A 144179-nucleotide genomic window follows, 5' to 3' on the forward strand; every position below is an offset into this window, starting at 1 on the left:
GATGGCAGTGCTGAGAAGGCAGTGCCCGGTGGGGACAGGGCTGAGCCAGCACCAGCTCCTCAGCCTTTCAGATGCTGAGAGTGGTCTACGGCTAAGACCTTTTGTTAAAGAGAGGAGACCAAGCATTTGCAAGATTTCTGAGCATCAAAAATGACTACAAGATAACTCTTTCATAATCCCAATTTCATGATGCCCACAGGTCCATATTTTAGTCTCCTTTCTACATGTTTGTCAGAAAACAAAGATAAGCTAAGGATGGTGGTCAGATCTGAGGCTGAGCTGGGTCTTAAACTTTTCCTGGGTAAATTTAGAAAGAGATGTGAAAAAATAACTATGAGTACATATAAATCTAGTTTTTAAAACAGTTTTATCCAAAATGAATTGATCACAAAATTTTTAAAAATACATGGTTTTTTTGTGAAAAATTCAAATGATGCAAAAGTGAATAAAATAAAAACTGAAAGAGGCTCTCTTCTTGGAGATTAAACACTGTTAAGATTTTAGTGCATATCCTTTCAGAATTTCTGTACTTTCATGCATACACAATAGGAGCATGTATGCATAAATAGGGTCCTGTTATACTTGCTACTAGTGTTCTGTTCTCTGCTTTTCCATGTGGGCCTCCTCCATATCATGGATGTATACACAAATTGCACATGTGCATCAATGCACATAGAAAATTTCATTTTTTGTATGGCTTTCCATTTATGTCTGGACCCTGGTTTAATTAATGAGGAATGCCCTTTTGGTAATTATATATATAGTTTCTTATTTTTCAAAGAAAGAATTTTTTTAACAAGTCTCTGTCTGTCTCCATATAAGTGTCACTGTATACCTGTGGTAATGTTTTTATAAAATAACTATTGAGTAACTTCCTAGAAGGAGATTTAATGCACCAAAGATAATATATTTAATTTTTTAAGACTTTGCTAAATTTTCCACTAGACATATTATATCAATTTATACTCCTACAAAGAATGTATGGAGATATCTTAATTTCTCCATACTTTCATTAATGCTGAGTAATATCAATAATTTTAATCTTTGCTAATTGGATAGATTAAAAAAATCTCATTAAGTCTAGTTCTTAAAAGTTCTATCTTCTTCCAAAAGTATTATAATATATGTTTATTTTAAAGAGGAAAAATCACAGGTAAGGATAAAAAATATAAAACGTATAAATTTCACAGATAACCACCATTAGCATCCTGGTGTATATTCCTCTAAAAACAAGAATAATACACCCCTTCCTTCCTTTTCTTGCTTCTAGTTTGGATAAACTTTTAGCAGTTGGGTTGGAAAACAATCTAATAAATAAATTTGATTCAGATGTCAATAGCTAATAACTACTTGGTGATGGTACTCTTTCCATGGGATTATTTAAATAAATGTATTTTGGTGCATTTTGGCATAATATTTTAGGCCAGTAGGAGTCAGGAGAGGAATGTGTAGGGAGGGGAGGTAGTTCTAGAGGTCTTACCAACATGCCTTGTGATTGATTTACTCAATGTGAAAGGCCAGTATTTAACTTGATGAGCTCCAGAGATGGTCATGCATTTTTTTTTCCCGGTAACTACTCAAAATATTATCTTGGAATGCCAGAAAGAAAGTGCTTTAGGAAGAGAATGGGAAGTGAAATGCTAAAGGAATGAGAAGACATTTGGGGTTGAGTTCAAGCCAATGAGGCAGGAGAGACAGGAAAAGGCCTAGCACCTGCCATAGGAGAGAATTAAGGAACAGAATTGAGCTAGAATGAACTATAAGCGACTTTGAGATGTTTGTTGGGCTGCAGTTGAAATACTTGTTGAGGTTAATGAGACCTTTGAAATGGTATACAGTCCTACATGGGGAACAATCTAACAGGATTTCCTTTTTAACCAAGTCTTGGAAGTTTGCTTTTAATTTTTGTGGAAAACACTGATCTTTGATGTGTAATGCATTTAAGATGGAACAAACTTTGGTAATTTAAAGGGAGGACTTGCAAAGAAACATTGGTAGCAGCAGTCAGGATTAGCCCTTGCTGCCATCACCCCCAACCCTCCTAATCCCACCCCTGGTAGAAGTGTGTTCATCTGAGGATTTGTCTCCATGACTATATGACTATAAAAGTTCTCATCTATTTGATAAGTTAATTAATTGAGGGAAAAAACATATGTTGCTTGATATAATTGGTAGGTCAAAAGAGTTGTCAACCCAAGCAAATTTGAGAGAAAGGTAGATGGGATGATAGGTTGAAAATACAGTTGCTGTTTTTCCAATTACGTGTACTAAAGAATTTTGGGAAGATTTATCTCATTGGGTCTGGAGAGTACTCACATGGCGCTGTCAGATTTTTTTCTGCATCACAACTGATCTCTCCCCTACAACCTAGTTCAGTAGGGTTTCCTGGCATATGTAATTGCTAATGCTTTTTTACCAGAAGAAAAACATTACTCCTACCTCTTATTAAAAACTATAGAGCTAAGGACCATTGACAAGCAATGACTTTCGGGATGACCTGTGTGAGTTTTATCTGAAACCACTTGAATTTTTCATCTTGAAAGTCCTTCAGAATCTTGGTCTGTGTACACTCTGGTTTGTTGCAGGTTTAGAGTTCTGTGGTTTTTGTTTCTAATATAGACAACAGTTTTATAATTTACAGCAGCATTCACTAATTAAAATTGTAAGCATAATTACTATCCATGATACTTATTATTAGTTTGCATTCATAAAGCTCAAAATTCACTTCATCCTTTCAAGTAGTGAGTAATTAGTTTCTTTGGGTTTGTAGCTTTATCATCCCTTTATGACCCATTTGGAAGAAATAAACAACCAAACTCCTGGAAGACTGCTTTAAAAAGCTGGAAATATATCGTCCAGCTAGTGCAATGAGGCTCATACAATGTGGAAAATATTACTTTTCTTTGGTTTTAGTAGCCAGTTTATCTTTGCATTTATTCAGCAAATAACTATTGAGCACCTAATGTGTACTAGGAATGTTGGGAAGACAAAGATGAATCACTCAAAGATTCTGTCCTTAAAGACCTTAAGGTTTCTGTGGAAAGAGAATAAGATTTTATGTACATATTTAAAAATTTTATATATGTATAAAAGGTATAATTGACCATAAGCACTGTCAGAACAGGGAACAACTCTATTCCCTGCTGTAAGATCAGCACCTAACAGAGTGTATTAAAATAGAAGGTTTAATAAATAACTTTTGGAATGAATGAATGGATGAATAATTGAATATATTAATTTTTATTGTTTTCAAGATACATCTGTGGGATATTGATATTTTTCCTAATATGACTTGTGTTCATTGTCTCCAGGTACCTCAGCCAGCATGGCTGTCTCCTTCCCACCCACCTTGGGACTCAGTTCTGCCCCAGATGAAATTCAACACCCACATATTAAATTTTCAGAATGGAAATTTAAGCTATTCAGGGTGAGATCCTTCGAGAAGGCACCTGAAGAAGCTCAAAAGGAAAAGAAGGATTTCTCCGAGGGGAAACCCTCTCTAGAGCAATCTCCAGCAGTTCTGGACAAGACTGGTGGTCAGAAGCCAGTCCTGACTCAACCAGCATTAAAAGCACACCCTAAGTTTTCAAAGAAATCCCACGATGATGGAAAAGCAAGAGGCAAAGCAATCCACCAAGCCAACCTTCGACATCTCTGCCGCATCTGTGGGGATTCTTTTAAAACTGATGAGTGCAACAGGAGATACCCAGTCCACGGGCCCGTGGATGGTAAAACCCAAGGCCTTTTACGAAAGAAGGAAAAGAGAGCAACTTCCTGGCCAGACCTCATTGCCAAGGTTTTCCGGATTGATGTGAAAGCAGATGTTGACTCGATCCACCCCACTGAGTTCTGCCATAACTGCTGGAGCATCATGCACAGGAAGTTTAGCAGTGCCCCAAGTGAGGTTTACTTCCCAAGGAACACAGCCGTGGAGTGGCACCCCCACACACCCTCCTGTGACATCTGCCACACTGCCCGTCGAGGACTCAAGAGGAAGGGTCCTCAGCCAAATGTGCAGCTCAGCAAAAAACTCAAAACTGTGCTTGACCGAGCGAAACAAGCCCGTCAGCGCAAGAGAAGAGCTCAGGTGAGGATCCGTAGCCGAGAAGTCATGAAGAAGATTGCCAACTGCAGTAAAATACATCTCAGTACTAAGCTTCTTGCGGTGGACTTCCCAGAGCACTTTGTGAAAGCTATCTCCTGCCGGATTTGTGAACACATTCTGGCTGACCCTGTGGAGACCAGCTGTAAGCATGTATTTTGCAGGATCTGCATTCTCAGGTGCCTCAAAGTCATGGGCAGTTATTGTCCCTCTTGCCAATATCCATGTTTCCCTACTGACTTGGAGAGTCCAGTGAAGTCCTTTCTGAGTGTCTTGAATTCCCTGATGGTGAGATGTCCAGCAAAAGAGTGCAATGAGGAGGTCAGTTTGGAAAAATATAATCACCATGTCTCAAGTCACAGGGAATCAAAAGAGACTTTTGTGCATATTAATAAGGGAGGCCGGCCCCGTCAGCATCTTCTCTCATTGACCCGGAGAGCTCAGAAACACCGGCTGAGGGAGCTCAAGCTGCAAGTCAAGGCTTTTGCTGACAAAGAAGAAGGTGGAGACGTGAAGTCTGTGTGCCTGACCTTGTTCCTGCTGGCCCTGAGGGCGAGGAATGAGCACAGACAAGCGGACGAGCTGGAGGCCATCATGCAGGGACGGGGATCTGGCCTGCAGCCAGCTGTTTGCTTGGCCATCCGCGTCAACACCTTCCTCAGCTGCAGTCAGTACCACAAGATGTACAGGACCGTGAAAGCCATCACGGGGAGGCAGATTTTCCAGCCTTTGCATGCCCTTCGGAATGCTGAGAAGGTTCTCCTGCCGGGCTACCACCCCTTTGAGTGGCAGCCACCTCTGAAGAACGTGTCTTCCAGCACCGATGTGGGCATTATTGATGGGCTGTCTGGACTATCCTCCTCTGTGGATGATTACCCAGTGGACACCATTGCCAAGAGGTTCCGCTATGATTCGGCTTTGGTGTCTGCTTTGATGGATATGGAAGAAGACATCTTGGAGGGCATGAGATCCCAAGACCTGGATGACTACCTGAGTGGCCCCTTCACTGTAGTGGTGAAGGAGTCTTGTGATGGGATGGGAGATGTGAGTGAGAAGCATGGCAGTGGGCCGGTAGTCCCGGAAAAGGCAGTTCGTTTTTCATTCACGGTCATGAAAATTACTATCGCGCATGGCTCACAGACTCTGAAGGTGTTTGAGGAAGCCAAACCTAACTCTGAGCTGTGCTGCAAGCCATTGTGTCTTATGCTGGCAGATGAGTCTGACCATGAGACCCTGACTGCCATCCTGAGCCCTCTCATTGCTGAGAGGGAGGCCATGAAGGATAGTGAATTGATGCTTGAGATGGGAGGCATCCTCAGGACTTTCAAGTTCATCTTCAGGGGCACTGGATATGATGAAAAACTTGTCCGGGAAGTGGAAGGCCTCGAGGCTTCTGGCTCGGTCTACATTTGTACTCTTTGTGATGCCACCCGTCTGGAAGCCTCTCAAAACCTTGTCTTCCACTCCATAACCAGAAGCCATGCTGAGAACCTGGAACGCTATGAGGTCTGGCGTTCCAACCCGTACCATGAGTCTGTGGAAGAACTGCGGGACAGGGTGAAAGGGGTCTCGGCCAAACCTTTCATTGAGACGGTGCCTTCCATAGATGCACTGCACTGTGACATTGGCAATGCGGCTGAGTTCTACAAGATTTTCCAGCTAGAGATAGGGGAGGCATATAAGAATTCTAATGCTTCCAAAGAGGAAAGGAAAAGATGGCAGGCCACATTGGACAAGCATCTCCGGAAGAAGATGAACCTAAAACCAATCATGAGGATGAACGGCAACTTTGCCAGGAAGCTCATGACCAAAGAGACTGTTGATGCAGTTTGCGAATTAATTCCTTCCGAGGAGAGGCATGCAGCTCTGAGGGAGCTCATGGATCTCTACCTGAAGATGAAACCCGTATGGCGATCATCATGCCCCGCTAAAGAGTGCCCAGAATCCCTCTGCCAGTATAGTTTCAACTCTCAGCGTTTTGCTGAGCTCCTCTCTACCAAGTTCAAGTATAGATACGAGGGCAAAATCACCAATTATTTTCACAAAACTCTGGCACATGTCCCTGAAATTATTGAGAGGGATGGCTCTATTGGGGCATGGGCGAGTGAGGGAAATGAATCTGGCAACAAACTGTTCAGGCGCTTCCGGAAAATGAATGCCAGGCAGTCCAAGTGCTATGAAATGGAAGATGTCCTGAAACACCACTGGTTGTATACTTCCAAATACCTCCAGAAGTTTATGAATGCTCATAATGCATTAAAAAACTCTGGGTTTACTATGAGCTCTCAGGCAAGTGTCGGGGACCCATTAGGCATAGAGGACTCTCTGGAAAGCCAAGATTCAATGGAATTTTAAGTAGAGAAGCCACTTACGAGTTGGTTTTTGCAAATGAGTTTTCTTCTGGGTTGCATTGAAGGCTTCTCCTAGCACCCTTCACTACTGTGTGCGGGGCTTCACCACCCAAGAGGTGGTCGGTTGGAGCGAGAGGCTACAGATGCTGTCATGTCAGGAATGGATTACCAATAAGTTGATTGCTTGAGTCGTTTAGTGAGTTCAGAAAAGCAACAGGAAAAAATCAGTTGTTTGAAAGCTCAATAACTCAGAACAGGAGTGACTGCAGGGGACCAGACACGAACAAAGATCTTTGTGCGTGCATGACTGAGTGTTGTGAAAATGAAAGCCAGGGTTGTCAAAGAACAGCCAGTGAAGCCAGGAAAGAAAGAAATTTGTCTTGTGGTTTTCATTTTTCCCCTTGGTTTATTATATTTTATATTGAGATATAATAAGTGTTTTCTATTTCATTTTCATAAAATTCTTTATTTTATATATTTCACATATCTTGACTCATTTTACAAGGTTCAAAAGAGCTTTCTTGAATTTTCTAGTAATATCTTACATTTGTATGGCATGACGACCTTTACGAAGTGCTCTTAATGCATCTTCTCATTTGATACATTTATGCAGAAATACCCTACATCACAAATTTTTTTGGAAAATCAGTCCTTTTAATAAAGGTTTAAATGGTGCATCTATTATAACCTTCCAAGTTTAGGAGGTCATCTGCTGTCATAGATCTTTCAATAATGAAGTTAGAAGAATACACCTGTTAGCCACAGTAAGTCATTAAATCTTCTGATAATATGTATTTACTTAGCTATCAGTAGCCAAATATGAGTCTTTGTTTTTATTTTTTAAATTTCAAGTAATTTAGAATTTCCAAATGCTTTCCCATACAATCTCAAAGCCATAGAGGATTTTTAAAAATTTGGGTTTGCTTAATGTCTAAAAACAGATTTCATGTCTTACTGAAAATTTCTGCCAGATTTCATCCAAATAAAACCTGGGTTGATGTTACTAAATCCAGGTTTTATGGAGTCCTCCCCTCTGCAATGTGTTATTCTTTCTATTATAATTAGTTTATTTCTAGCGTACTCAGAATTTTGTAGCAAGATAACCTTGGTACTGTTTCTACCTGCTAAGTTTAGATGGAAACTGCTCTTCTAAGTAGAAGAGTTAACATTTGTTCAGTGTTTTTTTTTTTTTTTTGGTCAGTTTTGGAATGTTTTCACACTCATTTGCCCCACCGCGACTCTGCTGGGTAGGAGTTGTTATTATTCCCGTTTGATGGAGGTTTAAATGTTTTGCCAATAGTTACAGGGATAACAAATGCCTGATTTGGAATTTGAACCCAGGCCTTTTGTCTACAAATTCCATGTTCTTTCTACCACAAAAATTGATCACTATTTTTGTTTATAAGGCAGTATCAGAATTTCTTTAGGATTCAGAACTAATCATTATAGCTCATAACTTTAGCATTACATTTAAAGGTGGCAGGGGTGGGTAAGTTTTTAAGTTGTTTGTGTGCTTTGGACCTTTTGCTAGAAGAAAGTAATGCTAAAGCTCCATGGAGTCCCCTAAACCTCTGGTGGCTCCAGTTATTTGGAAACTATTGTCTGCATCCTTAGGAATCTGGGATTTGCCAGTTGCTGGCAATGTAGAGCAGGCATGGGATTTTATATGCTAGTGAGTCATAATGATATGTTAGTGTTAATTAGTTTTTTTTTCTTTCTTTGATTTTATTGGCCATAATTGCCACTCTTCATGCACAGTATATCAAAGAGCTTTGTAATTTAGTTGTCAAACGTGCATCAGTGGCATTATCCTAAGTGGTATACATTTGGTGCTTTTGCAGGGATTGAACTCGGTATTTTCTGTTAAAATATACAGCAGTTTTCTTTGCTTTTTATATGCAGGATATCAAAGCCATTTATAATTAAGTTATCAAAACATATACATATTTTAATATTACTTTTTTTTGAAAACTGTTAGTTTTGTGTTTTGGGAACTAATGGGCTTCTAAGCCACCTCTTCCCTTCATCTCACTTAATCCTTACAGCATGTCCCTGTACTAATAAACAGATAAATTCACATAATCATCCTATTCCCTGAAGCATGCTGGTGCTGGTTTGTAGTTTTTTTTTCCCATTTCCACTCTGTTACTCGACTGGTGGCACTGTAAATACTTTTCAATATTAAATTCCCCTATTCTAGCATTGTAGGAACTATTTTGAATTTATGTGACTAAGAGCATGATTTATAGCACAAACTTCCCAATAATCCCTTAATCAGATCACATTTTGATAAACCCCAGGAACATCTGGCTGCAGGAATTTCAATATGTAGAAATGTTGCCTATGGTTATTTTTCGCCCTCATTGTTGAGATTGCAATATCCCAGACCCTGGTTTTATACTCGAGCTTTATTTTTAACAATGCCCATTGCAAATGCAGTCACATACTCCAGGGAAATTCACCACACAGAATGGAGTTTCTTTTTTTTTTTTTAAGTATATACTGGGACTTTAGAAGTGCAATTCATTTTTCTCCTGTGAAACCTGATTCTGCGAGTTTTCTTGCTAAGCCACTGAGGTGCATTGCAGGGACCAGTGATAATGACTGATGAAAATTGATGATTGGTTGGTGAGGTCAAAGAGAACCTTGGAGTTAATAAACATGCACTGAGAACCAAAAGCAGGAGGAAAAGATGTCTTTTCCTTCCAGGTGAGCTAAAATTTAGTTTTGCCTCAATTTGTTTTCACAAGATAGATGAAGATAAAAATTGCTTTGGTTGAAAGTGTGGATCTCACATTATATCAAACAGAATTCAAATTCCACATAGCTAGGTGGCAGGATTTGTAAGCACCAGTGGTGGCTGGGAGGAACAAACCATCATTTGGATGCAAGTGGTTTTTGATTGCAGATATGGTGTCTTCAGTGATTGTATGACAAATGGTCTATTCTTTTGATGTTAAGAGATTTTAAATAAGAGTAGATACTTTGTTACCCATTTTACTTTCTCCCCATTAACTACTGTAATCTACATAAATATACCTCAGAATCCATTTTTGGTAAGATTTTTCTTTTTGTAGAACTACACTTCACTTTATTTTCTTTATAATCTTGCATTTTGTGTAACAGCTTCCAAGAGCTGTGTTTTTGTCTGTTTTGTAGAAAGTTCATGTACCAGGATGCAATGGATTTATTTGATGGTGGGCGGAACCCTGTATTTTCACGTCAAACATTTTCAGAGAAAATGAAATATGAGTTTCAATAATTATTTTTATATTTTATTGTTTTCATTAATTAATATTATGGTTATTGTTAGCAATTTCATGTTTAAGTATTTGAAATAAAATTTTAAGATTTGAAAATAATGGCTATTGTGATTTTTATTCAAATAATAATATACAGTATAGCATTTAGAAATTATCACCTTTTTTTGAGAGAAATAAAAATAATTTTGATGATATTTGGAATAAAGGGCAATAGAATAGTGATAGTGAGTATAATTTATCCTAATATAGGATGAGACAATTTGGTTCCATATATAGCAAGTAAATAGTAAACCTTTTGATTTGCTTTTTAACTCCTTTGAGATACTGATGAAAATACAGACCTATTTTCCAGAAAATTCACGTACTTATGTACTCAAAATTTTGATTGGAGTTGTTGACCTGCCCAGGGTCATTCAGATAATGGCAGAACTAGCTAAAGCCCAAGTTCTTTTGTCCCTAGTGCTTTTCATAATTAGTAATAACAGCCATTTACCAAACTTTTTTTGCGGTAACTGCTTTGCATATATTTTCTAATTTGATCCTTTAGAAGTGGATACTACTGTCATCTCCATGTTACACATGAGGTTATGGAAGCTTATCTCAGCCAGAAAATGGCAAAGCCACATCTACACGTTTTCAAGTATCTTAATCCCACTTTTGCTGCAGTCTTCTTGGCTCCCTTTTACTCACATCCAGAGATTCAGTCTGGCTGTCTCTCTACAGCTATGCCATTTTAAAAAATATCAGAATATGCCTGTATTTATAGGTAAGTAGCCTGTGCCCCAAGGCCCAAGTGCCCTTACACTTCTCTGGCAACCCTACTTCATCCTCCAAGAATGCTGGATCACTCCAGGATCCAGCAAGTAACAGGTTAACTCCTGGCACAGCTGGGGGCCTTCTGGACTTGGGTCTTTGAGTATTTGAACACTACCTATGCCTCTGAGAGTGTAGCATCTCCTTACCTTTTAAGGCCCAGCTAGGGTCTGCCTTCTTCCCAGCATCCTTTCTAACGACTTCAGCCTACATTTTAAATAAATATTTATAGGATGCCTTCTGTGAGCTGGCAATGTGTGCTTGGCATTGGTGATAGAGTGGTGAGCAACACAGCTTCTGTTCACAAAAAGCCAGGGGGAGGTAGACGGCCACTCAACAATGACACCAAGTGCCTGGCGACACACTCTAGTAGGTGTCATGAAAGAAAAGCACTGGATGTGATCAGAGCACAGTAAGTGCAGGATGAAGTATGACAGGACAGTAACATTTAACCTGGAGACTCAGAGAAAACATATACAAAGAGGGAGCATTTAAGTGGAGAATGGTCGAATGAGTGGGTGAGGTCAGGTGAGTTACTTGGGGAGATACACCTGGAGCCCACTGAGCCTGTGGGAGGACTCTGGGGCGGGAAGAGCAATCAGAGGTGGTTAGTCATGGAAGGAAGGGGCAGATTGAGGAGGTGCTGCTCTGGAGAATCAGGCAGAAGCTTTGTCATGCAAGACCCAGTGCACTTGGTAAGGACTTCGAATCCCACCCTAAGAGCAAAGGGAAACCACTGGGAGTTTGAGGCAGGCAGATGATGCAATCCACACCACATGACGAGTGGGGCACGAGTGAAACGCTTTTGGAAAGGATGACATGTTAGGGTATTTGTGCAAGTTTGAGAAGGGTTATGCATATGATTTAAATGATAGGGTAGCAATTCCAAGCATTTTTTTCCTTCAATGATACATTGCCTACTAATTTATACATCTCGCTTCCTCAGATGACTCTGTCCAACTCCAGGCAGGAGGAGGTGAAGGAAGGTTCTGTAGTCCTTGATAACCTTATCTTCTTATGAAGCCAGCATTTTTCCCCCTGGCTTTTTTCCTACTTTCTCATGGAAATTTCCTTTCGTTCCCCTTTCCTGGCCTTGATATAATATTCCGCCCCCCCCTTTGATGATGACAACATATTTCTGCCTTCACAAAATGCACACTGACTTACTTGGAGGCCAAGACCTGCAAATTAGTTTTATACTGAGGTCTGATCAAGGTCCAAATAAATACCTAGTCTCACATGGCCGTTTTTTCATCTTTTTCTTTAAGAAGCTCATACTTTTTCTGGTTCAAAATGGATGATTGAGCCACCTTTTGCACACACACGCACACACACACACACACAGCCCCCGTCTTTTGGGCTACCACTCTACATTTTGCATAGCACCTCCAATGGTCTTTTCTACCTTTCCAGTTATCTTGGCTGTAACTTCTCTTCAGCAGGAATAAAAAAAGAAACTTAGAGATATTTTAACCCAGTTTCTTAACTTTACCAATACATCCCAGGTTAAAGAAAGCGAACTGTGATTGCCTGGGTAGCCTGGACTACACAGTTTCAAATCTGTCATCAACGCCTTTCTGTCTATTATTTTATTTTCTGTACCTCTCCTTCCCTGCCCCTGTTAGGGTGGAAAGCCCAGTAGGTGCTCACGGCACGGGTGGAGAAAGATTTCTCATGCAGAGATTAGGATATACAAAAGTAAAAATGTTTGTTTTATCTTCTCAGAAGGAAAGAGAGAATGAGAGAGAAGAGAGAGGAACGAGAGGGAGAGCAGGGAGATGTGGCATCCCAAAGGAAGAGAAGGGGGTGGCAGCACTGAGACCAAGTGGCTCACTGATTTTAAGGGGACAACGAGAAAAAGAAATAGTGATGGCTGTCAGTTGATAAAAAAGGTGGCAGCAGGATGTCAAAACCCAAGAATTGGTTTCCGCGTCTTTCCTTGGAGATGGGATTATCGGATTATCGCAGGAGATGTGACTGTTCTAGAGACAGGGCTGAGGCATGGAGCTCACACCCTGCTGTCCGCTCAGGAACCCCTTAGACTGCGAAAAAGCAGGGTCTCAAAAAACAATTTTGGAAGAGAGAGATTTACATCTCTTTTCTGTCTATGTAGTTCTTTTCAGAGGTTGTGCAAAACAGAACTCCTGCAGGCTGCCTGTTAGTGAGAGAGCTCATAGGATCGATCTTTAACTGTTAATGGGGAAACTGTGGGATTAGTATATTCCTGTTATTTTTGCGAGGCCGCCACATTCTACAGTGAGACTATAAGGTCCCTAAAGATGGGGCTTATGTTTTATATTTCTTTTTTCAAGTCCCATAATATTTAATGTGGATCTTGGGTTGTAATAAATATTTATTGATGGATACCCTGAACAGAGAAATTGAGCTATAGATTCAGGGAATCTTTAACTTGCCTTTTAAAAGGGCTACTATTAATAACTTCTTCCTATTCTCACAAATTATGATTTAAGTGAATATGCGTCTATCAGATTGATATCTGGAGAGAGGATGAAGAATTAGTTCTCTTAGAAATAAGTGTGCAATGTTGGATGTTTCTTGACAGAATTAGGTTTGGGAAAATGTGCTATCATCCAGGGTAAATTCCAAGTCAAAAAGCAATATTCTATGCTAGAGTAGAGTTTGGTGGCATATAAATAATTTGGAATTCTTGTCACTGTGTATTACAATGGCTGTCTATTCTGAATTTACCATGACATCTATTCCAATCCTGTGTGAACTCTATTCACCAGAAAAGAGAATAAAAATAACCTAAGATCTCATCTTCTTCTGTGCATTTTGCTGTACTTTTGTTTTCCAAGTTCTGTGAGATATTTGGAACACAAAGAATTTATTTTCACAACTTCTCCTTTGTTTATTAAAGAACCAGAAAGACAGTAAAACAGCAATTACAGAAGTGAATACATTTCAGTCCACATACAGTGAACTTAATTCAATGAACATTTATTGAGCAACTATAATGTCCCAGAAGCTATGCTTTCTGTTAAAGACACAAAGATGAAGAAACAGTTCTTTCTTTTAAGGATCCCACCATCAAATAGAGGAAGCAGACATATAAATAAATGTTCTGTAAGTTGATAGGTCTTATAAAGAGAGATGGTTTGGGCAGAAAGGTGAGTGTTTCACTCTGTTTAGACTGAAGGCTTCACAGAGAACATCAAGATTGAATTAAACCTTGAAATGATGACCCTAAGGACTAGACACTACACCTCTACTCACTCCCACTCCTTACAACTCAGCATTATATTTCTCCCTAGAATTGAATAAAATGTTGGGAGAAAATAAGTAAAATCCTAAATTTATTGAAATTATATTTCTAGCACACAGTAAAAAAGATGAATAATATAATGTAAGTTGAGTTACAGAAAAATGCAGACAGCTTTATTTCTTGCACTTCTGAGTATATAAGCTGAGATTTGTAAGCACTACAGCCCACTAGGAGATAGTGGGATTCAGAGAAGGCTTCCTGGGGAAGGGGATATCTGAACTGGGATGTAAAGAGTGACTAGAAATGGGCCGGATGAACAAGGATATTAGCAGGAATTGCACAGTAGCAAGAGGGAAGGTATTCCCTGCAGAAGGAAAAGGTTTCTCAAAGTCCCTGTGGTCTGAAATAACAAGGGATATTCACTAGAAGTGTTATCAGTTTGACATTTTTGGAAATTGAATACAAAGAGTGAAGAGAGTGGTGAGACAGAGGTAAGCCGGGAGGGAACAGGTCAAAGTGGACCATTCTACTATGCTAAAGGAGTGATTTATCTTTCCACCAAACTTCATGTATTGTACTTTGTTTTATAAATCCATGGTCTATCAAAGAAAAAATAATTTCCAATTGATTAACTGTCAGTACTGACAAGTATGATTTCACAATTTAACTTTCAAGACAGAATTTAATAACGTATCATCAATTATATTTTCTAAACTGGAATGTGTTATTGAGTATCTTTCTAACAAAAACTCAAGACCACTTGCCTTCCTCCTTGCAGCCTGCCTAAAATATTTTTACACAGTTCTTGATGATGTCTGTTCTAGATCATGTATTTGTCACTTGGAATTTCTAATGGGTTACACATGCTTATTATTGTAAAATCTCTGGCAAATAACACTCTCTTCTTAAACAATTTCTACCCAGAGCACCTGGATTTATTTTACAGCAATAAAGAGTAATGAAGTTATTTTTTGAATACTCAAATAATAACAGTATATGTTCAGATAGTATTTTTCAGTTTATAATAATATGTTTGACCCTTATGACTTCTCTCTGATATGGGTGGAGCAGAATGTGATTTTATTTTACTGATGAAAAACGGGCCCTTGCCTGCCTCTCCAGGCTCCTACCACTCCACATCCTACTTGTTCACCATGTTTTCACCGGACTGACCTTCTTCCACGTCCTCAAATGCTAAAAGCTTCACCTCATGCTAGGGCCTTTGAACTAACTGTTACTTTTTCACTGTTTTCCCTTCCCCTAACACAGTGAACTCATCGATACTTGTAAATGAGTTTAGTTCCTTAAATGATTACTTTGGGAAGCCATATACTTATTTTTTGATACCACTCTTGATAATACTCTTGTACTCCTGTGCAAACAATTTCAGGACTTACCTTTAAAACCTATTTATGAGCCATCTCAGAAAACTCATTTTGTTAGCTGGTATTCACATTGTTTTTGACCTAAAGTGGTAACGTGACACTGAAAGTTACACTCTGCTAGGCGTTGAGTAACATTTGTCTGTTTCCTGAAATTAAATCCATTTTTAATGGAGGAAGAGGGACAACTTTTGATGAACCATGGATCTGAAGGTAATTGAAATGTGAGCCCCTGAAATGTTTTGGGGAAAGGCAATATCGCTGAAATAAGTGTTTACTATTCTAATGTGGCTCATTGGAATGTTTGTATAAACTTACGCAGCATCATTACCTTAAAGTCACATCTGATGGACTCTTTGGTGAGATGACTTAAAAAAGACCTAATTTTACTCAAACATACGATCAGTATAACCAAACTGCTTGGTCTTGAAACAGACAGACAGACAGACAGACACACACACACACACACACACACACACAACAAAAGCAGCTATTTGAGATCTGGGTTTGACTATGGAACTCAATGAGATCTCATCAACTAAAAAATACATATGGGGTAATAGTTCTTTAGCCACTGAATCACTGTAGACAAATCAAGAAAAGGGACTATACCTACTCCTTGGGGGAATATCTTTTTTGGACTCTGTAAAGGACATTTTTGCTCCAACTAAACTACTTTCTACTAACAAATAAAAAGGAAATCAAAGTGGAGTCATCCTGAGAAAACTAAATGCATAATTTTGCCTTTATTTGGGTAACTTTAAATGTTGATAATTTGAGTACATCACTATAAACAGAAGACTTTTATATTTTATTATTTTTATACAAGTGATATAAACAACAAAAAATCAAATCAATGATACAGCAATTGTTCAAAAGGAATATTCATCAAGTGACATTGAAACAGAATAAACATGAATTAGCTTATCTAAGTTAACATCAGTATCTGGGACATGAAATTATTAGCAGAAGAACTTATGCTCCAGCATTTTTCATCTCCTACATAGTTCATCTTTCCCCTAAATTTGATAGTAGTACCTTACACACTATGAACTCCCAGTGAACAGTGATGAACAAGAATCTATGGCTGAAGTTCTTAGGATAAAGTACAATGATTTACCAGAAAAATACTCCAGGGGGGAAGATATTTGTTTCTAAGGTCATCTAAGTATCAAATGGTGTCTTGAATCCTCAAAATTAACAGTCCTTTTAACTAGTTTCGTTCTAGCAAGTGTCTAATTGAACTTTGGCAAGTTCACTGATTTTATAATATTCACTGGCAGCAAACTCCACATGTTAACTAGACACACACACACAAATAAATTTCTTTTTTCCCATTTAAAATCTCCTGCCTACTAACTTCATAAAATTCTTCAAAATTTTATTATTTTGGAAAATAATTTTATTCTTCTTCATGAGAGTTATTTGGTGGTCCTTTCTTATTGTATTCTCACTATCTCCTTTTTCCAGAGTGCTAAGAAGCAGCGGGCTTAAGTTTTCCATGAAAACTTCCTGAAATAATTGGTTCAAGGGACTGATTTTGGCACCTCATTCATGCATCATATAATGGGGAGGGGGAATCCGTTAAGAAAGTACATGCAGATAATTCAAGAAAATGTACCAAACTTGATGTGGATTCTTTCTTTGTTCATGTCAATGGAGACTATATATACATGTGTATGTAAAAGCTGTAAGGAACTAACTTATTCTGTTCATGGGTGTAATTCTAGAATGAAGAGGACTAGCATAGGATGTAGTTAATCTTGTTTTTAAGTTTTGGTTAACCACCAAAAGGTTATATTGCACACAATAATTAATTTAATTACTTTGGGTTTCAGTTTCTTTGTTGGTTAAATTCGTCTTAACTACTCTACAGGTTATTGGTTACCAAAAAATCACATAAGGAATGTGAACAGACTTTGATTATTATTACTACTTGTGTTTAAGATTTCAATTTTCATCTAAGAATAAATGAATAGATTATTTGAGTAAAATATTTTCAAAATGTATAGGTTCTAGAATGACTGAAGTTAGCACTGCCTTATAAGCATTTTCACCTGGCACTTAGGTAAAAGAAAACATAGGCATTTTTAATAAACAAAAATAGGGATATAGTTTTTTTATCATCATTATGATTCTTTAAAATAGATTAAAAAATTCAATGCACTTGAATCTGAAAGGCTTTTGTAAAACTAATCAAACAACCTTCTAAGAAAGGATTTCTTGGCAGGAGTCAAGATTTTCCCAGAACCTTTTTTACGGAGGGATTTCATTGGAGGCTTTTTTAAGGGTAGGACTCTTTTGGGAGTTTGTAGTGCTCTTGCAATCCCCACATGCTCATTGCAGTAATACTTGTTGCTTCCTGCTGACAGATGGATGAGCGTGCGTTCTGCCAGATCCATGCACTGGGCATGGACCCAGTGTCCATCTCCATGGGAACAGTAGATCATGGCAGGTTTGTTGAGCTCAGTTGAATAGAATGGTACCCAAGTGTTGATATCCACATCACAAGTAGGGCAGCATGTAATCCAGTAGCCTGTCTCAGACTCATCTTCCTCATCATCTTCGTTATAGGTGTCAAATTCATCATCACCATCAAAACTATATGCTTCTGCACTGAAGCAAAATTCTTCTGAGTCTTCAAAGGGAGTAGAGTCCCCTGGATCATCTGTTGATGTCTGACTATTTGTGAATGTTTTCTGATCTTCATTCACATCATCTTCAGCACATTTCAACATATAGAAATAGAATGTTTCTGAAACAGCTTGTTTATTGTCTCCTGGTATGCCAAGAAAAATAGTTCCATTTCCCATGTTGTTTCCAAACCATATCTTGCTGTGTTTAATGTCTGGGGTCCAATCTGGGGTCTCCATCTCACGAATTTCTATTTTGTTGTCCTCCAAAGAGACAATGTTGCAGATCATTCTTTTTTGATTTTCAAGCTGATAGCCACCAACAATAACAAATTCATCATTGTTAATTTGAGTCAGGATTGCACTGGAGACAGAGATCCCTCCTGGTAAGACAGTGCAATTAATAGCTGGGCTACCCAAGGGAAGGTCAACCCTTATTCTGTACAGGTTGGCAGGGCGGATGTTATTGGCAAGTGAATGTCCTCCTAAAATATAGATGGTATCACTTCTGGCAATAGAGACATGAAAAGACAGCCCATCCTGAAGTTCTGGAAGAATATATGATGTAGCACACCCAAATTCAAAATCCACTAGGAAAACATGGGGCAGGCAGTCAGCTACACTATTCCATTTTTCTGTGATTCTTTGGGTAGAAGGCATGTATGACCGTCCTCCAAAGAGAACACCCATACTTTTCCCTCGACTATACACCACATCAATAGAATGACCATATCTGGCTTCAGGAACATCTCCTACCAAGTCTTTCTCCATGCAGCGAAAAGTAACTTTTTTGTTGTTCTTGGAAACAACAGACATGACATAAATCTTATCTGAAAGTTCATTGTTTGGTGTTTTCCCTCCATGGATGATATATTGATGCTTTTCAGACTCCAAGCTGCCTTTGACCATGCATGTGGCTGGGTAGCGAAGAGGAGGAAGGTAGCAGGAATCCTTAGAGAAAACTGCAGGCTTCAGTTTGAGATGGTTATGCTTTACATCAAAATGGAAAACTCCAGTGGGGCAGGATCTCTTGGGCCAGCCTTTTTGGCCAAAGAAGAAAACTTGTCCATCAAAATTCATCAGTGAGAAGCCTGGTTGAATTAAGGCCATGTTGTTACTGACTGTTACCATCTGCAGTGACATATTTTCTGATCGTGAGTAGATCTTTTATCTGAAAGAATTACAAAATAAAATGGCTTAGAGTATCTCTTCATATAAATCACCGTATTTAGAGTCCCTCACATGTACAAAGCACGTTTAAAGAAAAAGTCCTCCCACAAGCTTACAGTGGGACCGAACGGGCAAAATCCAGGGAATTCGGCCAGCAAAGATCCACAGAACCTTCGTGCCTAATACCTATCTAAGCAGCTGGGACATGTTTTAGAGACGGACTATCCTCCCCTAGATTTCGGGGAATTGTAGTCCTTTTCCCTAAAGAGTTACGCCACACGTCAGCCCAAAGAACTACATTTCCCAGGAATCCGTTCTCTATAGGGCTGTGAAACTACGGCTAATTTGTCTTTGTCGCTTCAGGAGAGGAGACTCCTAGGACGTATGTGAATAAAGACGCCAAAGGTGCCAAGTACCTAGATGGGAACCAAGGTGAAACACTGAGGAACGGGAGGCGAGAGTGGCTGCATTAACACCCGGGTTACGGGAAGGCTACGGCACCAGGAGCGCGGTGTCGGGCAAACGCCTGCCCGGGTGCTGCTGCAGCCTCTCCTGGGGACTCTGAAACAGGTGACCCGGTAGGAACTGCTTCTGCCCGAGAGCGGTTGCCTGGAAACCATAGTCTGAAAGGACGCCTAGGCAGAGGTGTCGTTAGGACTCCTGCCTGGACGCTTTGGAGCGCGACTCAGGATTGAACCGCTGAGGCTCCTTGGGTTGCTGGGACTGGGAGTGGAAGAGGGTTGCGAGGTTACCAAAGCTGTGACTGTCTTGCAGAACCAAAAGATGAGTCCCTGAATACCTAAGAGTGCAGGAGAGAAATTGCCTGATAACGATTTTTACCATTCCTACATTTGGTAAATGGAAATACAGTTATTAGACTTTTGTAAGAGCCACTTTAAGGTCCTTTGTTTTCTTTACTGCGTTTACTTCTGTTTTTAGAGTTCTTTCAGGGAAGCAGAGAACCTTCCTACTAAATACATCTCCCCTTCTTCCCTACTCTAGGAAAACAGAGTTAGTGGCAGTTGTTTCAGATCTCTTTCTAGCCCGAGAACTTTGAGGTAATTCTTTAATAATTCTGTAGTAAGCAGGCACTAATTAAAGAAGTGTTAGAATTATTCAGGATTTCATATTTGTATTATAACAAAAAGGGTATTTACCAGATGAAGTAAGCTTGATACATTTTTATTTTATTATTACCTACCTTAGAGAGACGTGAAATACACTCCCTGTTTGCAGTGTAAGTCCTAGGCACCAAATGTTAAAGGAAACAAAGCAGTACAAATTGCTTGACTTTTAAGAGTAAATAGTTAATATACTTCAAAAATAGTATAAAACAGTGGCTAAGAGTATGGGCTTTCAATACTGACTGGCAAGATTCAAATCCTGTGTCACTAACTACATGACTTTAGGGAAGTTATTTAACCTCTCTGTGCCTCAGTTTCCTCATCTGAAAATTAAGATAATTTTACCTATCTCATATGGATGTCAGTTATGATTAGTAATTTTTTTTTTTAAGAGACAGTGCCTTGCTCTGTTACCCAGGCTGGAGTGCAGTGGCTCAATCATAGCTCACTGCAGCCTCCAACTTCTGGGCTCAAGTGATTCTTATGTTTTGGCCTTCCAAAGTGCTGGGATTACAGGTGTGAGCCACTGTGACTAGCTTGATTAGTAATTTAATACATATAAAGCACTTAGAACAGGGCTTCTCAAACAGTAAATGATAGTTGTTATAATTATTCTTGAACTTAGCAAAAGTAAGGTTGTTAGTGCACGATAACTTGCCAGTAATGGTGGCTGGTATTTAAAGCGTCAGAGAGGATTAGAAGGGGCTTTAGGATCTGGAAATCAGGTCAACGGGTATAGATGAATAAACTTTTGAACTAATAAATGGATAAATATATATGATGAGGGTGCTGGTGGCGATTTCAGTTTAATTAACAGATAATTCATTTTTCTTGTTGCCCTTTCTCTAACCCTAATTAAATATGCAGGCTGTGAAGTTGGATTCTCTGAGTCCAAATGTGGGCTGTAACACTTAGTTGCTGTGTAACCACCTTGGGCAAATTATTTTTCTCTGTTCTGTTTTATCTGCAAAATGGGGGTAAATTAGTACCTATTCATTGATTTGTTTTGAGAAATAAATGGGATAGCACATGTAAATCACATAACACAGTGCCTGGCACATAAGTACTCAATGAATGTTAGTTGATGCCATGATTTATTTTTATTTTTCCTGCAAAGGTTCCTTGGACCATTTGGTCACTCTAATGAGGTGTTTTGTTTTTCTTTCCGTTGAAGCACTTCTGTAGATCAGGTGTAATTAATAGCTAAATAATCTCTTGTACTTAAGATTTTCAGTTTTACTTGGGAGATTCCTCAAGGTGTGATCTTTTAGCAATCATCTTCTGGATTATTAAACAAAATGAGGAAATGGTGACTGGGAAGGATTATTACCAAAGTTGTAAAAGCAAGCCTCTCTCTTTCTCAGACCATGGTTGTTTGTAGATTTAGCAACTTGCCCTGCTTAAGAAATAACCTGGGCAAGTGTTTTATTTATTCATAGCCTAGCCAAGTCTACATAAGAAAAGGCACTTGAGTAACCAAGAAAATACTATTCACAGGAATAAAAGAAAATACTATTGACCCTCAATTCAGTAAATGAAAACCATAAGTGATTAAGCTCAGCATGATGAGTGATTATTCTGAGGGTTGTCCCATTTTGGGTGGAGGGCACACCAAAACCAAAGCCTGCTTGTGTCAAATACCCATCAAAACTGTTATTGGAATATAAAGCAGGCCATACCAGGGTAATGCATTTCAGACCCAAAGGGGTTCTCCAAGAACATTTGCTCTTAAACAGCAAGCTTTAAAATAATATTTTCACCATTGGCTTACGTTTAAGATTGTCAATAGGGATTTTGGCTTCTTATAAGTGAAAACACGATTATTGTAGATTAAACAGAAACATTTTCTTGGGCAAGACAGAAGATTGCCCATTTTTGTAGCTTAGTCTAGGTCCCTAAAGATTTTTGGAATAGGGGTTTTGACCTGTTCTCCCTTTGATGCTCTGTTCTTGGTTCACTTTATAATATCTAGGCCCTAAAAACAGTGGTAAAGTTTACCATTGCTCAGATGAGTTACCCCCTCTTGAACACAGTTCAAGTGTTTGCGTGTTTAATTTTTAGAGTACCCATTTTAAGCAGATCATATATATATTTACAGAATAAACCGGAACATTGAAAGTGTTTTCACATTATTTTGCCATATTTTTCGAAATCTTGCTTTACTGATTTGAATATGTTTTCACTGGAGTAGTCTATTGCATCTCTCCCATGGTTTTAATATGACTATATTTGTCACATCTTGGTTTTTAAAATGAGTTTTTAAAAGATTATACTAGATCTAAAATAACCTACTGAAGTGTTTTTCTTAAAATAGGCTAGCTAAAAACAGGCAGATTTTTAAAAATAAGATACTGTTCTTCAATGGAGGGAAGTTTCAAAGTCAACACATTGGATTCTTTTTAAAAGACAGAAATATATGACCAATAAACTTATACAGTTTTCCCAACCCCATGCTAACATTTCTCAGCAGGGAGATTTTCATTTATTCACTGTGAAGCTAGGGCACAGTTGAGTATGAAAAGAGGACTAATGGTATGAGGTCTGGGTTTGTAGTTTCCTGTGTCTGAACTGACTTTTTCTTTTTTCCAAAGAAAGATACTGTACTCTGAAGCATTAAATCTTGCTGATCAGTGCTGCCCATGTTTTCTTGATTGCTCCAGAATAGCAGGTAACCTCATGTAATTGCAGATATTTAGTGCATGAATTAACACTATCTTGCATGGTTAGTCAGGTTTGAGGCATACATTATTTAATTTTTGCTGGCAGTAAAACCAAGATTAGGTCTTCCTTCCTATACTTATGCCAGAGAAAGATTTATGTACAATAAAATAAATAATAATGCTTTGAAGGCCTGGGAATTAAATCCTTGCAGCAACCTGAGAACAAAAAGCCCCACGTTTTCCAAATTCTACATCATCTTTTCCCTCTCTAGACACCCAATCCACCTGTAACTAACAAGTTGCCAAATTATGGCATCATCATTCCCTTAAAGTTTACAAACATAGGCTCCCATCTTTTAGCTTTGGTAGAAATGAAGGTATTGGACCTACCTGAAGGCCAGAGGGGCTGCTTACCCCTCTCTGAATCTTTGCTGCTAAACCGGGTATTAAATGTCAGCACTTGGGGAAGATTCACTGACTGCCCACTATGACTGAGCCAAGCAGGAGGCTGACAGCAAAGAGCCTGTGTGTGTGTGCCTACAGATGTTCTAGTGAACACTGATCTAACGGGAGTAACTGACTGTGACCTTTTTTTTTTTTTTCTTTTTAGATAGTTGGGGGAGATATCCACCAGGGTATACCCTCAAGATTTAACTATTTCACTATTAGCAACAGTGGAAACAATTCATTATTCATTTTCAAAGACAAAAAATATTTGGTTGAAACTTGATTTTTTAAAATTAAAAACATTTTAGAAAAACACAGAAAAAATGACTGTAATTACTGTGGTTTAGAGAAATACTATTGTGAATCAAATGGGAAATCATTTGTCCTAAAGCAAAGACTACTAATACCAGTGTTAATCATTTTAACTTTGAATTGCTCTTTTGTGTGTAATATTGTACAGTGTAATGATTAAGAAAATGGGCTTTGGGGTCAAGCTGATGTGGTTTTCTCTGCCAGCTCTGCTGTTGCCAGGTGGAGTCATCCTAACCCTTAAGCCTCTGTTTCTCCATCTCTGAAATGGGGGTAACAAATATTTACCTCAAAAAATTTTGGGGAAAAGATTAAATGAGATAATGTACATACAGTACTCAGCCAAGGAAGTATAAAATAAAATGAAAACTACCTTTTTGTTTTCTAATAGTTGTATAAAATTACGTCAAGTAAATGTAACACAATTTACCCAATCTTCCACTATTTTTGGTCATTTAATCAGTTTCTATGTGGTGTAGATGGTAGACTGTAGTGACTAGGGAGGTAGGCAAATCTGGGTTTGAGTCTCAATTCTGTCACTTACTAGTTGAGTGACGTTTTTGAGCTTCACTTTTCTTATCTTTAAAACGAGAATGATACCCACCTTATTGTAAGGATTAATGATATAAAATGTCTGCTATATAGAGTGTACACAATTAATCTTGCCTAATGATGGTGATACTGTAACTATATTTGTATAAGTGACTTTTTTTTTTTGCAAAATTTTAGTATATATTTTCAGGGTTGATTTTTTTTTTGTAAACAGATATGTAGCTTAATCACTTGGTGTTTCTCATCATTTGAAGTGTTGGTCAATTTTTAAAAAGCATCATCTCTTCTAGTTCCTTCTATGACAACTTTTTGTTTGCCTGAAAAAGGGTATTGTTTAGTTCTCTAATCTATTTATGGTGTTATATAATGATTATGATACTTGAATTTACAGCAACAATAATGACACTTTCATAAAGTTGATACATTGGATATCTTTAATGTAAATACAAAATAAGAAATTCAAAATAGAAATCATGGGTAGGTTTAGGCAAGTGTTTTAGCCTTTGAATTTTACTAACATCAAAAAACAGGCAATTTGTAGCATAACAATTAGTTGCTGAATGGGTTAGTCGTCTCCTGAGGAGGCTGGAAATTAGTAACACATTTGGAAATGGGTTTTAAGACTGAGTTCTTGCCACAACATTAGGGGAGCACTAGATTTGCAGTAAGTAATCTCAGCCAAAGTCCCTGATCTCCCAAAGTCCTCAGCATAGAAACTAAATACAAAATAGTAAACCCTATTTGTTGGGCATCCACTATGTATAAGTCATGTGAAGAGTTAGGGGGAAAAAAATCAGGCACAGGTCTTGCCCTTAAAGAATATACATGATGATAGGATTGTGGATGAACACACCTTACATTCTTCCCACATTCAACTTTTCTTTAAAGTTCTTAAAAGTTCATCAAGAAATCACAGTTGTAGGTTATTCAGCCCATTCTTAAGCCTTGAGGCAGAATCAAAATCAAACTCCTACTACAATATATTGATTTATTCCTCCCTAAATAAAAAACCCATTGGACAATCAAAGAATATAAGTCAGTATAATTTCAGAGCAGAATATCCTTTATTTCACAGGAGAGAAAAGACTTAGTGACGGAATCTACTGATAGAGTAGTTGGACAAAAAAGGAAGCATAATTGGAAAAAAAAAAGATTGAAGACAACTTTAAGCCCAATCCCTTTCTTTATTTTTACATTCAAACTACTTGGGGCCAGAAAAGTTACACAGCTGCAGGGGTCTGGGTACGTGGTGGGTTGTGGGGAGGCAGAGGAGAAAAGCTGCTTTGTGAACTCACGACAATGCATTTCAAGAAATGTAGTGTACTTCTCAAGCATTTCTATCCCCATTTTATAAGTGAAGAAACGATTTAAACTGCATTGTCACTTAGTGAGTAACAAGTGTTTGAAATAACGTCAGCGGCAACTTCTCATAGCATTAGGATAAGCATAGACAATTATTACTCTTAAAAAATGGCTGATTTTTAAGGAAATAATATAAATAGAATTGGAAAGGGAGATGTTTGGCTTATTGAATGAATTCCACAATAGGAGCCACAACTGAAACTGGCACAGAAGAGAAAAGAGGAAGGAAAAGGAAATATATAGAAGGAAGCAATCTACAGTTAGTGTGATGGATTGTCAAGAGAAGAACATGACAAGTGACTTGACATTTTTTATTTAAAGCAATTAATTAAATATAGCCACTGGATCAGAATGACTAGTATCTTTCTATAAAAGGTTTGTGATCTCTGATTTAAGGTGGACTGTTTGCTTTAAAACAAAATGGGGAAAATTTTCAGAGTTTTATAATGTCATGCAGGAAAAAATTAACTTAAAATTTTTATTTTTAGAGAAGGAAGGGAGTTTGTGATTCTTAATTTCTACCTTTGAGTATGGACAACATGTTGGGAAAAAGAAATTTAATGTCTGTGTAGGTGTATGTTATGTTCTGTACGTTGAGGCAGAATTGCAAATAAAGTGTTGAGAAATTAGAAGCTGGGGAAGCGCTGTATTACCTCTTAAAGCCCATGTATTATTCTACAGTCATAGGAATTTTGAATTAAAAATAGCTAGGAAACATATCTAAAAATCTTATCTTTTAAGAGAATACCAAATGAAAAGGTTGATTTTATTCGCAAGATCTGACATTTTGAAACACTTAGAAATGAATTCCTACAGACAGAATTGATTTAGTTCAGTTGGTCTACACCTGCTCCTAACCAGCTGTGTGGGTTTTGTTTCAAAGTAGGCTTTTGGTAATGTAAAAGTGCTGTGCACTGTGCAGGTGGCTGACAGGCTCAGGAAGTTGGAGAGAAGGGGATATCTTTAAGTAAGAGTTGTTGCCTTTGTGTCACAGTTGTTATGTAGTACAAATAAAATAAGCAGTAAGGGGACATTGTATCCCATGTGAAGGTGGGATTACATTTGAGCTAATAAATCTTTTATGATTGAAATATTACTGTATGATTATAGAGCTATAAAGCTGACTCAGAAACCCTTCTGTGCCTTGTGAATTCACAGCTTTATTAGCGGTCTTGAAAAAAATGTTCATTAAATACTCACTGTTGTCATCCATAATTCATTGATACAGTTGATAACATTTCTGAGGCTAAGAGGTCAGTTTTGTACAGCATAGAAATATGTGTATAGTAAATTTTTCTTGATAAGTATACTAGTCTAGGGGTCAGTTAGTGTGTTTCTATTAGGAAGCACACTAGGAGTTTTGTTAGGGGGTGAAGGTTGGTTGTTTACTTGTGATTACACACAACTCTAAATTCTTCAAAAAACCAAATGAAGAACCAAAGATGATACAGAAAAGGCAATCTTCCTGATTTCAAAAACAGTAGTTTCCTAAGATTTGTATTATGAGTATATCCTGCAGATTCCACATACACAGTTAATCTGTTTTTAAAAAATGATAGGGAGTAGGGAGAGAAAGTCCAAATTCTTAATGTTTGCATTTTTCTTTGTTTAATGGAATTAATAACTGTGTAATTGACAATAGTCTAATACTTGGTTGACCTGCCTCCTTGAGTCAATGCAAATATTTCTGGACTGGCTTAAACAGCTGCGAGGAAGAGTATATTTGGGGAAATAAAATTGATTTTATACAATCTGATGAACAGAAAGGCTTAATGAATGATAGCCTCAAGAAACCTCATTACATTAGCTTGGATGAATGAACAGGAAAGGGAAGCAAATTTTTCAAGAGGAAAGTTTCTGCTTAAGCATGTAATTTTATAGATTTGCGTTATTCCCATCCCCCAAAGCTTTCTGCAGAGGGGAGACAACACACCTGTGTTCCAATATTCTTGGTAAACTTTTAGTGATAATTTTTTTTTCCTAAATCTCTTTTGCCTTAATTGGCTTATCCTTCTTATCTGATCCTTTTCCCGTTTTTTAAACTTTTAAGTTTGAAATAATTGCAGATTCACAGGTTAAATTCACAGGGGGTTGCAAAGAAATGTACAGGGAGGTCCCGTGCATCCTTGATCCAGCCTTCTGCAATGTTAACATCTTGCCTAACTGTAGTTATATAGAAAAATTGAAGTTATTCCTGTTACAAAAATGGAGTCCTGTATAGAACATGTAAATTATAAACTTCTTTAGGGAAGGAACTAAATTTATTTTTGTTAGGGCAACCTTTGTGATATCTATGTTTATGGTAAGTATGTAACTGAACCCACATTTTAAAAATTATATGTTGTTTTTAGTATGAATGTGTTCTTTTTATCTTTTCCTTAAGGTGAGATTTTGTCATGGAAAAATGTATAACTGTTAAGATAATACTTACTTCTAAGACCGCTGCATGGAAGACAACACATCTCACTCCTAAAGCTTTGTAGTTAACAATAATCCCAAAGCCTTTCCTACCTGCCCCCAAATACTTCCTTTAATATTCACTGCAGAGTGTTGTACCTATATAGAAATCTAGATGCTTATACCATCAACTTTTTTGGTGATAATGAAGAGTTCTATGCCTTTTAAGTGTTAGAAAAGGCTTTTGATAAAAGCTTATAACTTGAAGTACAGTGAATTCTTTGATGCTAGAATTATATGTTTTTTATCTTATCCTGATAAAGAACAATAAAGGAGTTTAGGTTTTTTTATGTTTTATAAGATATGTTTTGTTTTTATTTCTGCCTTTTTCCTTATTCCTTTTATCTATTCCTTTGTTTTCTTGTCTGTATTGGTGGATCTCTAACATAACAGCATATGCATATATTCAGCCTCAAGGTGTTTTGTATGTTATTGGGGAGCAGAATGCACTTGGAGACATGGATATACCCATCCAGGGTGAGATTGCTGCTTTGTGCTTAATTTTCTGCTGACTTCAGGTAGACTTTAAAGTTCATAATCATGAGCATCTCATTACTATTTATGATATGAAAATCACATGTTACTGCTAATCAATAGAGTCATTAGTTAACAGAAATCCCACCTGAAGTTTCTTTCCCAGATTCATTCATTTGTTCTCTATGATTGGACTAGATAACTTTCTGGTTTCTCTCACCTCAGTGAATCTGAATTTCTGTCACTGGATTTCATTCTTTCTTTTGGATACTATCTAAAAGATATAAAAAAATAGAGGATGTAAAATCACTGTAGTTTGGTCAAGGAAGAAAAAATCAGTTCATACCAGGTCTCTTCTGTCATATCTGTGCAATCATATTAAATCCGTGCAGTTAGAGTGTAATTTGGTGTTTTGGAGACTTGACCATTAACACAAATAGAAAATGACACCCACCCTGTGAAGTACAAAGGTTTATGGTTTCATTTCCTTAGGCACAGTGAATTATTTTGATAATATCTTTTCTGTAGAGCAGTAGATTCTTATTGGGCAGAACTATAAAAATTTGTGTAAGTGGGCTTTGATAGACCCTGCACAACCTTTAAAAATGTGTTATTATTTATTATTTTCAAGTAGCAGTGGTAAACCTCACAGTTTTTTAAAAACCTTTTATGCAGACATATGACCCTCTGTGCTGTTAAAAAGCACTTTGAGAGAAGACTAGCTCATGGCGACTTGCTTCTATGGGCTTACCACTCTTGTCTGTGAAAGTTGCATTTTGTTTGGATAAGTTAATTAGGCAAGGATCTGAAGATAAATATCAAAGATGTGCTAAATCAATTTCATATAGCATGTTCTATAATAATGTCCTTTCAGAGAGCACATAGCATTAACTAGCTTAGGTGGTTGTTTCATTATCTGATAGTAGAAAACAGGACTTCAGAGAGGTTATGTAATTTATCTCGCTGTCTCACAGTGACTTGGTAAGAAGAGAACCCTGTTAATAACCAGGCCTGTGACCTTGAAGTGAAGTTTAGGAGTCCAAGGAGCAATGCATGCTCCCTGCGTTTCCTTTTAGAGACTACGATTGTGAAAATGTTACTTATGATTTACCTGTAGATATTTATGCATATTCACTTCTCATCAGAATATGTTCTGGATCTTTCATGTGGAACTCAAAGCCTTACAACATAAACACCAAACCAAAACAAAAAAATGCTGTTATCCAAGCAAATCTCTCTCTCTCTCTCTTTCTCTGTTAGAAAAATACTTCATGACAAAAACAAAAGTACATGAATGGTAACTGAAAAAACATTACTTCCTTCTAGAAAACCACTAGGATTTGCATAAACCACTTGACTGTCTGGTAAACGATTATGATTATCTGCCCTGTCAGTCCCTGGGGATTTTTAACATTAGGTTACTTGTATTTTTATGGAAAAGGAAAGTTCTACATTTGAAGATTGGTATTGTTAAACTCTTCAAATAATTGCAGTTTGTAAAACTGGACATTCCAAAAGTCTTAAAAAAGTCAATAAAAACATTACATCTCTTCTGTATTATAATAACCATATGAATAAAATTAAAGGCCTTGAAGGATTTTGAATTTATGCTGGCACAGCCTATTAATTGTTTGCCTTTAGTACCACTGAGATGTGTTAAGAGGAAATACAATGTACCAATTTGAGAACTGGAAAGGAAATTTAAAGCAATTTCTGTTATCACACTTACAGCATTCATGAGAAGACACTTACAGCTATAGAAACCACAACTTGGCTGCTTCTCTTTGCTATTTGTTTGCTGAAGTAGATTACCAGAGATGGTTTGAGGAAGAGATTGATACAATACACGGTTAGAATTTTGCTGGGCTCCAATTCTGGAAAAGCAGACTGACACTGAAATTCTTGTAATCAAGTACATGTCCTACTGATAGTGAAATAATAGCCACCTTTGGGTTTATTTATTGTTGTTTATTATCTGGCTACTGAAGGCATAATTTATTAAGCTTTACATTGCTGAAGCCTGGCAGTATTACAGGTAAATTTGCATAAGCCATAACTGATGCTTTTTTGTATATCTAATTTTTCAGGTACAAACAGCTTGAAACAATTTCTTTCATTTTTAAGTTGCTACCCAGCTATACTTTTAATTTTCACTCAGTCCTCTACAACACCATGCTTTATCTGGGGTTGTAATGCGTAAGGAATTATCTTGATTTATCTTTAGGTAACATCAGTGCCTTCAAAATAGAGTAGTCACAGTCATAACAGGTCTTTGTGTGGGCAAATGACAGACTACTAAGATTCATTCATCATCATCATTATGGCTGACATTTTTTGAGGTGCCACACATACTCATTTAATCTTCATAGCAATCCTGTGAGGTACGTGTACCTTTGCAGTTCCCCTGGGGTCAGATGTGTTTCAGAATTCAGAATTTTTTGGAATTTACAAAGGTAATCAGTGCATATACCATATATTACACAGAACCTCCAGGGGGTCTTAGAAAAGCACCTCATATGCAAGCCCATTAGTATTTCTGCAGGGAAACATATGAATAGTAATACTGAGTAGAATAATTAAAAGCCATAAATACTCTCACATTGGTTCAATCAGTTTTCACCATCAAAAGTTTTTGGGCATCATCTTCTGAAAACATTTTTGTGTTTTTCTGAGCTTTTTGGTATTGAGGATAAGGAAATACAGGCCTGTATGATTATAATAGCATTTTATAGATGAGGGAAAACTGAGATCCAGAGAGGTCAAGTAACTTGCTTAGTGCTACACAGTAAGTGGAAGACCTGGGGGCTGCGGCTGTATAGCCATTTGAAAGAGTGGGCTAGATCTATACATTCCAAAGTGGTGATATGTTCATATTAACTTGTTAAATGAAAGCTGCAAAGAGTGACATACATAATATGTTCCCATTTTTAGAAAAATATTTTTATCATTCTGTATAAACGTTACAGAGAAAGAATTTAGAAATATATTCACTAAACTCTTGATAGAATTTACCTCTGATGGTTGGGAATTGGCAGGGTCAGGAGATAATTAAGAGTGTCTTCTCGTTTTTATGTTACATATCTGTGTTACTTGTATTTTTTAAATGATGAATAAATATATAAAGGAAAAGTGAGAGAAAAAGTTGACAAGAGATAACAGAATTTTACTCTTGTTTCAGAAAAATAGAAAGGAAGCTTGGTGCTCTCTTCCTGCCATGTAGTAATGTTGGAGAACTGCTCCTTTGTATTGTTTCCCATGCATTCTACTGGCCACTTAGGCAGTAATTACTCTTCTGTAGATACTCAATTTCTTCAAAACTATGTAAGAATAATATTTTATACAGAATGAATGGAGTTTAACAAGGTGAAATATCACAAGTGAAAACAAAGTTCAAACTGTGCACAGTTTGAGGCATTGTGTCTTAACTGACAGGCATTCAGTTAGCAGTATGCTAAATGGACTGGCAATGTGAAGTGGCCACCAGCCATGTGAATGTGACTTCAGCTATATAGCAAGAGTGCAAAGTTGAGAATATGAGAATTAGTCAAATCTCACTGTATCAGGACTATATCTGGAGTCTTGTCTTCAGTTCTGGATGGCGTATTTTAAAGGGATGCAGGTGATATGAAATCTTTTCCAGGTAGATTTAACAGGAGGGTAAAGGACTTGAAACCATGTCATATAAAACACAGGTGAAATAACTGGGCTAGTAGAGTTGAGTGTTTTGCCAGCTCTTAGCAATATTTGACCACTGTACCTGCTCAAATGAGTAACATTAGCTCCATATGGATTGACTGCCAGGACTATGTCACATCCTGAGTATTAAGCATTTGGGATACAAAGATGAAAAGATGTGAACTCTGCCTTTCATCGGCTCTGAGTCTAATAGCAGTGGTCCCCAAACTTTTTGGCACCAGGTACTGGTTTCATAGAAGACAGTTTTTCCATGGACGGAGGTGGGAAGTTATGGGGAGTGGCTGTATAGATGAAACTTTGCTTGGTTTGCCCATTGCTCACCTCCTACTGTGTGGCCCCTCATTTCCTTCATGGAAGACAGTTTTTCCATGAACCGGGGTAGGGGTAGGGGTGGGACCACCTTAGAGCTCTGCGGCCCAGTCCCTAATAGGCCACGGGCTGGTGCCAGTCTACGGGGCTTGGGGTTTGGGGACCACAGCAGTAGAGGACACAGATATACATACAACTACTTCTAATACAGCATGATAAATGTAACAATTAGTTCAGAGGCAGCACAGAGAAATTATGATTAACTCTTCCTGCGGTGGTGGGAGATGGGAAGGTAAAGCCTTCAGAGAGAAACTGAATTCTGAGCTAGGTTTTGAAAAAGAAACTTTTTTTCAGTGAATGAAATGAGAAGATTGACAAAGGACAGTATGGCCTTGTTCAAATATTTGAAAGGATGTCATGTACAAGAAGGATTGAAATTATTCTGTACAACCTCAGGGGCTAAGGAACCAGTTGAGGTAGCAAAGAGGGAGACAGATTTAGGCTCAATTTTGTAAGTTTTTAATAGAGCTGTCCAAAGGCTTCTTTGGAATGTGCAGAGTTCCCAGTCCCTGGATGTGTTAAAGCACAGCAAAGTCAACTGTCCGCAATAGTAAGGGGAGAGGGGTCACACGATGGATAGAGTCTAGGTTCAGACTCCAAGAACTGGCACTTGCAGGTACTGGCCTTGTGACTGTTACAATAACAGAAAAAAAGTGCTCAGCTTCTGGTACCTAGAGACTGCTAAATAAGTTGCTAAATAAATATTAGCTATTATTGTTGTCATTGGATGGGTGATTAGTTGAGGTACTCTTTAAAGTTCTTACCTTGAAAGACTTAGAATTTCTAATTGTGTAATTGGGTAACAGTATTCTTGTCAATGAAGAATATTGTAATGAGGAGACTGAAGCAAAAAATAAAATTGGGATAGATAACAGTTCAGCAGCAAAGTTTTATTCATAAATAAAACTTTATTTATGAATAAAACTTTGGTCTCTTGAACTAGAGATCATTGCTGTAGTAACTGTCTTGATCTGTCCTTTTGGAGCATTGTCATTCTCCTACCTACCCATCCAGAGTATTTTCAGAGGGACTGGTACTGCATAACTCTCTCTAGCTCATGTTTTTCTTCCTCTTGTAGATAAAGTGGCCTCGTGAATAGGAATGCCTGCTCAAATATCAAGATTGGAGATAATGGATGAAGATCGATTAATTGAAGAAGTCTTGGATAAGTTTGTTAATTGTCATGAGCAAACATATGAAGAATTTCTGAGCACCTTTACTCATCTTTCAAAAGGTAAAATGGAGAAGCAAACTTTCTGCAACAGTAGAGATAAAGAATTTTATTATGAGTCTTTGCTGCCTTTTCAGAAAGCCTAATGAGCATTCATTCCATTCCTTTGATCAGGTAATTCTTATTAGGGCATTTGTGACTGCTGCATGTAAATACTAATGTCTTCATACATTCAAGAGGTGTTTTATGGAGTCAGAGCCATTGAATTTGATAACTAAAAATGACCTGAGAAATCCTTCAGTATAATCCCTTCATTTTATTTTTTTAAGAAAGGCAAGTACAAAGAGTGGAGGTTGTTAAAAGCATATTTACGACTTAAGAAATAAAGCATAGTATTGGCTATGGACTTACACTGCACACATTTGGATCCTGGAATCACTACTTACTTGCTATGTAAACCTTGAAGGAGTGGTTATTGAGTAAGGGGGAATAATAATAGCACTTCCCTCAAAGGTTGATGAAGGTTGTGTTAGTCCATTTTGTGTTGCTATAAAGGAATACCTGAGACTGGGTAATTTATAAAGAAAAGAGGTTTATTTGGCTTGCAATTCTGCAGACTATACAAGCATGGTGCCAGGCACTGCTTCTGGTGAGCGGTTCAGGGAGCTTCCAATCATGGTAGAAGGCGAAGAGGGAATAGGTGTGTCACATGGTAAAAGAAGGAGCAAGAGAGGGAGGAGGGGATACCCATGCTCTTTTAAACAACCAGCTCTCGTGTGAACTGATGGAGCAAGAACTTACTCATTGCCATGGGAGGGCACCAAGACATTCATGAGGGATCCGCCCCCATGATCCAAACACTTCCCACCAGGCCCCACCTCCAACACTGGGGATTGAATTTCAGCATGAGATTTGGAGGGGCCAATCATCCAAGGCATAGCAAAGGTTAATTGAGATAATCCATGTAAAACTCTTAGCATAGTGACCAGCACATAAATAAGTACTTACTGAATGCTGGATATTGTTATCGTGATGCTGCTGCTGCTGTGGTTTCTGTAGAATGGAAACAACCCTTTAGACTGGAGATGATAAACTGAAGCGTAAAGGCCAAACCCGTGTTGTGTGTTTCAATATGTGTTTTGTTTGCCTCGTACAGTGTTATTGTTCATTAATTGAGCTAACATTTAAAAGCTGGGGAATTTTACATGAAAATCTTTATTTGAGTTTTTTTTCCTGGATAAAGTGAGAAGATCTGTTATTTCCCTCATGGCACTGTAAGCTGGAGCACCGGGGCCCTTGCCCTGTGAGCTCCCTAGTTTGTCACGCTCTCTGGCACTTAGATAGTCTACAAATGTGTGCGTACATTGCCTGTTTCATTCACTTAAGTGTCTCCTGTAGGCATTTGAGTTCTGGGTTCTGCTTCAGGTTGCCATCAGCTTGCTTTCAACCTTGGTCCTTTTTGGGTTATCAACTCACATTTTTGAGGCCATTGGTTCCCTACCTCGTTGCACGTTAGACTTGCCTGAGGAGCTTTTAGAACATATTGATACCAGCTCTGCTGGGACCAAGGAATCCGTATTTTATAAAAGCTCCCCTGGTGATTCTAATGTACACAAGTTTGAGAACAGGGAGTTTTGTGATCTCTGAGGTCATGACACTTTTAAGATGCCTGACTTCATGATTTTAAGTCATCATTCATGTGTCTAAAACAAATGTAAAAGAAGGTTCCTTATAATGAAGAAAAGGAAAAGTGATGTAAGCTTTGTCTTTTATCATGCAAGATAGAATATCATAGATATCTGTTTGGTTTACACTTAAGGGTTTGTGTTTATACTTAAGAAAAATAGAGAATTTAGGAAATAGCTAGTTAACTTTGGGGCTGTCTGTGAATGATCTGTTTTGACATGATATGTAGATCAAATTAATCTTGAGAATGGCCAGATCATCTTTTAGTCTATGAACCTGGGTTTAGAAAGAGTCTTACTTTCTCTGCGGCTAATGATTTGGTTCCTGTTTTCTGGACCCAAACATGGCAGTATGAATGGCCGAGATGGTGGTGGAAACAAGGATAAAACTGGCAGAATTAGTGAATTTTGATATGCCAATGATATTTTGATAAACCAAATTATTTTGGAAATTATTGATAAGGCTGACTTTATTTTTTATTATTATTATTTTTTTTTACTTTTTTAAATTTCAGGATATTATGAGGGTACAAACGTTTTGGTTACATTTTATGTCTTTGCCTCACCTAAGCGAGGATTAGAGACATGCCCTTCCCCTCCTGACTTTATTTTTGTACCCTAAAAGAGTAAAAACTTTTTTAAGGACTTTGATATTTTAAGGGGGTTATAATGTATTTGTTTTTGTGATAAAGGGTCTATTCTGTTTTCAAATTTTGGTATGATCATTGCATGCTGAGAAAGAAACTGTTGCCAATGCGGTGACTTCATTTGGAGTAGAGTTTTGGGCTCCAAATTGAGCTGAAATAAATGATGACGCAAGTCACATAAACTGCATCTCCAAGCACACTAATTGTTTTTTCCTTTCAAAATATCCCTAGGCGCCAGTGCACATTATAAACTAATGACCTGAAAAAATTCCTCTTAAAGCACAAAGAATTGTTGAATTCAAAACTGTGTCTTAAATCAGTAAGTGTCCTTTTCTTCCCCCAAAACATTTAAATACCTTCTGAAAAACCAAACAGGACTCAGGGACAGGCCTATGGGTTGAGCAATAGCCAGCAGAATTGATCAAGGTACATATGGTTAGTTCTGTTTAAGAAAGACATTAAAGTTATTTCTTCAGAGTTCCCGTTTCTCCCTTTCTTTCTAGACCCTTCATTTGTCTCAATGCATTTAGTTGCTTTGCTGATATACAGTGGGTCTTTTCCGTTAAAGTGGTTATCACGATGCATACTTATATATATTTCTTTAGTAAGTTTAGTTTCTCAAGTCCATTACCATTTCCACTGATTGACTGTTCTATTTATTTTTATAATAGTTATACGCCAGAATGCTTATGGGATTCATTTTCTTTCCAAGAGTGTTAAAAGGGTCAGTAATCCTATTAAAAATATTTCCCTGGAAAAAATTAAATTATAGCTTTATTGAAAGAAATTTCACATTACTGCTTCAGACTCTTGGAAAACAGTTGGAGACTGTTAATATTGTAGCATAATTCTCACTAAAGTACATTCATTTTGATCATGTTTTGCAGTTTTTTCTTTTTTAAAGCAACTCTAGGTTTTTAAATCATGGTGCATATTTGATAATAAATATAATGTTCTATCATGTTTAAAGGGGCATATTAATTATTGGTTTTAAACAGTTATAATTGAATTCTCAGTAGTGTCTTCAGTTGAAAAGGGTAAATCAGGTTGTAAGATATGTATTAGAATATCAGCATGCAGATATTTTTCCTTATTGGTAAAGACATTATTATATTGTTGACATTATTGTAGGTAAAGATTAGAAACTAAGAGTCAATCTTTTGTATCTCAGTTTGTGAACATAATTTGTGGAACTTTCTAGAATATCTGTCTAAAGGGAAAAAAGGCTTCTTTCTCATCTGTCATATTTCTATCTCTTTTTAGGTTATAATGTGCAGATGGTGAATATTTACATTTGAGTTTTTGTTAATTAATTAATTCATTTATTCTTTAATTGTGTGAATGTCTTGTTATGGTCTAAGTTGCTGAAGATTCAGAAATAAGTAAGATGTAGTTTGTGTTCTCAAGCACTCATAGTCCAATGGGAGAAATGAATAAGTAAGCAGGAGATTGCTCTAATGCATGCTAAGTACCATAGTAGAGAGAAGCACAGAGTCTCACTGTGAGAGCTGGTAAGAGGGCCACCCACACTGTAGGGGGAGGGAGGGCAGTAAAGTCTACCCACTGGAGGGGATGCCTACAGTGAATCTGGAATAACCACTGAACCCAAACTTGCTTTGGGCCCCAAGACATTCAGTAGAGCACAGAAATGTTTGACAGAAAAGATCCAACATTGACAGATGTTATTATAAAATGCTTGCATGGTCCTTTTGAGTCAGGGTTCCATTGATTTTAGTACTGATATACATATACATCTCCTTTAAACAATAAGTCTTCAAGATGAAGATGTAGCCTTGCTTTAGTAAGGTTTAGAGTTACTTCTAAACTGCTGAAAGTAAAAGGCAATTTCTTTTATTTTCCTTCCACACCAGGATTACCACATGAACCAATTTGGGAAGCATTTGCTCCTGCCTTTTAGAGTGGTAGTTTTACTGCTCATGTTGCTGGCAAACAGAAATTGTATAGTTAAGTATCCAGGGACTTAGAAGTGGACATTAAATCTTTTCAACTCCATATTGTTAAATATGGTAACTGTTGGCAGTTACAGTAGTTATTTCCAATTGTTTTTCTCTGTCTCTCACATGCTTTTACACACATGCCATTATTATTCTGATTGTATGCTTCAGGCTAAATAATTAATTTCTGTGAAAGTTTCCTATCTTACCAACTATTCAACTTAAAATAGTTTGGAAATTGAAATGAATCTACAGTGATTTTATGATTAACCCTTTGTTTTTCAGCCTCTCATTTTACTCTTAAAATACCTAGGATCCAGTTGTCCAAGTGAGTGTATATTTTAACAGCTTTCTATTCACTGCATATTTGCCTACTTTAACCTGTCTTCATCTGTATAGATCAAAGATTTTATTTCAGATTTTGATGTGTAATTTCATTTTCTTTATGCTATTCTCATTTCACTTGCAATAATTTGTGCTTTTAGCATTTTATTGTGCTTTTAACATATCTTTGAAAAAAATTCTCAACTCAACCTCCGTTTTTTTTTCATACTTGTTAATATTTGAATTAAATTCCCCATTAGGTAGAATATTGTGTGTCTGAATGTTCAGGACAAATGTCCATGCCCATGGCTTTATAAACTGGTGGTAGTCTGGCCTTTCATAGTTCTAAACTCTTGGAGTTTCAAACTGTTGAATAGGTTTCAATTTTTCTCAGATTTTAATAATATTGTGTAATGACTAAGAGTTTAATGTATATTTACTTTATTCACATTTAGTTATTTAAGGAGTGATGCTAATGCTTTGCCACCATTACAGATTTCAGAAATGTATAATTGCCTATGATTTGTGATCATCCAGTACAGTAGCTACTGGCCACATATGACTATTGAGTACTTGAAGTGTGGCTAGTGCTACCCAGGAGCTGAGTTTTAAATATTATTTACTTAAATTAAAAATCTGATATTCAATTCCGTTATTGGAAAACTTTTTTTTTTTTTTTTTGAGACAGAGTCTCGCTTTGTTGCCCGGGCTAGAGTGAGTGCCATGGCATCAGCCTAGCTCACAGCAACCTCAAACTCCTGGGCTTATGCGATCCTACTGCCTCAGCCTCCCGAGTAGCTGGGACTACAGGCATGCACCACCATGCCTGGCTAACTTTTTCTATATATATTTTTAGTTGGCCAGATAATTTCTTTCTATTTTTAGTAGAGACGAGGTCTCACTCTTGCTAAGGCTGGTCTCGAACTCCTGACTTCGAGCGATCCACCCGCCTCGGCCTCCCAGAGTGCTAGGATTACAGGCGTGAACCACCGCGCCCAGCCCAGTTATTGGAAAACTTTTAAAGGTGTTGGGGACAACTTTGGTATGTGAATCAGTTTTTTAAAATGTAAACTTTATGAAATTTACAGATCAAGTAAATCTGATGTAAATTTGGAATCTGAATTGAGATATACCATAAGAATAAAGCATGCATGGATTTTGGAGACTTGTATAAAAATAGAATGTAAAATACTTCAGTAACCTATATTGACTATATTTGAAATGATAATGTTTTAGGGAATTAGTTTAAATAGGATATAATATTAAAATTAATTTCACTTTTTTATTTTTTATTTATTTTTTTGAGACCATAAGAGTTTTGCTCTGTCACCCTGGGTGGAGTGCGGTGCCATCATTGTCATCATAGCTCACTGCAACCTCAAACTCCTGGGCTCAAGCAATCCTCCTACCTCAGCCTCCTGAGTAGCTGGGACTACAGGTGCCAGCCATGGCACCTGGCTAATTTTTCTATCCTTAGTAGAGATGGGGTCTCACTCTTGCTCAGGCTGTTCTTGAACTCCTGAGCTCAAGCAACCCTCCTGCCTCAGCCTCCCAGAGTGCTAGGATTACAGGCGTGAGCCACTGCACTTGGCCTATTTATTTAACCCTTTAAATGTGTCTACTTGAAAACTTAAAACCACATTTGTGGCTTAGATTATATTTCTATTGAGCAGTGCTGCTATACACGGTAGTTCTCAAATTTGGCTGAATATCAGAAAGACTTTTATGATGGCAAACTTTTATAAGAATACATGGTAATATTTCTAGCTTTGGCTTATTAAATCAGACTATATGGTGAGGGGCCTAAACTTTTTATATTCACAAGGCTGTCTAAATGATTTTGATTTACCATTAGTTTTAGGAACCACTGATTTAGACTTCAAATTCTCATAATTACAGTCCCTTAAAAAGCAGGACTGTCTGTACTCCTTTAATATATCAGATACTTGCTTAAAGTTTGTTTCTCTTTAAATTGTAAAATTGGAAAAGACAGTCTAGTCCTGTTTATTTTAGATTCACTTATTGATATATTCACTAAGCGTTTGTCTTGAATAGTTTATTTAATTGACACAAAGATGCAAAGAAATAGCTATTACTATTCCTTTTTATAGCTCAGGGAACTGAAAGTCATTGTAGATTAGTAATTTGTTTGAGGTCAGGTCAAGAATTCAAACTCCAGACATCTGACCATCCTATATACTATAATATACCTCTTCCATAGAAACATCTGGGAGTGTGAGATTGTAAGGAAAATAGTCTAATATTATTACCGATAGCAGCTAATATTTATTAAGTACTAGGTATTATGCTTAACAGTTTATGTGGATCATCTCTATTAATCCTTATAATAACTTAGAAGTTGGGTGTTTTTTTAACCTTTTTTTTTTTAAGAAATGGGGTCTTGCTCTGTTGCCCAGGCTAGAGTGCAGTAGCATGATCATAGCTCACTGCAGACTCAAACGCCTGGGTTCAAGTAATCCTTCTACCTCAGGCTTCCAAGTAGTTAGAAAGACAGGCACATGCAATCTGTCTAATTTAAAAAAAAATTTTTTTTTGTAGAGACAGGGTCTCACCGTGTTGTCCAGGCTGGTCTTGAATTTCTGGCTTCAAGCAATCCTTCTACCTTGGCCTCCCAAAGTGCTGGGATTACAGGCATGGGCCACTGCCCCTGGCCCTTTCTTTACATTTTATTTTTTATTATTTTATTATTCCTAACTTACAGATGAGGAAACTAAAGTGTAAGGTTAAATAACTTGCTGTTAAGGACTAAATTGTATGGCCCCCCCTAATTTATATGTTGAAGCCCTAACCCCCAATGTGGATTATATTTGGAGACAGGGCCTTTAAAGGGATAATTAAGGTTAAATGAAGTCATAAGTGTGGGACCCTAATCCAATATGACTGGTGCTTTATAAGAAGAGATGGAGGTGGACTATGGGTCTAGACAGTGTGACTTCAAAGCCCATACTTGGAACCACTGTGTTTTCTGCCTTTCTTACAGCATTGGTTAGTCCTCAAGATCTTGGAGTTACTGGCATGTAGATAATATGAGCCATAGGAATGGATGTACTACCTCAAAATATACTTGATTCTGTCTTCTCTAGAGTATAAGCTCCATGTGGGCTGGCTTCCTGTGGCTTTTGTTCACCACTATTACTATAATACCTAAAGGAATGCCTTGGTAACATTGAATGAGTAGATGCTTAATAAATATTTGTTGAATAAATGAAAATAAAATAAAAGAAGAAAAAACCAGAATAGCAGACAGACAGATGGGAGGGCTTCAGGTCCAGCCCTGAAGAACATCCACATTTAATGGCCAGACACAGGAGGGAGAGCCCCCAAAGGAGACCATGTCCAGATGCTCCAAGTTTGGGTTTGACATACTAGATATTTGGGAGCCATAGTAGAATTTAAAAACAAACAAGCAAACAATAATGCACATTGCAAGTGATTTTGAAAGGTAGAGGCAAAGAAGGAGAGAAACATCTGGAGTCCAGGAGACTAGCTGGGAGGCTAAGCAGAAGGACACAGGTGCAGATCTGCACTAGGGTAGTGGAGGAGAAAGTCAAAAGTGGAAGGGTCTAGGAGACTTTTCAAGTGAAGGAATGACTGATAGCACGTTAGTAACAGGTGACTGACAAGATTAGGAAGAAGAAAGAGTCAAAGAAGAGTCATGAATATTTTGCCTGGGAGATACTGAGGCCCACAGAGGCCGAGTGACTTCTTCAAAGTTACACAGCTCTCATTTCAGGAGTCTTTAATTTTTTTTTCCTTATTAATAATAGTGAATGTTCTGTCAAGAGCTTAGAATCTTGGATTGGGATTTGGTTTACACTTCTGGACTGATAAATTTTGAGTTGTCAGTTCAGCCAAAGGAGTATCACTCCTCATACTTGACAGCTTCTGAAAAATGTAATTAAAAATGAAACTGGTGACAGCACATAAAACAACGCATTTCCCAAAGTTGACGTATCATTTTGGTCCCCAAAGCTATTTTGAATTTGAACGTTAGAAATACATCTTTAAACTTCTGTGGGGGTGCAAAGAGAGGCTTTTCCCAATCTGAAGACTGAGTTTATAATCTACTGTAGAAAAATACCACGGAGAAAAATATAGAAAGCAGCTGGCCTTCTTACCAATTTCAGATCAGGAAAAGAATTTCAGTAGAGCATAAAAACAGCTTTCTCTCATAAAAGAAAACACAACAAGAAAAATAATCCTTGCTGTGTAGCCTTTTGCAGTTATTTTCTGTCGAGTATTAGATAGAGACCAGAGGGCTTAACATTGTTTTGATACCCCTTGCAACTGGCAGATTGCCTGCCAGAGGAAGTTGGAAACGAACTGACCAGCTTTGTGCTTCCAGGTGGCACCTAAGCCACATTTTCTGTGCTGTTGTTATCAGTCATTTAATTCCCTACTGAATATTGAGTGGTGTTTTTAGTTCACAGGCCATTTGCAGTGCCTTTCTGTTTCCTTTTTTTCGTTAGCTGCGTTAAGAAAAAAAAAGGCAACTTGGGAAGTACTTTTGCAAATGTGAATTTAACAGTAAAGAGCACAATTGAAAATAACAGAGCAAATAGCAATATACTTACTTTAACTTAAGACATAGGCCATGAGTGTAATGTTAACTCAAGGGAAATTTGCAGAAGGCCTCATATGAGGACTTGCTAGTAAAAGTAGGCAATTAAAAAAACTTAATTAATCTAGCATCCCAAGGGAGAGAGTAAGGAAGCAGTGTTATTTTAAAGTTTTTTATTGATGTGTTTTTTGGTATTGCTGAAAAGAATAAAAGGGTAAAAAGAAAGTTGGTAATTTTATATCACTCATAAATTCAGTAGCTGTCTGTGTGTGACCTCTTTATCACAATATAACATCAAATATCACATAGAACACTGACAGAGAAAAAAAGCATTGAGCAAAGTGAACTAATTTATATTAATGGTAGAGTCCTATGGAAGAAACAGTATCAGCAGCATTAACCTGTTTTTTCTCTTTGGGGGAACATCTGCAAACTGTAATTAAGCAATTTGCATTTGTTTCTCTATTTCTTTTGTCATCACTAAATCGCTACACTTAGGGAACAAATTGACAAATTATGAAACATAGAAAATTGCTGGTTCAGTTGCAGAAGGAAATTTTCCCTCTCAAATTATGACAGATTTTGAGCTGATCGAGCCATTTTGTTTTAGATATATTAGCATAAATCTTCAGCTGAGGTTGTTACAATTCATATTCATTCCAAACATGAATATTTAGTCCATAGATAATCATTTGTTTTTTGCTTCTGCTGTAGTTTAGTTGTAATTGGATAAGGAAAGAAAATGCATTTAAATATGTATGGCATTTTGAATTATAATCATTAAATTTATTTTCAGCATTGTTTTTAATGTATAGTATTTTGTTCCAATAAATATCTTCTCTAGAATGCTTTCTCAGTAAAGTAAGATATGAGAATTTCTTAAAAATTTGGTTTTTCTATGAATAACAGAATAATCTTTGATTCTCTATCTTTTCTATTTGTATATTTTATATATGATATATTTTATGTGTACATATAAATTAGAGAGTTGAACTTTCTAATTCAGCTAGGCAAATGGGATTTTAAACTTTTATAAAATACAAGTAGAGAACTACTAATAGCCAAATAAACTTTGAAAATGGTCATTATCAACCTTTAAATAGCTGATTTATACAACGTCAAGTGGGTGCACACTTGTTTTATATGCATTTCTCTTTAACATCAAATATTGTTTTTACTTGTTGTTGTTAGATGTGTCATCACTTAAAGGAAAAGGATAAGTTGCTTTGTTTGAAACTGAGGTGGTCATAAGATTGTGTTCTTTGATTCAGTTGAATGGGCACATATTCAAATCATGGTTTTGGCAAAATGTTCTGTCATCCATGAAACAATAATATTTTCTTTGAAATGGTCAGCTAAACCCAAAGGGATACAAACAGGAAACTTTGTTTTAACCAAACTCAAATCTTCCTTTTATGAAAATCAAACCACAATCTGTCTACTATGTGATTTTTAGTGTCTTTTTTTTTTTTTTTTTCTTTTTTGGATTTGTTCCAGAGGAGATAGATTTGAGTGATGCCAGTCGTCTCACTCTTGTACTCTTCTGGAGGAATTATTATACCATTTTCATGTGTTCTCCGGATTAGCTTGCCTTTTGCATTAGATTTTGTAGTCTATGAACCACTGATTAGAAAAAAAGGGGTTGTAGCGGGTCATCTAATTCTGGGTATTTTTGCATTTAGTATTTAGTCATAGTATTAAGAATATCCACCAGAACAGGTAATTCTACGTGTTCAGTATGTGTCGTATGGTTGTGGTGAGAATTAGATGAAATACACATGGTGGTATTTGGTAAATTTTAAAGACTTACTCAAGTATAAAGTTTTATGATTGGGTAACTCTTTACGATATGAAAGAGAAACATCAAGGTTAAATATTAAAGAAATCTTGAATCTAAATATAAAAATTATAAAATATTGTCTACTGTGTTAGTTGTTCATGCTCCATTCCTTGAAGTGCAGACAAAACTAACTACGTATAGTACATATTGTTCAGTGTACATGCATATGGTATATTGTATAGTGTAAGACTATACAGTTCAGGGAATAATCCTACACTGGCCTCTGGTGGATGTTCTAAATACTATGCCTTACATAATTATCAGGCAAAGGTATTTACATGCCCTTTTGACAAAGATAAGTTATTAGACTTGAACAAAAGAGACAAGGATCATTGCCTTCAGGGAATTTGCATCCTAGAAGGGGGAAACTGAAAATAACATAATAAATAAGAAATATATCTGTGTTAGAAGATACTAATTGCTTTGAAAAGAAAAGGAAAAAAAAAAAACCTCATCAGAGCGGGGTAAGGGATTGTAAATGCTGGTTAGGGTTGCAATTTTATATAGGGTGATCTGGTTATACCTCCTTGGGAAGGTAAAATTTGAACAAAGGTTGGAAGGAAGTGAGGGAGTTAAGTCTGCACCTATTTGAGGCCCAGGGAACAGCCAGTGCAGAGGCCAGGTAATAGCAGCACCTGGCCTGGTTGAGGAACAGAGAGGAGCCCAGTGTGGCTGGAGTAGCATGAGCAGAGGTGAGAGGAGCGGAAGCTGAGGTCAGAGGGCATGGAAGTGGGGACAGACCAGGCATGGATAGCCTTGTAGGTCCTTGTAAAGACTTTGGCCTTTCTTTTAATTTTTTTCTGTAGTGACATTTTTGTACCCTTTTTTATTTATGGCCTTTGGATACATTTTTACACATGGAAAATGCTTGTTCAAAGATAGGCAAACATTTATGGGCTTGATTAAGTAAAAATTTTCAAGGGAATAGATTAGACATCTTTGGCTTTGTAGTGAAATGTTTGCCTACATACTTAATCATTTCTTTTGGATCAATTCTTAGATGTGGAAATGCTGGCTGAACGATATGTAAAATGTTGTGCATTTGAGTGAGTACAAGATTTAAGGGAATAAATTATGTTTCTTATAGGCAGAGGCCATGTCATCTAACTTTCTTAACTTTTCTTCTAGTCTTCCAGTTTAGCAGAATAGTAAGCACATAGTGAACACTTGGTGCAGAACTTGCTGGTTGAAGGGTTGAGTATCAATTTGCATTCCAGTCTCAATTGCTACCTGTCCTTTGGAGTGAAGAATGAGTGTTTTACCTTGCAGGAACTGTAAGTTCCTGATGGTGAGATCCCTGCTCTTCTTAGTCTTACATTTTAGTGGGAAGAGATAGGCAATGTACAATTTAGAAAGGTAATTTCTGCTAATTTCATATAAATTTGAAGAAAACAGGACCATGTGGTAGAGAGTGGCCCGATTCCATGGCTGTGACAATACGGAGGACATAAGGTGATTAGAGAGTTGTAGGCTCAGTGAACATATGCATTTCTCCCATTGTCTGGGTATGGAGAGAAGTTGAAACGCTGTAGTTATACTGTGGTTTGATTTCATCATGTTGTGGCACTGCAAGGAATCGGATTAGTGGTGATGGTCTTTGGATCAAACTCTATATCATAATTAAGAGGATACAAAATGTGGAAACAATCCAACTTTATCAGTGGTTAATGGAAAAATAAAATGTGGTATTAGTCATACAATGGAATATTATTTGACAATAAGAAGGAAAGTACTATTAATAATACATACCACAGCACAGATGAACTTCAGTGATGTTATGCTAAGTGAAAGAAGTCAGGTGCAAAAGACCACATAATCATATGATTCATTTACGTGGAATGTCTAGAAAAGACAAATCTATAGCAAGAAAAAGTATATTAGTGGTTGCCTGTGGTTGGGGGTAGGAATAAGGAGTGACTACAAATGGGCACCAGGCACCTTTTTGGGATAATGGAATGATCTACAGATTGAATCACAGTGATGCTATAACTCTGTGTATTTACTAAAAATCATTGAATTGTACACTTAAAATGAGTGAATTTTATGGTATGTAAATTATACCTCAATAAAGCTGTGGAGACATGGAGGTATTATTCATGGATACTTAGATCCTTACCCTGGGTTCTTCATCAGAGGAACATGTGTCCTTGTGACCCTGGGTTTGGCTCAAGATGTGAAGGGTACTGCTTGTCTATAAATATTTCCCATTAAGAAAATAAATCAATTGTACATAGACTTGTAAGTTCAAAGTAGAAAAGGATGATGTGCAAAAACAGACAGACTTCTTGGATGCAACAGATTCTACCTTGTGCAGACCTTGTCACCAGCAGCTGTCACCCTGTGAATTCTAGAGCTGTAGGAGCTTGTGCTCGAAGATGCTGCATGTGCTCCCTCTCTGGGCCACCTCTGTGGCCTTGACTAAGTCAGCTGGGAAGGTAAGTGTATTTTATGGGGTGGCCTCTCCGCAGCAAAGTGTAATCCACCTGACAGGTTGCCAAGAAGTAGATAATGCTGTATTATCTACTTCCACCATCACAGAGATTGTTTAAGAAAAAAAGTTATCTAGGGCATGCCAAATTAAAAGAACGGGCACAGATTGCAGTGGAAAGATTAGGTGAATATTCTGATATCTAGAGGAAGGAAACATAACCAGTTGGAGATTGTGCCTTCATTTCTGTTCCAGAAACACAAAAAGAACTCGTGAGTTTTTTTTTTCTAAATCTCTTCTATTCTTTTTTTTTTTTTTTTTTTGAGACAGAGTCTCACTCTGTTGCCCGGCTAGAGTGAGTGCCGTGGCGTCAGCCTAGCTCACAGCAACCTCAAACTCGTGGGCTTAAGCGATCCTACTGCCTCAGCCTCCCGAGTAGCTGGGACTACAGGCATGCGCCACCATGCTCGGCTAATTTTTTCTATATATATTTTTAGTTGGCCAGATAATTTATTTCTATTTTTAGTAGAGATGGGGGTCTCGCTCTTGCTCAGGCTGGTCTTGAACTCCTGACCTCGAGTGATCCACCCGCCTCAGCCTCCCAGAGTGCTAGGATTACAGGCGTGAGCCACCGCGCCCAGCCAAAATCTCTTCTGTTCTTACCACCTCCACCACCACAGCTGAGGCTCCCCTTTGCATCTCACCTGGATTACTGCAATACCTCAATACCTCTGTACTTTTTGCCTCTAGTACCTGAATCACTCTTAGAGCACAGTTCTAACTGTGACTCCCCAGGACCTAGGTCAAGTATAGAGTTTTTTGTCATGCCCTCCAAATATATGCTGTCCATGCGTCACTGAATGTGAGCTCTAATCTTCCTGGTATAATTGGTGATTCTTCCTCAGGCTTGTGTTTTCTCACCTCGGGGGTTTTGCTCATGACATTTTCCTTCTGTGGAATCATCTCTTCCTAATGCTCACCGGTTGAAATTGTAGTTGTCTTTCAAAGCCCAGTGCAGGTGGCCCAGTCCTATGTGAAACTTTTTGTGATTGTGTCAAACAGATTATGATTTTACCATTCTCTGACTTTGCACCTCCCTTCCATCATCTGCCATAGGTGCCTTCTCTTTTGGTGGTTTGCATACACGGCTTAATTTCCCAGTTTGTAAACTCTGTAAGGGAAGCAACTGGTTCTTATCCACCTTTGTCACCTTGTACACTGTCGATGCCCAGAATATAACTTTTGGATTGAATGAGTTCTGTAACTCAACTATCACAAAGATTTTCTTCCTGAAAATAAACTTGGAGCAACTTTATACTCTCTTCACATTTTTCTCTCTGTATAAGTGCCTAACCCTGGCCATTTCAAAAATTTAAACTTACTGTTATTGTGCCCCTTTTCTAGGGCTTCTGACACACATTTTTCCAGGCCAGGGTTGTGCATTTGTGCCTTGGCAGGTTGATGACTATGACTGTGAATAATGAGTCAGTTACCATCCGGCCTCAGGGAAAGTACAATTATTCCTGACTGGCCAGGCTGAGGTAATCCTCTCCTCCCTGTGCCCTTTCAGATGAAGAACATAAAACAGTTGGAATTCAGAGCACTGCAAAGGGAATTTAGACAAAACATTTGTCTGCTGAATTTAGCTTCTTTGGATTTATTCTGATTTATGATTGATTGGTTTTTAAATTGCTTATTTAGTTCTAACGACTATCGCTCCAGGGGAGTCCAGATACCAAGAAGCATGTGATCAAGAAGCAGTGGAGTGAAGGAGTTTGGCTGGACAAATCAAGAGCAGACATTATTGTCCAGGGAAACATTGCTCTAGGCAAGGAGTATAATGTGAAAATCACACCCTGACTTTCAAAGTACCCAACCTTGTTATAAGCATGATTGCTTATCCCCTATTCTCTTTGCAGAAGGCTTTTTGCGATTGCCCAGTGCTGCATAGAATTTCCCCCCATGAATTTTTCTTTCCTTCTAGCAACATATTCAATATCTCTTCACGACTGAGAACATGCTCTTGATTTATATTGCTATTGACTGTAGTGCAGAAGAGCAGATGCTCTGAGGTTGCTGGTAGGATTTGGTGGTGAATTCTTATGTTGGTTTTGCTGATTTGTGAAAACTCTACCCCAAGTGTGGTAATGCTTCTCAGCACATGGACGCTAGTCTGGCTTTTTGTGTGAATGAATATGAATTTTTAAAAAAGTTTTTTTCAAAACCAAGTTCTCTGAAAATAATCACTTTTATCTGGAAGATACATAATCAATATGTGGTTAGTGTCTAATTTATCAAGGAGTCAAAAGTTTCAACCTTTTCAAGGAATTTAACCTTTTCCTCTGTTCTGAAATTAGACACTATAGGTATAGTGGGGGCCTTGTAAGGGAGATCTGTTGGAAGTTTATCTGTCTGGTATCAAAAGGAAATTGAAATTCCATTGCTTCAGAATAATGAAACCTCTAAAAACCTTTAGAAAAAACTTTTGTCTCATCCGTATTGAAGTTTTGACTCAGAAATGCCCAAAGAAATGCTCTTTCAGGTCTCAATAACTGACTTGTTCTCTGAAATATTGCTGTTGGATTTCTAAACTGTATTATGTCTGACACTTATTTCAAAGAAAGAAACATTAGGGATAAGATGAAAGGGTGGAAAAGGACTCTGATGAAAAACAGAAACAGAAGAAGATGAGACGAACACTAGGGTGGCACGTTTGGGCTGCCGCCAGGATAACTCTGGGAAGCAGCATCTGGCTCTCTAGTCAGGCTTTCAGCCACTCGGGTTCTGGGCTGTGCCAACATCTGCCATTTTGACATTATCATATTGGAAAAGAACTTTTTTCCTATCTCATTGTGTCAAGAGATTTATTATTTGCTGGGTTTTCTAAAAAAATGATAAAAGCCTTTAGAAGGAGCACTAGCTGGGTCTTTGGAGGGATACTGTATCTTATATTCTTGTGAAACTAATTTCGAGGTTTAGAAAGGAGCCTTAAACTGTAGGTTTAGACAGATAACAAGTTTTTTTCTGCATCTCCTGATATTTTAAAGGTGAAAACTTTATGTTTACAAAAGGAGGAATTTTAAAAGAGTAAATAAGAATTTTTCTTAGATCTGAGATCCCAACAGTAGTTCAGCATCAGCATCAGAAGCTGGGACTTCATTATATTTTGTTCCTTGTTTCTTTTTTTTTTTTTTTTAAAGACAAAGTCTTTCTCTGTTGCCCAAGCTGAAGTGCGGTGGCATCATCATAGCTCACTGCAACCTCAGACTCCGAGGCTCAAGTGATCTCCTGCCTCAGCCTCCCCAGTAACTGGGACTACTGGTGTGTGTCACTATGCCTGGCTAATATGTTTTTAATTTTTTTTTTCTTTTTGGTAGAGACAGGATCTCTCTATGTTGTCCAGGCTGGTCTCAAACTCCTGAGCTCAAGTGATCCTCCTGCCTGAGCCTTCCAAAGTGCTAGGATTATAGGCATGAGCCACTGAACCTGGCTTGTTCTTTATTTTAAAGAAATTTCATCTGGTTACCTGTCAAATAACCTGGGTGTTTTACTGGAAATGGTAGAGAGTACACTGAGTAATTATGAGAACAAATAGAACTTGTCTTTACAGAACATCTGTTATTTTCAGACATTGCTGAAATACTTTTCAAGTATTTAAGTCAATAGACTATTACAATAGTGTTGTGCTGGGTGCATAGTATTTTCTTAGTAAATACTAGATTTAGGTTGTGCTTGACTTAAAGGATAAGGGGGAAAACTGAAACTATTCCACCTTTTATTAGAACAGTGCACCGAGGAATGGCTGTAGCCACAGGAAGTCTTTCCTTCCAGCTTTAATGAAGTTTGAGGAACCCTTTCATCCCTCAGTTAACTCCTCCAGTTTCCAAGCGTCTCCATGCCTATCTTGCTCTACTCTACTACTGCTGCTTACTGTTGCCCTAGTACTGATTCAGGACATCTTTGTGGCTGTAAAAGAGGAACAAGCTGGGGAGACTAAGTCCTAAGGCCATTTCTTCCTCACTTATCTGATCCTTCATAGTGTGGGTTGCCCCAGCGGGATTCTTGGCAACCCTCCCCACACTTTACTCAGTCCCTCAGCCACTCCACCCACAGCAGCCAAGGCTGGTGCTTCACACCAGAGTTTCTAGGGATTTGTTGTGGCAAAAGGCAGGAGCCACCTCTCCCAGTAGCAGCTGGTTAGGAGTCACTGGTGCTGGTGCGGTGGGCAGTGGTAGAGAGCTGGTCTGGGCTTGTGTTATTTATGGATATCACATTTTTAAAAGAGAAAATGATGCATTCAATATTTGTGTTTTTCCTCTTTGGCTAATTAATGATGTATTATAGACCAAGTTACCTTATCTCTGTTCCCCAATATTATTTCTGTGTTAATGTCCTGAAAACATCCTCAGAAGTCTTAATTCTACCAATGATGCAGTATTCAGAGGCAAATGAGGGATTCCAACTGGACTTGTACCAGGCCATGATCATTACAATGTGAATCTCACTGGTTTTGATACTATGCAACTGACAGCTCAAGAGAAACAAACATGGCCACTGTGCTGAGTCAGGCTATCTCATAACCCCTTCAGTTAGAGACCTGCCTCAGGAGCTCACAGATAAAATAACTGCTGCATATCTGGATGGTAGAGTCTAGTGAGGCAATGGAACAGGATTCTCCAACCTGACAATGGCCTGATTTCTGCTTTTTGACTTCTTTTGAATTCCTTTATCACTCTTCTAATGATCATTGACATAGATAGATTCCTATATTTGCTATTGTCATCAGAGCAAGCAAATTCCAGTTTTGGAAAGTACCCTGTAGGCTTGATTCTTCTTTGATTGTTGTAAGCTTTCTTCTTTGTCTTTCATCTGGGATTTTTTTTCTTTTTTCTGCTGCTTCTTCTATTCTCTAAGGACCTTTTCCCTTCATTTGCTATGTTATTCTCATAGCAAAGCACAGTGGTTGGGAGGATAACAGTTAGAAGGCCTGGGTTTAGATCTTCACTTTGCTATTTACCGTCTGTATAACCTTGAACAAGTTATCTAATCTCTCTGTTAGCCTTGATTTTCTAATCTGTAAAGTGGGGATGTCACAGTACCTGCCTCTAGGAATATTGTGAGGCTTAAATGAGATGATTCATGAGTTGCTCACAAAAGAGTGCCTGACACCCAATAAATGTTAACCCTTATTATTAATTTTAATATTACTACCAATATTAAAAATAACTTCATGGCTTAAGGTGTTACCTCAGCATAATTAATGATCAAATATTTACATATAGCTATGATATCTCTCCCACATTTTAGCCTACATTTGCAGCTGCCTTTGGGTCATTTCTACCAAGATTTCCACTGGCACCTCAAATGCAATATGGCCAAAGCTAGATTCATTATCTCTTACCAAACTTACTTCATTTTATTTTCCCCACATTTATGTTAATGACAGATCATGATATCATAGTTTTCTCAGTCTCGTAATTTAGGATTAATCTTAGACACTTTCCTTAGCTTGAAGTGGTAATTATGAATGTACATAGATTTAGTACAAAGCTATTCATTGTTTATAATTTTAGGCAGTCAAGAATAAGGGATTGGTTAGCTCATTAACTGCCATGTGAGTTGTATTTAACTCATGCTAATGTTGAGTCCGGGGCCGCATGAAGCATATGTAACTTACACATCTCCTTATCTTGGGACCTGCATGAACTGTTTTTCAAGTTGCATATAAGTCACACACAGAAAAAAAAAATAACAAATTTTTCATTAAATGAGAAAGAATCGTTTTGTTTTTGAAGTATTTATTCTATTTTCTTAGTAAAATACCATGGCCCCAAGGAAAAAAATTTTTTCCTAGTGTGGCAGTCAATGTGTTAAATAACTTTTATATTTATTTAATGGAATTCTCTATAACTATTAAAATTACATAGAGGAATATTCAGTAACATGAAAAGAGATATTGCTGGCAAGTTGAGTTGATATGATATGTATAGTATGATTCTATTCTGATTTTTAGAAGTTCATGGATACATAAAAAAAGATTAGAAAGATAACCATTGAAAAACTTTTGTTGTAGCTTTTGTGGCTTGTAGGATTATAATTGATTTTCATATTTTACTTTTTTTCTCATAAATTTTCTTTTTTTTCTTTTCTTTTTTTTTTTTGAGACAGAGTCTCGCTTTCTTGCCCGGGCTAGAGTGAGTGCCGTGGCGTCAGCCTAGCTCACAGCAACCTCAAACTCCTGAGCTTAAGCGATCCTACTGCCTCAGCCTCCCGAGTAGCTGGGACTACAGGCATGTGCCACCATGCCCGGCTAATTTTTTTTTTTTTTTTGCTATATATATTTTAGTTGGCCAGATAATTTCTTTCTATTTTTTTAGTAGAGACGGGGGGGGGGGTGGTCTCGCTCTTGCTCAGGCTGGTCTCAGACTCCTGACCTTGAGGGATCCACCTGCCTCGGCCTCCCAGAGTGCTGGGATTATAGGTATGAGCCACCGCACCCGGCCTCTCATAAATTTTCTAAAATCATCCATATATTACTTCAATATAAGGAAAAGAACTTCTTAAATTTAGATAAAAACGGGATAGGTAATGTCTAAGTCTTCCAAATAATATACTTTATTGACCTCTTAAGAATGGCCAAGAATAGTCCTGGATATGTAGTAGGTACTCAATAAATATTTGTTGATATCGAATGAAATAATGTTATCTTTCTATGTATTTTTAGAAATAACTTTTTAAAGGTAAAAGTGTTTAATGCCTCAAGCATTTAGTTTGTAGAATTCTTTGAAAAGTATTCTTTTTTGTTGAAAGAAACTTTCTCCATAAACACAAAACAAACCAGACTGGGTGCGGTGGATGTTTCCTAATACTATATAACTTGTCATTTCAGAGGATAATGGGACCAAAAGGGGGGCATTTGGAATTGATTCTTCAGAAAACATTACTCCTAAAAACGAACCAAATGACCACCATCTTAGAAATAAAACCATCTTTCTTCGTACTTCATCACAATATTCAGAAGAAGAACAGGTAATACCATAGCACATTTATAGAAACAGTCTGAGGAAAAAAACATTCTTCATGAATTAAAAAAAGAGAGACTGTAAGAAACATTAGATAGTTATTGGAACTGTAACTCCTAATTCTAGAAGGAGTACCATTGGACACTTTATTGAAAATCATCATTATATTTCATGATTTTAACAGCCATTGTTGATGATATAACTAGTTATCCCCAGTTTTCATTAAAAAGCTCTTAAGGTTCTGTCATCTATAAATTCTTAAAATTATTTACATTTTTTAGCTTCTGTTTGGAACAAAAGAGTTCCTTTTAATAATTCTTTGTGTAAAATGGGACATTCTTTCACCTGTCCGAGATTCATCTCTTTCAATCTTAAAAGTTTCTGTTATCTTGTTTTTTCCAAGATTTGGTCAATAAATGTTGGGTGTTCTTTTTCAGATCTTCAAGACTTTATAGACTCTATTCACATTCTCCTCAGCTATGTTTTTTAATTATCAAAGAATCACAAGGGAAGCTCTTCTACTTTTTAACCCAATTGAGTTTGTAATTTCTGCCTCATGTTGTCTTTCCTGTGATATTGTGGACAGAATTATGTACGAGATTGTGGTTTTATATGGGGAATAAAAATTTCTGTGTTAGAAATGTGTTTATATATAGCACATGCCTATAATTCTTTATTTCCAGAACTCATTTCAAGTGAGATAATTGTGATTTTTTTTTTCCTGGAGGATTCACTTTTTACTGACAATTATTGGCCATTGAAATTACATCACCTATTGAGTCTTTGACCAGCATGTGAGAGGCAAAGAATTGTTTAATGGCATTGTTTTCTGATAACTTGAAAATTTTATATTAGCATTCTCTGATTTGTCCCTCAGAGGTTCAGTGGGATGGGATAGGAGGTGGAGAATGTCCCTGTTTTACACATGAGAAGGCTGGGGTTAAGTAATGTACTCTAGGTTATTCTGTGATGAGTCTAGAGGAAGAAGTCAAAGTCAGAGCTCCTGAAACCTACTCCCTGACCACTGCTATGGCTTAGTGAGTTTGGTCTATCATGCATAGCTAATTAACAAAACCTGGAAAGGGAGTTTTATCATCAGAAGGGCTACAAGATCAGCTCCTTTATTTTATGTTGTTTCATTTTTCCATCAATGTGTCCTCCCTGTATTTTCAGATAGTGATGGATGAAGGCCAAAAAGTTGGCAGTTCCTTTCAAGGTGATCTGAATAGGGCAGGAAAGGTGAAGGTAAGGCATGATTCAATTTTCTTTTGGGGCACAAAACACAAAAAATAAACAAACAAAAATCACAGGACTCATTTGCTGTCCCTTATATAAAGTTGGAGACTTCAGTAGATGTTGTCCTTATCCGTTTTTCCTTTTTTTTTTTTTTACGTTGGTGTTTGACTATCTTAAACCGTCCTTGGTTGGCTGGGCTCTGGATCTCTTTTTCTTAAAGGTGAACCAGGAAGGAGTGCTTTGATATAGAATAATGACTATAGTCCTCTTAAGCATCACCATTAAGAAAACTGACAATATAAAATAACAGATTCCCAAATTTTAGAACTGAAACCATCATATGGAAGATAAATTTTTGCTGTCACTTGGATTCCAAGTAATAACCACAGTTATGTACTTATAAGCAATGGAAATACCATTTAAAATTCCTGTGTAATAGCCATGGTTCAGCAGGTAGAGCTGAAGGAAGAGAGACCCAGCCTCTCTTTTGAATTCCAATTATGAAATCTAAATTTGTAATTTTGAGGTATTTTGTTATGTATGTGTTTAGGTCATGAGCATGAAAGGCATTGCAACCTTATGCCTTTACTAGGTCTCATTCATGCCGGTGGTGAGATCATTTTCTTATTTACACTCTTTGCTATTCCCTTGAGATGAATTAGTTCATGTCTGAAATGTTACCATTTTGTTAATCTGAAATGTCTCATTGTCAGCTTGCAGTGGAAAGCAGTAGCCCATGTGGAATAGTTTTTCATTGAAATGCTGCTATTGTGTCTGTAAAGGTCATTTGCTCTGCTTTTTACCTTTGAAGTAATTTTCAATTTTATTTGCTTGAAAGAGAGAACACTTGATTTTTTGCCATGCTCACCTTTGTTGTGATTTTGTTTTAAATGGACCTTTCTCTCTGGCTTTCTTTAGTTTCTTCTCTCTAGCTCTTCAGAGTGCTATAAGAAAGCACGCTGTTACGGTAATAGCCAAACCCGCTACCACCACCATTTACTTGACAGGCAAAAGCAATAAAGTGAAAACAAAACCCTGAAACATTGTTTTGGACTGTCATGATGGTGGTATATATTCTGGGATAGCATCTGGAACAAAGCCCCTTTTCAAAAACTCCCAGAGTATTTTTTCCCTTTCAGTACAGACGTCTACTATGGTACTTACAAAATCCAGGCCAACTTCCAAATTAACTGCTACTTTCAGATGTCTCTGGGAAAGCACAGTGAACACAAAGGCCTTGAGCTGGGACTCAGGAGTTATTGAGAAAAGTGGATTTAGCTGCTCAGTTGAGTGTTGTGGAAAATGGATTCATTGTATTTTTTCCTTAATTCTAATATGCATAAAATGTTTTTAATCGTTTTCTAGGTAGACAATTTTCTAGATCTAGAAGATCTGGAGGTGGATGAAGAGATTAAGCCCCAAATAAGCAAGGGTATGTTTTCCATTTCCTTTCTATACTGCTTGACCTCTTTCTAGAAACTACAAATAAGGCTTTAGACAGCTTTCCTTTTTATGGCAATCCTTACCTCCACCTCTCCAGGGATAGGAAAAACTGAAGTTGTGAGCTTTCTTTTTTACTAGCAAAGATTTCAGCTGAAAGGTCAACGCCTCTTGAAGATTGTAAAACCTTTGGACTTAAGTAAGTCCTCCCTACAATTTACCACATGATTGATTCTTGGATAATTGCCTCAAATAGAGCTATTGTAAAGTCAACTTCTTATTTCCTAGAAACGCAGTCTTATGAATTGAGGTTATTTTCAGGGCACACATAAAATATCAATCAGTCATAAAAATCATAAGAATATCATAATTGATCACAAAAAGAAAAAAGAAAATAAAATCCAAATTTTTGCTTTTAAAAATTCATTAAATATATAAATTAAACATGTTAATACTAAAGATTGGTTGTCCATGTTTCTTCTGGGGCATTTTTCCACATGTGCTGAACTGGAAGAGGCTTAAGGCTAGTCCATTGAGGTTTATATAGAAGACAACTTTTTTGCTTTCTTGGTTAACATTTCTATGTGAGTATAGTTCCTCTCTTGCTTGAAGGACCTTTGAAATATATTCAAAATTAGGTTTTTTGTTTTAAACACTCATTCCTGATTTAATATACAAAATCTCAAAGTCAGTGTTAAATTTTAAAGCAGGGGCAGCCTCCAAGGGGGTTTGGTTGTTGACGTTTAACTATTGTTTCCAGTCTTTAGGTAGTCATAAAGATGAATTATGGTCATTATTGTTGGGGAAGGATGGCTTATTTATAATCACACAGAAATTAAAGTGACTGAGTGTAGTTGGTTTGGAGATGATGGCAATCTGTACATTGGTTGTATAAGCCCCTGCTCTAGCTTCTTTGGGTGCTTGAATTTGAGATGCTTTGGTAATTGGAAGCATTTTTATTCTGCTTCCAAACATTACACTACTCCATGAAAGGATTCCTTCTCAAGCACACTATTAACCAGTAGACTTTGCAGATGCTTTAGTTACTTATTTGGTTTAAGTGAGATCAGAGTTCTAAAGGAATCACATCCTCCAGGGAGAGGTTCTCTAATTTTAATATCCTAAGTGGCTCTAAATTTCTGTAATCAGAGCAGCACAGGGGCTCCAGTTGCATTAGAAGGGAGAGCTAAGGACTTGTCAGGAAGCTGCATTTGTAGAGCAAGCACACTGTCTTGGATTTTGGGTGATTTGGGGAGGGAAGCTTCTTAAAAATGTAGTTTCCTGGGTCCTGATCCCAAGAGAGAATCTTCTAATTCAGAAGATTTGGTGGCATTTAGTGATCTGCATTTTAACCAATACCCCAGGCAATTCTGATACAGTTCATTTGAGGATGACATGTAGAGACAAATGGTTTTGGTCTGCAGGTAATGCATTTGCAATATAAAATCAATTTTATAAGAGGGCACAGAAGCACTTGTAATGGACATTTTTGTGATGGTTTAAATTTCTCACTTCTTGCCAGTAATGAGAGGTTTATATACTGACATAAACCGACATAGCCAACAAATATGATTTTTGTTATATCGATGTTTTAACTTAGCTTTTTTTACCTTTTCCATTATTTTCACATTGCTTTCTTTAAATATTTTTTCAAGTTACATTTTTTTCATTACCAGGTTTAGTTTTTTATGTTAAAAATTGAATAAAAACTTCTCACTAGTATGATTTTTTCAGAAATCAGATAACAGACAGTCTTGCATTTGTGTATTAAAAATTACTAAGACTGAACCAAGTCTCGGTGGACTTGAATGAACTAGTCAAGACTTTTCCAAGTGCAAAGCCTAGGCTGAAAATCGACCCACCCTTCAGTGATGTATTCTAATTACCGAAAAGGTCACCAGGGCTTCACAATTTTCATAATGCACAATCTGGGTCACTTGAAAAGAAAAAAGAAATTAAATAGTTTGTGCCAAAGTGAATTTTAGTCTGGGCCTGATTTGTATTACACTTCAGGAATGTGAGCAGAAGGCAAATATTTATATCAGATGGGAAATGTGACATTTTAAATAGTCAAGTTGCTTGTATAATTTTGGCAGCTGGAAGGTTTACTGATTAGATTCTGTTGTTATTGTTTAAGCAACACATTTGCCTGGGGCAACAAGAAAGTGGGTTGCATATTGTTTTTCTACCATTGACTTTATTGGTCTCCCTTTTTCACTCTCATAAATATTCCCCAAGATTCAGGAGCATAATTTTTTCCCAATATTTGGTTTATTGTTTGGGCAGCCCAGGTGGAAAGAGTGGAGACTGTTTTTCAGTGAAGCCAACTCTGTGCAGTGGTATCGAGCAGTTGTCTGGGGGTAACATTTGCCACAGAGTTTGGTGCCCTGTGTTTATTTGACATTAAGTTAATCACTTTTTCCTCCTTTGAATTTCAGATAAGGTAGTTAACCTGGTGACTCAGACAAGCTGGCACAATCTGTTATCTAGCAAAATTATCATTTGGATTAACTATTAGTTGTTACGCTGAGGCCATTAGGAAGAATCTTCTGTTCATCTTTATTTTTTGCCTCATCAGTTGGCCCAACCTCTTCTCTGGCTGAGCGTGATAAGCTAAAGAGACCATTTTTTTCCTGAGGTCTTGTTAATCATACTGTCTTATACAAGACTCTTGGCCCCTGGGTGCACTTAGTGGTTGATTGTGTTGAATGAGAATGGGCACTCATTCCTGCTCAAAGATTGGCAGTCTTGTTTGAATTTTATTTTCAAGTTCTCCAGTATTATACTTCCGGTCATTTTTAGTCAATTAATTGACAAGTAAAAATGAGGGCATCTGTCACTTTTTTTTAAAAAATTCTTTCCTCATCTGCAACTTGAAGCAGTTTTAGGCAGCCTCTAAATGACCACAGACTGTTATTCAACAAATATTTAACAACCGTGGCTGGCTAGTGCTTGGAATATAATGAAGAATAAAACAGACCAGGTTTCCATCCTCATGCAATTAATAATTTATCCAAAAAATCAGACATTAATCATATAATCACAGATATATTATGACAGGTTTTTCTAGATCTCAGGAGAACATATGGCAGGGGAACTTAAATTTGTCTGTGGGATCAGAGAAAGCTCTCTGAGAGCCTGGGATCTAAAGGATGAGTAACCATTAACTAGATGAGGGGGTGGGGTGAGGAGCAGATAGGAGAGTGTAGGAACAGTGTGTGTAAAGGTCCTGAGCTAGGAAAAAAATGACACATTTCAGCTAACTTGTAGTTTAGACATTTCATTTATTTTACACTTAGGACTGTTACGAATAATTCTTTCCTTGCTTCAGTGATCACTGAAAACATTGAAAGGGAATAAAACCTTTGCTTCAAATTATTCCTCTATTCCCACTCCTATAATTTTTATATGTGCAAACATATTCATCTATTAAGGTCCAGCTGAAAAGTGATGGTTACTACAGAAACAGACCTGCTGCCTAGTCCTGTGATTGAATGAGGAAACTTCCATTTCGTTCTCAAGAAGAGAACAGAATTGGGAAGACAGTTCTGCCCTTTCACCATCTCTTTGCCTGTTTCTCCCCAAGGGAAAAGAAAGGCTTCATTTCACTGAAGAGATCGGAAAAAGAAACTAAGTGTATACGGACCAGCCTCTCTGTTTCTTCTTTTGGGTTCATGTTGTTTGGAAGTCGTGTGACTTCTCTTTGTGCCTGGACCTCCTGTTTTGTTTTTTGTTTTTTTTTTAAGCAAACACACTTTGGACAGGGCCCAGGCCTGCCTTATGTTGTAGTTTTCAACTTCAGGGACACACTGGAATTACCTGAGGAGTTTAAAAAAAATACTAATGCCTGATTCTCCTTTGGAGATTTTGTTTTAATGGTCTGATACGTGTGTCCTGGGAATCGGCAGTTTTGAAAACTCTCCAAGTGATTCTAACGTGCAATTATGGCTGAAAATCATCTTTAGAGGGAAGTCTGGAGATGTTACTGTCTGAGTCCCTGCTCTAAGGGCTCTAGAGACGTGAAACCCTGGATAGGTAAATGTCAGCTGTGTAGACTCTCTTAGTGGGGTAATCCAATGTCCAGATGGGGAGGGAAAGCCTGCTAAATAGGAAGCCCGATTGTGACTGCAGGGCAAGCCCCATTTTCAAATTCACCCCTGCCAGTTATAAAGCTTATATTTTGATTCTTATCTTTCTGACTCACATACATTTTTCTTTTATTTTTGTGCTAGGAAAATAGAGGTATATGATTTATTTTGCTGTCAAATGCCCTATCCATGAAGTAAGTCTTCCCTGATCTTCCCCTGCTTCTGCTTAGATGGGCAGTAATCTTTTTTGCTTTTGCACTTCTGCTTTTATTTATCCTGTATTTTTTTCTCAAAGTAGTTCTTGGTTCATGTGTCTCTTGTAAGCCACAAATGGCTTTTATATATGCATTTATACAAATACACACACATTCTAAAATCTTTGTCTTTAATTGGAATGTCATAGTCCATTTACATTTAATGTAGTTGCTGACATATTTGGCTTTAAATGTATTATTTTACTATTTTGTTTTCTACTTTTCCTGCCAGTTCTATGTTCTTTTTTCTCTTGTTTCTTGATGATTTTGGATTAATCAAGTGTTATTATTTCATTGGCCCTGATTTTTGCTAGTTTTGTAATTATTTTCTTTCAGCATTTTATAGATACTATTACATTTTTTTCTGTTTATCATTGGAAGCTCTTAAAAATCACATATCAATCTGATCATTATTCCTTTGATGATATGTATGTTTTCTCCCTCATTTGGCTGCTCTTAAGGTTTTTTTTTCCTGTCTTTTTCAGTAATTTCACTATGATATACCTTGGTGTTGTTTTATTTGTATTTATTTTGCTTGGGGTTTGTAGGGATTCTTGTAAGTGCTGGGAAATTTCAGGTGTTATCTCTTCAAATATTACCTGTGCTCAGACCTTTTCACCATGCCTCATATCTCTTTTGCTCTTTTCTGTATTTTTCATTACTGTTTATTTACTTTCTTTCTTTCTTTCTTTTTTTTTTTGAGACAGAGTCTTGTTCTGCCTGGGCTAGAGTGCTGTGGCATCAGCCTTGCTCACAGCAACCTCAAACTCCTGGGCTCAAGTGATCCTCCTGCCTCAGCCTCCCGAGTAGCTGGGACTGCAGGCATGCGCCACCATGCCTGGCTAATTTTTTCTATATATATTTTAGTTGTCCATATAATTTCTTTCTATTTTTAGTAGAGACGGAGTCTCACTCTTGCTCAGGCTGGTCTCGAACTCCTGAGCTCAAATGATCCACCCGCCTCGGCCTCCCAGAGTGCTAGGATTACAGGCATGAGCCACTGCGCTGGCCTGCTTATTTACTTTCGTGTTTCAATCCGAGTATTTTCTACTATCTGTGTTCTAACTTTCTAATCCTTTCCTGATTTATATCTAATCTGCTGTTAAGGTTATTAATATTTCAGTTATTATAGTTTTCAAAAGCAAACTGAAATATTTACTTTTATAGATTGCAGTTCTCTGCTGAAAACATTCACTTTTGTAATATGTTTTTAAGCATATTAATCAGTTCTTTAAAGTTAATATTTCATAACTTCAATTCCTGAAATCTCCTGTGGGTTCATTTATAGTATTAATTTCTCTTTTGATTCTGATGTCTTTGTATACCTGGTAATTTTTGTTTGAATGTTCAATGTATGTGGAAATTGTTTAGGCGTTGGATGATGTGATCTTCTAGAGAAGCTTTTCTTCAGTGTTTTGCTAGCAGTTAGAGGAGGAATAGATGGCCTTAATCTAATGTAGGATTGAGATGATTAAGGACTAGGTTTCTGCTTTGTGAGAGTTGTTCTACTTTTAGTTCTTGCTAACTCCTAGGGTGTAGCCCTTCAAGGTGAATCATAGCCCCCCTTCTTGGAGGCACTGAACTCTAATATTTCTCTTCCCAACACTGTGAATCTCTTGGTAGCTCTAAGTTTTTCAGCCTCTACTCCTTTCTTCTTAGGTTCTAAGCTCCTTAGCCTCTGCTTGCAAACCATCCATCAGCTGAAAAGTAGCTTAGACTCTTAGGCTCAGTTCTCAGAGCTTTCCCTGGGATCTTGGTTCCTCAAGTCCTGGACTGCCCTAGTAGCCCTCTAATGCCTTTAAATAGTTGATTTTTATAATTTATCTAACATTTCTAGTTGTTCTTGGTGGGAGGGTTGGACTGAGTTAGACCAGCAGACCCCTGAGGATGTAGTCTGAGAGCCCCTGGGAAACCCTGAGGTCTGCAGGTCAAATGTATTAATGTTTGCATTGGTGTTGCAAAAGCAATGATGGGTGAAGATGCTACTACCTTAGTGTGCATCAAGGTAGTAGCACCAACTTTTGTTAGCAGTTGCAGTTTTCACTGTCATAATTTATAGTCAGAACAAATGCTGGTTTCCACTGAAAATATCCATGATGAGGTGGTAAAAATTATTAATTTTATTAAATCTTGATTTTTGAATATACCTCTTTTTAGTGATTTATGTACCACAATAGTAAGTATTCATAAAGCACATCTACTGCATACTGAAATACAATGGTTGTCTTGTGGAAAAACACTTGGGTGATTATTATTTTTATTTTTAACATTTTTTTATTTAGAGACAGGGTCTTGCTCTGTTGTTCAGACTAGTGCAGTGGCATGACCACAGCTCACTATAACCTCTAACTCCTGGGCTCAAGCTATTCTCCTGCCTCAGCCTCCCAAGTAGCTAGGACTACTTGTTCTACAGGTGCACGCCACCATGCCTATTTTTTAAATTTTTTGTAGACAAGGTCTTGCTCTGTTGCCCAGGCTGATCTCAAACTCCTGACCTTAAGTGATCCTCCCACCTCAGCCTCTCAAAGCTCTGGGGTTACAGGTTTGAGCCAACGCAGCTGACCTTGGGTAATTTGAATGGTGTGCTAAACTAATTTTTGTCTTTGAAAGAAATGACAGACTGACAAACTATATTTTTCAAAAATGAATGAAGTGAGCCTGTCTTTTCAAGGCAAACAACCAACAGTATTTGTTGCCAGTGATAAAATTGGCAATGGATCAAGTGAAAATCAGATTTCACTGTGAGCTTGACACCTTCTCAATATGTAAAGGCTTTTCTGGCAAAATTGGTGATATTAACTAATGTGATTTTTATATTGTATACTACATAACACAGTGAGCCAATATTTTCCAAATGACCAATTCATGATGTTTACATTTATGCATAGGAGAAAGATCCATTCAATGTTCAGGATAGATGAATGAATTTTAATTTAACAGTATGAAAAATTCACTGACGTGGTTTCAGATGGCTCATTGAAACATTTAAAAATGGTATCATTTGTCAGGTTCTGTTACAGTATCAATGAAGAATATCTACAATTATATAAAATGACTATTAAAATACTCCTTCCCCTTTCCAACTACAGATCTGTGTGAGTCTAGATTTTCTTTTTTTACTTCAACTGAAACAGCATGTTTTAAAAATTGACTGCAGAAGCAAATATAGAATCCAACTGTCTTCTATTAAGCCAGACATTCAAATAGATAGGAAAAAATGTAAACTAATGCTTCTCTTCTTAATATTTTCTTTGTTTTTGAAAAATAGATTTTTCACAAAAATATTTATTTTAATATGCAATTGGATTATTTTTAATGATTCTAATACATAAATATTGGAATATTTATCAGTTTGAATTTCTAGTATGATAAATGTTGGTAGATATAACCCATATAAACAAGAGCTCTTTGGGGTCTTCAACCATTTTTAAGAACAAGAACCACTAAGCTAGACTATCATAGCTGAAAGCTACGTTTAGAAGAGGCCTGGATGGCTAAAGCATTTCGTATCTATATCCTTTTTGGATATAGATGCCCAAACTTTCAGGAAATTTTGACCATTTTACATGGCAACAAATGGACAGGTTGGTTAATTTTATAAATATACCAGGCAGATTAAATATAATTGTAGCCTGAATTATCAGATGTCAGGTAGATTGCTCGCTTTTTAATGCTGTATAATATTACATGGCTGTAGTCTTTGACTTGCAGATCACAGACTAAATATAGAAAGACAAATGGCATGAATAGAAAGTTTATAAATATTAGAAATTCTTAATAGGTAATTGAGGAAGAGATTAAAATGTTTCAACCAGTCTTGCCATCCAACCTCAAGATTCTTTTTTGAAAGTTGCCCTGACTCTATAGTGCATATCAGCCAAGATGGTGGCATTTAGTTAAGATGAAAACAAGGCCTTTGGTTGTTTTAGAAACAGTAAGATCAGATTAAGTCTCTTAAAAGGACTTTCATTATGAATAGAAAGTCATATAGGGAACTTCAGAAATTCTATTCTGAAGTTCCCATCATCAGTGAATACAACAATTTTTTCCCTGAGAGAATATGAGTGTTTATATAACCCACCCATGATTGTAAAATGGCTAAAAGATAGCAGTAGTTTTCTTTATAACATATGCCTTGTCAGATTGTTATTGTCCATATTAGTTTTACCTTTTTATAAATCCATCATCTTTAGAGTTAGAGCCATTCAATTTTGTTCTTGATTAATTTCCTATCTCAAAATGTTATTCCTGCAACAAGATTGAGTTTTTGAGGGTGAGGACTATACTTATTTTACATCATCCACAATGTCTTATGGGCAGGTAGATTATTGATACTTGCTGTTCAGATTAAAAGTTGAGACGCATAAAATTCATTTCTTATCTCCAAATATTTGTTGGGAATTCACTATGTATAAGGTGCTGTGTTAGACACCAATAGATATGCATTGGTGCATCTTGCTTTTACACTGAAGAAACAAATGACAAGAATTTAAGACTTGGAGAATACTGAGTCTTGTTTTGAAAGAATTGTTCCCCTGGCAGTAGAATTGTTATGAAAGAAACCATTTTTTTGTTGTTGTTGGAAATCCTACCTTCTTTGCAAGTAGATTAGGGAAGTGAAGGGTTTCAGTAAAGGAATTGTTGAGTCATCCTTCTCACAATATTGTCAGAATGATGATTTTAAATAGCCTAGAAAGCAGAATTGATTTTGATTTCGCATTTGAACTGCTTGCGCTGGCAGCCCATGGGTCTGGTAGATAATGGTTTTTAACATTGAGAGGCCTAAACCTTTCTCTTCTTGTCCTTGTTGTTGGTAGGCTCCTAACCACGCTTGTGTCAGTCCTAGGCTGTTACACGAGGAAGCTCAGTGAGGGAGTTTGGCTTTAAACTCATAAATAGGTACATTAGAAAGCCAGTCTTTCCACCAAACTTACTGAGCTTAAAAATATTACTTCTCTGGGTATAAAATGTTTGGGAAACGAACCTAATGCTGCCTAACCATGCTAATGTACTATAATAATGAAATTTCTTGGTCCTGAGTTTGAGTGTATAATCTGATTGAGTTAAAAAATATGTGATAAAAATGCTTATTTAAAATAAGTTTTTAATGTGACATTGTGGGCTCTGTAGACAGACTGCCCAGCTCTGCTCTTGCTAGCTGTGGGATCTTGAGTCTTATTTGAGGTTTATTCTCTGTGCTTAGAGCTCATTGCCTGTAGAACAGGAAATAATAAAGCTCTTGAGAGGATTAGCTGAGTTAATGCATATAAAATGCCAGGCACGTAGTGTTGGCTATTATTATTGTTTTTATTTCTGCTAATTAATGAGATCATATTCTAAGATGTCAGTAGTTAATCATAGCAGAACTACCTTTTTCACCATCTTCCCTCTGCAATGCTGTTTCCAGGCTATCTGTGTTCTCTGTTACTGGAGTCTTAAGAATTTTGTAATTATATTTTTTATTAAGGAGATATTTACAGTGGTGAGAGATGCATTTCAAATAAGTTTCAGTTTTGAATATCTGCTCAGTTATCTCCCTATATATGCTGCCATTTGTGACAGCCAAGGCATGCCTGTTGTTAATTAATCACTTCCACTGAGAACTTAATTAGTGCCTTAATTAGGATCATCCTTGAGTAGTAGGCAGCCTCATCCTGAGCCAGCTGCAAGTTCTTGGCCAGCTCTAGCAAGCCCTTCTGCTCCTATGAAAACATAGACTGAGGAGGAAACCTGTTGTGCTTCTATTTGGTTTTTTGTCCTCCTTAATGCAAGCTGTGGAAGATCATCAGTTGTCTGTGATGTATCCATGTCCTATGACACGTGCAAAAATAGGAGAACATACCACTTACCCTGGATTGATCAGAAAACCAAGATTGGTTATTGAATTCTAGTGATTGTGCTAAATAAGCAGGAAACATGCTGTTGTTGTTTGTAAATGTTGAAAATTAGACCATGCATTCTGAATCTGACAGAGTGTTTCATTTTTATGCTGAAAGTTAAAGTACTTTCCTTCTGGCATCATTGTTTTTTAATATATATTGCTTGAAATATTACCATATTGTTACAGGATGAAATCAGCCCTCCATTTTCTTTCTCTTTACCCCCTCAGGAAAATATGGGAAAATGGGACAAAAGTAGCATCCTCTTGCCTTATTTTCCTATAAAAGTAGAAATTGGGTTAAGAGTGAAAGGCACGGTCAAGTTATTCCCCAAACAGTATTTCCTTCAGACCTTTTGGATTGACTGTAACTTTGCAACAATAAAATAAAAATAAATTTGCCAATGGTTTTTATTTTATAGAAATGGGAATCCCTTGCATCAAACCCCCAAGTGAGAATAGGCATTGTGAAATGGACCTACTTTGTGTGAACATATTTGCTTCATTCTTTTGACTTTTAGGCTTTTAGATGATTTAGGTAAATTGTAAAGTCGGTGCAAGGGTCAAATGAAATATTTTGTATCCAACAGATTTGCTGCTGCTTCCAGGAGAAGTGGAACAGGAGGTCAGCACCAGCATGCCTTCTTACAGTCCTTCTGTGGGCCAGCCGCTCTCCCGTGCAATGAAGCCAAAGCCCACCATAACAGCAACAGAAAAACAAATGGAAGAGGTACTCCACGTAGAATTCAAACATTCTCGACATTGCCTTGATTTGTAAATTTGTCCTTTCAAAGAAATACTACTATACCCTTGTGCTTTTGTATTTTTCTCAGATTTGGGAAAAATGAGAGTTCAAGTTGTTTAATTGGTCCCTCTCACAGCCATCTATCTATAATGTGTATATTTCTTTTTAAACACACATAGAGCAATTATGTTTTTATATGAAAACTATTTTTGTTTTACAGTGTATGCCATGCTACAGGACAGTGCTACTTAGGGGCTACACAGTAGAAAGGACAGTTTTCTTATCTCTTCTAGTCTGAACTGGCTGTTTTTGTTTTTATTATTATTTCTAAGGTTCTATAAACTCTTTGTGTTAGTTAAGGTAAGGCCAGGCTGCTTTAACAGCTTAATTATTATCCCAATAATGATTCAATGTCTGAAAGGAGATAGACGTTTATTTCTCCTATTTCACAGTCCGTAGAGAACCCTTAAATATGAGGAGGTGGCTCAGTTTTTTGGGGTCATCAGGGACCCAGGTTCCTTCTCTCTTGGATGTCCACTATTCCTTAGGACATTGTCCTCACCTGCATGTTCCAAGTTAGGTCACTGTCATATGTGGAGGGGTGGGTGAGGACAGCATGAGGTCACCATGTTCCCCAGAGGCTGAGAACTCAGGATCCTTCATTCTGCACACATTCCTTTGATAACCACTTAGTCACAGATTCATGCTAGCTGCAAGGGAGGCTGAGAAATATCACCTACTCTTGTGCTTCAAAGGCAGGGAGAATGGAATGTCTTCCACACCTTTACTCTCCCAAATGCACAACTTGAAAGTCATCTTTTGCTATCATTTTGCAACTCTTTGATATATGTTTAACAAATGTGCACCAGTAGAAGCTGCTGGTGGTGCTGGGAATGACCTTTTTCACCCTCCTTGCTGGAACATAAAGGGGGATCGGGCACAAGAAGTTGTTAAGGGTTCTTTATTGTTGCTTCTTAACAAAATCCCTAGGGTTTTTCTGGACTATTTAATCATGAGGTACTAGTCTTATAACTGGAAGATATTCTGTTATGGAATCAGTCATTCAGTCAGAAATAATCCACACATTTCAATTTTAAATTGCCCTTTTCTCATAGTAGTTTTGTTCACTGACTTCATGAAAGCATATCAGGATGCTTGCAGGCTTATATTAAACTCCCAAATTGTTTGCCAGATAAACTGGTAGGGACAGCCACTTTGCAATATGCTTTTTGAATCATGTTAATAGATTGCTTTCTCTGAGTTGTTAGAAGCTAAAATTACAAGGCGGTTTCTAGCAGGAATCAGTTTCTTTTTAAGACTTATTCATGTTCTTGACTTTACTTGTGACCATACAAGTTATTGGACCAGCCAGTGGATATGACACCTTGTACCTTTGTAGAAATACAATTATATTTCAGTACAGTTATAGTATATACGCTGGTACAATTATAGAAATTGTTACATAGTGGTTTTAGTTAATGGGTTAAAAAATGCTGAATGATTTCTGGAATCTATCAAATAGCCAGTAAAATGCAAGTTAAGACCCTATGTATGATTGTGTCTTTAAAAGGAATATAAATAAATTTCTTACCAGAAATGTGAACTTTTTTTAATGTTGGAGTCAAAATAATATGAACAATTTTTGTGTTGGCAAATTCATGAGCCATAGATGAATAACTTTTGCTTTTTTTTGAATATCCAGAGTAATATCTTGGTTGGGATTTTTATTTCTAATCATTATTTATTAGAGTAACTTTTCACCACTGTCTAGAATCATAATACAGATTGAGTGTCCCTAATCAGAAAATTCAAAATCCAAGATGCTCCAAAATTTGAAACATTTTGAGCACTGACACGACACTCGAAGGCAGTGCTCAGTGGAACTTTTCAGATTTCAGATTTTTGGATTAAGGATGCTCAACTGGTATGTATTATGCAAATTTTCCAAAATCTGAAGAAATATGAAATCCAAAACACTTCTGCTCGCAAACACTTCCCATAAGAGATACTCAACCTGTACTGTACCAACTCTGCCTTGGTTTAATGGTCTTAATCTTATTTTAAAGCACCCAATGCTAACAAAAGAACATAATCATCAATTTCCAGAAAATATGTTCTATAAGGGCTTACCCGAAGGCCATTTGGGGTAGACATGGTAGGTGCTTTCTGTGATTTCAGTCTGAAAAGATGAAGGTGTATTCTGGATGTCCTGACTGTCTCTTAATAGGCTATTAAGAATCCATCAACTTTCTGATATGAATTGGACCAATTTAATTTTTTCTTAATTTTTTTGTATTTTTTGCCTTTATTATTATTTTTAATTGACACATAATAATTTTATATATTTATGGGATACAGTGTGATATTTTGATACATGTATAGGTGTAATGATCAAATCAGGGTCATTGGTATATCCATCACCTCAAACAAGTATCATTTTCTCGTGTTGGGATTTTCCTCTAATTTTATTCTTGGCTTTATGCATTTTCCCCTTAGAGTCAAATATTTTCTAAGAAACTTTCACTTTCTATTTGTGAATAACTTCTTGCCTTGGTTGCTCTATTTTGAGGAATTTTTGAGGTTTTGAACAGCTTGATAGAGCAAAAAGAGTTCACGTTAGAGGGATGAAAAACTGTGATTCCTCCCTCCCCCCCAAAAACTGTGGAAGAGGTCATAGAAGAAACTTGTATGGTATTTTAATAGCAGATCTCCTGTTTTTCCACTTCATAATGGGACTCTAAAAATTTTCACCTATAAAGATAGTTTATTTACCATACTACTTTGTACAATAGCCTGCAGCTAAATGCTGCCATTATTGATTTGAGCATTAGTTCTCTTTTTTAATTTGCCTGTGTGGTACTATGAATGAAAATGATTCCTTCTTTAACGGTGTCTTGGTTAGAATAAGTCACATGAGCAATTTTAAGGAAACTCGAAGTTTTCTAATAGTGCTTAAATTTTATTCCCTGAGAGGCTACAAAAAGATTTCAATTAGATTTGAAATTATACACCTGAAATCCACATATTTCTCTCAGCTCCTTAGGCAAAAATAACAAGTTAATAACTTAATTCATAGACTTTTTGTTTAGCAGCAGGGGATTTGGTGTTCCATTGCACAAATTCTTCACTGAAATAAATCAGAATTTCAGTTTGTAATCTAAAACCTTGGCATCTTATAGCTTAGCACCTGAAAATGAACCTAACTTTAAAGAAGAGAATTCCCAAAGTATGCCACAGCAGCCAATAGCTGGAATATACAAATAGATAAGCAATCTTACTGTATTTTAAAAGGTGCCATTTAGAGGATCACAGTGATATTTTCTGAATTGCACTGTACACCTAGTCTCACTTTGAATTACATGTGTGTCCCTTGTCTTCAAAGATTCTAAATTCACTCCTGAGTGTCTTCATAAGTTTACTTAATTAAAATGCAAAAAATCAGAACTAGTGCCAAGCTTAGTGCCATGTATATAGTAGACATATAATAAATATTTCTTAATTGAACAAGCAAATAAACAAAAAGCCTCACCAATTCCTGGGAGTGATTTCCTGGTATATGGTAATAACATGGTTGGGGTTGTTCTCTCTTTTCTTCTCTGTTGGTTCATTCCCCTCAACATGTAAACATGTTCAAGTCTGTCCCTTCCATAACAAAATGAAACAAGACTAGGAAAAACAACCTTCCCTTCATCTTGAACCCGTCTTTGACTGCTGTCTATTCTTTTCTCTCTTTTTTCATCCAGACTTGAGATGCTATTAGACTTGACTATACTAGTTGACTCTGCTACCTTTCTCTTCATTCCTCATTCTGTATACTGCAGAATGTCCTTGTCTCTAATCACCTGCCTGAATGATTTCAGAATGAAGTTACCAATTACTTTATAATTGCCAAATGCAGTGGCCACTTTTGAGTGTTTGTTTTAATGGATCTCTCTGCCATGTTTGATGCCATCACTCTTCGCCTGACACCCTTGCTGCACTGGTTCTTCCCTTGACTGTTCTCCTCCGATTCTTTATGTATTTCTCTCATTTTTCTTTCCCTGCCTTCTTCATTGGGTTTCTCTCCATCCATCCCTTATGAATTGGTATTCCTTGGGGGTTTCATGCTTAACCTATGATTCTTTCCACTCTACATCCTTGGATCCGTTTTCATCTTTAAATTTCTACCCCTTATGCTTATGTCTCCAAATCAGTACCTCTAGTGACAGACATTTTTCCAGCTTCAGGTTTATATGTTCAATTGCTTATTGATTTCTCCATCTGGATTCCTTCAAGTACCTTCAAATTCAACATGTTAATAACTGAGCTTATCATTACCTACTTCCCTTCCTGCATTCTTCCTTCCTCTTCCATTTCCATATCCAATCAGTTATTGAGCATTGCAAAGTTTACTTTCTAAATATTAATGTTTTTCAAATCTTTGCTACCAATGCCCTTTTCTCGTTACCTCTTGTCTGGACTGCTTCAGCAGGACCCTGAGTAGTTGTTTGACTTTAGGCTCATCCCTCTCAAATCTACCTTCTGATATAACTTCCAAGAGGGCAGGGCATCTGTACTCTAGCACCTGTCTCATTGTAGGTGCTCAGTGAAAATTTGAATGAAGGAAGGAATTCATCTGAAATACATAGATGACCAAGTGTCTACCCTGCTTTAAAAAAATTCTTCATGCTTCCGTTTCCCTTTTTTGCATTCCTCTATTGGAGAGCATGGTACATGATAAAAATCATTCGTTTACTTCTGTTTCTCCTTGAAGTTATGAAAACTTATGGACACAGATTTGCTGTGTTTGCTTTGTGTTCTTAGTGTCTAATACATAATAAGTATTTATTGAGTGAACAAGTAAAGAGGAGGGAGGTGGGAATGTGAGGGTTACTTGTGTTGTGTAGAGGGAGTGTGGGGGGCATGGTAAGGTGTCACTGGGATTTTAGCACAGCAGGGGGATTTGTCTAATGTGAAATTGCATTCTAGCTTCACTGGGAGGTGGGTGACGCAAAGTGCCTAGTGAGAATATCTAGTGAGAATGGCTGGTAAGGTCTAGGCAGGTTTTAGAGGCCTCAGGGTAGGATTCAAAGTCCTAGTGCAGTGGGCACACGTGGGTATGGGCAGCCTGAAGCTTGGTAGACATGTGATGATGGGCCTTCAACCAGGCCTGAGAGGGCAGCAAAAATCCCATCAGACTGAATGTATTGATAGAGATGGGGGCTCCTCTTCATACTTTGCCAGGATTGGTTAGAATCGGCCCAGGATGGGGTTGTGGCCAAGCCGCAGGCCTCAGTACTTACTGCTGAGAAGAGTTGGAGACAGCAAGGACGCTTACATTCCAGCAATGAACATCTTTTGTCATTCCATGTGTGTTTTTTCATTTGAGCTGGTCTTAGCAATATTGCTCCACTGTCACTATCGTTGTAGTAATAATAAATTTGATCTCAGAAAGTGATCGAAATGGACACATCAGTCACTTTGTAGGCTATTTCCTTTCTGTGTACAGTTGCTTTTTAAAAGATAGTCTTACATTAGCCTTAAGTACGTTTTTTATGGTAGGATATGGGAATTTTTCAGCTTATTCAGAAAAGGTCTTTGCTCCCAAGGAGCTATGAGTTGGCTTAGGGAAAAGTTCAAAGTTGATATTTGCTGGTGTTTTTGCTGAGCAGGTGAAGCTTTATCTGAAGCAGATTGCCTTGGATTCCAATTTTGCTTCTCTCCCTTACTGATTGTATAGCCTTGGGCAAGTTACTTAACCTTTGGGAGCTTTGCAAGATGACTCCTGGCAGGTTGTTTGAAGATTCTGCTAATGCCCATATGGTTCCTAGTAGGGCTGGAACATGGTGGGAACTCATGCAGTGGCAGCTGTTATCATTACCTGTGTCAGGAAAGCACTCAGGTACTTTCTTTAATAAAGAGGAAATGAATGAGTCTCTGGGAATTTGTTCTCTGGCTGGTTTTACTGAGAAAGGATCATAAATGGCTGGGTGTTTGCTATTAGCACTACACTACAAGACATAACTTGTGAAACAGATAGGAGGTAACCGTTTCTCTTGATTTCTTTTTCACCTTCAGTAACAGCAGTTAGTTTCTGAGCTATATGCTCCATTTTTACCAGCATTGCAAAAGCCACTAAATGAGATCATCTTCCATGCAAGAATATTTAAAGCTGATTATAGCTTTAGGACATTTTTTCATTCTTGCATAAACCATAGTTTTCAATTATTTCAGCATCACTATACATATTGTAGAGCTATATAGAGGTGCTGGATGATTTCATTGTATCACACACCATTTGTTTTCAGAGAGGCTTTTTAGACAGTGATGCTATGAGATTTAAGGCATTCTCATTTGGTTTTTCAGAAAATATGCTTTTTATCTACCTTCCTTTAGGAAGTCTTTAAAACTCACAAATTATGAATAAGTAGGCACACAATTATTACAACTCTTTGCAGCTACTCTTACTTATAGATAAACTGTAATATATTTTAAATTCTTGGTAGGAAAAAAGGGACCCTGGACTTTTTGATATAAACTGCATGTTTTAATTTTTACTGTTATTAGCCAGGAGTTGCAGGTATTATCTGAAGAAATATATTTAGTGTAGGGTATTTTTATCTTTGATAATTATGTTTTATTAATATAGATCTTTTTTAGTAAATGGTAAAAATGTGTTTAAGGCTGATCAAAATCTTAAAAGTCTATTTTCTCACATTTATTTTAATATTACTCTTACTTTTTCCATATGCCTCTACCTTGACACTACGAGTGGTAAAAAATGTAATGAATATGTACAAAGGGAGACTTTCTTTATCTTGCCTTGGGCAGAATTAGTTAATGATATTCACTCAGATACAGCATGGTACAAATGGGGCATATTAAGAGGCTTAAATTAGGTCAAATTGAATAATCGAATTTATTCCTTTACTTAAAAACAGCTTAATCAGCTGAGAGTGCTGAAGTCTAAAAAAAGTTTAATTAAATATTAATAGGGAGTTTATGTTTTCAACTTGCTTTATCTTCATTTACAATGATTATATAAGTTTTTTTCTCCTTTGTTACCTTTTATAGATACTTGGAGATGAAGTTCAACCCTTCTCACTTGATGAAGAATTTGATTATGACAATGTGATATTAACCCCCAAGTTCAGTCTTGCAGAGATAGAGACCATCAAAGAGCTATCCAAGCAAAAGAGAAAGAACACCAACACAGACTTAGAGGAACCCCATGACTGATTCACTAATGCATTTTTGTGTTTATTTTTATTTTGTTCTTATGCAACATCAGAATAAAAGATAAACCTACTATAATTCCTTTTGTGGAAATTTACATGTGTGCATTCATTTGTCAGAGTTACCTATTATTAGGGAGATAGAGCAGCTAACAAGAACAAAGAGATTGCTGCCCTTATAGAATTCTCTCCTGTCATGTTGTTGCTGCATCCTATGACTGGCTGGGGGAGATGGGAGTGGGAAATGGGAACAGGAAGCAACACCTACAAAGTGGACCTACTGAAGGGTCTGCTTTGATGACAGTGGTGTGATATGGGGTACCATACCAAAGATCAGAAACATGATCCCACCTTCTTGGGGTGAAGGACAGTGCACATGTAAAATACACTGTAGCACACTAGGGAAAAATTGCTAATATGGGTAGGTCACTGGTTCCAGCTGTCCAGAGATAGTGGTGTCAATTTGAGTGTTGAGAGATTAGGCTTCTTGGATTGATTGGGAAAGGCTTCACTGAAAAAGAAGGCATCTGAGAATTGATTATTTGTCATATGTTACATTCTTGCATTTTATTATTATCAATAAACCATGTGTGATAATCGTTATAAAGTACAAGAATTGATCTATCTCCAGAAGCTTAAAAATACGATTTAAGAAGACAAGACAACTAGAGTATGTAAAAGCATACTATGAAGTGCTCATTAAGTATAATACTCATAAATGCATTCAGGGAGGGAGACAAGATAGGTGAAGGCACAGAGGAAGGAGGAATAATATATATGAAGTAATTTTTATTACTGCAGGAATCAGTAACAATTCAAATGGACTTAGTCAAAACTAATTTTTTTTTCTTTTAAATAGACCTTATTTTTTAGAGCACTTTTAGGTTCACAGAAAAATTGAAGAAGAGAGTACAGGGTTTTCATACACCTGCTTCCACCACACACACAGACTCTCCTACTATCAACATCCCGCACCAGAGCAGTACATTTGATTTTGTTTTTTGCTATTGCTTTTCTTCTCTTTTTTCTTTCTTTCCTTTTTTTTTTTCTTTGTGGTAAGAACACTTAACATGAGATCTATAATTTTAAATTTTAAGTACTCACCACAGTATGTTTAACTGTATGCACAGTGTTGAACAGCCGGTCTCTAGAACTTACTGATATATAACTGAAACTAAGTACCCATTGAACAGCGACTCCCCATTTTCCCCTCCACACAGCCCCTGGCAACCAACATTCTGCTTTCTACTTGTGTGAGTTTGACTGTTACAGATAACCTCATGTAAGTGGACATGTACTATTTGTACATACTTTACAGAAGCTCTCTTGCTGGAAGATGTTATGCTAAGTGAAATGAGCCAGTCACAGAAGGACAAATTTTAAGGAGAGAAATAATGAGATTGGAAATATTCGTTCATTAAATATGAACTGTCCTATTTTGAATGAAAAGTTCATTATACCTGCAACGAGAATCAATACAATTAATCAAAGTATGTGCCTGAACTGCCAACACAGTTTTGCCATCTTACTGGCAGCTTGCTTATGCCAGCAGCAAAGAAGCCTGGACAGCGAGTGGCGATGATACCGTGAAAGTCATTTTCCACAGCGTGTTGAGATTTGAATATTTTTCCTTGCAATAAGTGGTCCAAAGCCTGGAAGAAGTGGTAGTCAGTTGGTTCAAGGTCTGGTGAATACTGTGGATGACAGAGAGTTTCCAAGTCCAGTTTTTGTAGTTTGAGCAGGTGGTTTTTTGCAACACATGGTCTTACAAGAGGATTGGCCTGTCTCTATTGACCAATTTAATCACAACCATCCTCATCATTTCCTCCAGTTGGTTGCAGTAGACATCCGCTGATCCAACTTCATCTTCATCCAACCATTGTGCTGAACGCTTGTGATTATCAAAAAGAATCCATTTTTCATCCCACATAACATTGCAGTGTAAATGGTTTGCCTTTACGTCATAACAGCAAAGAAAGGCAAGCTTCAAGATGATTTCTCTTCTGATGCTTGTTTAATTCATGCAGTACCTATGCAGCTTCCTTACCTTGCCCATTTGTTTCAAATGGTCCAATATTGTTGGAACAGTAACATCAAACCTTGCTGCTAATTCCTGTGTAGGTTGAGATGGATTCTCTTCCACTACAGCTTTTAGTTCATCATTATCTACCTTGGTCTAGGTCACACACATGGCTCATTTTCAAGATTAAAATCACCAGAAGGGAACTTCTCAAACCATCGATGTACTGTGGGTTCATTAGCCACATCCTTCCCAAACTTCATTGATATTTTGAGCTGTCTGCGCTGGATTGGTTCCACAATGGAACTCATATATTCAAAAATAACATGAAGTTTTTACTTATCCATGGTTTCACAAAAATTGCTCTAAAAGAAATTTGAAAGCCAAACTGTGCATTTGAAAGAATGAGGATGTACCTTCACAATAAAAAAGAAAGTGTCAAAGTGAAATGTCAGAGATATCAACTGTCAAACTTAGTAAATCGGACATTCCATACTTAGTAACCCAATATATTTCAGAAAGATAACTCTGGTGCGAGTGTGAAAGGCAAAATGGTGATACTAAATCAGAGAGAGAAAGTTTAAAGGCTGGTAAGATAGTTTGTGTGGGAGAATATAAAAGCCTGAATTAAGGCAGTGTGGGTGAAAGTGAAGGGCATTGATTTGATTAGAGATTTGATTGGAGATTTGGGAACAGAACTGGCAAGGATTCTTGACTGATGCAATGTAGAAATGAAAGCAATTGTGAGATTAAGACAAGATTTTCATGTGCAATCTATGTACATGCTGACTTGAGACAACCTTGTAATATAATTGTTCACAGGATGGGAGACTCTTTTGGCTCAGTATAGATAGCATTTTGGCCCTTTCAATAAAGAAAAGACTTCAATAAAGAAAAGACTTTAAGACATCCCCGGTTTACAGACTTAAATAGTTTTATAACAGAGGAAACAAAACCGTATTTTTAAGAGTTTATAAAGAGCTACATTTCAGTGGAGTATTTCATTATTTAACCAGTCAGAGAAGATGGCAGGTGGAATGTTCTATTGGCAGGGTTGGTATACTACCTTTTGGCTTCCTTCCTCTTGCCAATTTTTGATCTCTGCATTATTTGGGGGCAATTGTGCATTACAGCAAAAGTGACATTGGAAAATGGGTTTGTCCCTTAAAGTCTTTGAATGAAATTGTTTTGTCTCTATTGTACAGTTACTCTTGCTCTAACTAGCAAATTCTTCTTCATAACTGCCTTTCGGTTTTAGAGATCCCTTGACTCAATGGAGATGGTTGGTTTCAGATTGGTTGGCAAAGCCTAACCAACTAAGTCTATGTGTATGTTGATGGATAATGCTTACCTGGATTAGGTTGTGGCAACAGAAGTAAGATTAATAAAGAGTAGGAAATAAAGAGAAGTATCTGGGTGTGTGCACCAAAATGGGAGGGAAGAACATGAAAATTTCAAAAGTATTTTGAAATAACGTGAGAGTTGTGACACAAACTAGCTGCAATGGAGAAAATGTCACTTCAAGCCTGCAACACCAGTCCTGGCTTGTTCAGTGCGGTGGCACGCCGAGCCATCTAACTACTGTGATCCATCTCGTGTGGCATAGCACAAGAAGGAGAAAAAATATTCAGCTCTGATAATGAATTTCCTTGATTCTTTTGTCAAGAATTCTCTTTTCGTCTCCCACAGATGAGATGCAACTGTATCTTCATTTTAAAAAAAGAACTTTTGCCTATGTGTTCAGTGACTGTGGTTGAATTAAAATATGAAAAAAGACAGTAAAAGAAAAAAATTGTTCCATTTTCTTGCTTCTTGGAAGTTGATGGTAAGTGAATATACTAGCTTCTGAAATGATGTGACAGAGACAATCTTATTGAGAATTTTATAGAAACGTATTTCTCCATACGTGGAAGAGAAATCCATACTCCTCAGCATGGCTTACCCAGCCTTTACAACGATATAACCGCTGTTTAAATCACCAGTCTCATCTAGCGCCATCTTCCTCATTTCTTACTATGTTCTGGTCAGTTTTTTTGTTTTGTTTTGTTTTTTTCCCAAACACTTCACCTTGTTTCTACCTTAGGGCCTTTACTCTTGTTTCTCCTTCTGACTGGTCTTCCCTTGTCTTTGTTTGGCGGGATCCTTGTCATTATTCAGGCCTTTGGTGAAATATATCTTCCCAGAAGCTCTTGCTGACAGCCCTGTATAAAGCAAACCTTTTCTCACAAACCTCCATCCCTGTCATTGTGCATCCTATTACCCCACCTTGTCTTGTTACCATCTGACGCTCTCATTGCAGTGGAAGCTACAGGAGGGCACAGACCCAGTCTGTCTATTCACTGCTGTGTCCCCAACTCCTGAAAAGGGGCCTGAAGGAAAGTAGGTGGCCAATAAATATTTACTAAATGAATCAGACCTAAAAGTATAAGCTTATTATTAGCTTGAAGAACTTGGAGGTACATTTCATCAGTTCAATTTGGTTAGACATTTATTGAACACTTTTAATATTTAAGGCATATACAAATTTTTGCTTTTTACACTGATGATAATCTGATTCAGGTCAGTGCAAATTTGAAGAGCCTCACCTGTTGTATAAAAATGTTCCATGTTCAACAAGTTTCTTCTTTTCCTCACCGTAATCCCATTGAGAATTGAGAGAATGTTGGTTCTCATGGGAACTCTACCCACTCTCAGATGCTCTTTTGAAATCTTCTTATGTCTTCTTACATTAGAAATCCTACTCGGAAGCAATTCATGGGATACAATACTGATATTGCCAGCATTCTACATTAAAAAGTTTGGACCGATGACTAAAGGAAGACTAGAAAGGGAAAAGAAAAGAAGACATGAAAGAGTGAAATCGGTAGGAAGAAGAAAAACTCCATTTTAGTAGCTGTCTGTAAAGCAAAATCCTTTATTCATTCACTCAAAAATGTTAATGCTCATAGTGTCATCAAACTTTGGTGGACTTAAAGCCTAATTCTCTTGTTATCTTTGTATTTGATTTATTTGGGTGCATTGTAAGCCATGAGAGGTTTCAAACAGACGAGGGTCGTGCCCTGCCGACGTACACTGGAGGGAAGGAGCCGACACTGGAGAGGTATGCAGGGCTGGACTGGGAGGGGCCTTTTTGTTTCTTCTCTGGAATTTTATATGACCTCATTATCCCCAGTATTCTGAAAATTTATGGTGATATGTATTGGCGTGGGTCTATCTTCATCCTTCGTACTGCGTACTCAGTAGCTTTTTAGCCTGGAAACTTTTAGTTTGGAGAAACTTTCTTGAATTTTCTTTTTTCATTGATGATTTTCCCCTTCCATTTCCTCTTTATTGTCTTTCCAGAATATCCACTTTTTGGATGTTGAACTTCTTATATTGCTACATTATTGTTTTTGTACTCTCTTCTCTCCTGTTTTTAATCCCCGTTTGTTCTGTTTTCTGATTTTCTCAACTTTATCTTCCACATTTTTATTGTAATATGTGTAATATTATTTTTTTGAATTTTATCTTATTTTTAAATTTGCAAGAGAGTAAAGTCATTTCTATTAAAAAAGAAAAGGCAAATGACAAGAAAACACATCCTTCTCTGCCATAGTTGCATCAGGACCAGATATTAGAACTGGGAGGATAAGACAGTGCCTTATGCTTTACAGTGTTGAGCCCATTGGTGTAAGCACTTGTGCTTGCTATGTTGAATAAATGAACAGTAGGAGACAGAGTGAGATAAGAGGAGGGTTTTGGACATTCGTATCATGCTGGAGAAAGCCTCAGGTGTGCCTAAGTGTTGCTTAGGCAAGTTCTAGGACCCCTGACACTGAGACAGGGAGGAGCTGCATTAGGGTGGTGGGTCGTCTCTGGGTGGGGTTGCCTTTGGTGTGTACAAGGCATTCATGCGTTAGGAACACCGTCCTCTAGAGCAGCTGCTCTTTCTTTTCCCGTCATTCCTCTTCTTTCTGTTGACGGCACCACATGGTTGCCAGAGCCTGTTATTTTGGCCTCTGCACTTTTGATTCCAATCTCTCCTCTATATTCCCTCTGCCATTATTCAGGCCTTTATAGTATTTTTACTTATCTCCTTTAGAAGCCTTCTTATTTTCTGATTACTCTCTAAATGCCGCTATTCTCTCAATTCTAGCTTGTTTTACACATTGCTTTCATATTAATCTTCATGCTGCTATCTTGTTTTAAAACTACCTCTAGCTGCTCGTTGTCTACTGAATTATTAAAAACATCTCAACTTAGCATTCAGGGACTTATTCTCCTATGCCCCGTGATACTGACAAACTGCCTACATGTAGCTCCTGAGTGTTTCCTTCCACCTTCATGCTTTTGTCCTTATTCTTTCTTTCTGGATGGCCACCCCCCATTTCTGCCCAGTGAATTTCTACTTATCCTTTAAGATGCATCCCAGGGGTCACTTCCTTCACGAAGCCTTTCTGATTCTCCCAACCAGGTATAATTTCATCTTCCCCAGAACCTTGATAGGGTTTTGTAACATTCTTGTCACTCATCTCATTCTGCCTTGGATTACAGTTATTTGTGTACATGTTTTTCCCCATCCCCAAGGGCAAGAGCCAACTCTGATTCATTCTTGCATCTTTAGTAAGCTCTGGGTCTCACACGTTATGGTTCTCGTCACTGACTTCACTTACTTATAAAACCCAGGTTGAGTGCCACAAAAATGGATTGCATTAAGATTTATTCCTTCAACTAATATTTATCTAGTGCCTGGTTTCTTTGTTACATTTTGTTATAGAAACAAATAATGTCATGATTTATTAATCCATTGAATTTATAGTAAGGAAACTAATGAAAAATGTCTGCACAAGCTGTACCAGAATGTCGATTTATTGCTATAACAATCAGAAAAAGTTATTCTACCTAGTGCAAAAGTGGGAGGTAAAAAAAAAAAGACCCAACAATATAATTCTTATGTAAGTCAATTTTGCATGAAGGGATATAGGAAGACATTTTAGTACCAAAATAACGTCAAGTTAGTAATGAAGGTTATGGTAAATGATATATAATTATAATACTTTTATGTTTACAAAAATGTGCAGTCTTTCTAAAGAGTTTTTTTTTGTTGGTTCTACTTCAGATGATAGTAGCTGGTTATCTCCATTGTGTGCACTTAGAATATTGACATCCCTGTTAAGATTAAAAAAGTAAATCCAATAACTCTCCAAATTGTGTTAATATTGGCTATATTCTTGGAAAGAAATTAGCATCAATTTTCATTTAGACGGAAAAGCATTTTCTAAGGCCAGCTTATGCGCAAGTGGTGGTAATGGCGCTTGAAGTAATTAGCATGTTTAACAACCAGGCAGAAAAAAAGCCACTAATTATTCTCATCTTCTTCTCTACTCCCCCACTCCTCCAAGGACAGGAAAACCTGCAAAGGATTTGAATCATATACAGATTGGGCGTTTAAAAAAAAAAAAATCACAGTATCAGATGTTTTTGTGAAAATTGTTTTAAACTCCTTTGAGTTTAAGAGTGTCAGTGTCTTGGACTTGTGGAGGACTTGGCTTTGGAATATGAAGGTCAACTAGTTCCTTAAACAGGATTTAGTTCCCGAAGAATATTTTATGCCTTTTTAAAAGTATTTTGGTTATAGTGTCATCCTGTGATTCATGCACTGGCTCCAATGATTTCTGATGACTCAGTGTTTTTGTATATACATATATACATACTATGTAGAAAATATATGTATTTGTATATTTTTGCAGTGAATCCAGCTATTTTCAAATGTCAGTGAATTCCATAGATTAGTCTGTGTTGCCTTTTCATTTCTCTGAAATTGAGTTTGCTGACCTTTCTCAGGCAAGAAACATGCAGCATTTGTCTTTACTCAACTCTTTATTCCTTTTTATCGTTCTGACCTGTGGGCTTTGCCTATAGCATCTGCTTCTGGTTCCCCCAACCCACGGAGCGTAAGTGTGACATATGGAGATGCCTGCTGGTTGTTGTCTTGTGTGTAAACAGCTGAACACCTGGCTGCCCATGTGCAGGTGCACAGAACTCTGGAGAAGGGGGTTTGATTTAAGACAGACAACGGCTTGGGTGTTGGACTTAAGACTCTTCTGTGTTCAAAAACAAGTAAGGACATTCGAGTCCATTATATGTCAGGGACAGTGTAAAGTGCTGGTCATAGTATTTATTTTCTGAAAATGTCTTCCCTGACATAATGGCTTCTGTATTTGTCATCCTAAATGAGTCTATCATATCTTATTTAGTTATTGCCCTCCATTCTCGAGGTTCACAAAGGGTTTTACACAGATGGTACCCAAAGTGCTCATTTCTCATCATGCTGTAATTTAGTGTATTAATTGATACACTACGTATCAAATGAATAATCTATTCAATGCCATTATAAGAGTTTAGAATGAGAGATGAAATGTATTTTGAAAAAGTGTGCCCACATGTTCATATTCCTCAAATAGGACAGTCATTATGTTTTAAGACCATCATTGATCAAAATACAAAGTCTTAGAAAATACTAAATATCAACTGAGTGTCTACCACAAGTTGGGCAACATCTTAGGTGAGATGTGAGAGCAGGAAAAGGAGCGAATAAATACTTTATAACATCACAGAGAGGCAAATTTTGGAACAGGGAAGAGAAGTCCATGCAATGCCCTAGAGGACTCAATGGTAAACCAGGAATACACTAGCTTGCCTCAAACAGAGTATTTACTTTTTATAGCTAAAAGGAGAAGTAAATAGACTTTCTTTACACTTTCTAGAAATTGAGCTCAGTGTTTTTTTGGAGAGAGAGGGTTCATCTCAATTATGCAGCATCCCTGGCAAATACCTGTATATGTGTGTATTTACTTGGCCTGTCCCCCTTGCTCCCCTGTGAGACACCTTGCTGCACCGCAGATGCACATGTTCATCTTGAGTTGGTGAAGGGCTGGCATCAAAGGCAAAGAAACCCTTGAAACTCAGCCCTCTCAGCCCACAAGAGCAGCTTCTCTCTACCACAACGATGAAAGCTGGAGATAACAGGGGCATTCCCACCACTGCACGCTCTCTTGTGGGCAGCTGACAGTTAACACAGGTGGGCGTAAGGTGCTGCCCACCTTTTGAAGGTTGTCTGTTGAAGTGGAATGCCACCTCTCCGAGATCAGCTCTCTGCTTTGGCCCATGGAGCTGCTTCTGAGAAGTAATCAGGTGGTGAATACCTGCCCAGCTTTTCAGAAAATCGGAGGTGGCTGTCAAAAGACTCACTGTCATTCAAAGGCTGCCAGGCAAGGTGGTGAGTCTTTTTGATGTGTGTCGTTTGAGGGGCCACCTTGGTTCCTGTTTTTTTCAGATGTTAAATTGGATTGCTGAACAGCTTGCTCATCTACCTCTTCCCATCAGCTGGACAGGAGGGAGGCTGGGTCTGTTCCACTGGGGTGTGCACAGCTAAAGTGCATAAGCAGAGATGCAAGTGTTAAATGAGTCTGCCATTCACCAAGCAAACATCATTTCATTTAAATTACACTGTGCTATTTTATCTTGACCCGAAACCAAATGGAACTCGTAATACATTATCACATACAAGATAGCTGGCTCATTAATAAAACCCTAAGCAGAAGACAGGGGTAAACAAAGAAAACTCCCACACATTAGCACTATAATGCACTATAATATTTTTCCTTCTTTTCATCAAAACTCTCCATGTAATTAAAGCCCAAGTAAGTCAGCAAACAAATCCTCAGCTTCTTTTATTGCACATTTTTTTTGAAGTGAATTAGTTATTTTTCATACTGCTAAGTAGCAAATAAACACAAACTCTGGAACAGTGCTGAAAGTTTTCCTTATAGACAATAAATATGTATTGAATGCTTATGATCTACCGCCGGCAATTGGGAGTTACAGCAGTGAATGAGACAGAACTCATATTGGTGATCAACGCTACGATGAACATTAATCTGAGTGAAGTGAAAGCAGCATTTAGACGGTAAGGGGAAGTCTCCTTGAGGAGGTTACAGGTAAACTGAGTCTGGGATGACACAATGGAGCCAGGCCTGTGATGACATGGGGAGAGAGTGTTCCTGGTTGAGCCAATAGCTAGATTAAAGACCCGACAGTGGGAACAAGCTTTGTGGCCAGAGGGACACAAGGAAGCCCTATGTGGCTGGAGTGTGGTGAGGGCAGGCAAAAGTTGTCAGAGATGAGCCAGACAGGTAGGGGTCCAGAGATTGTGACACTGCAGGCCAAGGCAGGGAGTTGAATTCTAATCCCAACACCATGGGAGGCCATTAAGTTGTTTTTTAAAGCATTTGACAGTGGTGCTTTCTATTTTAAGAGATCAGCTCTGCTTGATGGGAGTGGAGATGCAGTCAAGAGAGAAAGCAGGGAGACCGGCTCACAGGCTAGTGCTGCAGCAACCCAGGCGGGGGGTGTTGGTGGCTTGGCTTGGAAATTAATGGAGGTGGAGAGAAGTGGGTGGATTCAGGACTTGATCTGGAGATAGAGTGGATGAAAATTTAGCACAGGATTAGCTCTGGGGAGGGTGAGTGGATGAGAGGAGTTGAGGCTGACTCCTAGGTTTTTGCTTTACAGGTTTCTCTTTCAACTTCCAAGGGTTAAAGCCAGGGTGAAGAAAAATGCATTGATAGGGGGTTGGGATTTGTCTGGAACTTCCAAAAATAACACTGAATGATATCATAGGAAGTTTCATTCTCTATTTTACATCATGTACTCTCACTTGCATATGGTACCTCTTAAGCCTGGTGTTAACTTCCCTCTTTTCAAATTAAAGCCTATGGATTATTTAATACTATTATTATTTTGTTTTAGCCCAGCCTCACTCTCATTCATCTCAGCATCTAAAAGAGGTTTTAAGCCAGTCATCTAAATATCACTGGCATAGCATAGACATAGAAATTGCTTAATAAATGCCTGAAATGGGATTGAATAGGGATTTAGGGCAATACTCCTCTGCGTGGTCTGCAGTCTGCATGGTTCTGTGAACTGTTTGTTATGGACTGTTTGTTACTGGTCCAGGGCAAGACAAGTTCAGATACAAAGAGAAAACATTTAGAAACTTTTATAGCAATTTGAAACTGCTATGACATCCAAGCAGCATTTCATTTTTCTAGTAATTTACTTTTATTGCATTTAATAAAATATCCATCTGAGACAAACTGGAAATTAAAAACAATACAAAACTGGTCTTTGGCCCCCGATGGTTTGAGAAGCACTGGTTGAGAGAGTAGACAAGTTCGTTGCCTTTCCACGTGAGAAAGGTGTGTGTGGTGACCTCCCACGGCAGGTCAAAGGCATCTGGGGGAAACGGAGCTGGTTCCTGCTCTTTCCTCCTTTGGCTTGTTCCAATCGCAGGTGGGTCACAGAGGGTCAGGACTGTCCTGGCGTGTGTAACCTCAGTGGGTATCTGAAAAGTGGAAACAGGAAGTGAGTGGAGGAATTCTAGGAGTCCGCATTGTGGGAGAGAACATAGCTGAGCTTGAACAGGCAACAGAAAACTTCTTGTGGAGAAGACCAACATCGTCTATGTTTTCTTCTAATGAATGTTCTGAAAGCCGGCTCCCAGCGGGCGATTTGAATTGTTTTGCCATTTTGGAAAGCCATAAAATTTGGAGTGGGAAGGCGGTTCGGAGACTGTTTAGTTCCATTCCTTCATTTTACAGATGAAGTAACTGATCTGCTAAAGATATCTTTTGAAAGAAAAAGTCCCATAGGGTCCAGCAGCCCAGGATAAAGGGCACTTGCTGAACTTTTTCACTTGGAACTGAGCTGAGGTGGTGGTGGGGTTTTTCACACTGCTCATTTTTCAGGGTTGTGATTTTGATCCACTTTCTTCACAAATCCATGCCTCTGAGAAATTGGAGCTTGTGAACCCGTTTTTAGTATCTTGTTTTGACATAAACCGCAGTCTTGTTTAGTTGTAAATTTGGGCTGGAAAAAATACAATCGCATGCTGTAGCAGCCTTCCTCGGTTTGTACATCTGTCATTGGAAATATTTGCCAAGAAACCTTCATGCGGAGCCTTTCAGGAGGAAAGCAAGCAACAAGTGCGACTGGTCTGCATCCTCTCCTTCTCTGCTTCCAAGGGCGTTTTATGAGCATTTAATTGTTTCATTGAGGGTTTTCAGTTAGTGGGCAAGAGGATGAGTTTTGGGGTCAGAAAAAGCAGGATTTGAGTTCAGCATAAATTAGTTGGGTGATTGTGCACATAATGTAACCCCCATGGGCTTAATTTACTTACCTCCAGAGTAGAGGCAATACTACTTTGCAGTCTTGGGAGAGTTCAAAGGGGTGATATGTATAAGCACTTAGCACGATGCCAGGTATAAAGTGAATACTCACTTAATATAATAGTGGGTTGTTGTGGGTAGATGTTGTAACTGAATAAGAGAAGCAGGAAATGAACGCAGAAGGTCAAGTGACTAGGCAGGCTGTCTGGCCAAGTCCAACACGAGGAGCATCTGTCACTCAGATGCAGCAACAGAGCTTACTAGATACTGAATGGGGTAAGGGGACCCCCACATGGGAGCGGCTGGTCCTCCGATGCCTTTATCTGCTGGATGGGCTTCCTCCCAAGCAGAGAATTAAAGTGATGATACGACCCACCTGGACCATTTGAGAGGGCAGCTCCACGGCTGTGTGCCTCCATCCCAGGGCTTCATTTGTAGGAAAGAGGGCGGTGGGCATCCCCATGAATGTCGGCTATAGCAGAGGACACTGTACAAGGTAGAAACGTGAAAGGCAAACAAATGAGGATGGAGATGCAGGTTAGAAATGGAGACAGAGGCCAGGCCATTCACTAGCAAAGAGGAAGTAGGGTCTCAAGGAGAGCTGATGTCTGTAGCCATGACTTGGACCTGGTGAGGCCCCGGGTTTCATTCCCCTTTGCACAGAAGGCAACGAATGTTCCATCACATGGAACTGGGAGGGCACATCGAGCTTCACCAGGGTATGTAGTTTTGAGCAAATTTCTCAACCTCTCCCTGTCTTACTTTTCTAAGGCATAAATCTTGTTAATTCCCACCTTGTAGGACTGTGGTAAGGACAAGAGAAAATCCATATCATGTGTCTAGCACAGTGTCTGGCATGTGCCAGGTGGTAAAAACGTTAGCAGCTATTTTTATTTATTAGTGGCTCTTCTAGTTCCTAAGGAAAGCTAATTCCCTTGAGGTCGAGTACTCCAGAAAGATGTGTTCGTGACAGTCCTGTCACAGCTCCAGCAATAGAATGGTTTACTCAGATCAGCATTTGCAAAGGTGAGTTTAGAATATTAAGGCCTTGAGATGCTCTAGAATAAAAAGATTCTCTGGTCAAGTATTTGAAATGTCTCCTTTTGGAATTTCAAAGTGCACTAGAACATTAAAGCCTCTGAGAAGTCCTGTAGCAAGGAAAGATGTTTTTGTTTAACCTGGTGTGGAATATGTCTTAAGCTCACTGTGAATTTTCTTTTTTTCCTCCTCCCTGTCTCCCTCCCTCCCTTCTTTCTGTTTCCCCGGACATCCTAAGATTTTTCTGGCTTTGAATAAGGAACACTTTGAATAAAGCCTACTTTGAATGTCTGAATAATCCACCCCAGAGACTCATTTAATGAAATCCCCATGGTCTCCAGCATGTTTAAGTGAAAAAAAAAAAATGAGTAGACAATATGCAGTCTTACTCATTGTCAATACTTCTGAAAAACGGCTTTTTTCTCTGTGGATTAGCTGGAACTGGATTGGATTTTCTGAAATAGCCATTTCTCAAACTTTAATTTGCATGCAAATCCCCTAGGGTACTTGTTAAAATGCAGAGCCTTATCTAGCAGACACTGGGTGGGGCCTGAGATTATTCTAACAAGCTCCCTGGTGACACATGTTAGAGAAGCACACTCCCACAGCCAGCACAGGGGCTCACGCCCATAATCCCAGCATTTGGGAAGGCCAAGGCAGGAGGATCACTTGAGGCCAGCAATTTGAGACCAGCCTGGGCAACATAGCGAGAATCTGTCTCCACAAAAAATTTAAAAATTTAGCCAGGCGTGGTGGCACATGTTTTTGGTCCCAGCTACTTGGGAGGCTGAGGCAGGAGGATCACTTGAGGCCAGGAGTTTGAGGCTGCAGTGAATTATGATTGTGCCACTGTACTCCAGCCTGAGTGACAGAGTGAGACTGTGTCTCACAAAGAAAAAGAGAGAGAGAGAGATAGAGAAGCAGACTCTCGGGGCTTACCCTGGATCTACTGAGTCAAAATATCCACCTTCGCAAGATCCCCCAGGTGACTCATGGGCACATAAAAGTTTGAGAAGCACTGGTCACATCAGGGTTTCACAACCTCAGCTCTATTGACGTTTTAGGGCCTGATGATTCTTTGTTGTGGGGGTTGTCCTGTGCATTGTAGGATGTTCCACAGTATACCTGGCTTCAACTCTAGATGTCAGCAGCAACCTTCCAATTGGCACAACCCAGAATTTCTCCAGAAATTGACAAGTGTGCCTGGGTGGTGTGAGGAGGATGCTCCGTGGCTAGCTTGTGCTCCAGTGCAGGCTTCGGGGATTGGAAGAAAAGGCGAGTGGCAGCAGGCAGGTGAGACATGCTCTTTATTGTTGGGGGATACAGCAGTGGTGAAAAGCATGGCCCGGAACATGGCGAGTGCTTATATATAGCTCTGAACAATAGTGGCAGCATGCCATGGGAAAGCGCGATCACATGGGCTCACACAGGAGATAACACCTTGGTTACATGAAGATGCTGACTCACGCCTCCCTGGAAGGCCAGCTAGGCAGGGGGGCTGGGCTAGAAGAAACACTGGGGCAGTCATCTTAGTTTGGCCTAAGAAACCTGTTGCCTACACAGATGCAGTTTCCCTTACATTCCACCCCCTAGGTAATAGGTTTCACTGCCAACTCAGGCCCACAGGGAGGCCCCTTGGGCACAAATGGCACAATAACAATATGGGGAAGAACACAGTGTTACCAGACCACAGCAAGCAGCTCTTAACACTAGGAGGGCTCACTACCAGGATGATGAGAGATGTTCCCACCATTGCTGTAGTGAGTCTCTGTTTAACTGCTGGATGGCCTGTATCTTGCCATCAACTTCCTTCAATGCAGAGGAAATATCCTCCTGGTGATCAGGTATGTACACAACATTCAGTATGTAAGACTGTACATGTGCCCCCTTGGGCTGCAGTACGAAGATCAAGGGCCATGTGGTTTTGCAAAACCACTTTCCTCATCTGAGTGACTTCACCCACCAGGAGGGTCAAGGCCTGAGCAGTATGCTCTGCTAGGGTAGTCACTTCTATTTCTACCTTATTGGCTCCACCCCCAGGGGAAAAGAAAGCTGCCAGGTAGAATCACCATGGAGTCTGTTTCACCCAGTGTGTGGTTTTTGGTAAAGGTGGGAAGGACCTTTCCTGGGACATAGGGCCATCCCCACATGCTCCTCAAGTGCACCTTCCCGTCAAACGAGCAGGAAGATAAAGCCACCCATACTGGGCGGTGCCCTACTAGTCAACCTTGGGCTTTTCATACAGGTAACCAGACAGTGAGGCCCTTAAACATGGCCCAGCTATCAGCACAGACATGCAAAGGGGACAGCTCGTGCACGATCCCAGCACACAATTCAGCCCATTGGCTGCTCTGTCCCTGCCCTGTTTTAAACCAAGTTTCATTATGATTCATGCCTCCACAGGAGGGAGACTCTGTCCTTCAAGGTACGGGCTGTCTGTCCTGGATGGCTACTACTGTTCATTGGGCTGTGGGGCTGTGACTAGATCTGTCGGTATACGATGCCTCCACTGGAGGGGGACTCCGTCCTTCACGGGATGGGCTCTCTTCCCTAGGTATTACCATGGTCTGAAGGTCAGCTTCAGACACAAATTCAACAGGAACCAGTACTGTCTACAACTCTGCAGTCAAAGGGCTGGAGCTGAATTTGCCACTCCAAGTAAGTTCCCCACTTCACCAGAGTGGGTGTCTAGGCTACCCCTGCTTGTGGGCTGGTTATCCATGACCTCACCCATCCTGCTATGGGGTATGTGGTGCACACTAGCACCTTAGGCTGCCCAGTTATAGCTTCACAGGCCTGAAGGGCGGCATACACAGCTGCCAGCTGCTTTTCCACCAAGGAATAGTGTTCCTGGGGGCCCTTCCAAGTCTGGGATCAAAACCTAACAGGGACTCACCACTTATGCTGGCATTGCCACAACCCCCAGCCATCCCGCTTGAGTTGACTGTCATATTGAGGTCAAATGGCTGTGAGTAGTCTACTACCTGTAGCATCTGGGCCTGTGCAACAGCCCTCTTGGCTGCCATAAAAGAGGCCTCTGCCTCTGCAGACCAGTCCCACTGTGCCCCCTTTTTACACAATGAATGCAATGGCTGCAACAGTTGGGCCAAGTGGGGAATGAACATACGCCAATACCCCAAAAGCCCCACAAACACTTGTAATTGTTTCACCATAGTGGGTCAGGGAAGGCTTGAATCTTATCTATAACTGCCTCGGGGATTGGTTTTGTCTTATCTGACCAGACCACACCCAAGAATTTGACCGACAAGCCAGGTCCCTGGACCTCGGAGTCATTCACTGCCCAACCCTATTCAAATGAGGTTCGAAGACTGGCGGCGGCTTCTTCTAGGTTTGTAAGGGAATTAGAGGTTATCATTATATCATCAATGTAATGAAACAAAAACACTGAGGACGGCTGACTCCATGTGGCCAAATCCTGTGCCACCAAACCAGGACATATGGTTGGGCTGTGGAGGTAACCTTGTGATAACAGCACAAATGTCCACTGTTGTCCTTCCCACGTGAAGGCAAACTGGTCTTGACTGTCCTTAGCTATGTCTGTGGAGAAAAAGGCATTGGCCAGGTCCACTACATAGTTGTACTGTCCAAGCACCAAAGTCAGTTGATCCATCAGGTCCAGTATAGACGGCCCACGGCATGCAGTGGGGGAGTCACTTTATTCAGCTCCCGGTAGTCTGCTGTCATTCTCCAAGTTCCATCCTGTTTCTTGATTGGCCAAACAGGAATGTTGAATGGACTGGGAGCCGGGTGCACTATGCCGGCCTTTTCCAGCTGCAGTATGGTTTGTGAAATTTCTTCGTGGCCCCTCCCCAGGCAAATGATACTGTCGGGTGCATATGTACCACATGGCAAAGTGTAGGCAAAACCTGTGGTGGGTGATGGGGGTGGCCACACACCACCAGCTTCACAACCCTAACTTGGAGGCGGAACTCACCTGTGGAGGTGGTTAGGGTTAAGCCATGCAGAATGTCAACACCCAGGATATATTCCTTCACGGGGGACACATACACAGTGTAAAGCCTGGGGCCAAATGCCCTATCCCCAATGGAATTGTGACTTGTTTAACTTTGATAGTTTGCCCACCATAGCCATCTATGTAGGCTGTCTGTCCAGCAAACCACTCAGGGTTTCCATAGATTAGGGAGCAGTCAGCTTCCGTGTCCACCAAGGCCAAAACCCGCAGCACATTCTTAGGGGACCAATGAATAGCAAGTTCCACATGCGGCCTCCGGTCATCCAGGGTCCTCTCTAACCGGGTGCCTTGGCCTAACCCCTGGTCTATATCAACGAGGGGGGTTTCAGCCATAAGATCTTGCAGCCGCACACTGTGGGTCTCTCTGGCGGGGGTCTCAGCTCCCCGCCGCTTGGGTGATTTCATGAATCGCTGGTGGGACCAGGTGATTCCGCAAAGCCGGCAATACCTCATTAGGCTGTTTATCTATCTTCTCTTTACCTACTCCTGCTCGTAGGAGGTGGAGCCCATCTGGGTTCGCGACACCTTCTGGGCCCCTTGTGCTGCCTTCTTCTGCAGGGGCCCTGAGCTGGTGGGCCCTTCTTGGGTCCTTGTGGCACAGGTACTGCTCCCTTCCCCCTTTCCGCTCTCTGGCATGTCCCAGAGCCGCCATGGCAGTGGTGACCCGTGTGTCGCTTCCCCACACAGGGAGCGAGCACGGCTGCCAGCCCGCAAGACGCACGGGGGGAGCCGTGACTGAGATTGGGTCGCGCCTGTGTGTAGTGAAGCCTCCTCTTTGGTCCCGCCAGTTCTCTACTGTAAAAATGGCTTGGCGCATTCCCAGCTCCCAAAGAATGTGAATTAAGTCTGTGTATAAAGTCCACTCACTCACGGTTTCAGGCAGTTCTCCGGCGTCATCCCACACTGCGCGGGCGGCAGCCATAAGCCATTCAGGTGAGGAGAGGTCGCCCTCGCCGCGGCGACCACCTGTCTGCAGCCTCTGCCTCAGGGGAGGCCGTGTAGCCGTGGAGGCCAACCGCTCCGTCCTCCGTGGGCAGCACAGGACGCCGTCCGGCCCTTCACCCCACAAACGCAACAACCAGGCAGGCGCGGCGTCCCCAGGACGCTGCCCGCACTGTCCGCGCAGCCCCCGCAGCTCCGAGGGGTGCGGGCAGAGCGAGGGGCGCGCTCCGTCGCTGAGCCCCGGCCCGCGGGCTGCGCATGCCCCGCTGTCCGTTTTACGGCTGCCCGCGGGCCGAGCGGGCTAGGGCAGAGGGGCGCTCTGCCCTCGGTCTCCCGCACGCTTGCAGCTTCCTCGGCGTCCCAGGTCAGACGGCTGGCTAACGCTCTCTCCAACTCCCGCAGGCGGGCTTCCAAATTTTCCTCTATCTCTTGTAACTCCCTCACCTGGGCTTCTGGCCACAGGGCGCCCTCATGCTGCTCCCCGAGGGCTGTGAGGAAGAGCCAGCCCACGCCACCAGCCGCGGCTCGCTCCCTAGGCCGCAGCGACTCCTCCAAGGCCTTCAAGGCCTTTTCCAGGGCGGCAGGGGTGCATGCCACCTGCTCCCACCCCGTGGCAGGGACCTACGGCATGAGGACCGCTGCCACTGGCTGCCACCAGCCCGTAGGAGGCCACATGTCCTCCCCTGCTGGGGTAGAGGGGACAGTCACCCCTCCGATACCGCAGACTATGCCAAGCGTGAGGAGGATGCTCCGTGGCTAGCTTGTGCTCCAGCGCAGGCTTCCGGAATTGGAAGAAAAGGCGAGTGGCAGCAGGCAGGTGAGACATGCTCTTTATTGTCGGGGGATACAGCAGTGGCGAAAAGCATGGCTGAGAACATGGCGAGCGCTTATACATGGTTCTGAACAATAGTTGCAACATGCCATGGGAAAGTGCGATCACATGGGCTCACAGAGGAGATACCACCTTGGTTACGTGACGATGCTGACTCACGCCTCCCTGGAAGGCCAGCTAGGCAGGGGGGCCGGGCCGCAAAAAACACTGGGCCAGTCATCTTAGTTTGCCTAAAAAACCTGTTGCCTATATAAATAAATGTAGTTTCCCTTACAGGGGGCAAAATTGACCAGAGAACCACTGGTCTGGATCCATCAAACGGTCTCCTCCTTCTGTTTCTGGGCCACTCAGAGATATTTTAAATGAAATAATCAAGTAACTGTTGCCCATCCATGGTTCACACAGCTGCTGCACATCAGAACCATCTGGGGAGATTTGCAGATTCTCACGAATCTGGGGAAAACTTAGGAACCTGTATTTTTTTTTTTTTTAACGTAGGTAATAGTAACATTTGATCTGTGTCAGTTACTATTCTAGGAGCTTTACATACATTAACTCATTTAATTCACATAAAAGCCCATAAGTAGTCACAGGTATTGTTTCTATTTTACTGGTTAGGAAATCAAGCCACAGAGGAACTTCTTGAGCTTACAGAGTGAGTGTTGGTGAAACTGGGTTGGGGGAGGGGAGGCACCTGCCTTCAGAGTCAGCACTTGGGAACAGTGACACAGCGCTGGTGGCCCTGAGGTAGCTGGCATGGGGACCATATAGCCTGACTCTCTCTCCTTCTAAGTAGCTATCCATTTCAGCACTTGGAAAGATTGGGCTACTGTCATTTTCAGAGTTGTGTCCTTGTGCCAAGATGAATGCATTCTTCATTTCATCTGGGCATAGTAATATAGTTTGCCATTCAGGGCATTTTGACCTATTAGCCCCAGAAATCTGATAGAATTGATTGACTTCTCTTGATCTCCTATTATCCCTGTCTCCCTGAAGTGCTTGGTTTCTATCAGATAAAAGCTCATATCTTGAGTTTCCAAATAAAATAGGGGATACGGAGACACTATGTACTTCCTAGTGACACTTTATGAATGAGGGAACAGTCATTTTAAAAGATCTAGAGGGTTTACATGATCAGCATTAATGTTACTAACATCTTTAGTCTAGTGTGGATAATTATCATTTATTTTCACCTCACCTGCTACAGAATGATAGTATTAAAGCTATGATTAATTACAGTGGTGACAGCTAGATTGTGGGCAACATGAAAACAAGATAAAACTTTTAGAAGACACTAATGCAAGGTCCTTCACTTAGGTCCAAACATCCAGGGACCCAGTTCCTAAGAATATTTTCAGGATTAAAGTTGTTTAAAAAAAAAAAAAAAGAATAAGAGCTAGCATAAATTAACATTTACTATATTTGAAACATTGTTATAAGTTTTTTTTTAAATAGATTAACTCATTTGGTCTCTCCAACAACCCTATGAGGTAGGTACTATTGTGCTTACATCTTATAAATGAAAAAATTGAGGCACAGAAAGGTCGTGTAACTTACCTAAAGTCACACAGCTGGCAAGTGGCAGAGCTGGCCCTCTGGTTCCAGAAACTGGGCTCTGAATCACTCTTACTGGCTTTTGGTTGGGATTATGTTAATTCCACTATGGTAATTTTGGTGGCCCTGTGCTAACCACAGCTTACTTGAACATTTTCTGTGTCCTACATTAATTTAAAAAGTGGGGAACAAAGGAATATTAATAAACATCATTTGTTTTATTGGCAAAACCTTTTAAAACATGGACTCCAGGGAAATGTAGGGAAGCATACAATAAAAGGGACTCTTAATCGTGAAGATTAAGATTAAACGTATCTGATGACTAATCGTGGTACCGTAATGTTGTTGCTACAATATTTCCATGTCAGAGGGCAATTCACTGGAGTGACTCAGGAGGAAAATTAAGGGGTCACAGAAGTGTTGGAGTAGAGATTTGGGCCCAGGACAACCTTTTAAGGATCCCAAATTGCAACCCAGGCTGCCATGTCTATTGTCTAAAAAAGACTCTTATTTGGCTCTTGGCAGGGTACCCGTCCTCTTCATGGAGGTGAATGTTGCAAATGAACACTTTTTGGGAGAGAATCGGAGATGAACAAACATTGACTACCAATCTTTCCTCCCACTGTGTTCTCATTCTCAGCACTGCTAATGATCTTGTCCCTCCCTGGACTATTAAAGTACATAGCTCCAAGCTTTACTGAAAGAAAGAACATGTTCTCATTCTTTTTGCCATCTTCTGAGTACTCAGGAGGAGCTCCGGCCAAGGGTTCCAGGAACTCTGAATGTAGCACCGGCAGCCCCATAACAAATTCACCACCAAAATGTCCCACGGCCCCTCATTGCCAGGGGGTGATTTCAGTGGAAAGTGTGATCTTCATTGAAGAAGTATTTCAAAACTCTGCTGAGTTGAGATATTTTGGAAAACCCATTCTCTTAGACTCCTCATTTAAAACCTAACAAAAAAGAGATGAAAATCAATTAACTTCACACATGAAAAAATTCCTCATATGTTTAATCTTCCTTTATATAATTTCTTGATTACGTTTGGAAGTAAATTGCCTTGATTATACCTTGGATGGAAAGGAATGTCTTTTAATTAATTTGAAACATGCTGTAGTGATGCTGATTTATACCATAGAATGATAAATTGGGTTGAAAGCAGTAAGTCTCTCTGATAGGAATGAGCTGTAGCTGAGTTTTTATTTTATTTTTGGCTAAATGGTAGACTCAGAGCTCTGTTTTCTTAAAGGGACAAATTGAAAAATTCATGCCTTATTGGAAAGTCAGGCTGGGTTTTATTGGCTTTTGGTTGCCTGATAATTTATGTGATTATTTTGCCAACCTCTCCTGTTTTCTTTCTGTCTTTTTTTTAAAAAACAAATTATCAAGGTCATAAACTAAGACGCTGGCATATACAAAGCTGAGAACTCTGATATATTTGAACAGTGGACCTGGACAGAACAATTCTATAACAATATCTGTGGCTACCCTTTATTGAGGGTATCATCTCATTTAATTTTAACTCACTTTTCAGGTGAGGAAATTTCACAGAGCGATTAAATAACCCGACCAAGGTCACAGTGTGAGTTAATGGTTGAGCCTGGTTGCAAAGCCAGATCTGTTTGATTCCATTCTGTGCTCTTCATTGTTCAGATGGGTTGTCTCCTCTGTGGCTCTTAGGAATTTGGGGGCTTCTTGTGTGATTCTCCCCCTCCCTAGATGGTTCCCTTTTCCTTCTCTTCCCTCTCAGTACAACACTGCACAGCACACAAAGCTTTTGAGCTCTTGGCAAAAGCCAAACTGGTAATGATGTTTAGTCTAGTAGGTGGCCTACCTGTGACTTTTACTGTAGGGATTTAAATACCAGACAGCCTCTTGTTTCTTCTGTTCATTAGTCATCATAGCCTGACCAAGTTTGGATTAGGGTTGGTAAAAGATTTAACGCACAAAAAATTATCACTGGCCTTTGATTATGACGCCATTATTCATTGCTGTGGCATTCTTCAAATATAAGTAAAAGCATAGGAAGTATTTGTTTCTAGGATTTAAAATATATAGTGTAATTAAAAAAATAAACAACACTCTCAATGAACAAATCTTAAATATTTTGCTGATAGAAATACAAATCACGTGGATGAGGGAGATGGTGGATTTATGCAAATACTATGAAAGAGACCCATTTATTTTACTTTTTGTATCCTGACTACTTGAAAATCACTGGAAAAGCCCCCCCTTTCTTTCTTAACAAAAGAGTCATAGTTTCAAAAGAAGTCTCTCTCCATCAGATAAAAAATATATAGATGACAAGAGGTCCTGGAGATATGTGCTTATGCCCAATGTTTACTTTGTGACATATTGAAAAGATGTTTAAACATCTTCCAAAACCTATAATTGATTAATATATGAGTTGTATAATCCTCATTTCTCAGATGGAGAAACCAGGCCTATAGTAATCGTGTTCATAAAAAAAAATCATATTAAAGATTATGTAGAATAGTTCAGAATTCCTCCTTCCTGATATTTAATTTTTATTTAGTTTTATTTTAACCCAAGACAACTAAATGCTATTCAGATGAATTTAATTCTTATTTTAATTCCATGGCATAATATTAAGATATTTTAAAATCACATGTAATGAATATTTCACACAGAAAATTTGGAACACATGCATAGACACAAAAAAAAGCACAAAGAAAAAAAAAAACTCCAGCCAATCCAGAAACCGTCTCTAACAAACATAGAAGACAAAGAAAAGAGTTTGATTATTGAATAAGTATTAAGCTAGAGTGTGACACGCATCACAGGCAATCCATTATGCAATTGCAAAGACAGAAGTCTTACCCTTTTACGTAGTTAAGCAGATGCAACCCACTACATACATGTTCTCAAGATAAACAGTGACTAGCCCTCAAGAGGGCTTGGCAGAACCGTTTGCTACACACAGTTCATCCTAAATTCACCTGGAAATTGAAGTTATCATCTGTGTTTGATCTGTGTTTTGCCTTCATCAAAGGGAAAATAAAATTTTTATGTTTGGAGGTGGGTTTGCAATTTGGATGAAGGCATCAACTGAAGTTAGGCTCCCACCCTCCCAAGGAACTGGGAGATAGCGGCCCAATCTTCCTAGAGGATTGCATTTCAAAGAGATGGCTCCCAGGTCCTTGAGGAGACATTCCTGGGTTGTAAAATTGGCAAGAAGCTTATTTAGCTTTTAAAAAGATTTGCATAAATTTCAAAGAGGCAGAGAAAGAGCTTACATTTACTAGTTTTCTAAGGTAAATGGTCAAAGAAAAGGCTATGGGGAAAAGTCTCTTTCCTTTTTCTTTGCAACAGGGAGAACTGAATTTTTATCTTACTTCTGATTTGTATTTGTCTCACATCAATAGTATCAGCATCACCTAGGAGCTTTGAGATACAAATTCTGAGATCACGAAGCAGACCTACTGAACCAGAAACTCTGGGGATGGGACCCAGCAATCTGTGTTTTAATAATCTCCCAGGTGATGCTGACGCTTCTTGAGGTTTGAGAATCCTTGTGGAGGCCTGAGAACAGCAGGCCAAGTAAAAAGGACCTGGGCAAGGCAAAGCATTTTATTTTACTTGAATTAATAGTTATCTGCAGTTTGCATTAGATAGGTGGTCAGGTGCTCTGCTAGCACATGCTACTCTCAATTCATTGGCAGGAAATTATGATATCTGACATGAAGGTATTAGATGAACCTCCGTTTAGCCAAGAGAGTAAAATCTTAATGACTTGCATAATAGAGGAGCACAAAAAGCAAAAGCATTATATATATGTATATATATAAAATTTACGTTCATTCGTCTCTAGGGTGCATTCTCTAGAATTTAATACAATATATGAGGAATTGTCTGGTTTTCTGGCAAATCACAAAACACCCAAATTAAGTAAAGCCATAAAAGCCAAACTCAAGAGAAATGAGACAATTGAGGAACATTCTTGTGTGGACCCCTCCTAAGTTCACCTGGCCCTTTACTGGGGACCAACTTAATCCTTTGTCCATGCTTCTCAAGTTTGGATGGAAATTGGAATTATCTGAGGATATGTATTAGAGACAGAAATCTCAGTGGAGACTTGGAGAGCAGTGAGTGAGGAGGGAACGATGAGTTCTTTGGGAACCCTTCAGGCTGTCTACACCTGGAGCTGATGATGGCTCCTCTTCCCAGCATGGGCCAGAGCCTGCCGTGGGCCCCCAAAAAGGAGAGAGGTGCAGAGACACAGCTGATGTTCTAGCCACGAGGAATACGGTAAATTACTTGGAGAAGTTTGGAACTACCTCACTGAGGAAATCTGCCCTGGGAAAACAGTTTGTATACCTCAAATTTGTCCCCTTCCTAAAAGACATTCTTAATAAATTGATCCCCAGCCAATGAGACAAACAGCATTTGTGATACAAACAAGCCTCCTTCTGGAAGTCTGCAGAATTTGACTTCCTAGGGGAGCTAATTGTTCCTGTGGTGGTCCCTTCCTGATGCGTTGGCCCATCTCTGCTCATCGTCCCTGTCCCCCTCCCTGAGGACAACGCTGTAGTGCTGCCAGGAGCACCTGGACCCTGTGGTTACAGCCACGCAAAGGGAGAACCTGGGTGAGAAATGCAAGCATGAGGAGCTCTAGGTGCAACCCTGGAGTTGGGGAAACTCCTGGGGTGATTTTAAGGGATCTAACCCTTCCCAGGGTGGTGATGGGGGAAGCCCAGGAACAGAAGGAGCTGGGCAGAGTCGGAATCAGCGTTACAATGGGGCAGCTTCTGAAAGAAAAAGATCAACTTACTGCAGACCTGGGCTCTGCAGAGAGATCTGTCACTGCTCTTTTCAAGGGATTTGAGAAACAGGTGATTAAAAGCCGTGGAGAACATGAAGAATCGCCGAGGCAGCGTGTCGAGGATTACACGGTGAGGATCAGAAAGGAAGGCCAGAGATACAGTGGGAAACCAAAATATGCCGCCCCCAGATATACTTCTCTGGCATATTTTGAGTTAGTTATTCAGAAAAGCTGCAGTCACAGAAATAGCATTGAAAAGCTCTCTTTTGTAAAAGAAACTTACATCTGTCTGCATTGGTAAGCAAACGGGATGTACACAGAGGGTTTCTCTGAGGTCCTCTTTTCTAGATCTAGGAGAGATACTTTGGAAGGATTTGCCAAGTACAGAGAACTCCCAGGCCAAGGAGACTAAAGGTCCGATACTTTGGAAGGATTTGCCAAGTACAGAGAACTCCCAGGCCAAGGAGACTAAAGGTCCGATACTTTGGAAGGTCCAAGAGAAGCTCAACACGGGTTCTCATCTATTCTTTCTGAAGGCGGCTACCTGAGGGAATTCACCTGTAGAAGCCTTTGCTCGCCCTTGGGTTTCCTGCCCTCATGGCCACGTAATGTCACCACCTCACCCCACAGGAGCTCCAAGGCTCTATTCAATTCCACACAGCATAAAAACCTCAGTCGTCTGGCCCTTCGTTGAGTCTTATATTTTGTGTGGCTCCTGTGCACAACATGTGACAAACTTACGTGCTTTTTAGCCTGTTCATCTATTACCAGTTTGTTTTAGAGACTCAAATGATCAAACCTTCAGAAGGGCTGGGGCAGGAAAATTCCCTTTGCCCTGACAATACCAGGTACTGAAGGTTTACATAGAAGAGAAGTTCAGTCTGGTGTACGAGAAAATCACACTGGTCTGGAGCAAGGCCTGAGCAAAGGCGATGCCTTCCTGGCCAGCCCGATAAGGAAGCAGATGTGGCTCCACTCGTTGGAGAAGGCCATGGAGCAGGAGACTAAAGAAAACCGTGAGAGTCTGTGACGATCTGACTTCAGAGGTGGAAAATTATGATGTGAGCCACTAACTGGTGACCTTCTCATCCTCCTGTTGTCTGTCTGCCCCTGTCCACAAGCAGGTCTCCTATACTTTGTTCATGTCTTCTTTTCCTCTTTTGATGGAAATCTAAGTGATTCTCAAATGAGATATCTATAGAAAGCTAAGTATATGAAATTTTGATTTCTGAATGTTACACTTCATGCTCTGTTTGGCTTATTAAATGTTGATGCTAATCTTTAAAAAAGCACAAAGGAAAAACACGCACCATCCAGAATAACACTGGCAACATTTAGTTCTATGTCCTTTTAAATCTCTGTATGTCAGTTGACTCTTTTTCTTAAATTACATCTACCATTCTCTTAAAGGGTATTATTGAAATGAATCCAGACATGTAAAAATTATTTGATGTAAGATTTATTTTATAGTAGAATATACTTCACATATAGAAAGCTGCGCAGGAACGAGACATTTCACATAATCTTAATTAGTGGATGCTTGCTCGGTAAAGCCCTATGTGACCCATGAAGGAATCAAAATGATTATGGGCACAAATTGCATATGCAAAACGGAGACCCTGTGGGTGTCCTCATCCACTCTGCTTATGCCCCAGGGAATTGCTGGATCCTGGCTATGCGTTGTTCGCAGCCACGAGTGTGCAGCAGCTGCTTGCTTTCTCTTTGCTTCAGTGCTTTCCTTTCAAGCAGCAGAGAGATTAAAAAAAAAAAGAACAAAACTTCCCGAAAGCAGAGGAGGAGGGGGAATCAGGAGTTGGCAGAGTGCCTTTTGAACTGCTAGCTAGAGTACTTATTGCCTTCACTCATTTGTGCAAGTCAGATCTTGCCCTTTATTATTCAAGAGTACGGTTTTTCTTCCCTTAGATTGAAGGTTCCTCCAGGCCACAAACCGTGTCTCCTCCCTGATGCACTTCCTGCAGTACTCTAACGCTGAGGATGTAGTGGGTACTCAGGGAGGCTCTGGAGGACTTAGCTGAAGAGCTGTGATAGCACAATAGGGTGATATTTGAAATATTTTTTATTTTGCACTTCCTACATACAATCTTCTTTCTACCTGAGGCATCCTCCTACCTTTTAGGATGGTTACAAGAGGAATGCAAAGAGTTAATATTTCAATTTTGATATTTAAAGTATTTAATAGTATTTTCTGATTCTGCAGCAAAACAAAAGGATCTTTGTTCAGGAGATAGAAGATGTTCCAAACACTTTTTACTCCCCCCTTTCTTTAACACATCACGAGGTCGTCCTCTGTGGGTAAAGCATAGAGACTTTCCAAGTGCAGAGGTTATTCTCCCACCTGCTTGGGACAGGCAGGGCACAAGACTTGATGCCCAGAAGGAGAATGATTTGTAGAAAAAGCAAAAAATCCAGTCTACCCTTTCTGGCATGGGGAGATTGTAAGAAGACAAGGAGCAGGGAGTGAGGAAGGGGTGAGACATGGGTTTTGATCTTTTTTTTTTCTGGGCCTGAACCCTGGCATTGGGTAGTGCATACATGCATGTGTGTGTAATACCATCAGCATGCTCGGGATTCTCCGTGTGGGTTTGTTTCACAGATTGTCCTTGCAGCATCCTGTGGGCAGTGCCATCAAGGGATGCTGCTCAGCTTAGCCTCTTAAGGCTGAGGAGGGCCTGGGTTTGGCTTTCCTGAACCTCGCTTAATTCTCCAATGACTGAAAAAACCCAGAAGTTCCTGCCACATCCTCAGAGCTGGAGGCTGCATTTTGCAGAGTCTGACTGGGAAGCCTGGCAGAAAGGGGATGCTTCTATGGGCAAAGAGCCATGTTGCTGAGGAGAGCAGGGCCCAGATTCCTGGCCAGGCCTTGGGTGTGTCCACTCTGCCATCAAGAGCTGAGGTTGGGCTAGACTAGCATCTTGAGTTATGATGGGCACAGACTTTACAGAGGCTCCAGCACAGCGCCCAAAGCACACGGTCGTGCCTGGGTGGTCTCCAGGGGTCAACCCAGCCTGCATCTCCAGGACCCCAGCTGGCTCTCTCCCCTCTGCCTCTGTGAGGTCATGTGAGCCACATCCTTTCTCCCATACTCCAATGTGCATCTAAGTAGGAACAAAAAAAGCAGGAGCCTGAGTCTCTGAGACACTGAGCATTTACCCAGGTCGTCCAAGCAGAAATGTGATACCCACAAAGACTAAATTACTAGGTCGGACAAACATCTTTTTTTCTCCTGCCATCAACTGGGTGAAAGCCTGTGAGGATGCCCAGATCCATTACAGAAGAATAAAAGGATTATTTGTTTTTGTACATCTGAGTACAGTGAAAGTGAATATTGATCCTGCTACAGTGTGTGGGTTTTTTCATGTTTCTTAAAGTTCTTTTAGAGATGAACATTTCCTAGCTTCTCTGTAAACTCCAAAGTTAGACTCCAATTCATAAAGGCATTGGCCGGCAGGAGGCAGTGCCTCCCAAGGTGGAGGGGTGTTGGGAGGGAGTCTTTCCTGGGTGATTCAGAGGAGCTGAGGGTGAGCATGGGGGAATTAGCATGATGGTTTGACTACAGCAGCTAACAGGCAGAATTGTACAAACAAATATATTAATACATATTCTCTTAGAAAATCTACTATGCCTTCAAATGGTCAGCCCAAATGTTTCATTTTACATTGAGTGCCAGCTTATCTCCAGGGATGAGGATTAAAGCCATTTTGAATTTAACTTCCTAATTAGGAAAAAAACAAAGCTGTCATCTGTACCAGTGGTCCCCAACCTTTTTGGCACCAGGGACCAGTTTCATGAAAGACAATTTTTCCACAAACTGGGGCGGTGAGGGGCGGGTTGGTTTCGGGATGATTCAAGCGCATCACATTTATTGTGCAGTCAAGTCTCTCTGCTAATGATATTCTGGTTTTGCAGCCACTCTCCAGTGCTATGATCACTGCCTCAGCCCCACCTCAGATCATCAGTCATTAGACTCTCATAAGGAGCGTGCAACCTAGATCCTTTGCATGTGCAGTTTACAGTAGGGTTCACGCTCCTAAGAGAATCTAACGCCACTGCTGATCTGACAGGAGGCGGAGCTCAGGCGGTGATGCAAACCATGAGGAGCAGCTGTAAATACAGATGAAGCTTCCCTTGCTGCCAGCTGCTCACCTCTTGCTGTGCAGTTCCTAAAAGGCTACGGTACCAGTCCATGCCCCATGGTCCGGGGAGTTAGGGACCACAGATCTATACCATGGGAGTGAAAGAGTCTTCATTTCCCACTGCAGATAATGAGCTTTCCCAGATGCTAATTGTGTGTGTGCATTTAGCTTTGAAATATGGCATTTAAAAAAAATGTTTTGAGACTTACAGCATAGATACAGAAGACCTAGCCAGCCCCTGTCATGCACTAGGGCCATTAATAATATGGGCATAACCCTAAAAAACAGGATAAACAGAATTTTCTTGGGTGATAATAAATCCAGTCTTTACTCTTTAAGTACTGTGCACACCAGCTCTAAGGTGAAGTTGTGTGGGGGCTATCAACTGCCTTGTCGTTGGAAACATGCTGGTTGAAAGGGGAGGGGGAGAGAGCTACCGTTTATTCTGTGCCAGGAACTTGCACGTCTTTTCATGCAATATCACATTTACTCTTCTTAATATCCTCATGAAGTAGAGAATTATGTATTGATTCTATTTATAAGAAAACTGAGGCTCCAAGAGTTAAATGGACCTGCCCACATTCCCAGCGAATGGGTGTGAAGGTTGGACTTCAAACCTAGATCTGACTTAAGACCGTGTTCTGTGCTCACCACACTGCTGCCTCCAGGGGCAGGTGAGAAGATCTTCCAGAGGGATCCAACAGTTGCACTTTGTACTCCTCCTTTTAGAACAGATCTCATTGATATATATATTTTTAAGTTAAATGTCTTCCCTCCTGGATGGTGAGTGACATGATAGCTGGGGCTAGGTCTGCGTTATCTTACCCAAAACACACAACACAATGCTTGGCACATAGTACATGCTCAAGTTTTTCACTGGCTGATTACAAGGAATCTTATGCTATTGGAACCCAAAAACTACACTAATGCAAATTTTGGGGATTGTTTTTTGCAGATACATAAGTTTACTGGTATGTCTTTGATTCATTTAGAAAATTCCTTTTGTCCCTATAAGTTATAGATAGCTTGTCAGACTCCGATATTTACACAACTAACTCCTCCATGATTAATAAAAAGGTAAAAATTTCAAAGAACAGACAGGTCAACTGCTGGAGTGATCATTGTTAGAGTTTTTCTGAATTTCTTGCTCTTCTTATTCTTTTTTCTCTCTTAAAGACCAGGATAAGATTTGGTTCCAAATGGTTGGGTGTGGGTTTTGTGAAACTTGGAGAATCAGCATGAGAGTAGAATCTATGATTTAGATTTCTGGGTCACACTGGAATGACCAGCAGCTGAGATTCGGGAATGGCATGGAGGCTGATTAATCTGGAGTCGTATAATAGCTCCTAACAAGAAAGGAACAGGATTGCGGGAGAACAGAATGGAATGAGAGGTAAAAATGGCAGTTCAGTAGCTGACTACCCAGCTACTCTTGTGTGCTGTGTTCCTCTGGAAATAGGCCTTGTCTCTTCTCCACCGGCCGGCTTCTGAGCTGAAAATGCAAAGGTTAAACGTGTAGAGAGGCGTGGGGAGAATTGCATCTATTTTAATGGGGTTATATTATTTCTGCCTCAGCCATTTCCTGCTGGGCACCACATGGTGGCAGTGTTGCATCACTCCTTGCAAGACCTCCACCCACAGCCTGACTCCAGGTAAATTCAATTGCTAAGCAATAAATTGGGAGATGCAGGATTGTGTTGGTTTAACCAGTGAACATTATACTTGTATTTGGTATCACTGATTGTGTTTTCCGTGATAAAATATAGCATATTCCAGGAAAAGTAATACATTTTCACCCCTTGTTAAAACACTCATGTAATTAAAGCAATACCCACGGACACAGTCTGAATTTCAGTCTTAGATGCCTGGTTTCCACCAACAGCAGACTAATTAGTTTTATTCCATCCAGCTAATACCTGCTTGAGATGAACATTTAGTGTCATAAAATGAACCACCCACCAAGAAATAAGGAAACTGTGAAAAGCCCACACACCAACATCAAGTTGCTCAGCTCAACTCTAAAACAAAGCCTGACACCTACCCTGGTGGATTCCCTTGGAAGAAACACCATTTTCTAATATAAACTTCTACATAAAAAAACATTCTGTTCAGAGTCATACAATGTTCCTATGCAAATGATGTTTTGGGGACTTTTCCCTTTTTATTAGGCATCAACCTCTGAGGACATGTTCAGGCTTGAGTTCTTTCAGCAGACTTTTGAGTCCTCTGGTTTCTAATCATGTCTGAGGAAGAGACTAAAATGAAATTTGGTGGTGTGATCAAATGCTACAGGGTTTGGTGCCAGGTATGATGGCTTAGATCAGATACTGAATAACCTTTCCATAGTTTTTAAGATGAAGTTATAGGTAGTAGAATTGTTTGCTCTAGAAAATGTTCAGGTGTGAATGAGCTGCTTTCATGGTAGGGGTTTAGGTAAAGCATACCGCTAGATGGGTAGTTCTCAAATTTTATCAGGTATCAGAATCACCTGGGAACTTATTAAAACATAGCTTGCTGGGCCTCACCCTCAGCTTCTGATTCTGTAGGTCTGGGATGGGGCCTGAGAATTTGCATTTCTGACAAGTTCCCAGTTGATGGTAATGCCGTTGGACCCAGGCACCAGCCTTTGAGAACTCTTAACTCCAGACCTATTTTTCTCAAAGTACAGGCAACAGGATGATTCTTATTTAGGTGCTTTGCATAGAATGTTGAGAAATATCGACTCAATGGAATGAACCCTTGCTTTAGGATCTAAAGATGTGAACTCAGATACAGGCCCTATAACTCAGGAGCTGAATTTATGGGGCCAGGGACCTAACCTCCTAGAAGCTTAATTTTTTATCTAGAAAATAAAATTGCACAGGGCACAGTGCTCACCCCTGTAATCTTTGAGACTCTGGAGGCTTAGGCAGGAGGATTGCTTGAGGCTGGGAGTTCAAGACCAGCTTGGGCAACATAGCCAGACTCTGTCTCTATTAAAAAAAAAAAAAAAAAGTTAAAAAATTAGCTGGGGATGGTGGTGCAGGCTTGTAGTCCCAGCTGCTCAGGAGGCTGAGGCAGGAGGATCACATGAGCCTACAAGTTCAAGGTTCTAGTAAGCTATGATCGTGCCACTGTACTCCAGCTTGGGGTGACAGAGCAAGACCCTATCTCAAAAATAAAACAAACAAACAAAAAAACAAAACAAAAAGAAAGAATAGGATTGTACTCAGATATCAAGATTTGTCCTGGCTCTGCTAATTACTTTGTGATGTTATGCAAATTACTTAGCCAATCTGAGTCTGATTCCTCCTGGGTAAGAAGAGAAGTCTTTATTTTGGAGTTATTTGATACTAAGGTGCCTCTCATAGGATTTGCTTCTCCCTCCCTCCCTTTCCTTTTCCTTTTCTTGGTTGATATATATACTTGAAATCACTTTATAAAACATAAAGCACCATAGAAATGTTAGTTAATATTTTACAGAGAAATTGCTTCAGCAGAAGCTGCCTTGGATCTTTAGATAGTCTATTTTCATTGATCAGTTCAGATAAATTGGCCATTTTATTTCTATAATCTCAAAATTGTGTGACTGAAATCACTGGAGAAACCTAAAGTTTGTGTAATATTGTCCAGGCTGCAGGAGGAAGTGCTGGTAACTCCTGGAGTCTTCTCCAGACTGGGTGGTCAGCTTTGCTTTCCTCCTTTAGCTCCCATTTTTAAAGATGTAAATAAAGAGCCAGGAGCTGAATGACTAAATGCAGTTTAAAGAATGGGATCATGAGATCCTTCTAGAACACTTTCCAGGCCCCAGGAGAGGCTGGTGCTCAAGCAGAATTGACTGACTGGTCTCTACATTATGGTAAATGTCTACTTCAGGGGTGGGAACATTTCCATGTTAGAAGACCACATTAATTTAGCTGTAATCAAATAAGCCACCTTCAAGAAACTTCAATTAGATATACTTAAAAGTGCACATTATTTGGTAAAAATCTAACTATTATATACTTAATAATTTCAAAAAATGAAAACTATTTGTTCATTTAAAGTTGACTAACCTTTTAATGACTTTGTCGTGTCTGCTTTTTGTTGGAAAGCATTTGAATATTTGATTGCAGCATGGAGGTCTGCAGTTTCAGTTGATCCTCTAGATGAGTATCAGTCATTTGTGACCTTAAGGGCGTCTTGATTTGGGTTAGGTAGGAGAATATAGATTCACAGCCATAAGTGGTTGAAAAGCAAGAAAGCATTTTTCAGGCATGTTGCTGAAGGCGTAGATATTCTACTGCACTTTCCCATATTTCAATTGGTTCTTTCTTAGCATCAATGACTTTAAAATGTCATCTACTGAGAGCTCAATCAATTCCATCTGTAGTTCTTTAGGTGCCTTGGTGATATCAACTAGGTGAGGCTGAAATGCTAATTTGAGTGTGATGTCATGATTCTCAAAGTCAGTGAATCTTTCATTGTATTCTCCAATAATAGGTCTATAGCAGCTGCATATTCTTCAAATGATTCCCAAAAAGCATCCTGCTCATCAGTGACCTTTGCTAACTGGGGAAAATGTTTATCTAGAATTTCCTTTTGAAGAAGGAGTATTTTGAAAATCTAGCATTTTTTTGAAATGCTTGGATTTTTTTTTGCCGCATACCATACATATACTTAGGTTTACCTTGCAAAGGAATATTTAAGTCATTTTGATTTGACATGCTATCACACAGAAATGCTGCATTCCTATAGAAATCTTTCAATAATTCACATTGCTGATTCTTTTCTTCATAAAATTTAACTATCTGTTCTCACAGAGATAAAATTTTGACTAACACCTGTCCCTGCCATGGCTAATGCACTTTGGAATGACACAGAAAATCTACACTGACTACTTCATTGTTCAACTCCAGCATGTTAGGAAACTGAGGATGCCATGTTGCATTTGCAGGAATATAGTTAACCATACTTATAACTTGTTGCAAAGTGTCACTCAAATAGTAGCTTTAGCACAGAGATTCTGCTGATGCAAGATACAATGAAAAGAAATGAGAACATCTGGATCTGTTAATAGTTTTTTTGTCTGTGCAATAAACCCTTCATGTCTTCCTGTCGTGGAAGGTGCACTGTCAGTATATATACTCACTAAATTTACCAAATTCAGTCCAACTTCATGGCATTTATCTTGAAAGTTGTTGAAGATGTCTATTCCCTGTGTTCCAGAGTGCCCAAAGCGAGTAACTCTTCATAGCAAACAAAATCTTCTGTTATGACCCAAATGAAGTATAAAACATGAACTGAGTCAGTAGTATCAATTGATTCATCCAAATTGATTTAGTAATATATATTTTCTTTTTGAAGTATTGCATGAATTTGTTCTGTTAAGTTGAAGGCTAATTCATGCTGCCAATCAGTTATGGCTCACCTTGAGAGGCAGTTTGTACTTTGAAATGTTATCAGGGTCTAAGTATCCTACAAGTTTGACGATGCATTCTTTCACAATTTCTACAGCACTGAATGGCTTCTCTTTTTTCCCTGAGTATATAAGCTACTTTGTAAGTTGCCTCAGTGGCATTATTTCCAGGTTTTATTGCTGCTTGAAAGAATTGTTTTTGCTTTTGCTTTTCATGTTTTAATTTAATCCTCGTTAAAAAATCTGTTTTCTTCCTCCAGCATTCCCATGGTCGTCTTTGACATGATGGGCTGTTAAGCAGACAGAATTAAAAAATACTGTCCAGCTATGCAGCTATTCACAAATTCCACTTCAGACAGACACATAGTGCACCATTGTCAAAAGCTGATAACAAACTGAAGTACTCGACCTCCATAAACTCTTGCCAACCAGCCTTATGTAGTAGTGGCACCAGTCAGGCAGAGGAGGTTAGAACTAAATCATGAGCATAGCAGCTGTCAGTTTAGCCCCTGTGGTTTACTAATGTTCTAATTGAGTTGGGCAATCTGGAAGGATTATTTTGTTGAAATTTATTTTATTCTTTGGTATTTTAAATATGTTCATTTTAGAAATAAAAAATATAAAAGATGAACAAAATGTATTCATAAAAATAAAAGGATTTGTTTGGTAAAATTTAGATTCAGTCAAAAGGGTACACTTAAGGGTCTAGAAGGCCACAGGTGGCCCTAAGGCTACAGGTTCCTCGCCCCTGGTCTACTTGACGTCAAAATAACTTGTTATAAAGTGAAAATATATTTAGTTATATAACTGTTGGCTTGAAGATGTTAAAGACCTAATTCTGTTTCTGCCAGGAACTAGTTGTACAACCTTGGATTAGTCATTTCCCTTCACTGAGCCTCAGTTTACCCAACTACAAAATGAGGGATATACAGGAAATAAGGTTTCTTAAATAGCAGTCTGTAGATGGAATTCATGGATCATCCCAAACTCCAGGAATATTGCAATTTTATGAGAAGAGACCCATAGCTTTTATCAGATTCTTTTTTTTTTTTTTGTGGAGACAAGGTCTTACTCTGTTGCATGGGCTAGAGTGCAGTGACATCATTATAAGTCACTGTAGTCTCAAATTTCTGGGATCAAGTGATCCTCCTGTTTCAGCCTCCCAAAGTGGTGGGATTAAAGGCATGCGCCACCATACGTGGCTGCTTTTATCAGATTCTGAAAGGGTCTGTTGCACTACAAAGTTTAACCTTAAGTGTCCTTGAAGAGCATACTCAAGTCTAGGCTTGCGTCTCTGCGAGTGATGCTAAGTAACAATTTCAACTGGGTTTTCACTGAACAAGTAACATAGATCACCCAGCTCATTTAGTATTACGTAGATGCTGCTTATGAGTAATACCATGAAAAGAAATCAAACTTTTAAACCATGATGAAAGCTTGGAGAAAGATCAACGGCCAAGGAAAGGATAAAGTCATAGAATGACTTCCTGACACTATGCAGTAGCAGTTCCATGGGCTACAGAAATTGGGCTTTATCAGTATGCCTAGAATTGATCAAATTTCAGGTGATGGATACTCACTCAATTCACATGAGAACCATGGATAAACTGGAATGCCAGTGTGATTATTTACAATAAGAGATAACTCCTGCCTGTGCCTGAATGGTCTCTTCCCAAACCTTGAGCTGCATTATTAATCAGTAGATTGTAGAGTAAGGATTTAGAGCAAAAGGATGCAGATAGTTTTGAAGAATGTTTCCTTTGGGTCAGGGGGAGGTCCCAGTCTGCCAACATCATTGATTATGTTTCAGTAAAGAATCTGGTAGACTTTTTCTTGTATTTAGTTTGTCTGTCAGTGGGCATCTTTATTTCCAAGTTCTTTGGGGGTATGATTCAGTTTGCCCTCAGACACTGCATAAAAAAAAGCCAATTATTTTTGTTAGTGAAATATTCTTAACCATCATTGTGCATAAACCCAGTTAAATTGAGGAAATATAAAGGATGCTTTTCTACCCAAGACATTCTTTCTATTGTTAATCCATGTTCGAAGCAACTTGAGTGTCTAATCTCATATAACACAATGATATCATCATTATTCTTGAGTTTCTTTTGACAATTTCAGTGAAACCAAGGCTTTTGTTCAAATACACTTTTTATCAGTTGTTCTGTCTATATGAGCCTGTAGATATAACAAGTCTCTTATCTACTTCCTGGGGTCTCTTCTATTTCCCATGAGAGGAAACTGATTACTTGTTTCTCTACTAACTTGTCAGACAAGCAGATCTCTTACCAGGTTGGGGGTGATAATACTTACCTGGTGCGTCTCATGTAGGCAGAGTGAAACGATCTGGACATTCCTACAGAAACTTGCCCACCTGAGCAGGCATTTTCTAAATTAAATCAGCGGTTGTCATAGAGTTCTAAATGTTCTGCCTTTCAGAGAGAGAGAGAGAGAGAGAGAGAGAGACAACAACCCCTTGGCAAGCAAGCTTGATGCATAATAGCATGCATTTATACAAAACAGTTGAGACATTTTCACTGTTCAAGATGATCTCCTCACCAATTCTCACCTGGCAAGCCTATATTATGAGTTTATTTATAAAAAACTGTTTACCCCGAGCTTGTAAGAAGCATGCACACTGTATAAAGTGAAACAACCACTTGTAACTCATGCTGCCTTGGTCTTGGGATGCTAGTGATGCAGAGGCAGACAATTTTAGTCATCCAATCCTGTAAAATAGGATGCCAGGTATAGTCAGACTCCTCTACCTCTTATTCCTATGCAGTTGTCCACAGTTATATCAAAGCCAGGCAGGAAGTTCAGACATAAAACAGGTGAGGCTTGCTTCTTCAGACCCTGACTCCTCTTTTTCCTTGTTTTCCTCCCTTGATGGTGGACATGCCCCAACTACTGAGGTCTACTGAGGTCACTGCCTCTTGTACTCTCTTCTAACTCCCTGCGAACACCAGTGCCCCAGAAAAATGTCAAATTTACTCATTCTAAGGCTACATGATTGACTATGGTTTGACATATAATCTATCCTATCTTTCATTTGCTTTTTAACAGAAAAAAGATCAAAGGAATACATTTCTTGTCCTAGAATTTCAGACCGTAGTAAATGGTAGGTCAAGTTTTGAGGGAGAGGTATGGGCAGGAGAGGATGTGCATCCTCTGTCCCATTAAATAAGACTTTGTGTCACATTGCTAGGCCTGAAATCTCTGCATTGGTTTCTAACTGTGCAATTGATATAAATAACATAATGGTTACTGCCACTCCTTTGAGATCAAGCATGCATTAACCTGTGGGGTTGTTTTGTAGTAATTAAGTGATAAAATCTCTCTGAGGTTGGTGTGTGTAGTGAAGGCTTTTGTAGTTGATTAGCAAGGGAGTGAAGCTGAGGAGTTTAATCAACCACTGAAGTTGTTAGGTTCAACTTCACACTGGCACCACATTTGCTATTCTGTACTGAACGGAGGGAGGAAGGAAGGAAGGAAGGGAAACTTTCATCCACTGACATGTAGCGCACGGGCTGTCTCAGTTTGACTGATGGTTGGAGAAGATTTGTTCTTATGTTTCTCAGTCCCAGTGCCAGGCTATGCTGCAAGCTGACCTTATGCTAGAGCCTGGGCTCAGCTGGGGAATGAGTCATGCTCATGAGGGGGTCAAGGTGAAAATTTCCTGCAGGGGTAGAACCAGTTGGCTTTGTCCCTAGGCAGAGCCTGTTCAGTGCCCTCATTCAGCCATGCTGGTATCAATGGTCCCAGGTAAGAAGGATGAGAGGATGTGGATGTATCCCTATAATCCATTCCAATGTTGGGAAACATATTCAAAGGTATGGTTTATTGATAGGGTGGTAGTGGTATCACCTTTGTATCCAAAGAATAGCACCTTTGCCTCCATCCCTCATTCGGTCACTTGTCAAATATTTTTACTATAGCTCATACTCTATTCTGGGTACTGGGCTTCATGCTGAAGGAAATACTAGGAGTGATAAGAAATGGGTCCCGCCCTCGAGGAGATTACAGAAGAGTGAGGGACAGACTAGCAAACAAATATTTAGAGTACTTTGTCATATATATTGTATTAAGTGAATAGAGAAGAGGGGATAATTAATTATTTCTGGAGGGAACCATAGAAGGCTTTAAGAGGAGGTGTTTTTTTGAGTTGGATCTTGAAAAATGGGTAGAAGTTAGCTAAGTGGAGGCATGGAAGACTGGGATTTTCCAGCTATTAATACCTGGGTGACAGCATGGTATACTCATTTGTACTTATTTGTTTACCTGTCTATCTCCCCTAATAGATTGTGAGCTCCTTGAGATCAAGGACCCTGTCTTATTCACCTTTGGATTCCCACTGTCCAAGACAGTGGGAATTGCAATTCCAGGCCAAGTTGCTTGGTTCCAGACCAAAGTGTTGCAGAAGTTTCAGAGATGAAAAAACAGTCTAGAACACTTAATATAAGCCCTTTATTTGCACAAATTCCTCTCTGAGAAAAATATCCCCAATATCTTCTGTTTGCTTTTACAAGAGATTTTTTTCCCACTTTTTCTGCTCTAATACCCCCACCTGTCCATAGCCATCTGTACAAATGGTCATGCCAGTTCTACTTAGTATCTCTCCTAAAGCTGCCCCCTGCCTTCCATACTGACTGCAACTGTTTGAGTTTGGACCCCCTCATCTCTTACCTGGATCATGACATCAGCCTCCCTATTTGGTCACACCACCAATTATTCCTCCAATCCACTGTCCATAGTGCTGACATAAATTCTTTCTAAAAATCTAATTTGATCACAAACCACACTCTCTTCCAGATAAAAAAATATTTATTAAATATATGTAAAGGGACAGAGGACTGACACAGCATAGTAGGATGTGTTCAGAACAGTGCATGAGGGGTCTGGTATAGGAGAGTGACATCAATAAATTTGGGTTTGGGGTTTCAGAAAGATCATGGTAGGCTGGAGGATGGATTGGAGTGAGGTCAGTCTAGGTCTGGAAGACCAATGGGGAGGAAAATGCCCAAATGTAAAAGTGGCTGAATTTGAGCTGCAAGGCTGACCCTATGGTACTGTGGAAAGGAACCATGCCTTCTCAGTTCTGGAGGTCTTGCTAAGTCCTAGCATTACCTCAGAGACCAATTTCATTATTTAACCTTGGCTTTCCCTTTGGTCATTAGGGATCCTGAGGAGTTCTCTCTTCTTTTCACTCCATTGGTAATGACGGCATGCTTTGGCAATAAGGGGTGGGCATGAATCCTGCTGTGAGAAGACAGAATGTTAACAGGGGTGAAGGAAGGGTGGAAGACAAGATCCAGAGAGTGCTGCTACCTTGGGAATGAGTTCTGGGTGGGTGCTGATGGGGAAAGGTTGCCTGAGGCTCCCAAATGCCTGGGTGGTGGGAGGATATAATAAAAGGAGGCAGGATGGCTCTGAGTGGGGAATGGTGAGGAACTTCCCTGCATTTTGCCATCATCCAACCCTGGATGGCCTTCAGGTCAGATTTTACATTGTAACCATAGTAATAATAATAGCAATAAATTATATAGCTCTAAGCATTTTAGGCATATTAGCTCATTTAATCATTATAACAACTCTGTAAGGAAACCGAAGCTCAGAGAGGTTAATAACATGCTAAAGGTAGAGATAGGTGGCCTACCTGTGAGTTTTATTGCAGGGATTTAGATACTGGCTGCAGGACATATATGCTGCTTAATCACCCTCTCCAAGCTGTCTCCCAAATTCTATTGGTCAAAGAAGACATGAGCCCATACATTCCTGGATTATGTCTGTTTCCTTAAACCCAGTGATTCTAAAGTAAGTCATCCAATGCTATATTTGGTTTAAAATAGAGAAGAAGAGGCAGGGATGTGGTCCTTGTGTCTGTGAATTCCAGGAGGAGGGAGATCATTAGGGGCTGAAGGATTCCTGGATGCCTCACATGCTGGCTGGACCTTCAGGGAGATGAACCAACTGCGTTTGAGGGAATATTGTCTTATTAGATCTAAGGGTGATGTTATTGAACCTGCATCTTTCCTCCTCAGCCCGCTCCTGGAAATGCTGGGCCGCCAAAGCCAAGATGACGAAGGAGAAGATTAGAGGCAACTGAGACCTCACCAAGTCACGAACCTGGAAGATGAAAAGGTGAGTCTTGTTTGAAATCGCATCTCCCGGGCCCACTTCAATGCCTGAGCTTTCGGGCAGAATTGTGGTGCACACACTTTTCTTTATTTTTAAAAGGTAAAACATTGATTGTTCTGGAGACAAGAAATTCACCTTGGCTGTGAACTAATGCCTCAGTTGAATGTAGGGATCAGTGTCTCCATGGCTTTCTAACCTCTGGGCAATGTTTTATAGCAATTACCTGTACAACCAGTTGCTATAGTTACCTATTGTCTATGCTTCAGGAGGAGAAATATCTAGCTAGGCTAGTTAGCAGAAGAACAGGTGCTGAGGTCTGACAAGAAAGAGTGAGACATGCAAAAAAAAATCTTTATCCACATGGTGACAAGTTTTAGAGCATCTAGCTTATTCACAGGCTAGTGATCATGTATTTCCACCCCCTTTTTCCATGTGAATCATCCCAGTTCACAGGGGTGAGCCCCAAACAGCTGTGTTTAAAATAGGTGGCCACATTGCCATGGTTGTAACTGATTGGACCAGGGTGAATACCCACCCCAGGCTGGGACAATCAAATTCTGTCCCCTGGAAATTGGGACTGAAGTTTTCCCAGTCACTCTAGATAAATAGGACCTGTCCTATGGAGGCCTGGAAGGCTGGGGACCGTTTTCTAGCCTATGGAGTGAAGGAAAAAACATCTCTGTGGAGGGAGAGCAAGCTTATTTGTAGAGGAAGCATTTGGGGAGGAAATGTATCTTAAAAGTTTTTCAGTTCTTGGTTTCTGTCCCTTCCTGAGGCAAGATTGCGTACCTTCCTTAAAGAGTTTTCTCTTTTTCTTTTATTTATTATATTATTATTTTGTTCTCACTTGCATAAATTAGTTTCTGTTACTTCTCCCTACCACTAATACTCTGCTCTAATATATCCTCAAGGCTGCTGTTACGGGTTGCATTGTATCCTCCCAATATTTATATGTTGAAGTCCTAACTCCTCAGAATGTTACTGTATTTGAAGATAGGGTTTTTAAAGCGGTAATTGAAGTGAGGTCATTAGGGTGGGCTCTAATCCAATGTGACTGGTGAATTTATGAGAAGAGGAGATTGGGACACAGGTATACGTGGAGGGAAGCCCTTGTGAAGACACAGGGGGAAGACATCCATCTATAAGTGCAGGAGAGAAGCCTCAGAAGAAACCAACCCTGCCCACACCTGGACCTCAGAATTCTAGCCTCCAGAATGGTGAGAAAATAAGCTTCTATTGTTTAAGTCCCTCAGTCTGTGGTCTTTTGTTAGGATAGCCTGAGAAAACTGATACAACTGCTATCCAAGACATGAGACTATAATTCCTCCTCCCTCCACCTCCACTGAAGAAAACTCAATAATGGAGTAACTGCTGGTTCTTTTCTTAATGGTTATCCATAAAGACAACAGCAAAAAGATCTTTTACTTCAGCTAAAAAGCCAATAACTGGAATTCAAGTCCCCTGAAGGAGACAGCTCTACAGGAATACATCTTCTTTATGCTCTTGTTTGGCTTAAATTAAAAGTGTTTGGCTTCATACCTTCCCAAGGAAAGGTGCCTGCTAAAGCTTTAATTTTACATGGGAAAATGATCGTATTTTTACTAATTGGAATGAATGGGAACTCTTTCTTCAATTCATTTAAACTCGAGTGAAAACAAAGTGAGTCACTTTGCAGGAGGTACAGGAGCTTGCAGTCTCCCCACTGCCCTTGAGTTCTGAGGTCGGTGTGTGAAAAGGCATTTTCATCAATTATTGTCACATTAGAGAATTATGTAAAGAAAAGTGTCCAGCTCTTACTTTTAATCAGGATGAGATATTTAGAGAAATGCTGTTCAGATTTCAAAAAAAAGACGAGAGGAGAATTGAAGGCCAAGAGTGAATAGAAAAAGAAAAATATGTTGATTTAACTGAACTACAGTGGCATTTAAAAGGTCGCTAAGCAGAGACAAGGTGCAAAGGAAATAGGAATAGTTTATAGACTCAGTGCCAATAGAAGCAGCTACTGGAGGGATTCTGTCATTTGTGTGTGTGCCCCAAGGAGGTTTCTTCTTGAAAGGAGGAAAAGAGGTCTTTATTTGGGACATTTTGTGATGTTCTTATGTTCCTGCAAGGAAGTGGCATTGGTTACCATGAGAACAGACAGGGCAGGTAAATTTCAACTCACATGCAACTCTGAATATTTGGAACATTATCTTCTGGGAGGATTGTGTTGAGATGGATTCTGAGGGTGTATTCAGATTTGGTAGGAAGGAGTATCAATTAAGGATGAATGAATATATGCATGTTGTACATGTGTCACCCGTGAGACCAAAAGCCACAAATTGATGGCCCCTGGTACAAGTGGGGTCTGTGAGAGGTTTTGTTTGGCCCAAGTGGATTTCTTTAAAAACAAACAAACAAACAAACAAACAAAACTCCCCCCAAACCCAACACAAAACAAAAAAAACCTTCTAAGCTAAACTTTTAAAAGTAGAGAGATTTCATACATTTTTTAAAAATCCTCACATTTTTAGCGTCTTTTGTAAACTCCAGCAATACCGGGTATTCCCCAATGACAGCAGGATGAAGCTGCATAGCAGCTTGGCTCAAGCCTGGCCTCTGCAGACACTGGCTGTGTGATCCCAGCCCCAGGCTAGTTGTGCCTCCTCTGGGTCCAGGGATCATGTGGCTGGCAATTGAGGAAGTGGCCAGCAGATGGCCTCAAAAGTCAGGAAGTGCTGAAATTTTAAGCCTATCCCAGCCTAAGAGGCAGAAAAAAGGGTCAGCAAATGTGCAGGTGTCTCTCAGTAGGATATGTGAGAACAAGACCATGGACACTTATTTTGTTTTCAATATAAATGGTGACTGTAGTCTTTTCTGGAGGGGTTGGGCAGCCTAAAGTTCTGTGAAGAGAAAGCTGTGACCTATAAAAGCAAATTCTGGAGAAATCTTCTTTCCTCTATTTATGCCAATTCTGGGTATCAGCTTTAATGGATTGAAAAGTGAGACATTCCATCAAACTACCACTCTACTCCTTTTAAAAAAAATGGAATCAGCAGTATAGACTAAACTACTTCTTTGAACTCTGGATGCACATAGCCAACCGTCTACTTGCCATCCTCACGGCGTTTGTCAGATACTTCAATCCTAAGTGTCCAAAATGAAACTCATTCCTCCCTCCTTCCCCCACCAGATCTGGTCCTTTCTGGTTTCTCCTTCTCAGCGAGTATCTCCATCCTCCATTCAGCTGTGAAAACCAGGAACCCCTTGCTCATTACCTGCTGCCTCCTCACCCTTTAGCCAATATTATGAAACTCTGTCCATTTTGCACCAAATATCTGTTGAATCTGCTCCTGCTCTCTGGTTCTCTTGCTCTCTCCTTATCCTCACTTCTATTGCTTTTTGCCAGAACAGTGGCAAAGGCCTCGTAACTGGACTCTCACACCCCTCTGGCCTCACTCCAGACTTCTTTCATGTGGCAGCCACAGGCATCTTTATGAAACCCCAGACCCATCATGTCTTCTCTCTGCCTCACATCATTCAATAGCTTCCTATTGCTCTCACGAGTCAAGCTCCACGTTCCCCTGCTCACACATGCATCCTCACAAAGGCTTGGGCTTTGCTCTTTGCATGCCTTGCAAAGCTTGTCACCTTCCCTTCTGCTTTAGCAAATCCGTCTTCATAGGAAAGCACATCACTCCAGTTGCTAGCCCAAAGCATGACTAAGAAGATGTTTCTGTAAGGGATAAAGAATAGAGACAAATTGTGCTTTTCTTTGGATGATACTTGATTTTTAATTTCTTCTTTTGGTACTTGCTGCAATTGTCGCAGTCAATTCCAATTTTTCCTGCTGCTTAAATGTCAGCAGCCCATCTTTGCTTATGACTGAAAGAAGTAGTTTTTTCACATCCTTGAACCAAATTGTGATTAAGTGGCCCACAGCCGATTTGAGGGTCTGCCTCCCCGTTCTTCCAGAAGCAAATTTTAGAAACATCTGGTTTAGGGCTATAGTTATGTAGGTCATCTTGCCGTCAGAGGACTGGCCTCCTTTGAGTTTACTTTTTTGGTTGTGTTGAGAGGTCAGGTCTGGAACTCTTAGTAACCATTCTGCAATGACTAATCGTAGTAAGTGATAATCTATAGAGGTGTGCTGTCCAATATGGTAGTTGCTAGCTATATGTGGCTATTTAAATTTGTTAAAATTAGATGAAATAAAAAAGTTAGTTTCTCAGTTAGAGGAGGTATATTTCAAAAGCTCAGTATGGACACGTGACTAATGGCTATTATATTGGACATTGAAGACATAAAATACAATCACAGAAAATTCTATTGGACAGCTTCCCGCATCGGGGATCTTTGCTTGATGTATGGAATGTGCCTAGAGTAACACATGTTCTTTCAATTAAAGATAATCAATCTCCCCCGACGTTAAGTGACAGCTGCTGTTATTTGCTTTTAGTAGAAGCATGAGGAAGGTGAATCCATGTGGTCTGGAGGGAAAGAAATAGGTCAAATGGTAATACATGGAAGGCAGTAGAACTGGAAGAGGGAGCCTCCTCTGCGGGTTCTAGGGGTATAGAGTGAGGGAGGCTGGGTTTGGGTGGTTTTTCTCCCATGCCATGCTTGCTGTCATGTGGACACAGACAGGATTATCCTGTGACTTTCGTCGACAGAAAAGCCCAGTCTAGGGCCATTTTTACTTTTCCATAGGATCGGGCCAGTTGCTAAGGAGGAAAATGAGCTGTCCTCACACTGGGAGTAGGACAACTAGATACAATGATGTGGCACCTTCCAAAACATCTCTGCCTCCTGCCACAGCACTGGTGTCCATTTTCTGAAGCATCTTTTCCTCACAGGGTGCCTTCATGGCGACATTCTCATTTTGTTGCCACTTGTTTTTCCCTTTGTTTTCCTCCTGAGGCTATAGAAAATCGAACAATTCTATTTTAGCGCCTAGTGTAGGTAGGTGATTTGATTACATTATGGTTCAGCTGCATGGTTTTTATTGTTCTGCTATATAATAATAATAATAATAGCCAATGTTTACTAAGGATTTGCTATGTTTCAGCCTTTGTGCTGAGAGCTGCATATACTTGATATCACTTAACACTTATGAGAATCTCTGAGATGGTTTCCATAGTGGTTAAGGGTCCCCATCCTGGCCCTACCACTTGCTAGCTGTGACTTTGTCTCCTACTTAAAGGCAGTTCATGGTATTTACTTCAATTTTTGTTAGGATTAAATGAGTTACATGGAAGCCACTTAGAATAGTAATTGCATATAAGAAACACTCAATAATTATTCTTACTATTGTTATCCCTATTTTTACTGGTGGAAAACATTGTTTTAAGGAGACTTAAGGAAGTTAAGTGATGTTCTCAGGGCCAAATTTTTAGCATAAAGAGGAGCTAGGACAGGGATTCTGGCCATTCTGATGCCAAAGTCATATCCTTAACTCCAACCGACACCTTGCTAATGCATGACTATATCTGGCTATGTCAGTATGTTAACAAGTAAGACAATATACATGGAAGTGGTTTAGAAATTATGTAGTCAAGGTAAGATTATCATAATTATTATCATCAACAAAAAGGACTATGTGTTAACTTTGTCTCAGATTTATAATGCCAGCAGTTTTTTTTTCCCCTCAAAGAAGTAAATTTGCTTTCTTTAGCTCCTTAAAAATGGATGTTTTCATTGCCTGTGACTCTGAGCAGAGGTGCTGGAAGGTTTCCAAATTATACGAAAATAATGCATTCAGGGATTAGTCCTGAAAAGCCAGAATCTAGCCTTTATGGAAGTGAAGATACCAATTAGTATTTCAGGATATCAAGCAACCCTAGATACTAGTTGTCAATTATTCTCAGCAAAGATTTGTTGATGCCGATGTGTCAGAAACTGAATTGGGTAACAGCCATGGAAATATATTAATAAGTTATATATGGTCTGTACCCTTAATGGGCACAGATTTAGTGGAGGAGGACAATATCTAAGCAATGTTTTCTTAGTTATCTGGGGAATTTGTGTATATAAAAGAAATGACAATCTAGGTCTTGATGGATGGGTAGAAGTTTCTGAGGAGGGTAAAATATTCTAAGTGGAAGGAGAAAGAATACATTACAAGGACCTAAAGGAATATTTGTTGATTAAATGATCAGGTATTTGAATGGCTAGAGCTTAGAACACACAGGGACAAGTTTCTGGAGGTGAATTTGGGCATGTAGACTGTGTTGAGAATCATGCTAAGAAATTTGGACCCTATTCCAGACACCAGGGAGCTATTTTTTTAAAGGTATTAGACAAAAGGGTAACTGTTTAGAAACGTAACTTGGCAGTTGTATGAAGGGTTGATATGGAGGAGGGGTGAGGAGTTAGATAGTTAATATAAGATTCCAGATAGTCCAAGTGAGAGTGACAAGGGTCTGAATGTTGAAGGAGAGGATGGATTCAAGAGAACTTTTAGAGAAAAATTTGTCAGAACTTGGTGACCCAAAGAGATAGGGAAGAGGAAGAGCTCACGTCCCCTTACTTAGTGCTTACTATGTGCTAACATCAGGCTAAGCACTAGAGATACAAAGAAAATTATGGAATGGCTCCTGTGTTTAAGTAGCTGGAAAGAGAGAAAAGTTTTAATAATAAATACAATGTAACATCATGCATGCAATGATAGATAATGTGTACAGAATTAATACATAAGAGGCTGCCAAGAATGATCCCAAGTTTTCTAGCTCCAGGGATTGGGTGGATGTTACTGTCTTTGAATAAGAGAGAACAAATGGAATAGGAGTACGTTTCTGAAGGTTTTTAATACATTGGTTTTGATATTCACAAGGCAGTTGGAACTTAAGATATTCTATCCATAGTTACAATCTAGCTCATCCTGGATTTGCAAGAGTTACAGAAAAAAGAAAAACAATAATCGTCTTACAAAAAACCCTGCTGGCATGATGTTTCTCCTTTTAAATGGTGGTGTTATGAATATAAAGAGAGAAAGACTATTAAATGCGTCTTTACCTCCCACAGTCCTGACTTGGGTTTTAAAGATTCTTCCTACACTAATTACAAGGGTTCTGCCTATTCACCCTGAAAGCTTCTGGTTCAATTATTATTATTATTTTTACAGGAATCGTACTGAATGCTAAACTTGTTTTTATTTTGCAGACAAGAGGGTGATATCCTAAGAGCGTCTTATAATCAGCATTGCCTCTAAAGGTCAGATAACCTGTAACTTTTCAGTGACCTATATACCTAATACGAGTTAGATAGTAATTTATGCATAAGTGAAAGTTTTTGGAAAATGTTTCATAGTTTTCAAAGATTAATAAAAGAGCCAAATGAAAATATGTGTACTTGACCAACTCTCTGGAAAGCAAGTTTTAAACAAGCTAGAAATGGGTATAATATTAAAACCAGCTTAGAAACTATTTTAAACTTTGTATTCTTCTTCTTCTAATAGATTTTTTTTTTTTTTTAGGGAGCTTAAAGAACATGGCCCATTCTGCCCCAGTTTCAATACTCATTTGGAGCCTCAAATATGCTAGTTCACTAGAGAACAATTATAACTCTGATGTTAGGAATCGAGGATGACATATGATTATAAGTTTTTCCATGTAATGGTGGGAGAGCAGCTTTATGCATCACTGTGTTTGAGAGAAAAGAGAGTATAGCTTGGAAATGAGCATAAAGAGATCCAGGGCATCCCTTCAGATGAGCATAAAGAAGGCATTTGAGGCCAGCTGTATTAGCATGGAATCGTGGTTCTCAGCCTTTTGGATTTCATGGGCCTACTGAGCAGTGAGATTTTGGAGGCAAGTACCCTTTTATTCTGCCAATATAACCCCCATCTACTATTACCTTTATTTATGAATGGACATTTTAACACCCAAGTGCAGGAAGGACATTGTGTGGCAGTGTTTGCTGTGCATTCAGCAAAAGCCACAGTCAGATCGCAGTTCCCAGCCTTGCTTGTAGGGAGATGAGCCACCAGGACTTGCTGTCCTGGCCCATAAAAGCCTCCCTCACAGCGCACCCCTTTTTGATTCCCCATCCTTGGGGCAGATGCCCTCAAAGGCCCCCATCACTGTAGCCTCATGGTGGCCCAGTCACGGGGAGCCTGCCTACCCAAATGACCATGTGGGGGCCACCTGTTGACTGGAACTGTCCTCACTGGATTAAGTGAGCAAGTACAGAGCAGAAGCTCAGACCCCTGAGGAGGGGACACTGGCCAGCAGTGCTGATATCTCTGGGAGCTCAGTGAGGCTTATCCTGGGAATGAAGGGAAAAAATGGAAACCAGAACCAACTGCTTTTAGAACCAGCTACTATTGCCAGGTAAAGAAAGGGTGTTTAGGTGACATGGGCAGGTAGAGCAAACCAAAAGGAATCCCCCAAAACCACAAACAAACAACAAAGAAACAGAACAAGCCCATGAAGGAGCGTGCCCCTCATCTTTCCCCCAACCTTGCAGTCTCCAGCTACTGGTAGAATCTTCAGGAAACAGCTACCAAAACAGAATGTGGTTTGTAGAATCCCAGCACCAGCATCACAGAGCTGAGTATAGCAAGGTATTTCCAGAAAAGCGGCAATAACTTAATTACCAGCACAGTGAGAAATACGCCTTTATTGTACAAATCCACTAAGATATTTGGTATCCATTGTAGCAGCTAATCAAAATAGATCTCAAAACTAAATTTAAATGGAATAAATTTAGTTTTATGAAAACCCACTAGAATTTCCTTATTCTTTTTTCTTATTTAATTAAGGAGTTGGTGAAAATTCACGTCCTGGCGCTGTCCACGGGGAGGTGTGTGGAAAGTGCTGGTGCAGATCGCCCCACCCTCTCCTCCAAGCATATGTTTGTATCCTCAGGTGTTCACAGAATCGCTCTGTGTGTGTGTGTGTGTGTGTGTGTGTGTGTGTGTGTGTGTGTGTGTGTGTGTAAAAGGAAGGAAACTGTTTGGCTGGGGGCAGGAGCTGAGGGAGATTGGAGAAGAAGCAGATGGTTTAGTAACAGTTTCCTTTGGGCTCGTTGGATTGATTTAAATTCTTCTGGTTAGAGGAGTAGGAATGAAAATCGACCTGTTTCTTGTAAAAAATCTGGTCAAGGGAGTATGGTCGGTAACTGATGGACCTGTGCGATAGAAACATTAGTTCCAAGAAATGTTGCTTTGGGGCCCAGGTGACAGAGCGTGGCATATAGACAGTTAGGAGTTTAAATTCTCTACACTTATTTTTTCTTTTAAATTAATATTGTTGCTCAAGGTATTCCAGAAATAGCTGTTGAGAACTCTTTTAGTTGGCTTTCATGTCCCTTTGACATACCCCCATCGTAGTGGCTTTTTTTTTTTTTTTTTGAGATGGAGTATCACTCTGTCACCCAGGCTGGAGAGCAGTGGCGCAATCATAGCTCACTATAACCTTGAATTCCTGGGGCTCAAGTGATCCTCCCGCCTTAGCCTCCCAAGTAGCTAGAACACTACAGGCATGTGTCACCACACCCAGCTATTTTTTAAATATATTTTTTTGTAGACATGGGGACTCTCTATGTTGCCCAGGCTGGTCTCGAACTCCTGGGCTCAAGTGATCCTCCCACTTCGGCCTCCCAAAGTATTGGGATCATAGGCATAAGCCATTGTACTTGGCATTTTTTTTTTCCCTTGAACACTTCCTTTCTTTCTGGCATGTTTAGATGCTCCAGGCTCATCTTGCATATGTCCTGCTCCCATCACTACGTTCTTCATGGGCCTTGGAATGCTGGCAGTGCAAGAATTGAGAGCTTTGAGTGCATCTCAGAAAAGCATATGAGCTGTTCTCTCTGGCCTCAGCTCTTTCCCTTTCCCTGCTCTCCCTGCTCCAACAACACAGTTCTCTTAGCTGTTTCTGGGACAGGCTTGCTCCTACCTCAGGACCTTTGTACTTGCTACCCCCTCAGCCTGGGATGGTCTGCCCTCAAATTCCACTAGTTCATTTCCCATTTCTTTCAGGCCTCTGTTCAAATATTACCTTATTAGCAAGGCCTTCTCTTTTCACACTATATAATCCCTCACCCCTGCCCACTCACACTCATTCTGTAAATAGACTCTAACTGCCATCTGACACATTATGTTAACATATTTCTTTATTTGTTTTCTGTATCTACATGATAGAATATAGATTTTATGAGAACAAGGTTTTTTTTTTGTTGTTGTTTGTTTCTTTTTTATCTATTTTGTTCACTTCTATATCCCTGGTACCTAGAACAGTTCCTGGCCCATAGTAGGTCCTCAGTGAGTATTAGCTGAGAAAGAAAAAGAGAGAGAGATAATCTCTTTCTCATATGGCCACCAATCCCACCAGATTAGGATCCTACCCTTACGACTTCATTTAGGAGGTAAACTTAATTACTTTCTAAAAGTTATATCTCTAAATATAGCCACATTGCAGTTTAGGGCTTCAGTGTATGAATTTTGGGGACACAGTTCCATCTGTATCAAAAAATCCTACTTTGTTAAAACAGGGGAGGGGAACCCGTGGCCTTCTAGGTCCTTAAGTGAGGCCTTTTGACTGAATCCAAATTTTACCAAACAAATCCTTTTATTTTTATTAATACATTTTTGTTTGTCTTTTATATTATTGTATTTTTAAAATGAACATATTTAAAATACCAAAGAGTAAAATAAGTTTCAACAAAATAATCTCCCTAGATTGACCGGCACAGTTAGAACGTTAGTAAGCCATAAGGGCTAAATTGACAGCTGCGACACTGATGATTTAGTTCTAACTTCCCCCACCTGACTGGTGCCACTACTGCAGGAGGCTGGTTGGTGACAGTTTATGGGGGTCGAGTACACCGGTCTGTTATCAGCTTTTGACAGTGGTGCACTGTGTGTGTTTGAAGTGGAATTTGTGGATAGTTGCACAGCCAGATGCTATTTTTTAATTCTGCCTGCTTAACAGCCCATCATGTCAAAGATGACCAAGAGAACGCTGAAGGAAAAAAACAGATTTTTTAATGAGGATTGGGAATTGCAATATTATCTTGTTTCTTGTAAAGATAAGATGATTTGCTTGCTTTGTGATTCTGCAGTATCAACATTAAAGAAATTCAATGCTCATCATCATTATAACACTCATAAGGCCCACAAATATTTTACATTAGAGAGAGAAGCGCAAAAGCTTGTATTGTAGAAATTAAAAGATAAAAGCAAAAGCAGAGACAATTCTTTCAAGCAGCAATAAGACCTGGAAATAATGCCACTGAGGCAACTTATAAAATAGCTTATATACTTGGGGAAAAAAGGGAAGCCATTCAGTGATGTAGAAATTGTGAAAGAATGCATTGTGGAAGTTGTAGGATGCTTAGATACTGATGTTTCAAAGTACAAACAACTGCCTCTTTCAACTGATCAGCAGCATGAATTAGCCTTCACCTTAACAGAACAACTTCATGCAATACTTCAAAAGGAAAATATATACTATTCAATTGATTTGGATGAATCAATTGATACTATTGACTCAGCACAGGTTTTATACTTCATTTGGGTCACAAGATTTTCCTTGCTAAGAAGAGTTACTTGCTTTGGGCACTCTTGCAAACAGAACATGGGGAATAGATATCTTCAACAACTTGCAAGATAACTGTCATGAAGTTGGACTGAATTTGGTAAATTTAGTGAGTGTATGTACAGACGGTGCACCTTCCATGATGGGAAGACATGAGGGTTTATTGCACAGATAAAAAAAGTATTAACAGATCCAGATGCTCTCATTTCTTTTCATTGTATACTGCATCAGCAAAATCTCTGTGCTAAAGCTAGTATTTAAGTGTCACTTTGCAACAAGTTGTAAGTCTTGTTAACTACGTATCTGCAAATGCAACATGGCATTGTCAGTTTCCTAACATGCTAAAGTTGAACAATGAGGTATTCAGTTGGCTATCACAGGGACAAGGGTTAGCTAAAATTTTATCTCTGCAAGAACAGATCATTAAATTTTATGAAGAACAGAATCAGCAATGTGAATTACTTAAAGAAGATTTCCATAGGAATACAGTATTTCTGTGTGATATCATGTCTAATCAAAACAACTTGAATATTTCTTTGTGAGGTAAAACTAAGTCCATATGTGATATGTGGCAAAAAATCCAAGCATTTTGAAAAATGCTATCTTTTTTCAAAACAATTCTTCAAAAGGAAATTTTGGATGAACATTTTCCCCAGTTAGCAAAGGTCATTGATGAGCAGGATGATATACTAATCATTTGAAGAATACACAGGTGTTATAGACCTATTAATTGGAGAATACAATAAAAGGGTCACTGACTTTGAGAATCATGACACCACGCTAAAATTAGCATTCCAGCCTCACTTACTTGATATCACCAAGCCACCTAAAGAACTACAGATGGAATTGATTGAGCTCTCAGTAGATGACATTTTAAAGTCATTGTTTGTTGCTAAGAAAGATCCAATTGAAATATGGGAAAATCCAGTAGTATATCCACGCCTTTGACAACCTGCCTGAAAAATGCTTTATGCTTTTCAACCACTGTGGCTGTGAATCTACATTCTCCTACATAATCCAAATCAAGATGCTCTTGAGGTCATAAATGACTGATACCCATCTAGAGGATCAACTGAAACTGCAGACCTCCGTGCTGCAACCAAATATTCAAACACTTTCTAACAAAAAGCAGATACAACAAAGTCATTAGTCCTTGCTCTGTTGATGAACTCTATGGAAAGTACTGATTTTGAACCTCACGTAAAACTACTTACCTGTGTGGGGCCTGCTGGTCTCCTGGGGGCTGGTACTGCAATTTGCTACAGCGGCCCCTCCACCAGCTCTACGGGTCATTACTACGGGCTGCTTGTTCAGCCTTTCCTCAGTCCCTGGTTGCATGCCACAGAATGCTACCTAATTCTGCCACTCAATCTGCTTTGGTAGAGGTCCTGCCCTTCTCTCTTCTCACTAATTATTTTTCTCTGTCCAAAGTTGCTTTTTTGCATCACTGGGCCCTAATATCCCTGGAAACACTATTCCTCCAAGTCCCCTTCAGGATACATTGCAGAAAAGCAGCATCGTAGAGAGATTCACGGTGTGGACCCCAGAGGTGACTGCCTGAGTTTGGAAGCCTGATTCTACCTTTTACTCCCAGCATGATCTTGGGGCCTCCAGGCTTCAGTTTTCTGAACTACAAAGTGAGGAAAATGGTAGTTCCCGCCTCATAGGGTCTGTGTGAGGATAAAAAAGAGATCATTCATGTAAAAATGCACAGAATAATCCGAATAATGCAAGTCTCCAATAAATGTTGCCAGCTTTTATTATTCATAACATGCATCTTGTAGTATGGTAATGATTTGCTCATTTATGGGTTTGCTTATGAGGTTCTAAATTCCTTGAGGACACAGGATGTCTTGAGCACTATTACCCACCATGCCCTGCACAATGTATGACATGTATTAGGCATTTAATAATTGCTTTTTGAATGAATGAACGAATGCTACAAAAATTGCTTAAAGACTGTGTTCTGTCTTTGGAAGGTCAACAATATCTTCATAAGGGAAAGGTAGCAAAAGTTGGATAACAGCTTGATTTTGTACAATATACTCTATATCATTGCAGGAATCAAAAGGACATAAAGTTGATTTACAGGATAAGTGTGAAACAACTGTATTCTTATATATGGTTCTCATATATAGTTTGCTATTATTAATGTGTGCTTAATAATGTAAGACAGTAATCAAGTGATCAAGTTCCTGAAGAATTTGGGGTATAGGGATCTTGAGCCTGAAACTCCTCATTATTCATGGAGGAGCTGCATAAATAAATGGAGAACTATTTACTTATATGTAGGATACATCTTATTTAAGAAAGAGTTTAAATGACATACAGATAATCATATCATAATTTATTCCTAGCACTCTGGGAGGCCGAGATAGGAGGATCGCTTGAGGTCAGGAGTTCGAGATAAGCTTGAGTAAGAGTGAGATCCCGTCTCTCCTAAAAACAGAAAAAATTAGCCGGGCACGGTGTCACACACCTGTAGTCCTAGCCACTCGGGAGGCTGAGGCAGGAGGATCACTTGAGCCCAGGAGTTTGAGGTTGCTGTGAGCTAGGCTGATGCCATGACACTCTAGCCCAGGCAACAGAGTGAGACTCTGTCTCAAAAAAAAAAAAAAAAAATCATAATTCATTATGATAAAATAAAATGAAGTGAGGTAATTAAGTCCTAAGAAAAAGATAAGTTAAAAAGTTAGATGAAGTTGGGAGTGAAGTTTGTTTCCAAAATTGTTGCTGTGCAATCTTATACATTTTCCAGAGGCAAATTACAAATTTGAAGTTGAAGTTTGTATCAGTTTTTATGTGAAAACCATAAAACAACCAATTACATGATTCACACTTTGGAATAATAATGCTCACAGCTAGCATTTATCATGTGCTTGCCCGGTGCCAGCTGAGGCTCTAAGTGCTTTGTGTATATTAACTCTTCCTTCTCATATGGATCATAGCAGGTGACTACTTGGCCCAGATCTTGCCGCTGGCACAGTTTTGAAATCAGGCAGACCAAGATCTGAAACCAGACACCTTGGCTTCATGCTTTAAAAACCTACCAGTTGTATATATAAAAAAAAAAGAACAACTAGATTTCATATTAAGAACTTGGAAGAAATTTTTCCTGTTGGTTCATGAATTTTCCTGGGAATCTCATTGAGAAAAATAGGAGACCCTCCAATCAGAAAAGGAAATTGGGTGCATGCTCATCTAAGGCAGTTCTCAAAGTGGACCCCAGACTAGCAATATAAACCTTACCTGGGGATTTGTTAGAAATGCAAATACTTGGTCCTCCTCCCAGGTCTATTGCATCAGAAGCTCTGCAGCTGGGGTCCAGCAGTGTGCATTTTCACAAGTCCTCCAGGTGATTCTGATGTATGCTCAGGATTGAGAACTGCTCTAAAGAGAAAGGGGCTTCTGGTACAGAAAGAGATGTCTGGCTTCTCATGACTTTTGTAGGAGCTTCAGGAGGTAGAATGGCTCATGAAATTATGGCACCATCCTCAGAAATCAGAGGCACTGGGCTCATATACTTACCAACCTGGAAGACCAGGAGATGCTATAAAAACCAGTGACTATGTTTCTGACCAATCCATAAAGTCACAGGTAAAGAGTGCAATAATAATAACTCATGCATCCTCACATGAGTTAGCAACACAGAGTTTGACATAGTACTTTAACTCATATTTTCTTACGAGATTCTAATAATGCCAATTTGAGTTAGAACTTTTACAGGTAAAGACACAAAGGCTGAGAGTTTGATTTGTCCAAGGTCATACAACTGATACATCTCAGAGCCAGAACTTGAGTCCTATCTCTTCTACCTCTGACTATTTCTCAACTCTTTCCTCTTCTCTGTAGAGGAGACCCATCTATCTCAGTCCGGAACCTTTTGCCTGTATTATTGCAGCGATTTCCTTAGTGGTCTTCCTACTCTTATCCTTCTCCAATCCACTCTATTAAGTTATTCATTCAACATTTTTTTTTTGAGACAGAGTCTTGTCTATCCTCCAGGCTAGAGTACAGTGGTGTCATCATAGCTCACTGCAATCTCAAACTCCTGGCCTCAAGCAATCCTCCTGCCTTAGCCTCCTGAGTAGTGGGGACTACAGGTGCGCACCATGACACCCTGGTAATTTTTCTATTTTTAGTAGAGATGGGGTCTTGCTCTAGCTCAGGCTGGTCTCGAACTCCTGACCTCAAGCAATCCTCCCACCTTGGCCTCCCAGGGTGCTAGGATTACAGGTGTAAGCCACCGTGCCCAGCCTCTACTGCCCTTTCAATGGCACCGATGTAGATTGTATGTGACCTCGAGCCTTTTTATTTTGCACCAGCTGCAGAGCCAGGCCACTCTCTGTACTTCCTATTCTTCTCACACCTCTTATCCCCAGGGAATTTGATAGAGCGACATCCTCCAGCACTTGACACCACAGTATTGTCAGATACTCGAATCTAGGGTAGGAGTGGAACATTGTTTGTTTTAAAATTCACTCAGCTCAGGAAAAAAATGCCTTGAAAGCTAGGAAGTCTCTGGGTTGTAATATATAGACTTCTGGAGCTTGCTCAGCCTTTTCTTGTAGGGGCACATGGGAAAATAGGAAATTGGAGAAGGACCTGGAGAAGGATGTGGTAAAAGCTGTAAGTACATGATGCTCTTTTCTTTGTGCCCAGAGGGGAGGTAAAGGGGGACTCCGTGAACATTGCTAGGGGTTTCTGAGAGGCTCAGAATGACAGTCAATTCCTATAATGATATTTTGCTTTTCAGTTCTATAAGATGATTTCTTCTTGAGGCTTTTTACTCTAGTGAGTTTGCTTTTGAGTACTCTGGCTTCAGTGTTTGCTTACAAGGGACCAGGACAATTGCTTGTAAAGGAAGCGATTCCCCTGAATGATCTTTGGTTTAAACTTCCCTCCTGAGCTTCAGTCCCTTGTATCAGACTGCAGACCACAGATCTCAGCTGGATGTCCCACGGCTACTTCAAATCGCACTTGCCCAAGACAGAATTAATTCTCTGTTCCCAGAAATGAGTTCTTCCTTCTTCAGTTCAATCGGTATCAAAAGCATCATCCTCCAACCTTCTCTAATGTTGACAGTAATAGATAACGTTTATTGACAGCATCGTATGTGCCAGGTACCGTGCTAAGTGTTTTAGGTGCATTAATCCCCTTAGTTGTCATGGCAGCCTGTGACTAAAATAATGTTGTTATCTCCATTTTACAGATGGGAGAACTGAGGTGACTGCAAAAGTGTCCTAACATGTCTCTTTGCCTGCAGTCCCTCTCCCATCTGTCCACTACATGGCAGCCTGAGCCATCTTTTAAATATGCAGATCTGCATGTGCCATTTCCTTCCTTAGAAGCTTCACTGGATCCCCACTATTCTCCAAATGTAGCCCTAACTCTTAGCCAGGAGTACATTGCCCTTCATGCCCTGGTCTCCAAACACCCATTCAACTTCATTTCTGGCTGCTGTTGCCTTGTCCCCAACACTACCAAATAGTAGTCATGCTGGGTGCTTGCACCTTCTTGAAATATGCATATTTTTTTTTCTAGCCTCCCCCAATTCTTTATTCATACTACAAATACTTTTGGAGACCTCACCTTGTGCCAGGCACTGTCCTAGGCACAGGTGATGTATGTGAACAAAACATATTGAGGCTCTGCCCTCATGGCACTTATATTCTAGTGGGGAAGTCAGCTAGTCAGACTGTGCACAGGCAGCTAGCTGCACAGATAACGTACTGTCATCGTCCTGAGGGCTGTGTAGAGAAATAGAGCAAAGTAAGGGGCAAAAAGTGACAGCAGGGTTCTATTTTGTGTGAAATGGTCAGAGAAGGCACTTTGCAAAGGCTCTGAGATGAAAACTTGCCTGAAATGTTTGAAGAACATCAAGGAGGCCAGTGTGGCTGAAGTGGGGAGTTGGAGGAGCGTGGAACCCAGGGAGGTCTCTAATATACCAGGGAGTCCATCATGTAAGGCTTTGGGGCCATGGCAAAGACTTCGGATTTTATTCCAGGTGGGAGAGGAAGCTATTGCAAGTTTGACATCAGGGAGTGATGGAATCTGATTGACATTGTAGAAGGATAGCTGTGTGACCTTTGAAGAGACCGTAGTGGGGCCAGAGTGAAAGCAGGGAGACCAGGTAAGAGGCTTCTGTGCAGCTGTTGTTCACATTTCAGGAATATCCATTCCTCACACCCTTCTTCACTTTTGCCTAGTGACTACTACCTAGCTTTCTGCACCCATCTGTATTCAAAAAACGTCCTCAATTCTTGTCTCCATCCTCCTGACACACAATTGTGTATCTCTTCCACAGTACATAACCACACTATTTTGCAGTTATGTATATGTCTGACTTTCCTAATTGACAGTGAGCTCCTTAAGGGCAGGATCCATTTCTTACTTTTCTTTGTGTTTCTAGCTTCCTGGAGTGACATGTCATACTTAACAGCAATCAATAAGGGTTTGATAAATGTGTAAATGAATGAATGAGCAAGTGAACAGCTTGTTTTCTGATACTAAAGTTGATTATTTGAATGAACAAAGGGAAACTTTAAATAATTCCATTCAGTCAAAATGGACTATGTATTTACATGCCAATTTTTTTTCTATTTTTTTATTGTTTTTTTTTTCAGGGTACATGTGATAATTTAATACATTCATATAATTTATATAGATCAAATCAGGGTACTTGGGATATTTATCACCTGAAATATTTGTCTTTTATTTATGTTAGAAACATTTGAATTATTCTCTTCTATTTTGACATGTACAATAGATTATTGTAAACCATAGTCACTCTAGTGATCTCACAAATACTCTCTTATTTCTTCTATCAGACTCTATATTTGTGCTCATTAATCAATTCCTCTTTATCCCCGCACCCCTGACTCTCCTTCCCATCCTCTGGTAGCTACCATTCTAGTCTCTGTTTTCATAAGATCCACTTTTTTAGCTCCTATGTATGAATGAGAACATGTGATATTTGTATTTCTGTGCTTGGTTTATTTCACTTAACATAATGACCTCCAGTTCCATCCATGTTGCTGCAAATGACAAGATTTCATTCATTTTTATGGCTGAATAATATTCCATTGTGTATATGTATCACATTTTCCTTATCGATTTATCTGTTGATGGGCACTCAGGCTGATTCTGTATTTTGGCTATTGTGAATAACACTTCAATAAACATGGTAATGCAGGTGTCTCTTCAATACATTGATTTCCTTCCTTTGGATATATACCCAGTAGTGGAATTGCTAGATCATATGGTACTTTTATCTTTAGTTTTTTGAGGAACCTCCACACTGTTCTTCATGGTGGCTCTACTGATTTACATTCCCACCAACTGTATGAGGGTTCCCATTTTCCCCTATCTTTGCCAGCATCAGTTATTACCTGTCTTTTTGATAAGGGTCATTTTAACTGGGGTGAGATGATATCTTATTGAGCTTTTGATTTACATTTCTCTGATGATTAGTGATACTGATTTTTTCATATACCTGTTGGCCATTTGTATATCTTCTTTTGAGAAATGTCTATTCAGATCTTTTGCCCATTTTTAAATCGGATTTTTTGCTTTTTTTTTTTTTTTTTTTGCTATTGAGTTGTTTGAGCTCCTTATATATTCTGGTTATTAATCGCTTGTCACATGGATAGTTTGCAAATGTTTTCTTTCATTTCTAGGTTGTCTCTTGACTTTGTTGCTTGTTTCCTTTGCTGTGCAGAAGGTTTCTAGCTTGATGCAATCCAATTTGTCTATTTTTTCTTTGGTTGCCTGTGTTTTTAAGACTTTACACAAGAAACATTTGCCCAGACCAATGTCTTATAGTGATTCTCCAATGTTTTCTTCTAGTAGTTTCATAGTTTCAGGTCTTCATAAGTCTTTAATCCATCTTGATTTAATTTGTGTGATGAGAGAGAGGGGTCTAGCTTCATTTTCTGCATATAGTTATCCAGTTTTCCTGGCACCATTTATTGAAGAGATTATCCTTTCCCCATTGTATGTTCTTGGTGCCTTTGTTGAAGATGAGTTGGCTGTGAGTGTGTGGGTTTATATCTGGGTTCTCTATTCTATTCCATTGGTTTATATGTCAGTTTTTATGCCAGTACCATGATGATTTGGTTACTGTAGCTTTGTAGTAAATTTTGAAGTCAGGTAGTGTGATGCCTGTAGCTTTGTTGTTTTTGCTCAGGATGGCTTTGGCTGTTCGGGGTCTTTTGTGGCTCCATATGAATTTTAGGATTATTTTTTTCTGTTTCTGTAAAGTATGTCTCCATCTAGGCTAACTTTAGAATATAATTTGAAGATGTAAAGGCATCAAGTTCCAGAAATTTTTGTGGAAACTTGGTTTGTGGAGTTGTGGAAAAGCCCTTTTGACTATAGTGCCATCTTTGGAAAGAGCTCCAGGCTTTCAGCTACTGACCAATCTTGTTTTTGTTATTTTTTATTGATACATAATGATTGTACATATTTCTGGGGTACATGTAATATTTTGATACATGCAGGCAATGTGTAGTGTTCAATAGAATATTACTCAGCCATAAAAGAGTGAAATTCTATCATTTGCAGAAAATTAGATGGAACTGCAGGACATTATGTTAAGGAAAATAAGTCAAGTTTTTAAAAGATTCCCATCACCACTTGTAGCAGCCCCAGAGGATCAGCGTACTTAAACAATGCAGCCAGAATCAGCCACATGGAACTAGAAATCACATCATTTTGTTTCAGGTAGTCAAGGATTTCTGAAAAACCTACTGCAGTTTCATGAGAGTGGAGGGAGACTTATGGCTTCTCAGATTACTCTCATTTGTTTAAAATCAGCCTGATATAAGCAAATCATTTTTTTTAAAAAACAAATTACTGAAAGGTGATTTATTTGATGAATGAGTTAAAGCATTACAAGATTCCTTTAAATAACAAGCCTCTTGAATGCATTCAAAATGATGCAATTTGTTAAAGAAAAACATTTATATGCAATTTCTGAGGTCTCATCAGCAATTAGATTTGAGCAGTTCTAACTTGGACAGTTTCCATCAACTCTATATATTGCGCATCTGTGCTACACAGTGCTTTGCTAGCACTGTGGAGACACAAAGGAGTAGAAGAGAAAAGATTCTGGCTCTCAGTCTAGACCTGCTCTGTCCAAAATGTAGCCCCTAATCATATGTAGCTATTGAGTCCCTGAAATGTGGCTAAGGCAACTGAAGAACTATAATAAATTTTTAATTTAATTCAGTTATAATTAATTTAAATTTAACAACTGGTATGTGATTCAGTTATTGGAAAACTTTTAAATATGTCTGAAACAACTTAGGTCTGTGGATATAATTTTTTAGCTATAAATCCTATGGACTTTAAATATAGATCAACTATTTCTGATGAAAATTTAGCATACCAATTAAGATGTACTGTAAGTATAATGTGCACACTGATTTTGAAGACTTTAGTACAAAAGGATATAAAATATCTCATTAGTGCTTTTCATACTGATTACATGTTGGAATAGGAACACTTTGGATATGTTGAGTTAAAATGTTAACAAAATTAATTTCACTGCTTTATATTTACATTACAAATGTGATTATTAAAAAATTTTAAATTGCATACATGCTTATTATATTTCTACTGGAAAGCGCTGGCAGTCTGTGCTGTGTTTGCCTATTACCTCCACACCACTCATATCCTGTTCTAGGTGAAACCACACAATCTAACACACTCATAACTCTGGCTTGGTGATCCCACCTGAGTAGACCGGCGTTGGACAACAGGATGGAGAAACAATGTTAAAATATTTGGTTGCTTACTTGGGGTCCCTGATGCAGGCTCTATCTCTATGAATATAAAGGAGACATCAGAAGAACTCCACCATCCCTCCCAGAAACCTCTTCATGCTGGGCCAACCAAATTTTCTCACCCAAGATTTTGGAATCAAGACACAAAACTTACTAGTAAGAAGTTGTTGGACATGGGACTCCAAGGTGATGCATGAGATAGTCTCCTGGTAACCCGCAGCCTTGCTTGTGTAGCAAGAGCCTTCAGAGGTTGCCAGTTGTGCAGAGTGGAGGATGGGCCCACATACAGAGCCCTGATACCTGGGAACAAGCACAGTGGGGACCTCACTACACTTCCCACACGGGGTTTTGTGAGATTTTCTTGTATTTTTTTTTTTTTTTTTTTACCATAAATATCGCTTTGTTTAACCTGGCTTGAGTGGATTTCTGTTTCTTAAAAGTAATGATTTTCACACAAACATATGATTAGGGAAACAAGTCAACAATTTGCAGCAACAACAAAAAAGGCATCAATCAGAATGTACAAATGCTGAAATTAGAGAACTGAGCATGTATGTGAAAGTGAAGGGAATGTGGTATGAGGGATAGACTAGAACAGTGGTCCTCAAAGTGTGGTCTGGGGACCACAGGGGGACCCTGAGACCCGTTCAGGGGGGAGCTCTATGACGTCAAAACTGTTTTCCCAGTTTATACTAGCTATTATTTGCCTTTCTTGCTCTCTTTCTCTCATGAGCAAATAGTGGAGTTCTTCAGAGATGCAATGAGTGATATAGCAACAGATTAAATGAAAAGCAGACACAAGAACCCAGCTGCCTTTTATTAAACTATACATTAAAGAGCTTTATAAGAATAAAACCACCATTCTTCTCACTGTTTTTTGATTCTTGAAAATATAGTGGTTTTTCATAAAACTATGGTAACATGTGAAGGGTTTATTAAATGTGTTAAAGTTTCTCTATTTTAATTGCTAATATGGCAAACGTCGATGGATAGAACCCACATAAACGAAAGCTCTTTGGCTCTTCAATCTTTAAAAGTATAAATGGTGCTGAGTGGGAAGTAGTCAGATAAATCAGCAAAGGGTTTATGGAGGGAGACCTGGTTCAGAGTTGCTCTGAGGTTTTATTTTCTGTTCATAATGCCAAGCAAGGGTGTGCTAACAGTGATTCTCAGTCCTGATATCAAAATCACACGGGGACCAAAAATAAATACAGATTTGCAGGCATTTGTTCCTAGATACTTATATCATAAGGTCTGAGAGGAGATCCGGGAATTTGTATTATTAAAAAGTATCTCAGGAGTTTCTTTTCACAACATGCAAAGAGGAGCAAAGAAAATACGTCATTTAATTACAAAGAGCGGGGTTACAGATGATGAAAAGCAAATGAGGGTGCCTGCTCCCACCTGGCCGCCAGCCTTTTTCTGGCAGCTCTGTGGGTGACCTGGGGGGCATGAGGCTGGTTGTTTAGGTCGCAGGGAACTGCAGGCACCAGGTGGCCCATCAAGGCTGATGGCTTCCCTGAGCTGATGGTACGTATTCATTCACAGGTTCTCAAGTGCCACCCTGAAACCCAGGAACTCACCTGAGTTGAGAACTGGAAAAAAGAAGCTGCAAAAAGATGAGTCCATCCTTGTCCCTTATTTCTAAGCTTTAGCTCTTTAAAACATGTTCTCAGGACTGGAAGTGGCTGCTGCAGCAGAGGCTAGCTGGAATTTGTTATTTCTATAGTAAGGCAGCAGGAGGTTTTCAGAGAGAGAGAGAGATTGATCTTGAGGTCTTGATTCCTTAAAAGAAAGGAGTTCTCCCACCCCTGTCCTACCTCGATATCTTGCAGGCACATATTGATTTCTTCTGAAGGTTTAAAGAGTTCTGTGTTTACCTCCCTCTCCACCTCTATCCCTGTACACAGGAAATCATAGGGAGAAATGCTGTGGAATTTTCTTTTCATTTCTTCTCAAGTCTTGCGTGAGATGGATTATGGATTTATTTTGACTCCATAGAATGTTTTCCCTTCATTTGATTTCTTCTGGAAACAGACCCCGCTTTCCTAGACACAGGGGTACTATATGATACAGGACTGTCCATCCATGACATCCTATCCTTGGGAAAAGGGCCACCTTGTAGCATAGCTCTATTAACTCCAAATGCAGTCAGTGACACAGACTTCAATGTGAATGGCGCCCCCTGGTGTGGCATGACAGGACAGCCTGCCTTGGAAATTGAGCGGTGGGCAGAAGTAGCAGGACCAATCAAATTCTATTCCTAGAATTAATCTATGAAGGTTGGGGGAGAAAAATCTCTTTCTACCGGGGCTGCTGAACAGGGGTGCTGGGAAGTGCGTCTTTGGTTGACACCTTCCTGACTGCATGCAGGAAGTTCATTGCAGGGGAGAATGATGCCAACATACCCAGCAGGAAACAGAAACTAAAGATTGTGAGAGAAAAACCCTTGATGACATAGGCTTGAGCCCCTGGATCCAACTGAGTCTGAAGCGAGACCCATTTCTGGACTTTCTAATTACATGAGTCAATAAAGTTTACTATTTTTCTTAAGTTCAAGTCAGAGTACTGACTAATATGCTCTCATAGTCAAGTGGTTACTGTATGTGTAACTTGGGTGGGACGTAGAACCAGGGAAAATGAAAAAACAAAACCACCCAGCAGAACTTTCATACATGCTTACTATCCCCCAGGTGATTCTAAGAAGTTTCTCACTTTGAGATGACTGTTCATTTTTATTTTATTGGCTGCAGAGAAGAGATTTAATACAGGTATAATATGCATCATAAATAAAGGAAAGTAAACCATTGCCATCATTTGAAAGTATGATGTCAATTAATAATAAGAATGTAAAAAATTTGTATAATGTTTTAAGGCTATGTTTTTGAAAAAAATCTCCATTTCTAAATTTATCTCACATTTTATATGCATGATCCCATGTGAATATGTATTATTTTGTAAAAATGTCATTACCTTATTAAAAAACTTCTGAAACTTGCTGGTTTTATTTCATTTACCTCATTGCTTTTATTTTCATTTTTAAATTTACTGATGTGTTGAGAATCACTTCATGTTTTTTTGTCATTTTAATTTCTTTACCTTGGATTATCTGTTGTTATTCTTTGTTCACCACTTAGTTAAATTAACTTATAAAGCATATTAACAATTATCCCTTAGTCTATTATGTAAATATTTTATTCTAAATTTTCACTTAATTTTATATCATTTTTTTTTTTGTTTTTCCATAAAGAATACCTTTCTTATTTTCTACTGGTTTTTCTAATAACAACATGACACAGCTTATTGTAAAACAGTTGAATGGTGTATGTGGCACATTCACCACTCATGGTCTAGACCAGTGCTGTGCAATAGAACATGCAACTATTCTATATCTGGGCTGTCCAATGATTAACCACAGGTGGCTATTGAGCTAGTGCAACTGAGAAAATAAATAATTTTATTTGATATAAATGAATTTAAACTTGAGTAGCCACCTGTGGCTAGTGGCCACTGTCTATTTTTCTGTTACTCTATTTTGTTTTCAGTTTAACACTGGAAAACACTTTCATATTAAGCCTGAGAGGGAGGAGATAAGTCAGAGGAAAAAAGTCAAATGGCTGCTTTACTTATCTGGGGCTTGAGTGAGAGTGGTCCCAGCCAGACTCCTCATTCACTGTGAGATTTGGCAAATCATCTTCCCTCTCATCTCAGAAAGTAAATTTTATCCCAACATAGACGCCAGAGCATGCATTTGGTGTCAGAGGGGCTGGGCTTGAGAAATGGTTTCACTATCAAGTGACACCGTAGGGTCACAAAATTACCTCCCCTGGCTGCACCTATCCAATGACCATGTTGCTCTTTTACTTCTCTTAATTTAATATTCTACTTCCCATTGATAGATTGAGAGAGAGTGTGTGTTAAATGCCTTTCGTCTGGTCCAGTTCTTTCCCTCTGATGCCTTAGTGTGAACAGCCTTTATGGGCTCGCCGCCGGCGGGTGCTCTAGGCTGCCACCTGGAGGGTGACTGGCCCCTCTGCCTTTGGTGAGGAGGTGAGAGGTGACATACTGCCACCTAGTGCCTTAGTGTCAGTAATGCCTAGGACCATTAGATGTCTTGATTTGTAACAAATTATCATATGGAGTCTCAGAATAACTACGTGAGATAGGCGGTGAAATTACTATGATATGAATTTTTTTATTCATATTTTATAGATAAGCCAATGGATCCTAAAGGCCACATAGTGAGTCAGTGGAAGAGCTGAACCTGGAAACTGGCCCCACTGATTCCGTCATATCATGATTTATGTCCCACCATATCATGTGGCTGTCAGCTGTGCATTTGCACACCCTTTCTACCCATCTCATTGCCAAGGTTTCTCAAAGCGTGTGTGTGTGTGTGTGTGTGTGTGTGTGTGTGTTTGGGGAGAATAAGAAGTAGTGGATGAGTGAAGGCCAAGTCTCCAGCTATAAAATAGGAGAAAATCATTATAATATATGAAATTGGGATTATGGCATATAAACACCCCATCAATTGGTCATAAATGATCAGCCTCTATCAGTGTTATAACTGGATGCCTCAGTGAGAGAGTCAAGACCATTTCAGTGCTAGCAGTGAAAACAATAATGTCAACAGATTCTGCTGGTTGTTGCTTTTGGGCTCTCATTTTCCTGTTAGCACAGGACTGTGAGACAAAGAGCGGCATATGCCTGTGGAGGGATCGATGTGTCTATTCAGCAATTACAGGAGCTCAAAGCAGGAATAAAAAGTGAGTTTTCGTCTCAAGTGTCAACTCTAATTGATTGGTAGTGGCTCTTTGGAGAACGGGGCTGCATTGAAAAGGACTTGAAGGGGCTTTGAGGCTTAGTAGGAAAGTATGTCATTAATTGGTTAGTGATATCTGCCCTAAGGACTAGATTATAGAGTTTATTAGGGCAGGGCTTGGTTTATATCTGTTGTATTTCCTGCCCTGTTCCAGTATCTAGAATGGTGCCCTATACACAGCACACAAATATTTGTTAAAGGAATGAGCGCTGGAGGAGAGGAACTGATGCCAGGAAAGCCAAGTATTTGCCACCCCAGTAGAGATCAGAGCAGAATGAGTACTCCTAGGAAGTCCTACAGAATAGCCTGGTGGGTGCTGGTTCTGCTTTTTATATTTAGCAAGTTGCTTCTAAATCCCTACCTTGTCCGTCTGAGCCAAAGGGAGAAACAGCAGCTGGAGGTGATAGTGCAAAGTGCCTCAACTGCTAGTCCTCATGAGTCTGGTGCTTTGAATGTTGATACTGCAATTATTTTGCCACCGCTCACTTATAAGCTTCCTAGTTCTAGCTTCCCCCATTGCCTTTTGTATTCCTCTGCCTCTCTGGGTCTTTCATGTTACACTCCCTTTACTCTTGTCTGATTACCTTGTTCTAACCCACAGCTGGGCCTGACTACGCTGGTAGAAATAATGGTAACTATTTCTGTAATGAGTGCTTGCTATGATTTAGGCATTATATTTTATATGTAATATCTCATTTAATCCTCACAAGCATCTAATGGGATCATGTTTATTTGCTGGGGAGGAACCTGAAGCATCTATTATATGTAATATCTCATTTAATCCTCACAAGACTATGATGGGATCATGCCTTATTTTCTAGTGATAAACCTGAAGCACAGAGATGCTAACTTGCTTAAGGTCACACAGTGAGTGAGTGGCAGAATTGAGTTTCAAACTCAGGACTCTCTGACTTCAAAGCCTGTATGTTTGACCATTATGTGATACTGTTTATGCGCTCACACTGAACCGCTTGGTCTTGACCCATGGATAGAGTCTGACCTCTGAGAAAGTTCCAGATGCCCCTCCAAAGCATCCTGAAGTTCCCCTCATCCTGGTAGGTGGTACCTCTACTCAGGGCTGCCACTTCTTCTATCCACATGCAGAAGCCAGCCAGGTCAGCTCACAAACTCTAAGAGCTTGTGCCTGTGCTAGAAATGCGTCTGCTCAAACAGCAGGGATCCCTGGCTCCCCGGCCCTCCTGAACAGAAGTCAATACTTGTAGCCTCTTCAAACTGCACAGTTTGTCCAAGGACCTCTGAAGTTACCATCCTTGTGCTTTTCAGCAAATCTACTTAAATTCCTAATTGTTGCCAGTGCTCTTCTTCAGGAAGACCATCAGGGATGTTGGACAATTGCGCTTGGAAATGCATTCTCATTCTTACCAACTTGGGGAGCAAATCCCTCCCTCAAAAAAGAAGGTTGCCAATCTTTACCTTCTTTTCATCCTTTATATAGTTGAAGAGCTCAGCTTCCTTTTCTTTATTGAATTTGTAAAATAATAATTATTTTTTGGCTTAATCTTCTCTTCTAGAGTTGTGTATTGTAAACATTTTCTATGACTGCCATAACAAATGACCATAAATTTAGTGGCTTAAAATAACACAAATTTATTCTTCTTACTCTTCTGGAGGTCAGAAGTCCAAAATCAGCATCACTGAGCTGAGATTGCTTCTGCAGGCTCTGAGGAGAATCTGTTTCCTTGCTTTTTTCAGCTTCTAGTGGCCACCAGTATTCCTTGGCTTGCGGCCCCTTCCTCCGTCTTCAATGCACATCTCTCCAATATCTGCTTCCACCAGTACATCGTTTTTCCTCTAATTCTGGCTCCTCCTGTGTCTCTCTTATAAGACTTTTGAGATGACATCAGGGCCACCCAGATAATCCAGGAAAATATCCACCCCCCCCCCCCCCGCCCCCAAGATCCTTAATCACATCAGAATTTTTTTTTTTTTTTTGTAATGTAGAGTAACATTTACCGGTTCTAAGGATTAGAATGTGGGCATATTCAAGGATTAGAATGTGGGCATATTCAGAGAGCTATTATTCAGGCTACTGCAAATTAACATGTCCAGATTGGAAGAGGCTCCTTTTTGGCAGAATATCTCACAGTCAT

At 39.2% G+C, this 144179-nt stretch overlaps 3 protein-coding genes across 12 annotated transcripts in view; 2 read left to right on the plus strand and 1 right to left on the minus strand.

Moving 5' to 3' along the window:
• Positions 1-9812, plus strand: part of RAG1 (recombination activating 1) — an 11158-nt gene extending 1346 nt beyond the window's left edge. Inside the window, exon 2 of the mRNA XM_045557829.1 lies at positions 3312-9812. Coding sequence (XP_045413785.1) covers positions 3326-6457 — 3132 coding nt within the window. The 5' untranslated portion in view covers positions 3312-3325 and the 3' untranslated portion in view covers positions 6458-9812. The remainder of the gene's footprint in view (positions 1-3311) is intronic.
• Positions 9813-15854: 6042 nt separating this feature from the next.
• RAG2 (recombination activating 2) lies at positions 15855-23289 on the minus strand. The gene is made up of 2 exons (XM_045557830.1): positions 23115-23289; positions 15855-18941 (listed from the first exon to the last, which is right to left on the minus strand). The coding sequence occupies exon 2, from the start codon at positions 18911-18913 to the stop codon at positions 17330-17332; it is 1584 nt and encodes a 527-aa protein (XP_045413786.1). The 5' UTR covers positions 18914-18941; positions 23115-23289; the 3' UTR covers positions 15855-17329.
• LOC123642606 (intraflagellar transport associated protein) lies at positions 19264-74993 on the plus strand. Of its 10 annotated transcripts, XM_045557833.1 has the most exons (9): positions 19274-19372; positions 19943-19998; positions 22656-22732; positions 33469-33624; positions 53912-54051; positions 55218-55289; positions 56646-56712; positions 67531-67670; positions 74739-74993. In XM_045557833.1, the coding sequence occupies exons 4-9, from the start codon at positions 33492-33494 to the stop codon at positions 74901-74903; spliced, it is 717 nt and encodes a 238-aa protein (XP_045413789.1). In that variant the 5' UTR covers positions 19274-19372; positions 19943-19998; positions 22656-22732; positions 33469-33491; the 3' UTR covers positions 74904-74993. The 10 variants fall into 10 exon arrangements, with proteins under 10 accessions (XP_045413790.1, XP_045413791.1, XP_045413789.1 ...); XM_045557834.1 differs by lacking the exon at positions 19943-19998 and having other exon boundaries at positions 19264-19345; XM_045557832.1 differs by lacking the exon at positions 19943-19998.
• Positions 74994-144179: the final 69186 nt, after the last annotated feature.

This window comes from Lemur catta, chromosome 7 (assembly GCF_020740605.2).
Source record: "Lemur catta isolate mLemCat1 chromosome 7, mLemCat1.pri, whole genome shotgun sequence".
Classification (NCBI taxonomy): Eukaryota; Metazoa; Chordata; class Mammalia; order Primates; family Lemuridae; genus Lemur; species Lemur catta.

What these genes read in the sequence shown, in the direction of transcription:
- RAG2 (XM_045557830.1), bottom strand. Translation starts at nt 18,913, where the DNA reads ATGTCACTGCAGATGGTAACAGTCAGTAACAACATGGCCTTAATTCAA.
- LOC123642606 (XM_045557834.1), top strand. Translation starts at nt 33,492, where the DNA reads ATGCCTGCTCAAATATCAAGATTGGAGATAATGGATGAAGATCGATTA. An exon ending in ATAGGGCAGGAAAGGTGAAG is followed by an intron (nt 55,290 to 56,645) that starts GTAAGGCATGAT and finishes ATCGTTTTCTAG; the next exon opens with GTAGACAATTTTCTAGATCT. An exon ending in CAGAAAAACAAATGGAAGAG is followed by an intron (nt 67,671 to 74,738) that starts GTACTCCACGTA and finishes TACCTTTTATAG; the next exon opens with ATACTTGGAGATGAAGTTCA.